The 122,735-nt window shown below is 51.3% G+C and overlaps 3 protein-coding genes across 11 annotated transcripts; 1 reads left to right on the top strand and 2 right to left on the bottom strand.

Annotated features, from left to right (window-relative positions):
* Positions 1 to 1,917: 1,917 nt before the first annotated feature.
* Positions 1,918 to 74,135, top strand: FYCO1 (FYVE and coiled-coil domain autophagy adaptor 1). Of its 5 annotated transcripts, none has more exons than XM_045199784.3 (18): positions 1,924 to 2,290; positions 12,063 to 12,200; positions 15,246 to 15,352; positions 16,927 to 17,052; positions 20,433 to 20,539; positions 21,983 to 22,126; positions 24,884 to 24,974; positions 25,888 to 28,317; positions 29,404 to 29,496; positions 30,230 to 30,348; positions 32,473 to 32,640; positions 35,558 to 35,707; positions 36,455 to 36,666; positions 39,222 to 39,366; positions 55,536 to 55,631; positions 64,391 to 64,601; positions 69,420 to 69,529; positions 70,636 to 74,135. In XM_045199784.3, exons 2-18 carry the CDS (start codon positions 12,146 to 12,148, stop codon positions 70,709 to 70,711), a joined length of 4,440 nt encoding a protein of 1,479 aa, XP_045055719.2. In that variant the 5' UTR covers positions 1,924 to 2,290; positions 12,063 to 12,145; the 3' UTR covers positions 70,712 to 74,135. The 5 variants fall into 5 exon arrangements, with proteins under 5 accessions (XP_045055722.2, XP_045055719.2, XP_045055721.2 ...); XM_045199786.3 differs by lacking the exon at positions 1,924 to 2,290 and adding an exon at positions 3,082 to 3,308; XM_045199785.2 differs by lacking the exon at positions 1,924 to 2,290 and adding an exon at positions 10,434 to 10,808.
* On the bottom strand, positions 45,226 to 59,137 carry CXCR6 (C-X-C motif chemokine receptor 6). 5 transcript variants are annotated; one of them, XM_045199791.2, is made up of 2 exons: positions 58,988 to 59,137; positions 45,226 to 47,807 (listed from the first exon to the last, which is right to left on the bottom strand). In XM_045199791.2, exon 2 carries the CDS (start codon positions 47,784 to 47,786, stop codon positions 46,758 to 46,760), a length of 1,029 nt encoding a protein of 342 aa, XP_045055726.2. In that variant the 5' UTR covers positions 47,787 to 47,807; positions 58,988 to 59,137; the 3' UTR covers positions 45,226 to 46,757. The 5 variants fall into 5 exon arrangements, with proteins under 5 accessions (XP_045055726.2, XP_045055725.2, XP_045055723.2 ...); XM_045199790.2 differs by lacking the exon at positions 58,988 to 59,137 and adding an exon at positions 50,686 to 53,225; XM_045199788.3 differs by lacking the exon at positions 58,988 to 59,137 and adding an exon at positions 50,556 to 53,224.
* A 7,020-nt stretch (positions 74,136 to 81,155) lies between the features above and the next one.
* CCR9 (C-C motif chemokine receptor 9) lies at positions 81,156 to 96,232 on the bottom strand. Its single transcript, XM_024566207.4, has 3 exons — positions 96,073 to 96,232; positions 90,447 to 90,491; positions 81,156 to 82,244 (listed from the first exon to the last, which is right to left on the bottom strand). Exons 2-3 carry the CDS (start codon positions 90,465 to 90,467, stop codon positions 81,165 to 81,167), a joined length of 1,101 nt encoding a protein of 366 aa, XP_024421975.2. The 5' UTR covers positions 90,468 to 90,491; positions 96,073 to 96,232; the 3' UTR covers positions 81,156 to 81,164.
* Positions 96,233 to 122,735: the final 26,503 nt, after the last annotated feature.

Here is a 122,735-nt window from a genome sequence, read left to right as displayed (position 1 = left end):
ACCTCTGAACGTGACCTTAGCTGGAAACAGGGTAGTCACATATACCATGAGTTAGGATGAGGTCATATCAGGTAGGGGCCTTCCTTTATAAAAATGGGAAAATTTGGACATAGACATGGACAAAGGGAGAACACCGTGTGAAGATTGGGTTTGTCCTACCAGAAGCCAGGGAACAGCAAAGATTGCCAACAACCACCAGAAGCTGGAGGGAGTCATGGAACACATCCTCCCTCACATCGTCAAAAGGAACCAACGGTGTCAACACCTTGATCTCTTAGCCTGAACAAACTAGCACAGGGCACAAATGCCAGTGGGTGTGCGGGGAATTCCAGTGCATCTCAGACGCCCCCAGTAAGATCTCATTGTCAGCCTCGCCCACACAGAAGACTGCAGCTGACTAAAGATGCATATAGGAGATTGGGAACTTACTTCTACTAACACCTCCTCTGTGCTGGGTCCATACATTTCCATATCTCACAGCCACCCTGTGAGGCTTCTGTCTCCCCACTTAGACCAAGCAGGACATCATGGCTTAGAGAGGTCACACTCCCACATCCAGGGTGTGGCTGTCAGTCTGGGCTGCATGCTCGATCCCACGGGGAGCTCAGAAAAATACTGATGCCTGGGTCCCACCCCCAGAGATTCTGATGCAATTGGTCTGGGGTGCTGCCAGGAACTGAGATTTCTAAAAACTCCCCAGGTGTTCTAATGTAGAGCCAAGTTTGAGAAGTCGGATCTGGTGTATTTATTCATTTGGTCACTCATTCAATAAATATTTGATGAGCACCTACCACGTGCCAGGCATTGTGCTATGTGCCTGGCACGCATCATGTCACAGAATCAATATACTGTACTAGCCTCTGAACATTTAGCACACCAGACACTAACAACAGTTACGAAAGAGGAACAGACTCAAAAGGTTAAGGTAGGAAAACCAATCAATATAGCAAAGCAGCATTACGGAGAGGGAAATTGTGCATGTTCGTGACTTCCTCAGGTGTGACCCACAGGAGCTAAGTTTGCTCTTGGAAGAATATCCTTTGGGATTTTTTTTTTTTTAATTCACATGACAATCCCTTTAGTCAAGCATGTGGAATGGAGAAGTGCTTGTGGTACCCTGCCCTTTGAACTTCTCACCTTTCGTGAAGGAGAAAATATAGCAAAATCTAAAAGCATTGTTTGGCTGCCTTGCTGATTACATCCTGGTGTGTGTTAATAGAATTCATATAATAATAATCATCATTATTATTGTTATTTTTAAGTGCACCCTGGGTGCCAGGAATTTGGGGAACACTTCATACCTATTATGTCATTCAGTCCTCACAACACTCTTCCTGGTTTTACTGGTGAGGAAGCAGACACCGAGAGGAAAAGAAACCTGGCCGGGGTCACACTACTACTGGGCGGTAGCCGAGCTGGAACCACAACTCCATCTATTTGGTGGCAAGACCTCCCCGCTAACCACACCCAAGTATGACAAAGGGTTATCACAGTGCTCCCGGGGAATCAACAAGAAAACCAAATGATTGTTATTACCTTTCCCACATACACACTATCAGAGCAGTATTATTGCAATAGCCACATTAATGAATGCATTTTGCTCTATTGAGTCCTGCCTCAGAGTGCTTTGCAACTTAGAAAATATAACCCATGAATAGAAATTGGGCTGAGAGTGGGGCAGAAGTTAGGAATGCTAGTTCATTCGCGAACGCAGTTTTGGAGCACCGATTTCCAGTAGATTCCTGTGTTAAGAAGTGACATTAGACCCAACAATATGTAATGTTTTTTATTTAGTCCAACATATTAAAAATTTGATTTCAACATGTAATCAATATAAAAATATTCAATTTACATTCTTTTTCATACTAAGTCTTTGGAATTCAGATGTATTCTGCAGTTAAAATACATACACAATTTAACTCAAACTAGCCACATTTCAAATTCTCAGAAGTCACGCAGAGACAGTTCTGCTCTCAAGAAACAGCCCAGACGCCTGGCTTGCCGACACACAAGCCTGCGAGATTGCTAGGGTTAACCTCCGCAGGCCGGGAGGACCTGCGGCGTTGTATAACACAGCTCTGCGGGGCATGCTGGGAGTTGTAGTCTGCGCCCGTCCACTCGTGAGTCCGGTGGGCGTTTAGGCCTCGGGCTTGCGGAGCATGCCGGGAATTGTAGTCCGCACCCGCCTGTGGCGGGGTCTGCGTATCATGGCCGTCTACGCCGTGCTCTCACAGTCTTCCGCTTGGCCCCAGAAAGTTTCGGTTCTGCCCAGCGGTGGACCCACGAGCGCGTAAGTGCCACTGGGGGACCAGCCAGACTCTGGGGGTGCCTAGGCTGCTCTCGTCCCCCCAGCGGAGAACTTCCTTCCAGTCGCTGCTTGTCACCTGTTGCCCTTTCCGTCCCTGCCCCTCCCGGGTCTCCCACAGACCCCTCCCGGGACCGTGCCCAGCGGCCCTGGGAAGTACCTGAGGCAGGTGACACTGACCCTGGAACCCAGGCTGCCTCTGGTGATCACTTAGAAAGACCCCCCAAGACCCCCAACGGCCGAGGGGCCGCAGAGGAACCCACCTTGTGGGGGGTCTCAGAACCAGCTGGGATGTTTTAGGCACAGGAGGACAGGTCCCCACGTTTCCTCCTGCATTGGCCAGGAGGCCGCCGACCTTAAGAAGCTGGTACCAGGCTCAGCTGGGCCAGGACAGCCGGGACCTCCACTTGGCGAGACTGCACTGATGCCCTGAGGTTTGTTTGTCCCGGGACATCTGTGCCCAGGTGCAGGGTCTCGGCATCGCCCCCAGGCCGCCTCTCCTGAAACGCCCGTCGCTTTGGGGATCGTCTCTGGGGCGGCTGCCCCGGACTTGGTGGAGTCCGTGCTATTCAGAACCTGGGCTGGGGGATGGAGAGAGGGGGCTGCCTTTCACTATTTTTATAAGAAATCGCTTGGGGTTGACACATTAACCACGTGGCTCCCTGTTAATGCATCTCCCCATGGCTTTTGGCACTCTTCACAGTTCTCATTGGCTGCCCCCTCCAGAAGGGGAAAAAAAAAAAAAATAGAGCACCGAGTGAAGCATTATGGCCTGTGTTGGCCACAGCCTCTCTGCCCCTCTGCTTGTCTGACCGCAGCTGTTTCCTTTTCCGGCAGAGAAGTGGGTCAGGGGCTCTGCGGACGGAGGATCAGGCCTTAATCGGCTCACTGCCCGCCTTGGGTCCCTGCCATCGGCCTGATGCGGGTGCTGGGTGTTGCGGCTGCCAGCGGAGAGGTGTCAGGCGGAAGGTTTCTGCTTTCGGGGCTCCCACCTTCTTCCCAGGTGGGCCCAGGTTGAGTGGGCCGCCCTTGACCCCCTGCCGTCCTTCCGTGACAGGACCCGGTCATAAAGCATTGAATGCCCCCTGCCAGTTGTGGGCCATTATTGTTGTCACCCGGGAGGCGGAGGTAACTGTCTCCGAGATGGGCTGTAGTCTCTTTGATGAAAAGGATCTGAAAGGGCTCTTGCTTTAGGAAATGGTTTTCGGCTTCATTTCGTTTTTAAATTGTTTTTGGGATTTTATTAGGAAAAAATAGTTAAACACAGGATCTTTGAAAGAACCGAGTAGTGAGTATATGCCCACCTGTTAGATTCTACAAGTAATGTTTTACTTGGATGGTTTTTGTAGTTGTGTTCGAGTTAATCCCCGGCCTGCTCCTTGGTCTCTGCTACTTTCTGGGCACCGAATGGGTTCCGAAGCCCCGTGTTTAGCCTGGTCCTTTTTGGGGGGCAGGATGGCTCCCATAGATGTTTGTGAGGAGAGGGATCTCTTAAACAGATGTCTAGGAGGGAAAATTATTCTCTACCCTTTAAGGTTCTTCTGGTTGGACTAATAATCAAATTAACATAAGACAAATGAGTAGGAGAAAAACAAACTAAAGTTTATCCCGTATACGTGGGAGAGACCCAGGAATGCTGGGTAACTCCCCCAAATGGTAGAAGCCACCACCTGAAGTACCGCCCTCAGCTAAAGATGAAAGCAGGTATTGGGGGTGGAGGGGCAGTTACGCGAGGTCACCAGGTACACCGGGCATCACCAGGGCGCAGTCGTCACGGGGATGTAAGCCCCTGCCTGCTCCGTGGAACGTAGAAGCAGGCCTGGCACCGGGAGGGGAACACCCTCGCCAACCAATGCAGATCTCCCTCACACGTGTAAATGCCCTTCCCCCAGGGTAGCTTCCAGGTGTCAGAGCTTCTCCCACATCTGCTGTTTCCGATGTTGCCGTGTGTAATGCGCATTTTGCCCAGAGTTTTGAGGGAAAGATAAGGGTGTGCATTGTACATGGATAGTACCTGACATACCTTGTGTCTGTTCTTGTGTTTTGTAATATTTGTTGCATAACATTTCTTGTACCACAATATGTTCAAAAGTGAATGCTAAAATTCCTTTATAATACAAAAAACAAGTATCTAAATATAAATAAATAAAACAATTGAGTTAAAAAAATTAAAATGAAATATATTTTTTTCCTGAAAGTTTGGGCCCCAAACACGGGTGCACAGTATCCATGGCAAAGTACGGTGCTGAACATAATCAGTACCCCAAGGAGGCGTCCTTTGGAGTGGTGAACTCTGCTGCCCTTCAAGAGCAAGACCAGAGCAGCTGGTGACTTTGACCCACGCTGGGCGCCGAGGCCGTGGGCTGCTGCCTCCAGAGCACACAGCCAGCACCCACGGCTGACCTCCTTCTTCCAGCGGAGAGGCTGGGCTGAAGGGTAAACTGTTTTCTGGTGATTCCAAGGCCACCTTTGGTGACTCAGGCCTGGAACGCCTTTAACTTGAAGCAGAGGAAGCGTGTTGTCCAGCTGCGGTCTCATGGTGAGAACCACTGCTAGGAACTCAGTTCCCAGCTTCAGGCGCTGGAGCGGCCCAGTCAGCACAGCGGGTGAGGTTCATTAGCTGTGTCTTGTAGTGGCCAGAAGCCGCCTGTGAGCGGAGAGGAGTGGAGTTTGGCCTTGTCAACATCTGCTCCCCTAGTGGGTGAATGTCGTGGTCTTGCTCGAAAGATAAACTGTATTTTCGATTTGTAATCTCAGTGCCAGTTTTCGCTTGTTTGCTTGTTCGTTTTCAAGCCGTTGGTTGGTGTAAGAGCCTCTGTTTGAGCGGCGGAGTAAACCAGTAGGGCGGGTGTTGAATTGTTTCCATGAGACCGTTTATCTTGCTCCTTTTAGATGTGTCTCTCTACTGTCCCAGTATGAGAGCTTCACCGTCAGAGCACGTGGGCTCCGTGGCTTTTAGAAGGCGAGGGTGGCAGAGCTGTGCTGACTTGTCCCGGAGGCATGTCCCCTCTTCCTCACGTTGGAGCCAGTCAACCCGGTGGTTGCAGTGGCCGACCACCAGTGGTCCTTCCTGTTCCCGCAGCTCTTGGTGGCATTTGAAAGACACCAAGTGGGTCTTTGTTGCTGGGCCAGATCCTGTTTTCAGGGACGAGGGTGTGTGTGTCCATCAGTGTAGTTCTGAGGACAGACTTAGGAGAACCTTTGGGCCACGTTCAGTCCTGTGGCCCTGGGGCTGGTTCAGGGGCCAGGGGCAGGTTTGACTACACCTCTGGGACAGGGGCAGGTAGTGCGCCCTCAGCCAGAGGCAGAAAACTGTTAGGGAAGCGCTGGCAATTTCAAAGAAAAACCTGAAGCAGGAAAAAGCATTCCAAGCAAGTCGTTAGCATGCAGAGGACTAGGGTTAGAGAATCCCTATAAGGGTCCAAGATGGGTTGGACCACTGACCTTTTAACGTGGAGCTGGAGGGAATTGCCTCCAGCCGAACCCGGAGTCCCCGGTGCTTTTTCCAGGGTACCTGCAGACTTGGTTAGTCAGGTAGGGGCACTTGTAGGATCCTCAGTCAAAGGTAGCTGCTGAGACCACCTGCTCTTCTCTTTCTCCAACTCCTCTGTGAAGGCAGGTCAAGGGTATCCTCCCCTCATTGTACCTAAAAAGCAAACAAACAACCCCTCCCCTTCCACCCCCACACACACAAGGTAGGAAGAGGTCAAATAACATCCTCAGGACAGAGAGGGTGACCGAAAATACTTTGGTGAGCTAAACACACCGTGGATCTCACCCCATGCTGGCATGATCTTTATTGCGTTATTCGTTGCATGATAGGTAATGGAAATTTCACACGACGACTCTGATTCGAAATTTGCCTAGGTCCAAATTGGCAAGACGCAGCTACAGTTGATAAGGAAGACTGTTTTCTCGCCCACTGCTACAACACCCGTGGTCCTGGTTCTTGCTGCCCCTCCGATCTGCCAGCATAGCCCCCGCCCTGCCCCTTCCGCACCTGGGTCGCTGCTCTTGTCGCCCCAGGAGCACAGCCGAGTAGACACACCCAATCCATCCGATCCCTAAGTCACATGCTTCTGTTCATTCTCTGGATGATACCTCCGTGATATTCCCACCGTAGTGGTGATATAACGTCTGCAGCTACAACCTGACTTTTTAAATGCGTTATTTTAGTCAACATAAAAGCATTTTATATGCAATAAAGGAAAATTGAAAAATAGAACTTTTTTGCAGGTTTACCCATATTTCCCAGCACTGAAGGATCATTATCATTATTTACAAGTTGCTGCATTTCTAGTACATTTCTGTGCCTACAGTTTAATTTGGTTTGTGGGAGAAGAGTCAGTGGTGTGGTTTTGTCTCGTTCGTTCACTCAATAGTAACTTACTGAGGGCGCTCCATGTCAGAGCTGTGCGGGGAGCTGGGGAAGTGGAGCAGCCATGGAGCTCACAGACACGTGGGAAAGGCGGGTCGAACAAGAAACTGCCGGGCTGGCGTGTGGCGATGGGGGCAGGAGAAGGGAGAGCCCCCTGCGGTGGGGGCTTAGCGTGGTGAGCAGAGTAGAGCTTGCTGCCTCATGTGTTCACCTGTGTTCATCAAAGTGCCTGTCAGGCCTCAGTGGTCTCTGTTACTTGTCTGTAAGCGTATGGGGGGGTGTGCTGTCTGCTTCCCCCTCCCTGGAGCGTGAGTTCTTTGAAGGCCAGGGCTCAGCGGCCTTGTTCCAGCTGTAACGCCAGCTCCTGGGTCAGGCCTGTCTCAATAGTGGTGCCCAGCGAACCCGGCTTGGCTGCAGGAGCTTTGTTAGCACATGGGGTTACCTGCTGCCTGGGCCACCCCCGCCCCCCACCCAGCGCATGATTCGGGAGCACTGCTGTTTTCCCCCCTGTATGGGTTTTGTGCTGTTTGGGGGCAGGAGTCAAGCGCACAAGCTTGTTGTCGTTTGTCTGTGCAGCTCTGCCAGAAACTGCCCAGATTTTCGCACACGCATGCCGCTGCGGCCCCCTAGATGCTTCTGGAGCTTTCCAGCGGCACCGCAGCCCCAAGTTCCGATGTTCAGCCCTGCCTGGGAGCAGCTGCCCCCCTTCCCAAAGCAACAACAGTTTCCCCCAGGCCTGGAAGCAATGCCTCCCATCCCCTCTTCCTCTGCCCTGTTCTCCTGCTCGGTGGGCTGGAACCAGGCCGTTTTGCGTGTGTTCCAGGACAGGGGACCAGGAAACCTGAAATTGCTGGTGGGAAGGGGGCATGGCAAGAGAATTTTGAAGAGGTGATAGCAAGGTCTCAAGTCTTCATCCCCTTTAAAAAAGGGAGAAGATTGCAAGCAAGGAGTGCTTGGGAAAGCTGAGTCAGGCGTACGGTTGGTCAACACTTTAATTATAGGTCTGAGGGTGGGGCTGCCCCAGGAGCCTCTGCTCACGTGTGTGGCAGTGTCTCCCTCTGCGCTGGCCTCCAAGAGACTGAGCACTCTCCTAGGCACCTTCTTGAAGCTCTGGTGAGGGCAGCCTGCCCGCCCACCAACTGACTCAGCACTGAGCCAGCAGGGCCGTGGGCCCTCAGAGCTGCAGGTACCAGCCGAGAGCCCCCTGCCCACAGACGGTAACTGGATAGCTGCTCCTGGGAGTGCTGAACTAGGCCAAAGTGGTGGACTCTTCCAGAAAGGCTTCCTGCTTTGGCCGGTGAACTTGTTAACGCCCTTCCTTGGTCTGGGTGGGATTTATAACTGGAGTGTTCCCCCTTGTTTGAGAGTGGGAGGAGCCCCACTGTACGGTGCCCTCTCCCAGTCAGTTCTTAGTTCTTGTGTTGTTACTGTCAGTACTCGTTAGGAGCAAGCATGATGAAGTTGGAAGGCTGGGCCAGGCTGCCTTTCGTGCCCCAGACCTCCTCCTCCCCTCTGGTCCTTCATTTCTGATGTGTGAACTCAGATGCTGTAGAACCCTGCAGAACCCATTTCTGGGCAACAAGAATGTTAGTCATTTGCACCATAGTGTAAATAAGTTTATGTGAGTCAGTCTTTGTACCTTGGTTTGGCACTAAACTGCTGTGTCTATTGTTTAAGGCATTTAGGGCTTCTGGGCAGGTCTAGGAGGAATTTCAAGGTGGGGGAAGATCCTTTACCTCTCACGTAATACCTAGGCCATGACTAGGTGTTCAGGCAATAGTCCCAGGTAAAAGAATTGTAAAAAATGCATTTAGTCCCTTTTCCCCTTTCAGAAGGTTGGGCATTTTCAGGTATTCTGGCTAAGCTTAAACATAATTTTGAGTTGTTGGCAAGAAAACCCAGTGTTCTCCCAAGGGGTTAGTGTCAGAATTGAATTGAATTGTAGGACACCGGGTGTCAGAACTGGTTCCTGGTGTGGGAAACAGCCACACATTTGGTGTCAGAGTGTTGTAGGTTTAAAAAAAAGAAAAAGGAAAAAGAAACTTCATTCCTCAGCCAGAGGACAAGGTTATCTGGAGACACAGGAAGCTGACCCCAGTATGGAGAGACACAGGGCCGCTTTCTGTGTCTTTCATTGGTCACTAATGACCTGGGACTAACAACGAGGAGGGCACAATGCTAAGTCACGTCCTTTCCAAGTCCACAGAATCAGCATCCCTGTGGTGGCCGTGTCTTTCAAGGAAGCCTTGCCTTCCGGAAACCGTGTGAAGAGGTGACCTGCAGTCCTGGTGGGGAGTCCTCTGCGGCCTGTAGGCCCAGCGGCCAGGTTCTCGGGGTTCGTTACTTTGGTAGTTTCGCAGGCTGTTTGGAAAAGCGGCTTGTGTGGTCAGCAGCTGGCACTGCTCACCCCGTGGCCTGGGAACTTGGCTTCAGCTGAGCACCCTGCTGGGGCCAGACGAAGACAGCCTGCTGGGCTCGGGCCCACACGGGGGCAGCTTCACCAGGGCGCCAGGGAGTCTTGAAGGAGCACGCATGTGTCTGTGTTCAGCTCATCGTGCCAAGGCGCGTTCGGTTTGCCCCTGTCGTTCCCTCACACCAGACTGCAGAGAGGGCTTCGCCCTCAGGTTTCTAGGAAATCCGGCTGTTGTGTAGTTTGTGCATTGTCCTGGCCGGGGCCTGCTGAGTTAGCGCGGGATCCCTCACTGTCACTCCAGCTGAGCTCCCCGCCCTCTCCCACGTGTGCAGGCCTTGCCTGTGCTTGAGTAAACACGCACGCCCAGCAGGCTTCCTTTAAGGCCCTTGGGGTGTTAGTCACCTTCCTCTGAGACTGGTTCTCCCAGAACCTGCAAGGCTGTCTGTGTTGACAGCAGTCTAAAAAGAGGAAGCCGTTGGAGAAACAGGCTCCCCTGGCTCCTACCTCCCCATCCCCGCCCCTCCCACCTTGTGTCTCCGAGGACCTCTTGCCCATTTTTTCAGGCCCGGCCCCCCGGCCCAGCGCCCCCACAATGCCTACCCGCTCTCCCTTCCCCAAGCAAAATTAACTTTCCCCGTTCTCCGGGCCCACCGCACACAGCTTTCTAACTTCACCACAGTGCAGATGTTGTGGCTGAGGTACCATTTACAGTGTGTGTGTTTTGACAACTCAAAATAACGTTTGTCAGATATTTGCAGTCATGTGACCACCACCCATAACCAAGATAGAACAGAATTGCCCCCCAAATTTCTGCATACCCTTTTGTAGTCAAAGCCCCCCTTCACCCCCAGCTCCTGGCAACCAATGATCTGATTTCTCCTCAATGTTTTTGCCTTTGCAAGGCTGCGCAGGTGGAGTGGTAAAGTGCGGAGCCTTTTCAGCCTGGCTTCATTCACGCAGCATAAAGCATTTGTCGTGCGTATGAGCGGCTCGTTCCTTTTCATTGCTGAGTACCCATCACTTTTTACCCATACCTCTGCATGGCCCTCCTCTGTCGTATCTCGGTATCTGGATAGTTTTCTGTCTCCTTGGTGCCCAACCTAGGGCTGGGCTGGGCCGGGCCTTGCCTACCTCTGTACCCCAGCCCACACATAGTAGGCAGTGACAGCTTGTGGGGCCGGGGCAGCTGTGCACTGGCAGTGATGATCCTTGATCCTCTCCCTCGCCAGGAGGGCCGAAGTGCCTTCCTGGACAGCAGAGCCCCTACAGAGGTGCAGGCCAGCCTGGGCACCAGCCCTCCCCAGGGCCCCCTGCTCAGGCTGTGTTGTCAGGGGCTGAGTGGACTGGCTCCTTGTAAACCACCCCACCCTCAGTTTGGTGTCTGTGATAGGCAGGGTGCCAGCACTTGCTGGGGAGCTTCACGGGTTCCGGATCCCCTGGCTCGCTGGGGCTCCGTGTCATCAGTTCCTGGGAGTGTGCGCAGGATTGGGCCTATCCCGTTCCTCCTCGTCTGGAGAAGCCTTCTTTGGGCCTTGTTTTTACTAAGGCACAGCTGCCCTGGCTTGTTAGTTAAAAATAGGCTGGACCTGTCCGCCCTGTGACAGGCCCTCCTCACTCAGGCTGACACTGGAATGCATAAGTAAATATTTGGAGGAGCGGGAGCTTGGTGACCATTTCTATTCCAGGATCTTCTTGCCTTGACTCCCAGAGCAGTAAGGGGACAATGGTGGCGGGCGAACGAGGCCAGCACGGCCCTCGGGGTAGCGGCACCGCAGGTGGGAGGTGGCTGGAGGGCAGAGTGACTCCTAGAAGCCGGTGGAGCAGTCGGTCATTTGCGTAGTGACAGTGGCTCGGCTGTACATCCGCAGAGTGCGAAATCGGACCAGCCAGGGGCGTCCGGGCCAGTGCACTCCCTGCTGGCCTGTGGTCTCAGAGAAGCTACATGGCTTCTCTGAGTGCCAGTTTCTCCTCTGCACGTTATCTGCCCCGCTGCTGCTGGGGTGATTGTGGGAATTAAAATGGTCCCGTGGGCCCAGTACATAGTAGGTCCTTGTTCAGTGGTGGCCGCTCCTATGGGCACCTCTAGTCTTGCCAACTGCTTTGCCAGAAAACCTTTCAACTTCACGGGGGACATCTGAGGGAAGAAGTAGAGGTTTGGGAAAAGGACTCGGGGGTGTCCAAGTGCACGCCCAGGCCTCATTTTGGCGCTGCTCGTATCTCCTCACCTTTGTTGGGTTCAGCCACTACAGTGTCCTTAAGTCACTTCAGCAGCTGCCCCAGTAGGGCTGGTAACTCAGGACTCACCAGCTACAAGAGGACAGTAACCGAGCTTAAAATAGAAGTGTCCCTTGACTGGTTCCAAGGGCCATACAGGCCCTTGAGGACAGACTCGGTGGTGCCTGCCCAGCCAGGCAGAGCCAGACTGGCCACCTGGAGCTGCGGACCTGCCCCGAGGGAGCCGCTTCCCCCAGAGGAAGGCCAGGCTTCCCTTGGCCCAGCATCCCCGAGGGTACGTGCCCCGGTCCCTGGCCCACTGCCCCCAGCAGTCCTCAGAGAAGGAGGGGGGGGGGTCTGGAATTAGCCGGCCGGTGAACTGGGCGGGGTTGGACTCATTCTGGCCTTGGTTTGGAGGGTGTGGGGGAGCCACTGGGAGGCATTTTTAAAGGTAGAAAATGAGGCTGTGCTGAGAGGGCCAGTTGGGAGGGGAACTCACAAAGGATGAGCCGCACTATGGGGTTGATTTTGTTTCTTTTTAAGGCCTCAACCAGGTCACTGTGTTTGAATGTAAGTGTGTCAGGAGCCAACCAGGGAATGCCCACAGAGCCAGGCCCACACAGGAAGGTCGAGCCCTTCCCGCTGAAGGAAGGTGCCCGGGTGGGGCAGCATTGCACCCAGAGCGACGATCGTCACCTGTCTCTGTACTGGTCTGAGACTGCTTCTTCCACACCTCCTCCTCCCTCATGCAGGTGCCACCATGGGGTCTGACTTCTGCTGACCGGACCTGGGCAGGAGGTGCACCGCCAAGACAGGCGGCTTGCAGCCCGTCGCCATGGCTTCCGCCAGTGTGGAGAGCCAGCTCCAGAGGATCATCCGCGATCTGCAAGGTACAGTTAGGCCACGCGGCATGCCAGGTGTGGCCTGGAGGGAGCCATGACTGTGCCATTGCTGTTGCCAGCTGAAGTCCAGCTCTTTCATGTGGGTCCACCCTGGGGTAATCAGAGCCCTCGGGGCGCTTCACACAGAACCATTCGGGGCCCGGGTGTCCCTCCTGCAAGACTGGGAGAGCATGCTGGCCCTCCTCGCAGGGCCCCGGAATGGCGCTTTGTAAACAAAATCAAATACTCCTTTCTGGGTCTGGGTCTGGTTTCTGTGTGTGTGTTCTTGGCTGAATCATGCCCCACAGGACTCTGATGGAGTTGGGGAAGAACATTCTCCTTCCCTCTGAGCAGGAAGACCAGATGCCCATCTTTCTCACTTCACTGTCTCGCCTGTTCGTGGCAGGCAGGTGGCCTATTTTGGACGGACTCCAGTTGTGGGCCTGCTGCCTCCCCGGGATCCCCTAGTGCAGCCTCGCCCAGTGAGAGAGGCCGCTGTGCAGGCCCTCCCTGGAGAGAGGCATGGTGGGAGGGTGCCTGTGAGGAGCAGTGGGGACTGCCTTCTCTGCTGGCCGCAGCCCAGGACCCGAGGTCCGCTGTTCCGGGGATGGTCTCCCAAGTCTCTTTGGAGCTTCAGCACATTCACTACAACAGGCTGCAGCTCACCGCTTCCTCCTTGTCACAGGGCCTGCAGTGACACTCTCTCGACAGACAGACTGCTCAGACACGGCAGGGACCCATGGCAGGCTCTTCTGCCCGGGCCATCAGGCCAAGATACTGTCCTCATTCTGAATGAAGGTCATAGTCGACGAGATAAAAATCACTTTCTCAGGCTTATCTCCTATTTCTATAGCTCTTTGGGCCTCCAATAGCTAATACCTACATGGCATTTCACGTATGCCAGGCACTGTCTTACACATGTCTTATACGTGGTAAATCACTGAGTCCTCGTGTTTAATTCTGTGAGGTAGGGCTCTTCATTATTCCCACCTTGCAGATGTGGGAACGGACACAGAGAGGTTCAGTGACTTGCCCAAGGTCACACGTCCTGTCCACAGAGTCTGGCTTGCACACACACCTGGTTCCAGAGTCTGCTCTTAACCACACCCGTCTCCCTCCCGCTAAAATGTTGGATGCTTTTTAAAGAATCTACACACACCCACATGTGCACAGAGGAAGTGAAGGGCCAGTCCCTGCCACTGACCTTGAGAGTTTTCTCCACAGCGTAGGCAGTCTTCTCTGTTCAGTCTCTGGTTTGGGCCCCAGCGCCCCTCGTTGGGAGGGAGAGAGGAGCCCTGGTGGAGCTGCCCCCGGGAGGAGGGCGGGCATCAGCGTTTGTTCGCTTGCCCTCTTCCACCCCGTGTTCTGGCTGCTTCTGGTCGTCCCTGACGTCCCACAGCCGTCTCAGTGCCCTATGCCCAGCCCACGGGGTACTCTGGTGGGAGTTCTTAAAAGGCACCACATTCTCAGGACCCTTTCTTTCCATCTGTTGGTAGCTGTCTTAACAAGCGTCCAACGAATTGGCAGCCTCTGCCGTGAGAGCAGTGCGTCCTTGGCTGAGGTGTCCGGGGGTAGCGCCCAGCCCTCAGGCCTCTGCAGGCAGCCCGCTTCTCCTGGGGACAGGCTTTGGTATCAGGCAGGCTACTGGTCAGCTCATGGCTCCGCCTTTGAATCCTGGAAGATGTCAAACAGGTCCCTCCCCCTTTCCACGGTGCGGTTGCTTCCTTCCCGTGCAGGGGAGGGTGGGATGACACCCACTTCTCAGGTGCTGGCAGGGTACACGTGTGACCCTGGGAAACCACAACACCCACAAGTCACGCATCTGGGTTATCAGAGACAGCTGCTGAAATCTTGACACCCCTTTGAAAGAAAGGCTCTTCCAAATTGCAGGAGTTCCAGATCAGTTTGGGGGTGTTCATCCAGCCTGAGGGTGGGGAAGGAAGGCTGAGAGTCTTTCCACCAAGGCCACCCACAGCTGACACTTTATTAGGGCACAGCTGGGCACCAATCACCTGCGAGAATCAGTCCCAAGAACCTGTCTTTGCCATGAGCTGACCTTTGCCGCAGCTCAGGCCCAGCGAGGGGCAGAGCTGCTCTTTAGCCATGGAGCTTGAGAGCGGGCCCTGGGGCTCCTTCTCATGAGACTTGCTGGAGAAGGAGGTAGTTCTGTCGTCCGGCATGTTCTAGCCATCTCAGCTGGGGACATTTTTCTAAGTTCTAAACCAAACCCAGCCTCTCATAACCCTCCTGCCTCATAGCAGAGGCTGTGAGTGAGGGTCAAAGGTGGTTTTCCCCCTTTTCTGCCCCAGGAGGTCAATTATCTTAGAAGTTGAGGGGTACACTCTTGGTAGGAAAGCCTCAGGGAAAGCCAAGGTTCCCTTGTAAAATTCGACGTTGTACTTACTCTTTTTTACCTTTCAACAGCTCCGAAGTTGGGGTATCTTGAAATCAATTGCATCTTAGATTTGTTGAAATGATGCTCCTGCCTCACAGTGCTATATTAAATGAGAAAGACTTGCAGAGGCCTGGCCCCTAGTAGGTACTCAGTCACCAGAAGCAAGTACTGTCGTCGTCATTCTTGGCATCGTTGTCCTTAGTGTTATTTCCACATTCTGGCTCTTCTTGGGGCCTGCACTTCCCTGTGCTGAGCAGTAGGGTGACAGTGAAGAACCGTAAGCACCATGGCCAGAAAAAAGGGTGAGGCTCTCTGGAAGCCAGTGTCGGGGGCTGCTGAGTGACCCTCACACAGCAAACCTTTGTTGACCAAATGCTGCGTGCTTGCGTAGTAGAGGCCTACATGGTGGGCCTGCAGGGCGGACCCAGAAGTGTGCCCACCCGGTGCCCACCTGGCACGCTGTGGTGGAGCATTGGGCTCTCAGGGCACCTTAGCACCTTATGACTCAGCCCTACGTCCCCATGGATGTAAAGCTGGTGTCGCTTCACGTTTCCTGTGGGTTTTGCCATCGTTGACCCCCTCCTGCTTCCCGGGGCTTTTGCTTTTCTCTCTGAGGTCCAGCTCCATCTGCTTACATGTTCCCGTTTGTTGTTTCAAAGGTGCCGTGACAGAACTAAGCAAAGAATTTAAGGAAGCCGGAGAACCCGTCACGGATGACAGTGCCAGCTTGCATAAGTTTTCTTACAAACTTGAGTATCTCCTCCAAGTAAGTGACTCCTGTAGTGTGTGGCCTTCTGCCCTGCTGTCTTTTGTTTCCCTCACGGGTGACTCATCGGCACTCAGGATGTGGTCCAGAAAGCTCAGGGCAGCCACTCAGCTGTCCTGGTTAGACCGACAGTCAGAGCGGCCCCCATCGAGAGCGCGGGCCTCTGAGTGCCGTTGTCTGGGGAATCAGAACCTTGCCTCTTAAGATGATTTTGGGGATCCAGAACATTCTTTAGAGATGTAGGTCAACTTAAGGCAGGTAACAAGGTCCCTGTATAGCAGATCTTAACTTGGGGGCAGTCACATCCCCTTGTGAAAGTCTGGTGGAAGCTATGGAAGCTCTCCCCAAACAGATACACATATGTGTGCACAACCAGCCACACATTTCCCAGGAGCCCGTGGGGCGTCTGAAGACTGTCCAGATGCCTTGCTGCTCCGAGTGTGGTCTGCAGACCAGCAGTGCCCGCGTCCCCTGGGAGCGCGTCAGAGATGCGTTCTTGGTCCCCCTCCGACGCCCCGCGTCAGGATCTCTGCGGTCAGTCCAGGAGGTTTTTCCTTTAGCACGCTCACTGCAGAGCGCTTATGTGTGCTCCGTTCAAGTGCACAGGTCTAGGGAACTCTGTAGGCGTGGAAAAACACAGGTGATGAACCACAACAGGAAGGAGATGGACCAAAATGTTAACGGAAGTTAACCTTAGGGTGGTGGCATTGGGCATTATAATTTTTTCTTTTCTGTTTTTTGCGGGGCTCTATCCAGATTGCCTAACAATATATGCGTGTCTTCTGAAATCAGAAAAGAATGCTGTAAAGTGTTACGTTACGCTGCGTTATGCTTTGCTATGTTATGTTAGAGAGAGAGCCCGATCCATTTTGAACACCGTTAGTTTGCACTGTCACACCCACCACAGGACGTAGGGGGAGGGCCAGTTGGAGGGGCCAGCCACAACGTGCTGAAGGGCTCCCGTCGCCTGCCTTTTCAGCTGGTTCTCTGTTTCACACTGAAGATATTTACGGACCTTTTTTTCTCGTGTAAAAACATTCATTTTGGTTTTGGATTTGAAATGACTCATAACCAGCATCGATTTGAATTTACTGTTTATATATTAAGACACTGACACATGAGTAACTGGGATAAAATGTCACTAACTCATTTCCCTGAGTTGAGACATAGTTAGCACTCTTCGTGTTGCCCTTAAGACTTTTCACTTGTGTTTCTTCATCACAAGCTGTTACATATCTTTACCAAAGTTGTTACTAGCCACTTTGGTGGTCTTCCACTCAACTCTGCACAGAGGTCCCTTCAAGAGATAAATCTTTTTTTTTTTTGGCAGGGGGTGCTATTATTCCTGAATCTTACTAATTGTATGACCTTGAGCTAGTTGCTTACCATCTCCTAGCCTCAGTTTCCTTATCTGTAAGTTGGGGATTAAAACACTTGGTGACAATAAATAAAAATAATGCCGGTAAAGGGCCTTACCCAGTGCCAGGCAGCTAAGAAGCTGTTATTATTTATCATTTAATGAGATGAACGGCAGTGAGTTTAGATCGCCTGTCTCTGTGCCTTTCCCTACGCAGTTTGATCAGAAAGAGAAGGCCACCCTTTTGGGCAACAAGAAGGACTACTGGGATTACTTCTGCGCCTGCCTGGCCAAGGTGAAAGGAGCCAACGATGGGATCCGATTCGTCAAGTCTATTTCAGAGGTGAGCAGAGCAGCCACAGGCCTCGCGTCCTCCTCTCACCTGCCTTAAGTGTGTCTTTGCAGAGACCTTTGCTGCAGACAGTCAAGTGAGGAAGTGGGGTTTACGGGTGGTAAAGAAGTGAGGAAGTCCAGCCCTGGCTGGTGTGGTTCAGTGGATTGAGCACGGGCCTGTGAATCAAAGGGTGTCCAGTTTGATTCCCAGTCAGGGCACATGCCTGGCTTGCAGGCCAGGTCCCCAGTTGAGGTCATGTGAGAGGCAACCACACATTTAATGTTTCTCTCCCTCTCTTTCTCCTTCCTTTCCCCTCTAAATAAATAAATAAATAAATAAATAAAATCTTTAAAACAAAGGAAGCGAAGAAGTCCAGCAGCTGTCCACGTCATGTTCCGAGTCCCTAGAGCAGAGTGCCATGGCTTGGCCGCGTTACAAAACTCCAGAACAGTCTGTCTCTCTTTCTCTTTCTGCCTCTCCCCCGCTGCCCCCCTCCTGATGAATCTCTTTTTCTCTTGAAGCCTGGTCCATCTGGGAGTAAAGAACTTTATACATTAGGGACAAGTAACCCCCTAGATTTAGAACAGGAGGTCTAAAGTGCTTCTCTTTTGATGTCTTGTCTGCAAGTTTAAAGACACCCAAAAGCCCACAGACGTGCTCCTTGTCTGGCCTCGGCAAAGACCTCCGAGCCAGGCACTCTGGGAAGAATTCCTGCCCGACCCTGGAGCCAGATGGGTTTCTTCTTACAGTGAGTGACAGTTAGATGGGCTGGCCGTGGGGGCTGGGCACTTTCCACCAGCTGCACCCTCTGGCATCTGGGCTGATGAGGCAGCGTCCTGACTCGGAGGAGTTTGCTCTGCCAATTTCTTTAACGTCCAGGTAGCACAGACAGGTCTTGTGGGGTCTTACCTAGTAGGACGCTCAGGTCCACGGTGTAGACCGGTGCCCAACGCGCTGTAAAGCTGGAGAGGGTGCTCACCGTGCCCTCTTCTTCGTGCACCTGGGAGCCTTACCGCCACTCCGGCCTCTTCCACTCCTCACAGCAACCAAAGCCTTTGACGTCCTTACCTCCAGCAGTGGAAGCCCACGGTCATGAATGCTTACACCTACTTTAGCCTTCTCTCATAAGGCAGTGAACCCTGTCCAGGCCAGAGAAACTCTTCTAGAAGCAAAAGCATTCCCTGCTTGCACAGACGTTGTTGGGGTTTGGTGGCTGGCATAAGCTCCACTTCCCCTAGAGCCCAGTCATCTTGTCTGTTGAAGGCTCTGCTCTCTGGGCACCATTGGGCAGCATGGTCTGGGATGCCACTAGGCAGGGTGGGCTGCTGGACACTTGGGTCACCTTGAATCCGCATCAAGTGCCAGCCAGACCAACAAGCCAGGAAGTAAAAGTTAATGGACAGGAAGCGTTGCTGGGCCCCGTAGGCCCCTTTGGGGTGTAGGCAGCCATTTGGAGTGAAGCAGTCCCAGGCTCCAGTCAGCCACTTCTGCAGGTCCATGGTGGGCTCAACCTGGACTGCGTGTGCTTCGCCATGGGGGGCAGGGGCAGAGCCAGGTGCGGCCTGGCTTAAAGCTCAATCAGTTCCCATGTACCTTGCAGACTTCCTGTCCTTTGCTGCTGCTGTATCGCTTCCCGGTACAGGGCATGTGAGTTCTGATTAAATGCTAAAAAAATTCAGGAATTAGGTAATGAAAGCGGACCATGATCTCAAAAAATAGAAAGTAAAAAGGCTGTGCCATATTTTCATTTGTAGTACAAAGAAACTACTGTTTTCTTCACCAAGGGATGTTTTAAAAGATCTCTTAAAATAAATAGCTCCTTTTACATAAGTATACAAAATCAGTCAGTAGGCTGGATTAAAAATATGGACTCATGTTTTCCATTAAAAAATTAAATATGCTGAATGCTGTTACAGTGGCCCTTTTGCTAATAAAGACAAGCCGCTTGCTTGGGAGCACACAGGCATGGCCGCTCTGCGAGGTTCTTGCTCAGTCCCATGGGGCCTCGTGTGAGTGTGTGTTTGTGCAGCTGCCACACTTCGCTTCACAGTGCCTGGCTCAGCTGCTCAGAGCTGCCCGAGGTTCCTAGTTGTCCCCACTGGACCCTTTGCTCTCACCTCACTCATGTGGCGAACGTATTTGGACCCGGGAGTGTCACTGGGGTTCTCCACGCGGCGTCTGCCCTGACCAGCCGCCTGCAGACCTGCCGGTCAGGCTGCCGCCCACCTCCGTTTCCAGGTATCTCAACTTCTACCCCAAACCCACAAAGCTCACAAGGAAAATATCTTACAACCTTTACGATTTTGGGGGTTTCACACCTTTTTATTGTTTAAAACAACTTCATGTTGTGGTATCATTTCCTTGAGTCAGCAGTAAGAAGTCTATCTTTCTGAGTTGAAAGGTATTTGGTCTTGGGCTGAGATATGGGCAGTATGAATCCTGATTTACAAACTGGCCTCATGTGTCTTCTGTGTCTGTCCCCTTGATCCCATCCGTTTCAGTGGCTGTGTCTACAGCTGGCAGAGTTTCTGACCAGCAGATCCCATCTCCATCACAACAGGCTTCCGTGTTCTGGCGTGGTGGGGACAGGTTTCGAGACAGGCCTGCACCTGGGCCTCCGTCCACCTCAGACTTCCTGAAATAGAACCATGCCCGTTTTGTCATTACCCCAGTGTGACTGGGCCACCTAGAGACTCCCCGCTGTCACCCCCAGGCACTTTTTGACTAAATGCAGTGAGTGGGCATAGCTGAGGAGAAATCCCACCAGGAAAGTGGGTAGATACGTGGATTTTACCGATGGTTTCATGAGAACATAGAGGCAGTTCCACACCCACCATACCTTCCCTTAAGTCCCCCTTACACACCTCTTCCCTTTGCTCCCTCGCTCCTCCTGCACACGGACTCCAGCCAAGCCTGGTAGGCTTCTTCCCCTGCATCTGTTCTCCCAACAGCCCCCAGACAGCCCAGATGTGAGCCACACTGAGACCAGCTCTCACTCTAGCTCACTGCTGGTGCGCAGAGCCCTTCATTTACTTCCAAGTTTTATTCTGAGTATTCCAAAGTAAATTGTACAGTTCTCCTCTGACTCCAAACCACGAGCCTGCTGAGGTGGAGGAGGCTCCCGTGGGCACACCTTTCCTAGCATGTTTGCCAGAGTCTGTAGGTCGTTCTTGCATGGAAGCCTGGAAGAAGTCGCCCACTTCAGGCCTCACGCTCAGGGGTGGCATTATCAAATGTGTTAGGTCCCATGAGGGACGTGGGTGAAGCCAATGCGTGGGCAAAGGTGTGTGGCGTTGTCTGCCCTGTTCCTGTTTGCTGCAGGCTGTGAGACCAGGTGTCTGTGTAGACTTCGGCTAATGGTGCTTCGTTTCTGTGTAATCTTTCCCCAGCTCCGCACGTCTCTGGGAAAAGGGAGAGCATTTATTCGCTACTCCTTGGTGCACCAGAGGCTGGCCGACACCTTGCAGCAGTGCTTCATGAACACCAAAGTGACCAGGTATGGACGGGCCAGGGCTGGGCTGGCCCTGTGCCCGCACGGGTGAACCGAAGTCCCCCGGTGAACGACAGCTGCAGCCGCAGTGCCCATTTGGGGCGTGCCCTGGCACAGCAAAGCCCTCCCAGTGCTGTCACCCTCCCTCCCAGCCACAGTCCTCGGCACACCTGGGGCCCGAGCACTGAGTGCTTTCAGATGAGAAACACGAGGCTCAGGGAGGTGCCCAATGCCTTCCTCGAGGTCCTGCCGATGCTGAGTCTGTCATAAAGCAGGAGTTGGGTCCAGCTCGCTTAACTCCTGTTGCCAGGTAGTTGTCCCTGAGGGGTGGCGTGTCCTTGGTGCTGTCCCTAGTGAATGGACACACCCCACTGGTCACCAGTGGGTTGCAGCCTTGGCCTCTCAGCAGAATCCCCTGTGGGGTTTTTAACACCACTGAGTGGGCCTCACTGAGGTAATTCACGACACTGAGCCAATACCTGCTAGGCATGTCTGGGCTCCCTGAAGAATGTGATGGTGACCAGTTGGGGGCCTCTGTGCCACTAGTGATGGAGCCTGTGGCAGGGGCGGGGATTGAGTGTGTAAAGCAAGGGAAAGGTGGTCAGACCAGGAGCTGCACCCCTTTCCCGCTCTGCCTCCCCTCTCCCTAGGGAGCGCTCCTCCAATTAACCAAAGAAATCATTTCTGAAATTTTTAAAAACTGTTGGGGAAATATTTTGTTTCATTTTGTCACCTTTATGAGGACTTGCATAGAGGTATATTTCTCATGCACAAGATATGTGACAGGCTTTGTGAATTTATGTGAGTTGCAAGAACACATTTGATCTGCAGGTTACTTGGTCCTAGAGGTTGGTGAAAACCATCACAGGCAGTCTGGCTTCCGGGGACCACGGTTCACAGACTCAGCCAAGATGCCCTTTAAACTCACCCACATCATCCTTTTAAATCCTCCTGCTCACGGGAAGTGAGACACCCAGCAACACACAGTGCAGAGCTTTTGTTCTTTGTCTTTTAAATTGGTGTCAGGACAGAAATTAGCAGTGAGTTCAATGTCCTGAATTGAATTCTCCAGAAGGAATAGGAGATCGGGTTAGTTACTTCTCACAAAGGAAGTGTTCTTTCCCCTGTGGCCACCCTTTCTTGGCAGGTGATTGAGATTTAAGGTTTCTCATATCCTTTTTGGGAAATAGCTGTGATAGAAATGATAAACGTACAAGTAGCTAGTTCATCTCAGCAATTCCTGTGAGGAAGTGCAGCTTATTTGGGAGCTGTGTGCTCCTGCAGTGAAAATCAGATGGGGGGGGGGGGTGCTGTGTGTCCGTGTATTTAATTTAGTAACCTCGGTTAGAATTAGGTGAGGCCCAGGCATACTGAGAGGACTGATTAAATTCACGCTTTGCATACCTGTGTTGTTACTCTTGTAATCCGTACCTTGTTGTCTCCCCGCAGTGACTGGTACTACGAAAGAAGCCCCTTTCTGAAGCCAAGGCTGAGCTCTGACATTGTGGGCCAGCTCTACGAGCTGACCGACGTTCAGTTTGACCTGGCCTCCAGGGGCTACGACTTAGATGCCGCCTGGCCGACGTTTGCCAGGTATTTGGAAGCATTGCTTTGTTTGAAAGATGGGGGAGAGACACTTGGAGGTTTGAAGATTGCCACCAGTCTACTCAAAGCACTTTTGTTTGCTCAGGAAATACATAAAGCCTCGCAACTCTTAGGCCTGTTAATTGTACAGACTGTTGAATTGTGACTCACAATAACACCTGAAGGCTCCAGCCTTTAGCTGACCTGACTGGCCAGGTGGTATGAGTGAGTCTGGAAACGCACATGCCTAAGCCAAGTGGTTTAAATGTGCTAAGGGCCTTGGTGTGGAAGTCTGGGGAGGAGCACATGGGCTTTTTCCCATTCCTGTCTTAGGGAGTTACCATGGAGGCCTTCCAGGCAGTAAGGGGGAGTGAAAGCGACAGCCCACCACGTGAGGGGTGCTGGAAAGTGTTTTCACTTTTACACCGGGGTGGCTCTCCGCACAGCATCCAGCTGAATCCTCACAGCACTGCGGGAGGGAGGGAGGGGTGAGGACACAGCTCCGAGGGGAGGGCTCGCCCCCAGTCACCAGACTCAGGTCCAGCATTCTTTCTTTGTTTTGCTTTCTGTTCATAAGGTTTTTAAAATTTCAGTTTTCGTATTTTGTATTAGGACATACTTTCTATGTAGAGAATAGTACTGAATATAATACCCATGTACAATAGAATAGTTAACATTTTGCCACATCTACATCACATGTAACTTACTGATTTTGAAATGATTTCAGAATTACAGAAAAGCTACACAAGTGGTACAGAATACTCATCCGTTCCCCTCAATTTGATTCCCCAATTATCGGTACTTTACCAGGAGTTTTCTTCTTCCATCCATCCATGTTGGTTTATTTCCTAAGCCGTTGGAAAGTACGTTACAGACTCGCTTTCCCTTCACTCCAGAACACTTCAGCTTGTATTTCCTAAAATCAAGGACATGACCTCAGTGCAGTTATTAAAATCAGGAAACTGACATCGGTACAATGCTACTCTCTAATTTATAGACCTTATGTAAATACTAGGAACTGTCCCAATAATGTCCCTTATACTCGTAATCCAGGATCACACGGTGCAGTTACCGCCGTGTCTCCAATTTGAAACAGTCCTCTTTCATTGGGAACAGTGTCTCAGCTTTGTTCTTCATAGCGTATGTTTGTGCAAAGTACAGGTCGGTTACTTTGTGAAATGTTCCTGAATGGGAGTTTGCCTAGTGTTTCTTCCTCAGACTCAGGTTGAGCATTTTTGGCAGGAACACCTGAGACGTTGTGTCCTTCACGGTGCATTATATCTGGGAACACGTGGAGTTGTTTTGTTCCGTCATGAGCTCAGGTAACCATGACAGTTTGGCTAAGGTGGTGTTTGCCAGGGCTCTCCTACAGCAACTGTTTCTCCCATTGTGATTAATATGTGTCTTATGGTAAGATACTCTGAGATTAGTTATCATCCTGTTTCTTTCAGTCTTTCACCTGTTAGTTTTAGCATCCATTGATAATTCAGGCAAGAATTATTTTACCACACTTGTATCCATAAATGTTTTTTGTATGTGCAGTTCAATTTGCGTGCCTTGAATCATGAGGTAGCTATCCCTTTGCAACTTCCTTTTTCTACTCCACATTGTTTTTGACATTTTTATCTGTATTGGCACATGCATTTTTTTTAAGATTTTATTTATTCATTTTTAGGGAGGGGGAAGAGAGGGAGAAAGAAAGGAAGAGAAATACCCATTGGTTGCCTCTTGCACACCCCTAACTGGGGACCCGGCCCACAACCATGTGCCCTGACTGGGAATCGAACGAGCAACCTTTCGGTTCGCAGGACACCCAACCCACTGAGTCACATGGTCAGGACTTCAGTTCTATAGGTGTAGAGTAGGGTCAGCAACTAGGGCCCGTAGCACGGTGTATAACAACCGTAGAGTCTGTGGCTGCTTTCCTGCTACAGTTGGCAGAGTTGAGTTTTTACAGAGACCATAAGGCTTGCAAGTCCAGAATGTTTACATCTGGCCCTTTCCAACAAAAGGTTGCTGACCCGTGGTATGGAGTATTCTGCCATGTGAATAAACCAGCTTGTCTGTTGCCCTAATGATACGGAGTTGGGCTGGTTCCACTCTCTGCACCATTGCAGACAGTGCTGCCAAGAACACCCCGTGTGCCTCCTGTGCACACGTGTGTATGACCCCCTGTGGGGCACACCCTGAGAAGTGGAATTGGTGGGCTGTGGAGACCAGCAGTTTTAAAATGCAGTACTTGTAGTTTAAGGAGAAGACTCTGCTGAAGTGAAAAGGTGTTCAGTCTGCACTGTTCCTGCTAAACAGGGATTCTCCTACAAGTCTTTGCATTGCTGGGCCATCAGGCAGAGCTCTTCACAGTGCAGGAGGGCTCTGTGTCCACACTGCCCAGGGCAGCGACCTGCGCTGGAAGCATCTGTGACGTGGTGGCCATGAGGCCCAGAGCATGACGCGGCCTTCATTCACCAGGTTCCTTTCTCCTCACTAGCAAACATTGAAAGTTAAGGAAATTTAAACCCAAAGTTGGGAAACATCCCGTTCACTTAGTTCTTTTTTGGCACCAGGAGGAAGGCCGTCATGTTTAGACTTTGGCGACAGAGTGAGTCCATTTGCAACAGACCAATGTAAATGTGCTCTTTGGTGGAAACTGTTGGGTTTGCCTTTTCACACTCTCTCTGACCGGGAAATCCCACCTGCCCCCCTCTGGCTTTCGTGTGTGTGTGTGTCCTGCTCTGATATAGGTGTGTCTGTTCTGTGGCCCCGCAGGAGGACACTGTCCCCCGGCTCCTCTGCTTACATGTGGAAACCCCCCAGCCGAAGCTCCAGCATGAGCAGTTTGGTGAGCAGCTACCTGCAGGTAATGCCAGCAAGCCTGGCAGTTTCCTTGCTCTAGTGCCAACCAGGGCGTGTCCTTCCCTTCACAGCTCAGGGTGATGTTCTCCGACGCCTGTTCTTCCAACCGGAGCAAGACCCACTGTTTTCTAGGGTCCAGGTTTTTACAGCCAAATGGAACTTAGGCTTCATAGAAACTAAATTCTTTTCAAGGCTTTAAAAGAATTGAAAAGAAGCTGTTAACACTGTGGTTAAAAGTGATGGAGTCAGATCTGAACTGTTGCCTGCCACCTGTGTGCCCCTGGGAAGGTGGTAGACGCTCTGGAAGCCTCAGCCTCTTGCCCACCCAGTGGGGAGCGTAAAGCCGCTGTCGCCGGTCAGCGGGGATTGAATGAGGGAACAGGGGAACCGTGAGTGAGGGGTTGACGCAGCAAGTGCCCATTAAATGCTTGTGGGTGGGGTTCACTTTGTTAAAAATGTGAACATCATAGCTGTGTATAGTTTATGGGAAACACCCTGAAATTAATCAACAAAACAAAAGGAAAGTAATCAAGCAGAGTAGAAAATTGACTGACCTTTTGCCCTATTTTGTGGTTTAATCACAATAGGAGTTGTGGGTACAGTGCAATGGTGAACAGTAGTTTAAATATAACAAGTTATTTAAGAGCTGACGTCCATTATGTTACTAAAGCTGCAGGAGGCTCAGTGGCAAATGCGAGTTCTGAGCATCAGGGGAGCTCGTGTGCGGCATTGGGTCTTTAGGATGTGCTGCTGGCAGGTGCTGTGAGCAAAGGGGTTTCTTTGAATAGCTCAGTGGACTAACCTAAGATCATATCATTGCTCTGTTTCTCCTTCTGTTCTCATTAAACTCTAAAGCTTTTCCAAATAACCATGTTGTTTCATCCCAAAGCCCTTTGTTTCTTATTTTTCCTCCCCAGACTCAGGAAATGGCCTCCAGCTTTGACCTGAACAGCACCTTGAACAACGAGGCACTGGAAGGCTTTGATGAGATGCGGGTGGAGCTGGACCAGCTGGAGATGCGGGAGAAGCAGCTACAGGAGCGCATACAGCAGCTGGACAGAGAGAACCAGGAGCTGAGGGCAGCTGTCAGCTTGCAGGGAGAGCAGCTGCAGATGGAGAGGGAGAGGGGTTGCTCTGCTGCCCAGGACAACGTTCGCCTCACTCACATGATGGCCGGGCTCCAGAAGCAGTTGGAGATCACCCAGGCCACACAGAACACCATGAAGGAGCTGCAGACATGCCTGCAGGCCCTGGAGCTGGGCGCTGCAGAGAAGGATGAGGATCACCACTCGGCCCTGAGGCGACTGGAGTCCATGCTGCAGCTGCTGGCACAGGAGCTCGAGGCCACCCGGGACTCTCTGGGCAGGAAGAACCAGCTTTTAGCTAATGTCCCAGATCCGCCGGGCACAGCTGAGCAGAAGGCAGATTTGGCACTGGACACAGAGGGGCAGCAGGAGCTCGTCCCCAGTGCCTCAGCCCAGGAGATCCAGGAGCTGGGGGAGAAGCTTCAAGCTCTAGAACGAGAGAACACCAAGGTCCAGGAGCTCAACAGGCAGCAGAGTGCCCAGCTGGAGCAGCTGGCCAATGAACTGCAGCTGAAGGAGGAAGCCCGGGCTAGCCTGGAGCACCTCGTGGGGGAGATGGCCTCACTCCAGGAGGAGCTGTCCGGGAAGAGGAAGGAGGCAACCGAGCTCCAGCAACGTCTGCAGGAGGCACTGGCCCACTTGAACTCAGTGGAGGAAGAGCTGGCAGAAGTGAGGCAGGAGGAGAAGCAGCATGGACAAGAGAAGGAGCTGCTACAGCGAGAGGCCAGGTCCCTGATATGGCAGCTGCAGCTCCTGGAGACACAGCTGGCACAGGTGAGCCAGCATGTGAGTAACCTGGAGGAAGAGAAGAAGCAGCTCATCCGGGACAAAGACCACCTCAGCGAGAAGGTGGGGACACTCGAGCGGCTTGCTGGGCAGCCAAGCCTGGGCCTGCCTGTGGCAGGTGAGAAGAGTGAGGCTCTGGATTCCACCCCTCAGGATTCCACCCCACAACAGGCCTTGGAGATGCCAGGGGAGCAGAGAGGCCTGCAGGAGGGACCGATAGGCGATACCAAAATGCAAGGGAGCGGCCAGGAGGAGGATCTGCAGCAGGCCAACAGGGAGTTGGAGAAGGAGCTACAGAGTGTGATCGCACGCAACCAGCTCCTGGAGGACAAGCTGCAGGCCCTGCAGGCTGATTACCAGGCACTACAGCAGCGGGAGGCAGCCATCAAGGGCTCCCTGGCTTCCCTGGAGTCCGAGCAAGCCAGCATCCGGCACATGGGTGACCAGATGGAAGCCAGCCTCCTGGCTGTGAAGAAGGCCAAGGAGACCATGAGGGCCCATATGGCAGAGAAGGAGGCTGCCCTGCAGAGCAAGGAGGTCGAGTGCCAGCAGCTGCGGGAACAGATGGAGCAGGGCCGGCAGCTGGCAGAGGCCAGGGAAGGGGAGCTCAAGGCTTTGGAGAGCCAGTGCCAGCAGCAGACCCAGCTGATTAAGACCCTGATATCAGAAAAAGGCCAAGAGGGGCTCAGCCCACCTCAAGAAAAGGCATCTCAGGAGCTAGCTGCCCAGCTGGTCCTGTCTCAGGCACAGCTGGAGGTCCATCAGGGGGAGGCTCAGCGAGTGCAGGCAGAGGTGGTGGACCTCCGGGCCAAGCTCCAGGCAGCCCTGGGTGACCAAGAGAAGGTGCAGAGCCAGCTGAGTGTGACTGAGGCAGCTCTACAGGAGCACAAGGCCCTTGTGCAGCAACTGAAGGAGCAGAACGAAGCCCTCAACAGAGCCCACGTCCAGGAGCTGCTGCAGTGCTCAGAGCAGGAAGGGGCACTGCAGGAGCAGAGGGCCCGTGAGGCCCATCTGAACATGGAGGAGCTCCATGCTCTGCAGGAGGAGCTGTCTCAAGCCAAATGTAGCTCCCAGGAAGCCCAGCTGGAACACGCTGAGCTGCAGGAGCAGCTGCACCGGGCTAACACAGACACTGCTGAGCTTGGCATCCAGGTCTGCGCACTGACTGCTGAGAAAGAGCGGATGGAGGGCGTATTGGCTCGCACCATCCAGGAGCTCCAGGATGCCAAAGAGGCAGCCTCCAGGGAGCGAGAGGACCTGCAGCACCAGGTGGCCAGGCTGCAGCGAGAGAAGGAGGGCTTGCAGGAGAAGCTGAAGGTGGCTGAAGAGGCAGCTAGCTTACTGCCTCGCCTGCAGGACCAGCTGGCCCAGGCTGAGCAGCGGGCCCAGAGCCTCCAGGAGACTGCACACCAGGAGCTCGACACCCTCAAGTTCCAGATGAGCACTGAGATTATGGACTACCAGAGTAAACTTAAGGTAACCCCATCCTTGACCCCCGGGCTGCACCTGTCTCCTGTGGCAGGACCTGGTGGGTTCATGAGGGCATAGGTTGCATCTTCAGCCACGTAGCATGTGAGGGCCCAAGAGCGTCCCAAAGGCCCAGGCAAACGTGCTCCCGTTCCACTGTCAGCATCGCCCTGCAGGAAATGCTAGGGGCGAGATGCTGAGGAGTGATGCCTTAGCCCAGAAGTCTAAACTCTAGGCCGTTGCAGACAGGTTTGGCCCACACAGAATATTTTTTTAATTAGTAGTCTACATTTAAAGAGCAGGATGTTTACAAATTCACTTTGGGTGCTTCTTTTGAAATCTTGAGAGACCTTAAAGCCTGTGCCCTCAACCTCGTGTGGTATCAGTGGGCAGGAGCGGGGTGGGGCTGCCCACATCAGAGCAGACAGGCATCCTCGGCATTTGCCTTGCAATCCTTTATACAGTTACCTAGCCCTTTGGGGCACGTGAGTTTGAGACCCCTGCTGTAGCCTAGAACCTGCTGCAGAATGCCAGCAGTTCCTGGCTGCCTCGAGCCCTGCCTCTGGTTTCTCTGTCCCTTCAGGAACCATTCTGGTAGCAGGTGCAGTTGGAGGGAACTGAGTCAATTAGTTATCATAAGGCCCTTGGCATAGGTGAGAACAGCAGTTACCACGGGCCTTTGACACTGCACAAAGGGAAGGAGTTAGGGATCAGGACGGCTTTGGTTTCCAGTGCTTATCATTTTGTCTGTTTGCGCCCAGGTCTGTGCACTCTCAGGTCACTCTGACACTCTGCTGTTAGGCAGCTATGACGTTTGTTTCCACAGATGTGCCTCCTACCCTGTCACCGCATCCCATGCAGTGCCATGTGGCTCAGAGGCCACTTTTTCCCTTGCAGAAATGCAATTCTAAGTTTGGGGACCAATCCAAGTCTCTTAGTAAGCTTGAAAAGATTTTGTTACCAGTGAAGCCCAATGCTTATTGAGTTTGGGACAAAAAGAGAGAGGTAGCTTGTTTTTTACCCTTTTGGGGGACGTGGCTGAGGGAGTCTCAGAGCAAGGACCCCACCTCTGCGATCCTTTCTTGTCCTCTACAGACTGCCAGTGAAGAGTGCAGGAGCCTCAGGGGCCAGCTCGAGGAGCAAGGCCAGCAGCTGCAGACCGCCAAGGAGGCGGTGGGGAAGCTGGAGGTAGGCCTGGCCCAGGGGAGTACACTTCCGGGAGCCTGATCAGCAGCTGGCCACCTGGGTTGGGGAGACCGGTGCGGTGGCCTCTGCCTAGTCATTTCCACTCCCAATGTGGGCATCTCAGGGAAGAGGGGATCTGGTTGGGTTTCCACTGGACCATTGAATGGCTCCCTATAGGACTTCCGGGTCCCAAGCTGAAGCTGTCATCAGTTCACTTTTGCAGACACCCTGAGTTTCACGGTCCTTTTCCACTCCCTGGACACCCAGCTGGAGCTGCCAAATGTGTTTTTCACCCAGCCTTATGGAAGGGAAGTCAGTGGTCTTTCTTAGTCATCTGCAGACATTCTCTAGGTCAGTGACTCTGAACTGAGCCATAAAGGGTGGCGCTGAAACCGCAGTCTTCAGGGCAGTGACTTATTTAACTGAGCCGTGCTCCCTACCACCCACCTCCACCCCCACCCCCACCCCGGAGATTCTGATACCAGCTGCCCCTCCAACCACCACGACCAGTTGCACCTGCTGCTTAAGAGACATAACTACAAGTCGGAGGGCGTCACAAATAGGGACTCCACAGACAGAGACCAAGGTCCTTCGCCTCTTGAACTGAGAAGCAAACAAAAGCCCCTCCAGTTAGAAGGGGCCCAGCCAGATGGGGTGGAGCACACAGCAGGCGCTCTGTGCTGTCTGGCTTGTGCTTTTGCAAGCCAAGTATCTTCTCCGTGGTGCCCTTTGCCAGGCCGCCCAGGCAGATGTGGGAGAGAAGCTGAGCCGCACCAACAAGCACCTCTCGGAGTGCCAGGCCGCCATGCTGAAGAAGGACGAGGAGGGGGCTGCCTTGCGCGAGAACTTGGACAGGTTAGTTACAGTCTTTCCATTGGCCGGTGGTAGTCTTCAGGGAAGGGGTGTTGGGTGCAGTCATTTAGAAAGTCAGCCACTCATAAGAAGGTAAAAAAGTCCTTTTTCGAGAAAAGCCACAGACTCAGAAAGTGCTTACGCCGGAAGCATTGCGCGGAGAACCTGGCCACCTCCCCGTCACAGCCCTGTAGACAGCAGGCCCTTCTCCTGATTCCACTTTCTCGCCTCTGGCAGGGCGTATTCCAGTTCACTAATGTTGTGTTTTGGAAAAACTAACAGGAAGTAAAAATTGTGATATAATAGTGGTAATAATAACAGCGAACAATGCCTAAAGTGGAGCAGGTACCATTTTTAAGTTCTTTGCGTCCAGTTGCCCATTGAACCTGCTCACAGTCCGATGAGGATGTTGTATTTATCCCCACGTTAGAGATGAGGGAACAAGGCTCAGAAGAGCTGAGTTGCCCTCCCAGGGTCAGACAGCATGTGAGCGATGGGAGTAGGATTGGAACCCAGGCTATTTGGCTCCAGAGTCTGTTTTCTCAACAACTACCCTAAAAACACCAGACAGATAGTGTTGTGTTCTGTTTTATCCTAGGGCACAGCTGTGTGTGTGTGTGTGCATGCGTATGTTTTCTCGCTGTGGATGTGACTCCAGCTCCTCCTCATTTCCGCTGTGTTAGGTGTGGGCTCTCCCCAGCTCGTCCTGAGAGTGAGTGAGTGTGCCGGGGACCCGGACCAGCTTGTGTTCCTGCAGCCTGTCTGGAGCTGGGTCTGTGGAGAGCACCTCACGCTGTCACCTTCCATCGTGACTTATTAACCTTACAGTACGGGCCTACGTGTGGCCAGCCCCCAGGCCTCACATGCCTCCTCGTCGTCAGGCGTGGAGGCCACCTGGAGTCGTGAGCACCAGCCCCCCATGTCCTGATGGAGCCAAGCTAGTCCTGCGGGGGCCTGATTAAAACAGGTTTAGCAGGAGGAGATGCTGGGACTGAATTGCCTATGTGCCCCCCACAAACGCAGGCACCCTGAATTGTGCCAAGGGTTTCACTTTTCTACCCACCCCTCATCCCCCGGCACCCTCCTCCGAGGCCTGGGCCCCAGCCCCGAGGGACGTCCAGAGCACGTTGGATGTGCAGTCGCCTGGGCGTGCACTTCTCACCTGGCTCTCCCTGCTGCCATTAGAGGTCCCGTGTGCGTGACAGTTTACGTGGAACTTTCTCAGTTGGTGATGTGTTTTTTTAAATGCTGTAACAGTGGTTGTTTGTGAGATCTCAAAGCCATTGTTCTAGCTGCTCAGAGTTGCATAATCTATCTGTTCAAGATTGGATTCTGTGTCACTCCTTACGTGAATAAACCATGGTGGTGTGTGTGTGCCCATGAGATCATTTCGGTGGACAGCGTCTAGGAAACAACCTCCCGACAGCATTATACTGGATAGGATCCAAATTCGTCTCTGCAGAGATCTCTGTTTACTGGAATGTTAATAAACATCTTGCTGGGCCTTGGACTTTACAGAGACCTTGGAAGACCACTGCCTTGGGGATAGCCGAGCTGAAAGTGGGTGGGCAGGGGCATGGATTGGCCAGCCTCCTCTGCGGGGCTTAAGGTAGCACAGCTGGCCGTGCAGACGGAGTGCCTGCTGTGTGCCCAGTACCCTGCCCTGTGTGTAGAGTTAGAGAGACACGTGAAAGGCTCCTTCATGTGGTCACCTCCGGAAAGCTGTGCCCCTCTGTCTTTCCAGTCCCGACTCCTCTTCCTCTTGCAAATCCCCCCCATCAGTAGCCCCTGAGCTTTGCCCTACGGGCTCCTCTCATAACCTCAGTGCCTGCCCAGAGTTCACTTCAACCTGGGGTGCTCCGAGTGACCTGAGGTTAGCTGCTTTCCCAGAATTCCCCTGGTAGTTTGTGTCGGGGGTGGGCGGTGAAGAGTTTGGGTGTCTAAGGGGGGTCTTCAAGGCTAGGGGAGTGCATCAACTGTCAGCAGGTAGTGCCGGGAGGCACCTTGGCCGGGTCGGGGGAAAGGCTGGGAGGGCAGCGGGGCCTCTTCTTAGAGGCCTGGCTGAGCCCAGAGGCCCAGGGGAAGCAGGGGGGCCAGTAATCAGGAAAACTGGCCCTCCCCCTCCAGGACCCAGAAGGAACTTGAAAAGGCCACAGCAGAAATCCAAGAGTATTGCAACAAACTCTGCCAGGAGGCGACGGACCGGGAGAAGAATGACCAGAAGCTGCTGGCTGACCTGGATGACCTGTCCAGAACCAAGAAGTACCTGGAGGAACGGCTGATAGAGCTGCTCAGGTGCGTGCAGGGATAAACCTCTGCTGGCTGGTGTTTTCCCCCAAGCGTGGTTTTTCTTCAAAGAAATGCAGCTGTTCTTGAAAGGACTCTTCAGGGGGAGATGCTTCCTCCCCCACCCCAGCTGTTGCATTCTGTTGTTAGGGCCCCCTCCCCCCCGCAATGCACACAAACACACACACCCTGACGTACAGATTCTGCTCAGGCCCTAGGCAAACTTTAGGAGTGGATTTCAGTGTTCCAACAAGTGCTCGCCAGGTTGGTGTTTTCATGTTGCTCTGTAATGTTTTCAGAATCTCTGTGTGCTTAGCCTCGGGTGCCAATAAGTGATGTGTAATGTTTGATGGAATTTCCGCCTTCCCTTGCCCTATTCCATGAGCCCTTTTCTCCTTCCCCATCACACTTTCCCCAGTAGCAGGGTTTGCGAACTGTGGTGCAAGGAGCAGGCAGTGAATGTAGGTGTGTGAACTGGGCCAGGAGGGGACTTTGAGAAATGAGGACGCATCGTGCTCCCTTCTGCCAATTGTTGTCACACCAGCATCGAGCCCAGAAGAGCCACCTTAGTTCTTAGAAGGTGGAAATCTTGATTTTTATGTGAAATTGTCCTAACCTTTAAACACTGGCAAGTCACTAAGCACTTTTTTAAAAGATTTTATTATTTATTTTTAGAGAGAGGGGAAAGGAGGGAGAAAGAGAGGGAAAAAAACATCAATGTGTGGTTGCCTCTCTTACGCCCCCAACTGGGGACCTGGCCCATAACCCAGGCATGTGCCCTGACTGGGAATCGAACCGGCAACCCTTTGGTTCCCACGCCAGTGCTCAATCCACTGAGCCACACCAGCCTGGGCAGGGTCATTAAAATTTTTTTTTTAATTTTCATATGGAAATTTTTAAATATACAGAATAGAACAGCATTGTCTACCCCAGTGTGTGTGTTACTCAGCTTCCACAGTATTCAGCTCATGGCCCATCTTGTTTCATCCTGTGTCCCTCCTACTTCCCCCACTTCTCCAGATTATTTTGAAGCAAATCCCAGATATCATTTCATCCTCCAATATTTTAGTACCTGTGTCTCCATTTTAAATAGCCATTATATCATTACCACACTCTTAACAATTAACTATACTCCTAATACCATCAAGTTTCTTAGTTGGTTCCAATTTTTCTTCAATTGCCTTATAATTTTTTCTAAGCAGGATCTAAATTCGATCCATACATTGCATGGTGATGTTTTTCTTAGATCTCTTTAGTCTGTGGGTTTCCCCACCCTCTCTCTTAACTACGTTTCCATTGCAGTCTACTTTTGAAAAAGCTAGGTCACTTACCTGGTAGAATTGCCCTGGCCTGGACTTTGCTGATCGCATCCCCATGGCGTCATCTAGCATGTTCTTCCAGTCTTTGTGTTTCCTATAAATGACAGAGCAGGGCATCTCAGCCCTGACCGCACACTGGAATCAAGGGGGAAGCTATCAAAAAAATACATATGGCCAGGCCCTACCCGGACCAGCCAAACTGGAATTTCTAGGAGTGGGCTCCAGACATCAGTGAGCAAGAATTGAAATTACTGCTCTAATAGAGGCTTGCTCATAGAGACTCGGGTTCAAACTTTTGGCCAAAACGTTTCAGAGATTTGGCTTACAGTTCTGGGTCTTTCCTTCCAGAGCCACGTCGATCTGATTAGCCCTTTCTTTGAATGTGAGCAGCCGTGGATAAGCAATGCTCGACCTAATAATTAACCTGGGCTTAGAGAACAGTGACACTAAAGTGGAAGTTCAAAAGCATTGCCCCCATGTCATCAGTTTGCAGACTTGGGACTCAGGCCCTTGACCTCTGAACGCAGGCATCCTCCCGAGGTGTGTGGTGGAAAAGCCCGGGTCCACGGCATGGCCACGTTCCCAGGGCGCAGGGGTGCCTGGCCTCCTGGGACAGAAAGGACAAGTTGTGCCCCAGCTGGGAGAAGTTCTGCTCCAAAGAATGAGTCTTCCTGCTTCCTGACAGTTTCACATGTGCTCAAAAAGCCAGTCAATTCCATGTTCTGGCTTTTGGATTTAGGGGGACTGATCTGGGGTTGATGCGGAGTCCCTGGCTGGCAATGGAACTAGTTTCCCTCAGGACCTAAGTGGCTCTAGTGACGGTCATCGGGCTGAGGTGCCGTGGGGCCACTTTAACCCTCAGGATGTGGCCGGAGTTCCCTCTAGGAAAGAATTAAACCTTCCCATGTCAGAAGCCCTAAACCCCGAAAATGACCATTAGCAGCAGTAAGGAAGTCTCCATACACATCTTCTCTGGTATATCGGGCATATTTGGACACCGCCAGACCTTTCTTAAGGGCCCCCACTTCTCTCAGACTTGCTTCCTGGAGTGATTTCCGTCTCTCGGAGGAGCCGGCAGGGATGAACATCCCGTAAGATTTTCAGGCCGGGAAATCTTTGATCTCCTGCAGTGATCAGTGGTCACCGGAACCATAAACCGTAGACTCATAAAGACCCTGGGCACACTGAAGACTCGAGTGGGCCGAGCATTCGTGGTCCTTGGGTTCACAGCACAGACTGGCCTGTGGTCTGACAGCACGCTGTAACTCACGGTGGCCTTATGCACGGTCACTTAGATGCCTGAGCAGTGTGTCACCCTCCACGCTGGCCACTCTTTAATGTTGCCAGAGCTGCTTATTAACATCGTAGCCACCTCTCTTCCTTCACGTGTGGTGTCAGTTAAGGGCCTGAGTGTCGGGAGGGTCCTACTGAGTCTAGGACTGATGTGAGGTGACAGAGGAGACCTAGAGTGGGACATGTTTCCAAGGTGAAAGTGAATTCTCCTTCTGCATCTTGGGAAATTTAGAGTTGGTCTTTTGAAATGAACGAGGGATAATTCTATTGTTTTCACGGATTCTTTCTTTTTTTCTGGTGTGGCTACGTCCCAGGGACAAGGATGCTCTCTGGCAGAAGTCAGATGCCCTGGAGTTCCAGCAGAAGCTCAGTGCTGAGGAGAAGCTGCTCGGGGACTCAGAGGCGAACCACTGCCTCGACTGCAAGCGGGAGTTCAGCTGGATGGTGCGGCGGCACCACTGCAGGTCAGCAGCAGCTTGCCAGGCAGCACCGTCCCCGCCAGGGCGCAGAGCCCAGAGCCCGAGCAGACAGCCATGACAGGCTCTGGCACTGGGCCTGCCTGTCTGTGAAGAGCACAGGGCTTTTTGGTTGTAATGGACCTGGGCAAGGAGGGTGTGTTAGGCAGGGTAATAGCAGGACACTCGGGGATCCCTGAAGGGGAAGGGACTTTAATACTGACGTGTGGGTGGAGTTAAGGGGACCCACGGGGCTGTGGAGCACCCAGAGGCCAGCATCCCCGGGCCCTCCCTCAGCCTGCAAGGACCAGAAGGGAAATGGTGTTACTCAAGCCCAAGCAGAATGGGTGCTGAGGCTTCACGGGAGGAACACAGGGAACACAGGGAACAAAGATCCCCTAGGGCCCAAAGAAGGATAGGCAAAAAAAGAATCTCAGACTGTGGCCAGAGCAGAGGGCAGGGCTGTTGTCTCTCCGGCCTCGGCCCTGCCCGAGGCCTTGTGTCAGGAAAGGTGGTCCTGGCCACACACTTCATCCCCCGGCCTCCCACGGCCCTAGGAAACAAAATGTTCTCCCACTAAGCTTGCTAGGGTGGCTTTATTGGAATCTTACCACATGGGCCTTAAGGCCGCTCTCTGAAGTGGGGGCAGAGCCGGGGCAACAAGAGCCACGTGGCATCCAGGGCCCAGCACAGAGCCCCACTGCAGCGCTGAGCAGATCACAGGAGGCCTCACAGCCCGTGCTTTTTGGTCCCCAGGGTATGTGGCCGCAGTTTCTGCTACTACTGCTGCAACAACTACGCCCTGACCAAGGCCGGGGGCAAGAAGGAGCGCTGCTGTCGGGCCTGCTTCCAGAAGCTCAGTGAAGGCCGGGCCTCCCCCGACAGCACCAGCTCAGGCACCAGCCAAGGGCAGCCCAGCCCCACCCTGTCACCAGCCCGGGCTGGGCTCCCAGTCACCGGAGGCCAAGGTCAGACTCCTACTGCCGCCCTCAGTGTTCTGTAGGTGCCCCCCCACCCCAACACACCACTACCCCATCTTGGCTAGTTACCTGTAACGAGCTCAAGTCAGTGTTTTCCAAACCCAGGCTTTCTGAAAGAGCTGCTAAAAGTAGAGTGCCACCAATTTGAGACTTTCTTTTTGGAGTAATTAGGATTGAACGCGAAGTGGAAAGGGCATACCTTTCTCCTGGTGTGGTTCAGTGTCACGGACATGAGGTCTGTGTCCCTGTTAGCTCACACCCTACCTGGGTACTGCGCCCCACACCTGGGAGATGCCCGACATCCCACCTCCTCCCGGAGTGACCGCAGGCCGGGAGCTGTGTCTGGAAACCACTGCCTCCACTCTCCCTGTGGCCCACGTTCTCGGGCCATGGCCAAGGAGGATGCGTTCTCCTTCGTGTCCTTTCACTTGGCGCGGTAAAATGAAGCAGTATTGGGTGCCTGCTGCTCCTGCTCCCCGCATGGCCTCGCTGACCCGCCCGAGCTGCCCTCTAGGGAACTGGCCAGTGGGTGTACCTGGGAGGCAGAGCTGACACGGCAAGGGCAGAAGTGAGTCTCGTCTCTGCCCAGGCAGCACTGCCCCCGCTGGTGCCTGGGAACGCCCCTTGGCCTTTGCCTGGATCCAGGGCAGCTGGCCATCAGGAGTAGTTAGTTCCTCCTCCGTTCAGTTGGATTGTCGAGGGGTTGATGGGCTCCGTTACCCATACTGGGTGCAAAGAACCGCTCGGGTGGGGCGTGTGCTTTGCACAGCTTCAGTATTTCTTCAGATCTTTTGCCCATTTAAAATTTAATTATTGAATTTTGAGAGTCCTTTATATATTCTGGATACAAGTTATTTATAGGTAATGTAATTTACAAATTATGTTATCCCAATCTATAACCTGTCTTTTCATTTTCTTTCAAAGAGCAGACATTTATAATTTTTATGAAATCCAATCCATTCTTTTTCATGCATCAATTTTTTTCTTTTCTTTGTGTACTCTATGTATCTTTGCCTAACCCAAGGACTCAAAGATTTTTCATTTTTTCCTAGAAGTTTTATAGTTTTAGGTTGCACTTTGGGATCTATGACCCTTTTTTTTAAAGATTTTATTATTTTTAGAGGGGACGGGAAGGAGAGAGGGAGAGAAACATCAATGTGAGAGAGAAACATCGATCAGTTGCCTCTTGTACATGTCCTATCCAGGGATCAAACCCACAACCCAGGCGTGTTCCCTGACCGAGAATTGAAGTAGCGATCTTTTGCTTTGTGATATGACACCCCCTAACCCACTGAGCCACACTGGTCAGGGCTATGATCCATTTGCATTCATTTTTTTATATGGTATAAACTATTAACAGAGATTCTTTTTCTTTTTTGCATATTGTTGTCTAGTTGTTTTACTACTGTTGGTTGGAAAGTGTATTCTTTTCCTAAAGAAATGCCTTTGCATCTCTGTCAGAAATCAGCTGAGTCTCCCAACCCATGAGCATAGTACAGCTCTCCATATGTTACAGTCTTTTTTTGAGTTCTCTCAGTGCACATCAGTTTGGATTCCTGATGCTTGTCGGTGGCTAGGTCTGTACAAAGAAACCAACCCCTGGTCCCTTTTCAGCCTGTGCCTCAACCCCTTCGTTACGTAGACTTCAGACGAGAAGAAGAGATTTCCTTCTAAAGCACAGCCCATCCCAGCAGCCTTGTGGTGGGCCAGCTGGGAACTCGCAGCTCTCCAAGTGGAACCCTCTTGCCCTCCCTGACTCAGTGGCACATGTGCCGGTGACAACAGGGCATAGCACTGAGCCAGAGTGCGGGAGGCACTGGTTGTGATTTCTGACATGTCCTGTCTCCTCTTCTGTCTGCCTGCCTTCCCCTCTCCCTGTCATTCTTCCTTTTCTTTCACCTCAGACCTGCCGTCACATTTTCCGTGACATACGCAAGAGAGTGCCTGTGGGCGGTGGCAGGCACAGGAGTGCAGACAGCATCCTTCCTGCTGGGTAGCCCACAAAGCCCAACACAAGTTCCCTGGTCAGGAACACAGTGGTTGCTACAACCCCTTGTGCACAGGGAGGGTCTCTCCCCCTCCCCCACCTCCCTCCAGTGGGCTGGGGCGAAAATGCAGGTCAGACTGAGCCTCGTTTTCACAGAGGCGTGAATGGGAAGTGTCTTAGGGAGCAAGGACTCGCGGCACAGAGGTGTGTTTACTTATCTGTCAGGGTCTTTCCAGCAAGGCTTTGCTACTCTTTTCCCTTCTAAACCAGGGGCCTCAAGTGAGAGCTGGGAACCTCTCCGAGGCCCTGACTGAAGGGCTTGAGAGAAGTCTCTCAGCTGGCATTCAGTTTTATCTGTAGTCCCCTCTGCTCCCCCGGCATGTCCCAGCAGCCAGTCCTCGCACAGCTGGACAGAGGGCTGTCAGCGAGGTGAGCACGTAGCGTGTCCCTCGACTCGTCCTGCACAGCTGCACTCTGCACTTCCCGGAGGCACTCTCCCCGCCCCATGCATAACTGGCTGCGTTTCTCTTCTCCCCGGTCTGCCTCTGTGGTCCAGGCTCAAACACAGACCTCCGGTCCCCGGACGACACCATGTTTGACATCATCACGGATGAAGAGTTGTGCCAGATACAGGAGTCTGGCTCCTCCTTGCCTGAGACGCCCACTGAGACAGATTCTCTTGACCCAAACGTGGCCGAACAGTAAGTAGACATGACCTCCACTTCCTGAGCGCTCATCCGAATGCCTGGGCCTTGAGCTTTCTTATCAAAGGGGCCAGGAAAGTTTGGAAGCAGGGCTGGCCATCTCTGCTCGAGAGAAGGTGCCTCAGAACAGAGCTCAGGGTGGGTGGTGGGAGCCTTGCAGAGACTCCCGGGGATGTCAGTGGTCCCCGGATTTCAGCATTAATTAAGGTCTTTCTTGGCTTGGGCCTGTATGTTCACTGCTTAAATGCCAGAAATGTATTTGCTCACAGTTCTATAGACTGGAAGTCCAGTGAGCAGCTTGGTTTCTCCTGGGGCCTCTGTCCTTGGCATGCAGACCGAGACTGTGTGTCTCCCCAGTTCGTCTGTGCACATGCGCCCTGCTATCAGTGTCCCATCTCCTCCTCCCCTGAGGACACTGCTCGGATTGGATCGGTCTCGTTCTCACCGAGCTCTTTAAAGGCCTCGGCCCCAAATGCAGTCGCATTTGGACATACTGGGGGTTAGGATGTCACCATGAATGTGAGGGGGACCCTTTCATCCCATTGGAGCAGCCCCTGCCTGGCCGCCCTCCACCAGGCCCAGCAGCGCGCCGCTCTTCGACAGTTGCGTTCATCCTTTGGAGCCACTGCTCAGGCAGGGCTCTGAGGCTGTGAGACAGGAAGCTGCGGTTTCGTGTCCCTTGTTGTGGGCACGCGGGTGGGTTCTTTCAGAAGCCCTGGTAGCTCCTGAGAAGCCTCTCAGGGCCCAGCTTTCTAAAAGCAATAAATACACATGAACACATGGACAGGCCCATTAGCCCACACTCTGCAGCGCCAGGGACCCTCCACTCCCCCAGTCCAGGCCAGCCCTTCACCGCTGTGTCGTGCTGCTCGTGATTAGGGACCCGGACCCCCTGAACCGCTCCCATGCTGCAGATGACAGCTGACAGACCCCACAGGGCATCCCTTAGTACTTACTCTCTGCAACCTTGTCCCCCCGTTTTCTGGGTTAGTTATGTTCCAATAGGGTTTGTGAGGAGAGTTTTGCCAATTTTTAAACATATGTAGTAACTGCACCAAGTGCCACCATATTAAATGTCAAGAGTTTATGCCATGGGACCCACAGGGAAAGGTTGGGTTCCCCTCCGTGGCAGCGTCCATGCAGTTTCCCCAGCAAAGCACTGGCTGTTCAGAAGCTCAACAGAGAGTGGACCTGGCTCCCAGGGCCTCGTGCTTCTTGGCGCACCTGCCCTCCAGTTAGGGAGCTGTGTGACACTGTGGCTGACTCGTACTGAAACCGTATTCCTCTCTTCCTGCCCAGCGTTGAGAGGTGGGCCAGACCTGACCTGTCACATTTGTCACCCAGGATTTCTGCTGCAGTGGGCAGTGATGCATTTAATCTCCGTGGGCCTCTCAACACAGGGGATTTAGGCTCAGGTGTCCCTCCACGTCCCGTGTTCTCTTACTAGAGAGTGACCGCACCGACCATGCGGTGGCCCCCGGGAGAAAGCCACCCTGATTGCTCAACCCAAGGAAGCTCCTGCTCACTGTTGCTTCTGTGGCTTTGGGCCTTTTCTAGTCCTTCTGTACACCCCCACCTCAGAATTCTTACCTGACTATATCTGCCCGCAGTGATCTTCCCCCACCCCAGGGCCCAGTGGTCCCCAGGGTATGTTCCACTCCATTAGCACCAAGTCACTCTGCTGTCACCGCCGGGCAACTCTTCCCAGACAGTGCCTCGACCCCCAGCCAGGTGGAGGTACAGTGAGCAGGACTGAGCTGCAGGGCCTGGGAGGGCAGCCTGCTGCTGCAGCCTACCTGAGAAAGTGAGCCCCCTGCAGCCCTCTTTCCCTCGCCCTCCCGTTCCCCAGTAGGAACAAAATCAGAAGGGGTTCTGACAGCCGACACGTGTGTGTGTTTTGGTCATGGGAAATCAGGGTGTGTTCAAGGAAACTGCCCATGTGCCAGCCCATGGCCTGTGAGGCTGATCCACAATTGACCGGCAGAACCTGTTTTGGGGTGAATAGCCAGCCCTGCGCATCAGTTAAGGGCCTGTTTTCATCACACACCCTCTCGGTGCGTTAGCTAAGGATAGACCCAAGCATCTGTGGGGGCTTTTTCTTTTGTTCTCTTTCTTCCAAAGTTTCAAACCAGTCAAAAACACCAGGAGTCCCAAGAAAATATGGGAGGTATAGAGTCCAGGGTGTGTGTAAACATCCCTGATGGGAAACTTAGCCAAAGAAATCAGCAAGTCCAAAATCAGAAGTGGTCTGGGGGATTAAACATTGTGTGAGTCCAGCTGTGTGGGGAAAGAAGGCTGCTTGGGAGCCAAGTGGTGGGAGGCCACTCTGTCGAGCACCGTCCCCGGGCCAGCAGCGTTGACATGCGGCCTCACTTGGTCCTCGTCCAGCCCTGCACAGACTGGGGTTAGGATCCCTGTTTCACTTCAGGTGAAGTGAAGGTGAAGGTGCCGAAGCCTCGGGAGGCCAATAATTTGCTCCCTGCAGTCCACAGCTTGAGATCCACCTTGAAGAGTGCGGTTCTCTTAGCCAGGTCCCCATCCCCCATCTGCACAGCAAACACCTGCCCACCTCCCCCATCCCTGTGGCCATTCCTCCCTACACAGGGAGATAACGAATTGTCCATCTTGCCCCTCTTAGTAGTGATGAGACAGGAAGAGGTCCCCAAATCCAGACTCCCAGGGAGACCTGGCAGGGTGCTACAGGCCCTCGGTACGGCCTCCCAGTGCCCCTTCTTTCTGCACATGGCTCAGGCTGGAGAGGTGGCATGAGGCAGGGACATGCTCCATCCTTGGGTAAAAGGATGATGCCTTCAGAACCCTCCAGTCATGGCCGTATACCCTCCCCACAATCACCCCCGCCCCCGCCCCCACCAAGGCCCGCTCTCCGCCTCCCTCACTGGCTGCTCTCAGGGCTGAGGTGGCAGGCAGAGAAGGAAAGAATGCTCTGTCAGGACTGGGCCTTGGACCCCTTGGCCTCTGCTCAGCTTCCACCCAGGCATGGCTTCTTGGAGGCCTGGCCTCCCCTGCTAATGACCAGACGAACAGACCACATGACAGTGAAGAGCCTGAGCTCCAGAATCAGACACCCTTGGTCGGATCCTGGTCTGCCACCTGCAGGTTCCATGGCTTTGGGCACTGTGCCCCTGAACTCAGTTCCCTCCCCTGTACAGAAGGGATGGGCCAGCACCCACCCCTGGGTTCTTAGGGTTGGAAAGGAATGGGGTGTACAGAGCACTGGGCCCAGAGCCAGCACTCAAGGAGCCTTCCCTGGAGCTGCACTGTTTTGTGAGGTTTCGCCTGCATCGTGCCATGTAGAGCTGAGCTGTGTGAGGCCGCTGCTGTGTGCCGGGTCCTGGCACCACTGGTCTTCTCCAAGGGAACTGCTCCTGATGCCCAGATGACCCTGAGCTTAAACTCACCCACAGACTGTCTCTACCTGCAGACCATCTTTGCTAGTGATTGCTTTAGAACTGATGCTTCGTGGTGAAATGCTTTTGGGAGCTGTGGTGGGCTTGTCACCAACCAGGAGATCTGACACCTGGTATGTCAGAAACAAAATGAGAACAGGATATGGTGACAATGGTTAAGGTTAGAAAGCCGCTTCGTGCTTGGGCCAACCCACACTGTCTGTAGAGCTGGCAGATACCAGCGGCCGCACAGCTGTGACACCTCGTACCAATGTTTGGGGGTGGAGAAAAAGGTTCTTCACGGGGGTCCTAGCCTGGGTCTGCTGTGTGGGCTTTGGCGTGTATTAGTCTGTCTGGACCAGCTTTCTCATCTGCAGAGTGGTGTTGGCCATGCCCGTGAACCATGGACTGGGCACGTGGAAGGGGGTGCTGCCTTGAGAGCCCCTCGCAGGAGAAGGCTTGAAGGACCACCCTAACTACTCGGGGCCCTCGTGTTCTTTGCTCTGCCTCCACCCCTCCAGTGGGGGCAGTTTTGGGATTTTCAGTCCAGAACGCTCACGGGGATCACCTGGGCTTGTTCCAGATGGCCTCTGTGTTCACAGGGGACAGTGCGTCCACCTCTGGTCTCCACCAAGTGTTGGAAATGTGGTCAGGGAGAGGCACGTTCTTTACCTTCAGACTCTGAGGCCACGCCCAAGACAGACTGGACTCAACCAGGGTCCCCACCCAGAATGCTTCCGGTCCTCCTCTTGCTGCCAGGACTCTTACATGATGTGCTGGTGTGCGTGAGCCGCGGGGAGGACCAGGAAGGGGAGAAGAGCAGGTCTGAGGGCAGGAACTTAGACTTCATGGGCTGTTGTGTGATGGAATGAAATCAAGACACAAAAGCCAGTGACCTACGTGGGCTGTGCCAGTGTCACCAGTGATGAACAGTGTGTACCCAGGGGAGGAGTTGGAAAGTCATGTCTACTCCCAGGTGTTGCAGGTAAGAGCCCAGAGAATGGAGGACCAATGAGTGACTGATGAGTCAGGAGGGTGGAGGAAGATTCAGCTGCGGTGCTGTACCCTGGGATAGGCGGGCAGGTCTCCTAAGCTGTGGAGCCTAGAGAGAGTGCATAGAAAATAGGCCAGGGATGGGGTATGGACTGGCAGGTGCCTGGTCAGAGAGAAGCCACGGGTCCCAGTAGGTGCCCCTGTGTTGCTGTGGCCCGGCAGCCTCAGCATGGCCCTTGGAGACACTTGTGCCTCGCATGCTCTCCTGGAGGGAAGACTGTCCATGGCCCCCGTGGTGTGGGCAATGAAACGGGCCTAGGGAGGCTGAGTAGCTTTCCTAAGGATGTACAGAGGAGGAGCTGCCACTGAGCCCATGCCTGGGTGACCCCGAGCCCTGCTTCTCCCATCACACGACAAAGTGTCCCCCATGGGAACCTGTGGAGAGGCTGCAGGGCCCTGGGTCCCTGACTCCTCACTGTGTTTCCCCAGTTAGGGCCTCTGCCTCCTGGGCTAGGACACTGTCAGGGAGTCAGGGGCTAGTGGCCCCTCCATTACAAGGGCTCGACATGAAGGTGAATGCACAAAGGGAGGTGACAGAAACTCCCCCATTGAAGCAAATTTAGAGAAGATAGAAGCCAGCCTTGAGAGCAAGAAAAGAGCAGATTTTGTTGCTTGACAGTGGACTCTGGTCCGCGTGGCCCGAGTGCAGTAGAGTAACCCTCCTTGTGGATGCAGGTGGGCACGCTCATGAAGCAGTAGGCAGGGTCACAGGACCCCTGCAAGGCCCGACCTGCACGTGGCTGGACCAGAGGGCAGGTGGCATGCCATGCCCCTCTGGAAGGGAAGCACACCCTCCCATGCCTCGCCAGCTCAGGTGGCTTCCCTTTTGTGTTACTAGTTCTTTGTTCTTTTTTAAAAAATTTACTCAGTGACATGGGTTTATGAGATTATATGTTTTAAGTGTACAGTTCTACTGTGTGCCCATCACCCAAAGTCTAGTCCCCTTCCTTCAATATATATTTGATCCCCTGTGCCCTCTTCAACCCCTCCCCACACCCTTTAACCTCTGCTGACACCCTCCTGCTCTCCGTGTCAGTGGATGTTTTATTATTACTTTTTTTAATCCTCACCTGAGGATTTGTTTATTGATTGCAGAGGAGGAAGGGAGAGAGAGAGAAAAAAAAAAATCTGTGAGAGAGAAACGTCGACCAGTTGCCTCCTGCATGTGCCCCACCTGGTGGGTCCAACCACAACCTAGGTGTGCGCCCTGACTGTGGATCAAACCTGCAGCCTTTCCGTGTGCAGGACGACGCTCCAACCAGTGAGCCACCCAGCCAGGGCTTATTCGTTCATTTGTTGCTTTCTGTTTTGTATCCCACATAATGAGTGAAATCGTGATACTTGTCCTTTTCCATCTGACTCACCCTGCTTAGCATGACACTCTCAAGATCCATTCGAATTGCAGCATTTCATCTTGTCTCATGGCTGAGTGGTATTGCCAGTTCTTGTGAGAAAGAACAATAACTCCTGCTGTGTGGGAGCCCTCCTGCCTGTGAGCGTGAACTGTGCTAAGTGTTGGGTGCCTATCACCTCAAGTCCGTACGCCCGCGCTGAGAGGTCAGAGTATTGTCGTGGTCCCTGTTTCACCAAAACGAACGTGGCAACGAGATCACCGGCTCGTCTTACCAGCTCATAAGGGACAACGCTGGGATTGAACTCTGGTCTATCTTAACCCTCAAAACCACGCCGTTCAGCCAGTTCTGACCCATGTCCCCTGCTTTCGGCTGGTTCTCCTGATTTGGGTGAGTGATGAGCGGCCCATGAACCAAAAAGATGACTTTACGCCTGTGAAGCAGATAGGATCTAGCAAACGCACCCCAGTGCCTGACATTTAAAACTCTGCCTCACCCCGTCACCGCATCATGGAGATCAAGCAAGTGCGCCTCGCATTTTGGGCAGGAGGTTGGAAACCGCAGTGGAGGAGCCGGTTGTTTTCACCAGTATATTCTACTTCCTTGGTAGAGCGGTGCCCTGAAACTTTGCAACTTTTACCTTATTTCTTGTGCTCTGAGACCACAGATAATCTCTTTTGATGTATTCCAGGCATACCACATGAAAGTAGAAGGTGCCCAAGGGATAAAAGTAGTTTGGAGACTTAAAACGTTTTATTTCTTAGTCATGAAAATCATATGCTCTTTGATATATGTGTACAAGAATCATATACATGCCTACATAAAGGAGTTGTATGTGTGTGTGTGTGAGAGGCACAAGGTAATTTGGTCTTAAAACGAGCAGACCCCCCGAAGAGTCCATTTCAGAGACACTCCTCAGATCCACGACAGCCTTACACTCTGCTGCACACAGTTTTCTAGCGTTCCTGGGGCCACTGGAGATCTCAGCCAGACAGTGCATTTTGGCCTGTTCCTGGTGCCTGGTGCTCGTCCTTCCAGGATTAATCATGGAGAACAAAAGCACCTCCCCAAGTAAAGGTCAGACGCCTCCTGAGGCAGAACCTGACCTCACTTGTGAGGTGACGGAGGCCTGGGCCCTATGGGCCAGCACTTGTCGCCATGGCTGCCTTCATCTCCCCCACCTCCCAGGAGCCAGAAGAATCTTCTGAATTTTGTAGCTCAGAGTGTCGCCTGCTGTCGGCCGTGCTCCCCTCTTCAGCATTCAGTCTTAGTCTCCGTGAAGGAGAACCCGAGATTTTTAGAGTCACACGTCATTCCCCTTGGTGTCAAAGTTCTTGTGGATGGAGGAAGGAAATTCCTTCCAGTTTTTAGACCCCGCTTTGAGCTCCAGGCCTGGGTGTTCAAGGAGAAAATGGATGTGTCCACGTCTGAGAAGCAGCATTCCACGCCAGCCGTAGCATTTGGTTACATCTCCACGAAAACGTACAACCTGTGAATATAGCCTTCCTCGTCGCCTCCGGAGGACACAGCCCCGCTCCTGGCAGCTCCCAAGCCGCTTCTCCAAGCCCCGCAAGGCCTACAGCTGGAACATGCTGGTGGCTTCCGCGTGGTGGGAGGTAGAGCACGTCTTGGAACTGTTCTCTGAAAAATTCTGCTGCCCTGACACTCCCAGGTAAGGGAGGCAGCCAGTATCTTTCATGAGCTTCCAGAAGTTCTTCCGAAATTTCAGGCCAACAAAGCCATAGAGCACAGGGTTAAGGCAGACCCGTAGGTAGGCGATGGCCTCGGTCACCACGATGGCATACTGGAAGCTGGTCATGGTGTCGTACTCCCAGCTCGTGCTGCGGATGAGCTTCACAAGGTTGAAGGGCGTCTGGGTCAGCAGGAACAGAGCCACCACCAGGAAGATGATCTTGAGAGACTTGTGTTTGTGGAAGCCTCGGACACGAAGCAGGTTCTTAATGATGACTGAGTAGCAGACAATCATGACATGCAGTGGCAGGAAGAACCCCAGGGTCATCTGGATGGCAAGAACCATAGTGGAAATCTCTGCATTGTGGTAGCCACAGATGCGCTTGTCCAAATGGTGGACGTCTCCATAGATGATCTGTGGCAAGGAAACCAGCAGGGAGACCACCCAGGCAGACAAGCAGATGACCTTGGCCCAGCTTGTCCACTTCGCCTTCTCGTTGTAGGTCTTGGTGGCCTGAACCACCGCAGTGAAGCGGTCCACGGTGATGCAGATGAGGATGAGCATGGCTGTGTAGAAGTTCGAAGTATAGATGCCCAGCAGGATTTTGCACATGATCTTGCCAAAGACCCACTCATGGATGCTTGCGTAGGTCCAGAAGGGCAGAGTGCAGACGAACACCAGGTCGGCCAGGGGCAGGTTCATCAGGAACACGTCTGTCAGGCTCTTCAGCTTCTGGTAGAAAATATATATGACCAGCACGAGGGAGTTCCCCACCAGGCCACAGATGAACACTGCCACATACATGCAGGGCAGAAAGATCTTGCTGAACTGCAGGAACTGTTCGTGCTCCTGCCTGCTGCTGTAGGAAGTGTTGAAGAGCACATAGTCTTCGTAGTAGTCGGCGGTGGCCATGGTGTCTGTTCTGACGAAGGCCTGTGAGCCAAAACACAGGAATTATGTCTGGGGCTGAGGGTTCACACCTCCTGTCTTCCCACAGACCAGCTGTTGCCCACATTTAGGGGGCAGGTGCTCATCTCCTAAACCCACCCCTGTTCAGCTCCCTTCCAGCACTGTCTAGTACACTGGAGACAGTGAGTCCAATAGGGAAACTGCTCGGACGGGACAAGGAATTCTTCATTAGTTTAAAAATTCTCAGGGTCTCACCCATCTGGGAGACCGCGCACCTTCCGTAAAACCGTGCACTGACTTGGGAATCAAAGGGCGCCCGTGGTGAAGTGGGGACAGTGCCTTCGGAAGAGCAGCGCGACAGCACCTGTCTTCCCCTGCCTGTGCCTTGCAGCACTTGCCCGCCCATCCTGTGCCCCATTTGTGGTTAAGTTAGACCCCTGAACTACTCGTGAAAGCTAAGGCATGTATTCCCCTTCCAGGGTGTCCGCCATCGAGGAGACTGGAGACCAGGAGGTAAATGGGGGATGGCCAGGACTCTTCTGCCTGGGTGGCCTGTCCCCCCTGCCCTTCTTGCTCTCAATTGCATAGATTTTAAAAGACGACCGATAGAAAATCAAGGCGTAGAAAAGCACGTGGGCCCAAGCACTTTGGCTGAGCTGACCCCTGGCCAGGGACTGGGGAGTTCTCCTCGCAGCCCAACCCCAGCTTTCTCTCTCATCGCCTGTCACGGTTATGACATGCCACCATCGGAGCCTGTTTCCTGAATATTTCTTGACCTTCAGGCATCTCTTTCTTTTTAAGATTTTAATTATTTTTAGAGAGAGGGGAAGAGAGGGAGAGAAACATCGATGTGCAAGAGAAACATTGCCTCTTATACGCCCCCAACCCAGGCATGTGCCCTGAACCTGGAATCAAACCAATGACCTTTCAGTTTGCAGGACGATGCCCAGCCCACTGAGCTATACCAGCCATGGCATCAGGCATCTCTTAAAAGGTAGATCTCCCCAGAAGGAAGCATAGCTTTAGCCTTCACGACTAGCAGTTTAGGCTGAGAGGCCTCCTTTAGCAAGTGGAAGGCCTGGTCAAAATGGGATGGCACTGGGCAGGTGGCCAGAGGCCCGGGCCACCCTTGCAGTGAGGCTTGTAGCGAAGCCCAAATAGCTGCCGTTCTTGCCTGGGGCCCCAGCCCTTCAAGCTATCACTTCCCTTTGACCCTTCTTGTTTTGACCTGTGACTCTGCTGAGGACCACAGCCAGGACATAGAGGTGACGTGACCTGTGGTGTGGGCCTGGGCCTGGGCCCCTGTGGCAGCATTGGCCTGGGAGTGCCAGGCCACTAGCCTGCAGAGTCACCACACACAGTGGCCCATTTCTGGGGACCCGGTGCTGTGCCCTGCTGGTATCTCAGGAAGTTTGTTTTTTTTAACTAAAACAGACATTCTTTATTGCACATTTCAAAGTTGGAAGGAGACAGGTATTTATTTTAGAAAAGTCAAAATATCAACCAACCAGGCAAGGGCACATAAAAGGAGGTGTCATCTGTCCTCTCTGATCTGCTTGGATACTTTCCCTGACTAGAACTGCACCAGCCCTGGTGCTGCCCCCTCAGGCTTTCCTGGGAACAAAGTGCCTTTCTCTGCAAGGAAGGACCTTGCCTTTGCAGGGTGAGACTACTCAGTAGAAAATCCCTGCCCCTGGACCACAAATGTTAGTTCTTGAAAGGCGACAGGCCCACCAATAGGCATCAGGGGCCGCCAGCTCCCTGGGCTGCTGGGGCAGGCAGGTCAGACGACGGGTATGTGTGACTGCTTCACAAGGGGACCAAAATTTCTTCATCGTTTATGGTATGAAACAGGAAGCTCTGCTTCCCCTGAGAGTAATGTCAAATCTCCACTATCGCCCGACTCTCTTGTTAACCCTCCTATCGTGGTGTTGCTGGGTCCTCAGAGGGCTCGTGCAGAGTCACTCATTAGCGTAACTAAGGGACTTCAGTAGCGTGCTAGCAGATTGGGACTGCACAGTTCTGTGCAGATAGAGTGTAACAATTCCTTTCCCGTCTAGAAATGCGAAGACCATGCATTTATCTTCTCTAACCAAACTTCTATGTTGATTTCCAAAAGGCTTTTTAAAAATAGTTATATATGCAACTTTGGAAATAGTGTAAATGTCTGATAATAAAAAAACAAGTTAGAATTCAGAAAAAAACATAATTAATGTTTAGGAGGTACTTTTAATACTTTGAAAAGTTTAATACATTTAAATTGCTCAGCAGAATGTAAGCACAAAATTAGCATCGGCTGTTACTGTAACAATGAACAGATGAAAAAGGAATGTAAAATTGATCGTGGTTCTTAACCTTTGCTCATAAACCCCTCTGGGAGCCTCCTGTGAGCTGCGGACCTTCCCTTGGAAATAAGCACACGCCCCCCGGCAGTCCCGGGGGGTCATGAACCCTCTCACTCTCTGCCACACATTCAGTGACTATATTTTTTAAAACAGAAAAGTGACCAGATTTTAATCAGCAGTGCGCTTCCAGCTGGTGAAAGTAGGGTGACTTATTTCCCTTATATTTTCCAAAATTTCTACAGTGCTCTATTGAGACAAGAAAGCAAACCATATTCTGACGTAGCAGCCTGTCATTAAATGCAAAAGAAAACCAGAAAGGTTATATTCAGTGAGCAAACAGACAGTGATTCTCCATCCCCTGGGAGGGCAGGATTATGCCTTCGCTCCCGGACCATTAGCCAACAAGCACTTACTGTGTGTCCCGCACCGCGTTAAGTCATTATCACGGCCCTCTGACCCTCGGCAGCACACTGCAGAGACGGAACGCGAACCGGAGCAGCTGCACTACACTAATAAGCCTGCGCATTTGCAGCGAAACCTGGGGCCCTGGCATTTACCTATAAAGACGACGACGAATGACTCACCAGCCGAGGTGCTTTGTCAGTTTGTTCCAGAGATGAGCTCTGCTCAGCAGCAGGGGCTACCTCTACCCCTCTGTGATGTGGTCCATGTTTCCGCTGAATAGTTTTCAACTCTAGGTTGGTGATTGGAAGAGACCTAACCCATCATCTACATCAGAATCCACATGACCAGCTTGTACCCATGTAATTTCGGGTCAAAGGTAGGAAGCTGTGGTTCTGTTACCGTGAACTCCCTGCCCCCTGGCTGGCAACTGCTCTGTGAGGAACTGAGAGCTGTTATTGTAAGCCGAAGGGGAGCAGTAAGTCCACCTGGCTGTGGCAGTCCACTGAAGATGGTGTTCGTGCCTCCAAATCATTTCACTCACCAGTCACGCGTCCCTTAGGAAGAGTGTGAATCTGGACCAATGCGAAGTCCATGCTCTGGCCTGGGCTGCATGTGCATGCAGCTCCGACACGAGAGCCGCCGATGCTCAGCAGCCCTGCAGAGTAGGTGTCCCTATGTTACAGGGGAGAGCGTGAGGCCATATCCACAGTGACAGTCCCGTGTGCGTGCAGCTGGCACTTCCAGGATGCAAACGGAGCTCTCTGTCATCGCCAGGCCAATGAACTGATGTCTCTTAGGCGATGGTCTGATGCAGCCCTGCGTCCTGGACCCATGCCGCTTGGGCCCCTCGGCAGGCGGCGCTCATCCACCCTGTTTATGCGGACTCAGCTGGCTTCCCGAGGCTGCCCTCTCCGCTCCTGGAACTCCGTAGATATGGGACACCCTGATTGTATCTGTTCCAGTTGGTCTCCATGGTCTGAAAATGCTGGCATTTCAGGGAAGTAACACTCAGAAGGCAGGAATTGGGGGATGCCCACCGGGGTCACGTTCCCCCATGCCTCCCCTCTATGGAAAGGATACCAGGTAGGGATGTGGGCTCCACTTCTTTTTTTCCCAGAAGCAGTTACCCTCTTGCTGAGTCACCAGGCCTCCCCTCCCTGATTCTGCACCCCCATCCAGCCTGCTGCCTCCCAAGGCTGGTATTCTCTGCTCTACTGCTGAACACACCCTTTCCTATGGCTCTTCCTAAGGGCAGCGTGTCAGGCTTTGGGGCCAGGGACTAGATGCAGCCCCAGGGTCTGGAGACTAAGTGCTAGGACCCACTAGGGTTTGAGCCCCGGCCTGGATGCCCCTGTGTGCGGCCATCCGATCCCAGTCACTTGCAGATGAGGAAGCAGGTTAGAGAGGTTAGCTTGTCTGCCCAAGAACACACCTGGAAGTCTCTTTTGAACGAACTAGTTCAGGCTATTCTTTCCACCGAGCCGGTACAAATGAAGTGTTCCCCTAGGGCAGGAACATGATGCGGTGCGGATTGTGTACCTCTGGACTGATGATGGGTGGGGGGATAGCTAGATGGGTGAGGGGACCTGTGACAAGTGAGCAAATGGACAAGCTAAGCCAAACACTGGAGGGGACATGGGCCAAAGTGCCCATCCTTCTGAAACACGCTTTTTGGGACAAGACAGCCCTTTAGAGTGAGCCAGCCTGTCATTTTAGAATCTGTACACTCTGAGAGATGAGCATCTCTCTCCAGGGACAAGCCTACCATGTGGTTTAGGGCCGGTTCATGAGGTGGGGTTGAAGGGCCTGAGCGTTGGCAACACGTGCTCGGCCGCGCTTTCCTCTCTCAGTTGTCACTTGTACCCTGGGGAAAACCAGGTCTCCACCTGCTGCCCTCCACCCTGTGTGCTGGGGTTGGGGGGGCGGGGTATGTGTATTTGAGCGAACGTAGTGGCATTTGTCAGAACTATTCTCCATGGGAAGTTCTCCAGTGAAAAACTTGCAGCTAAATTGGAGGAATGAAGCCGCTCACAATCTGGGGGCCAGAGGTTTATTTCAGCCACTTTACAAAGTGCCTTTTGTTATCTGCCAGTTTGTCGTGTTCATTGTTTCAAGAGTGTTACTCTTCTTTGAAACAAAACTCTAAAGGCAAGGACCCAGGCATATGTGTTGGATTTTCCCTGGAATACTGAAACATTTTCTAAACAGAACGGAGGGAAGAATACAAGGAAAGTGGCAGCCACGCCTGCTGCAGATTTCTCTTGGAAGTCAGACTGTGTTGACCCGCTCGCTTACCCTGAACACCTGACGTTCTCCAGCCAGAACCGCCAGGCCCCTGGACGAGGCAGTTACTGCTGCTGGCAGGAGAGTCCCACTGTAAGGCATTGGTGGGTGAGGGGCTGTGGAGGATGAGTTTCAATCGCCCTCAGAAAAGTAGCCACACCAGAAGGCAGCGAGGGAATTGGGTGTGGCTTGCTCAGCGGCGCCCCCAGGTGTTGGTTGTGAGGATGGGCTTGCTGGTGTGCGTGTTGTGTCAGGCCACAGTTACCCAGTAATCGGAAGTCAGAGTACCAGAAGTGCTCTTCTTGGCTTGTTTCTCAGGCGAAAGAAAACTGGTAATTAAAAGGGAAAGCACTAGGAATTTACTTTAATAGTAAAGTAAAAGGGCACCCCCGATCCATAGTGAGCGTGGTCCACAAAATGACTCGGCCCAACTGCCCCGTCCATGCTGTTTAGCAGAGCCTTCTACAGTGACAGGCACGTCCTGTATCCCCGCTGCCTGGAGCGATGGCCACCAGCCTGCATGGCTACTGAGCACTTGAAGTGTGGCTGGTGCAACCAAGGAAACAAAATTTTTTTGTAATTTTGATGAACTTGAGTTTAAGTAGCCACATGAGGTCGGTGGCTACTGTGCTGGACAGGGCGTTTATAAACCAGAGACTGTAGTCCACAGGAGGCTGTTGCAGCCAGAGGCTGAGCTGGGGGCTGTAGGCCTGGGTCGTGGACCGCAGCACCACTCCTAGCTGCGCTGGGCTAGGTGGGCAGAGGACAGATGCAGCCTCCGGGAGAGATCGTCAGCAGGACGCTCCCGCCACAGGGGCTTTCTGGGCATCTCGCCCCTCCCCAGCCAATCTAATCGAGCAGGGAATCTGCTCCCCGGGCGGTCTGCAGAACTGAAGTTGTAAAGCAATTAAATTAAAGAGACTAAGGCATTTTGATTTGTGAGATGAAAATACAATAAATTCCAGCTGCGGAAACCAAGCTGCAGGAACCCCACCGGTGACCCATCCGACATCCGGGCAGGCTTGAGCCCTGGGCCTTGTTCCCGGACACTGCCTCAGCGTCCTTCTCGTCTGTGGTCACCACTTTACTCTTACTTGGTTCCAAAGTGGAGCCTTGGTCCTGTTCTCCATTGGAGGCATTTGACACAGAAAAGCACCTTCGCCCTAGGCACATAACTAGACATTTATTGGGCAAAGGCTGTGTGCAAGGCAGGTGACCACCCTCAGGGTGGAGCAAGATGACACAGATGTGCGTGCCTCAAGACAGATTCGGCAGGACTGGCCGTACGGAAACTCAGCAGGGAAGTATGACATGCCATCCTCCGTCCGAGGCCACTAGAGCTAGCAGGAAGCTCCCATCACCTGTGGGCAGTGAGTTCGTCCCACCCTTCTGAGAAAAGCTGTGACAACCAAAGGAAATGGGACTGGTAGAGACAGGCTGCCCCCTAGTGGCCTCACACATTTTTTCATCCTTGGACACTTTCTAACACAGTTGCGGACATTCTCAGCGCCCCATAAGAAGAGTACGTCGCACCTGACTACCTAGGTGTGGGTGTGTGGAGACTTAAAGTCAAAAAAAGAGCCTCATAAAACAATGCTTACCCTCACAACATGTGCTAATCATTTCTACTTTGTATTTTGTAATGTTGGCCACAACTTACTTAAGTTGATTCTTAAAAGGGTTGTGACCCATAGTCTGAAAATCTATTGAAAAGAACACTGCCTCTAGTCATTACCACCCAAACCGCATGGTGCCCCGCCCCTGCCCGCCTCACTAAGCTGCCTCAGGCGGGGCCTCCGCCAGGCCTGGCGAGGGTCTGGGGACCTGCCCTGGGAATCATCGACTCAGGGTGTTCTCCATGGATTTGCCCCCGATTCTTCCTTGTCAGTAGGGGTTAAAAATACTCCTTGGCCAAGTAAATATAGAAACACTAGAGTTAAAATTTAATAGATAACTTTGATGCAGGACTTCTCAGAGCCTTGAATTTACTGAGACTAGTGTGACGTGGCTTGGCACCACTCCGCAGAGCTAAAGGTCACCGGTCCAATTCCTGATCAGGGCACATGACTGGGTTGCAAGTTTGGTCCCCAGTTGGGGCAAGTTCAAGAAGCAACCAGTCGATGTTCCTGTCACACATTGATGCTTCTCCCCCTCTCTTCCTCCCTCCCTTCCCCTCTCTCTAAAAATAAAGAAAATGTCTAAATAAAATGAGGTGCACTGTGACTTTCTAAGAGAATGTGTGCTGCTCCCCTACCCCGGCACCGGTGTCCCACCAGGCACACTTTGGGAACCTCAGGATGTCCCCTCGGCCAGGGGGCCCTCACTGCTGGCCCTGTCCTACAGCCTCCTCTCAGCCCCCGCAGCTTCCTGCCCCGTTAGCCCTGGGTGCCGCTCTTGCTCCCAGAGATGGACCAGTGCAGGCTCGTCTGGTTGAGACCTGGCACTGCGAAGGCAGGACTGTGGCGCCGCTGCCCTGTGCCGTGGCCACAGCCTGCGGGGTGGGGTGAGGGGTGGGCCTATTTGTTATGGTCTCCCCCTGGGGAAGACGTCATCAGGGAAGTCACTGCTGCCCTGGCGTCCTTTCCCCACAGAGTATGCCAGGCCCCTCCCGTGGCCTCCAGGTCTGAAGGATTTCCTATGAGATCTGAGGCTGGCTTCATGACTCCAGGGTGTGTACCTAAAGGTGTATAACCCTGTGTTCTCGTTTGTGACTTTTCAGGGACGCCACGTCAAACTCGCTGACCCCGGAGGACACTGAGGACTTGCTGCTAGGGCAGGATGCTGAGATCTGCTTGCTGCGGGCCGGAGAGCTGATGTAAGTGCCGGGCCCAGAGCGCAGCTTCCCATGGGGTAGAGTTTGGGGCAGAGGGGTCTGTCCCTTCCGGTGTGGGGGCTGGAAAGCACCCCGCGGGCCCCGGCCCAGCACCGGTGGTGGCTCTCAGGTGATGCTGTTTTAAGGTATAATTTATGTGCAGTGGAACTCCCTTCATGGTGTGTAATGCTTGGACTTGGACAAATGATAGGGTGTGTAACCTTCAGTCACCCAGCTCAGCTCCGCAGCCAGCCCTGCTCCCCGTTTCTGCCAAGTGGAAGCCAAGGTCTAGGAACTAGGACCACTTGCGATGAAGACACAGACCGGATCCCTCACCCCGAAGTTCTCTGCGCCCCTTTATGCCCATCCCTCTCCCACAGGGACGCCCTGTAGTCTACTCTCTTTGCAAATAACTGTGTTTTGTTTTCTTATCATGATAGCAACACATTTTCAATGTAGAAAATTAGGAAAGTAAAAATAAGTACATACATAATTTTTAACATAAATAATCGACGTTGTATTTTACAGTTTTTTTAAACTTAATATCGCATGAGTATTTCCCCACAGCCATCTTTTTCTCCAGTGGTGTGTTCAGTGGCTGCATAGCTGCTTACAGGTCACTGAACAGACCCAGTCGCCCAGTCTCCGGTATTTATTCCGCACCTGCCGTGTGCCAGGTGCCGTTCTGAGCCCGTGGAGGACATCCGTGAGCGGCACAGAAACAGACCCCTGTCCTCGGGTTCAGTGCCGGGTCCTGGGGGGCTTGACAAACAATGACGTGAGAAAGGAAATTGTGTGCTACGTTAGAGGCCGTGCTCGCTGCGGCAAAGAAACGAAGAGCAGGACAGGCGGCCAGGGGCATTTGCCATTTTAGACAGAGTGGCACCAAAAAGGTGAGCCTGGAAGGAGGCGCTCATCACTTCGGCCCTTGTCGGCCCTGGGGAAGACTGCGTATTGTTCTCTACTGAAAATGTGGTGTCCGGAAAGGTTAAAAAGACTAACGGCACGACCCAAATAATGACGCAAGGGGAAGATCCTGGAACATAGAGTTAAAGGTGACCTAGCCTGAGTGGGGCATTCTGTCAGCAAGTGGCGGCAGGCATGGTAACGCATTAACACTTCGTGCTGCGAGACCTCTTCTCCACAATGAGCCCCTCTCTCTCCTCTCAGATTCTCTGACAGGTATGAATATGGGAAAAGGCCTTTCTTATGTATTTAGAAATAACACCCCAACTCACGTGGCTCAGTGGATTGAGTGCCAGCCTGCAAATCAAAAGGTCGCTGGTTCAATTCCTGATCAGGGCACATGCCTGGGTTGCAGGCCAGGTCCCCAGATGAGGGTGTGCGAGAGGCAACCCATAATTAGAAATAAAGCTTAACACATGGAAAAATGTTTTATGGAATTAAATTTTCACAAAGGTGAATGACTTAGATCGGAGCTGTTCTTTAGAGCATTTGGGTTTTAAAATCATTGATTAGTCTTCTCAGCATAGCTTTGGGGCGTGTTTCCATCCATCCCCACAGCTGTGTAGACAGCAGACCTCTGGCACCACCACCTGCCACACAGCCTTGGGCAAGTTACCTGACCTCTCTGACCTACAGTTCCCACCCCCGAGGTCGGGAGGACAGCAATAGACAGTCTCCGGGAAAGGCTCAGTCGAGCAGGTAGACTGGCCCCATCCCACATTACTCAGATGTAGCTCCAGACTAGCGTGCTGCCTCTGGAGGTGCCCGGCCACTCGGTCCGCATCATGGAGACTTCCCCGCTCACGTTAAGTTCATCCTCCTCGTTCCACCCCAGTCAGGAGGCAGGCGAGCTTGTCTCTGTTTGCAAACGAGGACACTGGGGTTTAGGAGAGGGTCAGCCCTTGGCAGTAAGAAGTGAGGCAGGTGCCAGGCCCAGGTCCGTCTGGCTCCACACCTCATACATCCCATCACTTCTGGGTCCTGCAGAGGGCCCCATAAGCAGAGGAACTCTGTCTACCCTGCAGCCTTCTGCAAGAGGCTCTTCCCCACCTCTTGAGAGTTAGACCCAGGAACACAGCCCCAAGGAGCCTTTCTCCCCAAGACCATCATACCAGCCGTCATTAAAGAGAGTCTGGGGAGGGGATCCAAGATGGCAGTGGAGTAGGCGGAAATTGCGCTCACATGCTCCCAGGACCAAACTGGAATTATAGCTAAAATATAGAACACTCAGCCTGAGTAATCCACCGATGACTAGCTTAACAAAAGTCATAACCAAGGATTGACAGAAGAAGCCCATGGAGACTGGCAGAGACTGGAAAAAGGCTGGCCCTTCCTCCAGAGGGATGTCTCAGCTGCAAAGGGTCCCTCTGAGGAGTGAGGGGTCTCAACCCTACGCCAGGCTCCCCGGCCCAGAGCACCAGAGCTGGGAAGAAGTGCCCACATAACATCTGGTGTGGGGGGGCTCCACCCGCAGAGCCCCCCCAGCTGCCACAGATGAGAATAAGTCTACCAAGACATGATCTGCTTGGGGAGGAAAGGTGGCCGATCTCTCAAAGGAGAAGGGCCAAGAGCCTTTTCCTCAATGGGCTTTTTATTGGGTTCATTTTGCACAGGAATACAGGTAAAGCTCATCAATCATTGTCAGGCAGTAAGGATCAAACAATAGATAATAAACAAAGAACTCTGAGGGCTTATTCTGAGTCAGGGTCAGTTAGTTAAAGGGCTGTAAGACTTTGGGAAACAAACTCATTTCAGGCTTGGACCCTTATCATTTAAATTGAGGGTTTTAGCAAAGCAGGTTTCACAGGGTTTTATGCATTCTTTCTTAGGTCTGATCACCCTGGGGGAATCCACCCTTTCCAGCACAGGACTGCACCGCCCTCTGGCATTGTTTCAGGCTTAAATCAGGCAGGGGAAGTAAGGCAGCTAAGAGATTAGGAGACTTCTAGCAGACAGAATAAGGACTCAGGCTATGCCAAAGCTGAGGGGCGAGGGTCCACACCCCCTTTTTCTGTAGCCCCCCCCTGAGTCCTTCCCTATGGGCCTTTTTCCTGACCATGCCTGCCTTAGGTCGTCCCTCCCTTGAGGAATCTTACCCGTCATTGGCTAACTGGTCAAGCTCAGGGCCAAGCAGGGTGAAGTAAAGTGGGCAGAGGTGGCACCCCTGCCAGGGAGATAAGCTTTGTCTCCTTAATGGTTTATGGTCCCAGTGTCTCTGATTCAGCCTTAGCCATGGGGGTTTACAGCTTCTGAAACCAGGCAGGGCGGTTCCCAACAATCTGGCTATGAAAATCAGTGGGAATTCTGTTCACCAGGCAGAGACAGGATTCTGCTAGAAACTCAGGCACTCTCTCGAAGGTCCAGCACACAAAATCTCATCTGCAGACACTTACCCTGGGCTCCGGCGGAGGGATGGAGAAGGAACTAGTCCTGTGAGCAGAGACTGGGGTTCGTGGATCAAGGGAGAGAGCTGAAGGGTCAGCTGCCAGAGTCCCTGTGCCGAGTCCCTCTCTCACACCGCAGAGCTATCTTTCCTGAGTGGAGCACTCCTCCCCTAGGACCACAGCCCAGGGGAAGAGATAGCCCCGCCCTCCAGACTCCCTGTTGCCCCACACAGCAGAGATCTTGCTGAGCACCCGGAGCAGAGAAGTCATCTGACTGGGAGTTGTGTGGCTCTGGGACAGAGGTAACTCCCCCTCACCGTCCCCCAAGCCTGACCATGCCTCCCCCTCACTGGTGAGGCAGAATCCAGGACAGACTCAGTTGTGTAATTCTAGGACATGGTCCATTTTTCCTTATATGCCCAACTGGTGCAGAGCCCTCCCTTTACACAGCCAAACTTGGTCTGTTTGGGCCTGGTTAACTCTGCTGGCCTCGCTCTGATGACTCCCTGAGACCCCACACCGCCACAGAGGTTGGCAGGTACCTGGCAGGTGGCAGCTAGCCTTGGTGCACTGCCACCAGTCTAGTAGTCACCCCTCACCCCTACCTGGTGGCTCACCGAGAATCTGCCTCACGAAACCTGAGTATCGCCAGAGGCTCTTTCAGTGACTAAGACTGATAGGTAGCCAGAAGGCAGAGGCAAATCCCAGAGTGCCTGGGACTTCACCGACCTGCCCCTGGTCTTGGTGCTGGTGGAAGCTGGCCTTGGTGCACAGCTCAGTCCTTCCTGCACATGCCCAGGCCCAGCAGAGGCAGCCACAAACTGTGGTTTGTTTTTGTAGCTCCAAACAGGGTGCCTAGGGCCAGTCACAGGCAGTATCTGACACTTATCAACACCAGAGTTCCTCCCAAGAGAGCCAGGATGGACACACCCAGTGGCGAGGTTCAGGCAGGGTCAGAGCAGGATCGGATCGAATGGTGTCACACATGGCACCTCCAGAGGGAGCGCTCGGTAGGCACTGGGCCTCGCTGAGGTGCACTCTGCCCCCTGTAGTCCACACTTGCACAGCAGTCCACACACTGGCTGGGACCAGTCCTCAGAGTCGGCCAGCCTGGGGTTCGACCCCACAAATGAACAAGCAGATAGCAATTAACCTCCCTTTTCACAGGAGGACTCACATAACCCATACAAAAGCCCTGGATCAGATGGCTTCAGGCGTGAGTTTTACCAACCATTTCAAGAAAAAATAACACCTCTTCTTCAACTATTCAAAAAATTTAAGAGGAGGGAAGAGTACCTATCTCATTTTACAAGGCCAGCATTATTCTCATTCCAAAACCAAATAAAGGCACTACAAAAAAAAGTATAGGCCAATATCCCTGATGAACATAGACGCAAAAACCCTCAACAAAATTTTAGCAAAGCGAATCCAGCAGTACATTAAAAAGATCGTACACCGCGATCAGGGAGGATTTATGCCTGGATCCCAAGGTTATTACAATATCCACAAATCGGTTAACATGATACACCACATAAACAAAATGAGGGATCAGAATCGTATGATCCTATCAACAGATGCAGAAAAGGTGCTTTTTTTTTAGATTTTATTTATTTTTAGAGAGAGAGAGGGAGGGAGAGGGAGAGAAACATTGGCCTGTGAGAGAAACATCGGTCGGCTTCCACCAGCACGCCCCATCCAGGGACTTGGCCTGCTACCCAGGCGCGCGCCCCAGCCATGAATAGAACCGGCGGCCTCTCGCTTTGCAGGATGATGCTCCACCAACTGAGCCATGCTGGGCAGGGCCAGAAAAGCTTTTGACAAAATCCCGCACCCATTTATGATAAAACCAGTCAAAGTGGGAACGGGGGGAACATATCTCAACATATTAAAGGCATATATGACAATGCTAACATCATACTCCCTGGGGGAAAAACTGTTGGGTTGGCCAAAAAGTCCATTTAGTGGACTTAGTGGACTTTAGTTCTGTAAAATAAAGGACACATTTTTTATTTTCACCAATAACTTTATTGATTTGAATATTTTGAGTATGTCGGCTCTCTCCTGCTATTGGCTTCTAGTGGGTAGAGGCCAGGGGTGCTGCTAAACATCTTCCAATGCATAAGACAGCCCTAGAGCAAATAATTATTTGGCAAAAATGTCAATAGTAACAGGAAACTTCTCAAAACCACTTTTGACAGCACTTTCTCCATATACTGCACAAACCTGTTTTTGCGTTTCATTTGCATTTTTACCTTGAAATAATAAAGCATAGTACACCAAAAAAGTTGCATATCTTTTTCCATTTCAACATTAAAATGTCTACACCTAAATTCACCAATTTTGATCATTTTTTTAAATGCACGCTGATATGACAGCTGTCACAATACATTCTAACAAAATTGTTTCAAATGAAGTTAAAGACAACTAAGCGCTACTAGAGCCATTGTATGGGAAAAACTAAATGAACTTTGCGGCCAACCCAATAAAAGCATTTCCCTTAAGATCAGGAACAAGACAGGGATTTCCACTTCCACCACTCTTATTCAACATAGTACTGAAAGTCCTAGCCACAGCAGTCAGACAAGGAGAAGAAATAAAAGGCATCCAAATTAGAAAGGAAGAAGTAAAAGTTATTATTTGCAGATTACATGATACTGTATGTAGAGAATCCCACAGATTCCACCAAAAAACTATTGGAACTGATAAATAAATTCAGTAAAGTATCAGGATACAACATAAATATCCAGATGTTGGTTGCATTTTTATACACCAATAATGAACTATTAGAAAGGGAAATTACGAAAATAGTCCCATTTACAGTTGCATCAAAAAATTAAATACCTAGGAATAAATTTAACCAAGGAGGTAAAAGACCTGTACTCAGAGAATTATAAGACACTGAAGAAAGAAACTGAAGCTGATACAAATAAATGGAAGTGCATACTGTATTCTCGGACAGGAAGAATTAACATTGTTAAACTGTCCATATTCCCCAAAGCATCCTATAGACTCTGGGCAATTCCTGTCAAGACACCAGGGGTGTATTTCACAGAATTAGAACAAATAGTCCAAATATTTATATGGATCCAAAAAAGACCCCAAATAGCCACAGCAGTCTTGAGAAAGAAGAACAAAGTTGGAGGAATCCATGCTACCTGATATCAAACTACCCTGTAAGGCTGTAGTAATCAAAACAGCATGGTACTGGCATAAAAACAGACACATAGGTCAATGCAACAGAACAGAGAGCTCCGAAATAAATCCACCTTTACATGGTCAATTAATATTTGACAGAGGAGGCAAGAACATAAAACAGGATAAAGACAGTTTATTCAATAACCGGTGTTGGGAAAATTGGACAGGTACGTGCAAAAAAATGAAACTACACCACCTTCTCACACCATACACAAGAATAAACTCAACATGGATCAAGGCTTAAATATAAGACTCAATACCACAAAAAATCCTCGAAGAAAACATAGGCAGTAAAATCTAGGACATTTCTCTTACTAATATTTTATGTCTCCTCAGGCAAGGGAAACAAAAGAAAAGCAAATGGGACCACATCAAACTAAAAGGTTTTTACACAGCTAAGAAAACCTGTAACAAAATGAACAGACAGCCCAATGAGTGGGAGGATGTATTCTCCAATGATACATCTGGTGGGGTTAATAACCAAAATTTATAAAGAACTTACACAACTCAACACCAAAAAAACAAACAACCCAGTTTAAAAATGGGCAAAAGACCTGAATAGACACTTCCAAAGAGGACATAGAGATGGCCAACAGATACATGAAAAGATGCTTGACATTGCTAATCATCACAGAGACACAAATTAAAACCACAGTGAGATGTCACCTCACACCTGCCATCCATAAGATGACAGGCAAGTGTGTGGAGAAAGGGCACCCCTTATGCACTGTTGGTGGGAAAGCAGACTGGTGCAGCCACCTGGAAAACAGTGTGGAGTTACCTCAAAAAATTAAGAATGGAACCGCCTTATGGCCCAGTGATTCCACTTCTGGGGATATGTGCAAAGAAACCCGAAACGCTAATTTGGAAGAATGGAGGCACGTGCACCCCTATGTTCATAGCAGCATTAGTCACAATCACCGCGGGACGGAAGTAGTCCGAGTGCCCGCCAACAGAGGAGCGGATTAGAAAATGGAACACTGCTCAGCCGTGAAAGTAACGAGGTCTTAGCATTCGAGACAGTGTTGATGGACCCAGAGGGTATTGCGCTCAGTGAAATTCTGTCAGTCAGAGAAAGACAAGTACCGTATGATTTCACTTACACGTGGAATCTAAAGAACGATGTAAACAAACCATCAGTATGGAAACAGGCCCGGATACAGAGAGCAGACTGACGGTTGCCAGAGGAGAGGGGCTTGGGGGACTGGGAGAAAGGTAGAGGGGTTGAGCGCAGTGGGTAGTTACAAAATGGTCACGGGCATGTAAAGAACAGCACAGGGAGTACAGTCAACAATATTGTAATAACTTCCCCGACCGGTGTGGCTCGGTTGCTTGGGCGTCGTCGTCCCTCAAAGCAAAGGGTCACTGGTTTGATCCCATCAGGGCACGGGCCTGGGTTGCAGGTTCGGTCCCCAGTCAGGGAGCATATGAGAGGCAGCCGATCAATGTCTCTCTCTCACATCGATGTTCCTCTTCCTCTCTTTCTCCTTCCCTTCCCCTCTCTCTAAAAATAAATAAATAAAATCTTTAAAAAATAACATTGTCGTAACTGTATGGTGCTGGGCGGGTACTAGAAACATCAGGGGGAGCTCTGTAAAGTATGTGATTGTCTAACCACTGTGCTGTACAGCTGGAACTCACACAAAATAATATTGAATGCAAACTGTAATTGGAAAAAAAAATTTATTGAAAAAAAGAAAATCCGGGGTATTTGTGTGTAAGAAAAGTCAGGGTGTCCACTTGGAGGTTTCTGATGAGGGTTGTGCGTCCTGCCGGTGGTAATTACATAGATGGGGACAGGGAATGGGAAAGAGAAAGGCGGCAGCTAAGGGGCAGGGCAGCTCCAGGCGAGCTGCAGAGAGCCAGGCCTCAGCACTGGCCTCCTGCCCTAGCGAGGGGTGGGATAGCTCAGGCCAACCTCTCAGTCCCACCGCAGGCCCACACCGGCGGGGGTTGTCTGTATTTGTCACCTGTGTGTCCCCAGTGCCTAGTACTATGGCAGGCACGTGGTAAGTGCTCAGAAAATGCCTGTTGCCATCAGTTTCGCATTAAACTTTGGCCCAGTATTAAGCCCATAGGTCAAGGTTATCCAGAGCTTATCCTCCCAAGAGCTTCGGATTTCTGGCCACCTCTGAGCCACAGCCAGCCTGACCAGCAAAGGCAACTTTTACCCACTTTGATCAGGTCCCTCCCTGCATTCGTTTTTTTATTTTTTAGGATAAAAGTGCCCTTCACGGTGGAAGAGATCGCCAACTTCGGAGAGGGCAACAGGGAGCTGTTTGTGCGGTCCAGTACCTACAGCCTCATCCCCATCACCGTGGCCGAGGCAGGCCTCACCATCAGCTGGGTCTTCTCCTCCGATCCCAAGAGTATCTCCTTCAGCGTGGTCTTCCAGGAGGCAGAGGACACACCGCTGGAACAGTGTAAGGTAAGGCCAGCTCCCTGCCAACGGGCCCTTGCTCACACATCGGGATGCCTGGGCAGGCCCTTCCCACCGCAGGGCCGTGGTTGGTCTATCTTGTGCTGGGCAGGCCTTTCTTGGAATGTTCTGGGCCCCAGCTGTGAGAGAGACCCCGAGAGAAACGAGGGTAGGACAGCACCTGGGGAGTGTTTTTGAACCAACTATGAGGCTGCACCCCAGACCACTGAATCAGGACCTCAGGGTGGCAGGGGGCACAGACATCCCTAGGCGATCCAGGGAGCAGCCAAGGATGAGAACCACTGGGCTGGAGTGAGGGAAGGAAGTCAGTGCGCAGAGGTTGGGGTGGAATCCGGAACAGGCAGGGGAACAGGACCCGTGGTGGCTGATGGAGTGTGGGGTGAGGAAGGGGGTCGGAATCCACCCCTACCCCTGCACAGGGAGAGAGGGTGCAGGGGACAGTGGGTGAGAGCTGGTGTGGGTGGACACCCGAGTTCCATTTGAATCACTGAGCGGAGGGGATGGTGAGGACAGTCAGACTGCGGACAGGAGCTTAGGGAGGAGCCCAGGCCCTTAATGTGGCTGCCCAAGTCGCCATTTTCCAAAAAGACGGGAGTCAGGATAGCGGAGAGCGATTTGAGGTCGTGTGAAACGAGGTGATATCGATTTACCCCTCGTGCATGTGGCCCACGGGTGCCCTGAGGGGCTCGGGGGAGGGCAGGAAGGCCGAGCTGAAGGAGCGCCGGGCCGGCTCGGTTCACAAGCAGCAGGCCGCTGCTCCTGAGCTTGTGCAGCGAGGAGGAACGTGTGGGTTCGCCCTCCCGCCGCCCCTGCCCTGCTCGTTGTAGAGACTGCTTGTCGTTTCTGTGCTCCTAGAGTCTCTCCTGAAGTGTCATCCTAGCCTCCCTGAGTCATGTCCTTTCTTATCTGAACACTGCGCTGTCCTCTCATCCCTTCCGGGGCTGACAGTGGCGCCACCTGCCTAGCTTTGGGGCCCTTCCTTCGTGAGAGGCTGTGAGCCCCTCAGGCGTGAGGTCTGAGAGTGGACTCAGGTCACCTGCTGACTGTGCAGGAGGAGCGTTGTGTGACTCTGTGGGCAGGTCTTTGTCCAGTTTGCAGATAAGGAAACAGACTCAGAATGACTCACCTGGTCCCTTAGTGGAGCAGCAGTGAAACCAGTGAGCTTATTAGCTCCGCCCTGACCCTGCTGCACTGCCAGCAACTCTCACCAGTGCCTTTGCCGTTCTCCCTGCTGTGCCCAAGGACCACCAGGCACCCAGCATTGCGTCCGCCAGGTTAGACACTGGTGGGTGTTCGTGGCCAGCAGGGAGGGTGGGATGGAGCAGGGTGACTAAATCAGGTGTCCAGGCCTTTTCCGTTCCACCTGCCCACACACGGCTGAGCGATGGGTCTTTCCCCTTGCTCAGCCACTCACCTGCCAAATCCTCATGGCCCTGGGACACTTGTGTGGTTCCAACCAGGAATCAGGAGCCTGGGGACCTGGAGGAGCTGCCTTTATTTCTGGCTTCCAGTGCTTCCCTGGGGTCATAATGTTGTCTTTCCCACAGTGGACGCCAGGGGGCAGACAGAGCCCATGTACAGGGTGAGTGAGCTGCCAGGCGCTCAGATGCTTCCCTGCCTTCACAGGCCCACTGTCACCAGCCAGCTGTAGGCAGAGGTGGTTATTTCTGCCTGAAGTCCCCAAACATGCCAGCCTGGCAAACCTATTTCCAGCATACCTCTGTCCTGGGGACCCCCCATGTGAGCCCCTGACCAGTCCGGGTCTTAGAAGAAACAGGGGGATGCAGCGTGAAGGCGGAGGCACAGACTCAGGAACGGTGCTGCGGACTCACAGTCTCTTCCCAGTCGTTTACTGAGCCTCTGCTGTATACTGGGCTCCATAGGGCCCACTGGGGACAGAGAGAGAAGGGGCAACATGGGACCTGCCTCCGAGGAGCTCACGATATAACCAGAGACCCTTGTAAATAGGCAGCTGTGATTCCATGTGGCAAGTGTCATAATCAGCCTGGCCTGGGAACCAGTGGGCGGAAGCAGGAGACGCTTGTGGGGACATGGGTTAGAGAAGCATCCGGGCAGGAGCGGCGACACAGCAGAAAGCCAGCCCCATTTCTGGTGGCACCTGTCAGACACCGCCCCGTGGGCCACCCTCTCGCCAGGGTGACTTCCTCTGGGCCTGACCCCAAGCTTAGAGATTGTGAGTTCGGGAAGGCACCTGATAAAAGGAACAGTACACCAGCGGCTTGAGGCCACTCATGCGCAGGACACAGGCCCTGCTCTGGCTGGATGGTGGACCCGTGTTTGGCCCGAGAAGCTCAGGGGCTGCCTGGGGCCACAGAGGGGTCAGGGGAGGAAGCAGGACTGGGAGCAAGGACCTTCAACTTTTTACTTTGTAAACAGCTTCATTGAGCCATAATTCACCCATTTAAAATGTGCAAGTCGTCGTCATTTGTAGCACGTTCACAGAGTTGCGCAGCTGTCCCCACCATCTGCTTGTAGGTCACTTTCCTCATTTCCTCGGAGCCGTTAGCAGTCTCCTCCCGCCTGCCCCCCAAGCAGCCACCAGCCTACTTCCTGTCATTGCGGACTCTCCTGTTCTGGTCATGGCCTGCGAATTGAAGCCTGCAGGATGTGGCCTTGGTGACTGGCTGGTCCCATTCATCACGGAACCCTTGCTTTGTACCTGGACCCCGAGCCGCTGGAGCACGTGGAGAGATCAGCGAAACCATGTGGACTGCTGTGCAGACACGAGGCATGGCTCAGGGCACGGCCACTTGGGCACGGAGGCCACGGGGAGATGTCCCCAGGGAGCACAGCAGAGCCCAGTCTCTCTAAGGTGTACGCCAGTCACCTTCCTGTCTCCTCAGTGACACGAGCTCTTGACATCAGAGTTATTAGTGTCTCCTGGACACTTTTGGTTTTGTATTTAAAATAATGAGAGAATTTTCCACATTTGACCACGGTAGGAAAACAGCAGCTGAAATGACCAAAAACTCCGTAGACTAGGATGTCTGAAAGAAATGAAGAGTAGTATTCCAAACACAGCCTCTCCAGCGGACCTGCGCTAACGAGCTCGTGAGTGCTGCTTTGTAATCAAGGCAGTGCCTGGAGGGGGAAGGTGCCTTTCTCTCCAGCAGCTCCTCCTAGCTTGCAGGACTGTCTCCGCCAGGCTCAGAAGTCTGAGTCATGGGCCACAGAAACAGACCAGCCGCTCAGCTCCCAGGATTCTCGGTCCCCGGTGGACTTAGAGTGCTGTCGAACATTGTTGGAACTGAAGGAGGCAATGTGCAGGAGTAGCTGTCACAGAGCTCACATATAGCAGCAGGTCCTCATGCATCTTGGCCCCTCAGGTTTACCTTGGGCCCGTCTTCCTCCCTCACCGCCACCAGCTTCAGCCAGAGCAGACAAACTGCGGGGTCAGGAACGTACCCTGCGCACTCGCTCTCCCTCCCTCCCGTGCCTTGGGGACCTCCCTTTTGATTCCTGTTTGACTCGTGTGTTACTTAGAAGTAGGTGATTTAGTTTCCTAATAGTTGAGGGTGCTGTAGAGCTCTGCTCTTTATTTTTATTTTAATTCCATTGTCAGAAAACACTGTGTATAACTTGAATCCTTTGAAATGTATGTGTATGTTTCTAACAGCCTGGTAGAATGTGACCTGCCTGGTGCAGGTTCCATGTGCCTTTGAAACGCATGCGTGTTCCGCAGTTGTCAGCGGGGTGCTCTGTAATGGCCGACCAGGGCGGCTTAGTGGGTGGTGGTGGTCAGGTCTTCTGTCTCCTTAGAGTTCCTGTCTGCTTACTCCCTCGGTCATTGGAAGATACTGAGCTACCCGGCTGTAACGGTGGATGTATCCCATTTCCCCTTGTAACTACCATTTTCAATTCATGGGTTTTGAAGCTCTGTCATCAGGAGCATAAATGTGTGGGATTGTTGTCCTCCTGGTGAACTGATGTCTTTGTCGTGATGACATCACCCCGGGTCGTACTCTTTGGTAGAGTATCCTTTTGATACTAATACAGTCAGTCCAGCTTTCTTCTGACTAGTGCTGGCGTGGACATCATTTGTATCCTTGTACTTTTAACCGATCTGTATCTTCACGTTTAAATTGCACTTTTTAGAGGTACGCTGGGTAAGGGTCTCGCTTTTATCCAACCTGATGGGCCCTGCTTTTTAATTGGGATGTTCAGACTGTGTACATTTAGCGTGATTATTGGGGCAGTGAGGTTTGAGCACAGCGGTTTCCTGTTTGTCCCCTGTGTCCTGTCCGCTGGCCGTTCCCTCTCCCCTCGAAGCGCTGCGAGCTAAGGCAGCTGTCAGGCTCCCCTTGCTCTCCCCGAGATCACTGTCCTTTGTCACATCACGTCAGTGTTTTGGAAACTGTTATTTTGTATCAAACTGGGGCCAACAGGAAACAGCCACACAGGTGGGTTCTACCTAGAATAAGTCCCAGCCTCCTAAAGCCACAAGGGAACCGCTTCTCCCGCTGTGGGGGGCGGTGTTCCAGCACTGGCCACGGTCAGAGGAGGCCAGGGGACCACTCTTTTGGGGTGGCGACTAGTTCTTGATTCTGGATGAAATTCGTACCTACCCCCGACTACAAGTTGTCGACAAACCCACGGCATGTGGAAGGCACCCCAGCCCTCCTGGGGGGCTGATTCCAGCCCCAGCCCTGGTCAACTTTGACCCCAGACAGGGCAGTCGGCCTCCCTGGACCTCAGTTTCCTGCCCCAAAATAAAGGTCTTCCCAGAGGATTCTGGGGGCCCTGTCAGCCTCTGTGATCCCTTTTCTCACCTGCCTTTCCTCCCAGGTCCTCATTCCCACGACCCGCTGCAGTTCCCACAAGGAGAACATCCAGGGCCAGCTCAAGGTCCGCACACCGGGCATCTACATGCTCATCTTCGACAACACCTTTTCCAGGTAGGGGCCTCCTCATTCATCAGCAATCCCCCTCGGCCACCCACCACCTGGTCTCAAGAACAGAGGTAGACATTAAAAATAGGTGATTTAATTATCATTAATTTATTATGAGTAGTCTCTGATTTTAGACCCCGATACTGTGGGATTCCAATGTCTGTTATCAACCTCAGAACACACAAGCTAATCCTTACAGGCTTAGTGCGTGCCGGGCACGTTCTCAGCCCTCCACACTAACTCACTTAAGCCCCACAGCACCCCCTGTAGTGGGGACCGTGTTTCTCCTCATGTTACTGCTAAGGGACTGAGGACCAGAGGGGTAAAGGCGTGGCTCTCCCAAGTCCTACACCTAGTGACACAGCCAGATTTGAACACAGGTGGCCTAGTTCCAGACTCTGGACTCAACCGGCACACTCAACCTGCCCCTCTCTGATGTCCAGGTTCCCTCTGTCCGGCCCAGAGAAAGGCTCGTAAATACAGTGGCAGGGTTCGATGTGGAGGGACGGGGGGTGGGTAGACAGGCTGGTGAATGAGAGAGAGAGAGGAATAAAAGAATGAAGGCTAAAGCTAGAGACAAACAGGACTAGACCTGCGAGGTGGAGCTCCTGGCCCTTCCTATCAGGGAGCGGGGGCAGTGTGTGCCGGCTCTGGGCAGCGCCGTATCAGAGCACCGGGAAGGGTCCCAGTTAAAATGAGAGGTGACAGTGGTGCTGTGACCAACTCTGGCCTTCGCCTGTCAAGTCCATTTGCAGAGATGGATGGCAAAGCCGGCTTGGGTGCCCGGTCAGAATGAAACCCATACTCACCTCACCTCTCAGCCCCTGCTCTGCCCACTCTGCTCCCTCTGTGGAGTACAGACCCCCAGACCCCCGAGTCCCCCCAGGGTCCTTTCAGAACAGGAGAGATGGAAGGAGGGGTGCACAGCATGGGACCAAATGGGTGTTTCTGCACCCAGGCCCCAGGAAAGGCCATGGTGATGTCCCAAGACCCCCTGCTTCTTTGCAGGAAGAGAACTCGGCTGGACAGACAGGAAATGGGGTGAGGGGCCCAGGCCACTGGCCTCTCGGCTCTCAGGGTAACACCCACCTTTTCCATTTCTGTGTCCTCAGGTTTGTCTCCAAAAAAGTGTTTTATCACTTGACGGTTGACCGGCCGGTGATCTACGATGGAAGCGACTTCCTGTAGCCTCGAGCACCTGCATTTTCAGTTTCACTTTACCCACAAGAAACGCTACTTTCCTCACCTGTCACATAAAACACTAGAACAAAAACAAACAGCAACAACAAACCAGCCACTCCAAAGCTGATCAACTATGCAACTTGGGGCGACAGGCCCTCGCTGCTCCACAAAGCTGCTCTGTGCACCGGCTCGCTTGGCCCCGGGCTGCCAGGGGCTCCAGCAGCGTTTCAGTTGGTTAGGGGCCTGACCGCGCTCATAGCCGAAGGGACGCTCTGCCGAAGGGTTCCACGCGCCCGAGGACACAGTTGATTCCAAGGCTCCCGTAGAGAGTTTCACAGGCCAGCGGTGATACCAACGTCTGCCCAGCCTGGACCCAGGCATCCCGAGTGGCCATGAGCCGGGATGCCCTTGCCAGACCCTGTGATGTCCTCGGGTCCTCCCAGGACACGAGAGTCAGGGTGCCCAGGGGCCCTTCCGAGATCTCAGCCAACCTCTTCCCATCATGTTCCTGTCCCTCTCTGCCCCGGTGAGTCTGGGGTTGCTCCCGGACCCAGCAATTTCAGGAGGGCCTCCAATTGCACTGTCCTCCTGGCCCTACTGTCTGGACACTTCTGTCCTGAGGCAAAGGCCCTCACTCCCCCAGGCTTCTCATCTGTTCAAAATGTCACCCCGAAAACAAGAACTGAAGATAAATCCGGAAACAGAACCCGTCATCCTCAGGGCCCGCAGGAGCTGTCTATGCAGTTGGCTAAAGCCTAACGCTGGCTAACGTCAGTGCCACGACGAAAAAGTAGGATCGTGCCATGGCCTGGAGGTCCCACTTCTCAGCTGATGACCTTTGTTTGTACAAATAAGGGCTTCGTCTTTACATGCAGATGTGTTTACTAATGATCATCATCAGGATGAGAACCACTTTCAAATCAACAAGTCTCTGGTGACTCAAGTGTAAGCAGGCGTGATTTGTGAGTTCACCTTTTGGTCTCAACTCCCCGCCGGCCAGATTCCCCAGCACCGCACCTGCCCGCTTCCTGCTGCTCAGCCTATGCCTGGCAACCAGGAGCCCCCTCCCCCACGGGCACATCGGTCATGTTTCCTTTTCATGGACAAGGAGATAATCTTTGTATTCTCCTGCCCTTTGCCTGCCACAGAAAGTCACCCTTGATGGCCTCTCTGTGCCTGTCCAGGGGTGGGGGGGGGTCCAAGTGCTGGGCCCTGGCAGTCCTCCAGGTAGCCTGGTGACCGAGTCAAGTCACAGCACCTCAGGGCTTTGTTTTATCATCTGCAAGTCTGATCTGGCTGGTTTTGAGAGCCTGGAACAGGGCAGGGGCCCCAGACCAAGTCCAGCAGAGTGCTCTCCTGGGGGCAGGGCTGGAAGGAAGTGACTTTTGCAGTGGACTCGGACCCCTCATTTAAACAGGAGACTGGGGTGTTTCCAGTTCGTTTCAGTGGGGACTGGTGGACAGACCTTCCAGAGAAAAGCTGGGCCTTGTGCTCTCTTTGGAAAGCAGTTAGAGTCTCCCCACTCTCCTGCTGGCCAGGGGCTTGCTGGTGCTCAGCACCAAGAGAGAAAACGTCCAGGCCCCCAGGGCCTTCATAGCCACGTGCTGGTCCTTGTAGGCATGCCACAGCCCGAGGACGGGTTGTTTCAGAGCAAGGTTGCCTGCCTTCCAATCCACCCACCCTCTAGGAGAGGAAAATGGGAAGTAGCTGGTTCACCACATGAAGGGAAATTACAGTTAAAAGAGAACCCATAGCAGTCTTGGCATCTTGTGAGTACTGAGCTTTCCCTGGACACTGGAGGCAGTGCAGGCCGGTGGCCTTCCAGTGGTGTCGCCACCGTCTGCAGCTGGAACCGACATCCAGAGAATGCTGATATGTTTCCTGCGAAAGGCCGGGACGTTCCATCTGAGCGGGGTCCTACCGCAGCTTCAATAACTACGCAGCTCTTCAACCCAGAGCCACTCCTGGAGAGCAGGGCCCTGTGGTGAGCGCCCCTGCGCCCTTGGCTGCGGTTGTCGGAGGAGCCTTTGCTGTGTTTGGAGACCCCCAATCCCTGGTGGCCACGGCCTCTGTAGCCTGTTTGTTTTTTGTGCTGGATGGACTCCTGTCCTGTGTTATTTTGCTGTGTGAGCTCGAGTTTGCTGTGCACTCTGCAGCTAGAGAACATCTTGCCCTATTTAAGTGGCGTATAAATAGCTTTATTATTTTAAACAGGCCCCCATCTTTACTGAGGCTTTGGGGTTGGAGTACCTTTTAAAAATGCAAATGACAACGAAGAATTGTTGAAGGCGGTAGCCAGCCAGTAAATGAAATTACACTAGAAACCAGCAAGGAGGAACATCCCTGGGACCCCGATCACTCACACACATACAGCAGCCCCTTCCTGGCCCCCAGCTCTCTGAAAAAGTCACTTTTTTTAGTACTGACGCTGGCTGTCACCACGGCCTCAGAAGCCACTAAACCTCCATGAGAACGTGGCCTCCAGGGGCACACTCATCTGCAAGAAAGCATGTTTGGGAGAAAGCGTGGCCTTTGCAGAACGCGCTGGCTGGGGCCCACTGGACGCTGGGTCGACTGGACCGAGAGCATACACCTCCTCACGCGGGATTCTGGGAATGGAAACACCCCTGGGGTTGGGAAAGTAGAAATGAAAAGCCACATAGTACAACTCAAAGGGGGGTGGTTTTTCTGGACAGTTGTCACCCGCCTACAGTGGTGAAGCCACTCTAGGCTCACGTGAAAGGGAGTCCCGCATTTGGGGGCGAAGGCTCAGAGTCTACCTTATGGTACTGGTAGATGTCCCCTGAGACAGTTTCCTCGGAGTTCCGCTTTGTGAGAGCCCTTGGCCAGGGCTGCTGAGAATCCCAGCAGAGAGAAGCCATTCCTGGTGCTCAGGGCCCAGGGCTGCCCTTCACGGAGGCTGCTGAGTCAGCCATCCTCCTTGAGAGACACGCAAAAAGCACTTTTCAGTGGAAACTTGGGTAAGTTTTTCTCATTGTGATTCTTTCAGGGAAATGGGAAAGACTGAATAGAGCTTTTTCCCTCTTAATCACTTCTTTAGAATAATGAAGTAGATCTTTGAATTTTAGGAGGCATTTCTGATAAGAACGCTTCTGGAGAACCTTATGATGGGTTGTCCAGAGACGCTCCTGCCTCTGGTGGCTGCCACACCCGGGCCTCCGTTGCTTGGCTTCCAATCGGAATTGCACTTGAACTGACTAGTCCTCAATTCTCGCGGCCTTATGGGATAGTGGGTCTGGGAACCCACTATCTGCCAAAGAATTACCCAGAAGCACATCAGATGCCAACTCCCCACCTGTCCAGTGGGGGTGAGAAACTTTGTATCCCCAAACATTTCTTTATAGCATCTGCTGCATCATTTGGAGATGTATTTTTAACCTCAGGATTTAAATAAACACTAGGACATTGAGAGTGGTGTCATCTTTCATTCCCTTGGACGGAAGGTGCGGATAAAGCTGCCCAGACCAGAGTCTGCCCTCCTGGGAGATAAAGGCCCTGAGGGAGCCAGCAGGTGTCCTGAGCCGTGGCCACCTGGCCTGAGATCTGGGTACTTCCTGCTCCACTCTGAGGCGGGTGTTCAGACCTGCCTGAGCCAACACGCTGTGCCAGCCCACCACCCTCCACCAGGTGAGCTGTCCTCAGCCCAGACTTCCCCAGCCCTTCCGTGGTACTGAAAGGGCACTATGAGCAAAGGATAAACCTGATTTGCTGGAATCCTGGGGTTGGGGAGAAGGTCGTGGATGGTGTGAACCCACAATTAGTCCACTGGTGCTACAAAGCTGGGCAAGACCGCCGGGCCGGGCAGCTGGAGAGGGAGGCGTTCGGGCACCCACTACGACTTCCTGGGCTCTTGCTGGGGCAGGCCCAGAGTGGCGCGTCCCGGTCACTCCTGGGCTGGGCAGATTGAGGTCAGGCTGGGCAGTCCATTGCACCTGGGGTGTCAGAGCCCCTCCCTTGAGTTCCCTGTGCCTCACAGGACACCTCCCAACCCCCATCCCTCCACCTCCCTCCTCCAGTACTCCCGTGCCCCCAGGTCCTCGTGTGGTTCTTTAATCAGTGATTCAGGAATAAGTCACCCTTTCTGCGTCAGTGTTCTCCCTGGCTTCGTTCATCTGCATCTCCCTCCTTTCCCTCAACCTCACAGCATCGGGCGCCAGGCCACACACGAGAGTGATCCAGTCACTGAATCCTTAAGGACTCCAGTAGGTCCCGATGCCTTGGCCAGCTATAGGCCCTCAGCAACCCCGCAGGCCATTTGGCCAGCGACAGAAGCTCCTGGAACTCCCTTGGCAGAGAAGGGCCAAGGGCAAACCTACAGGAAGTCTGAGGAAGATGGGGTGCGCTGAACAGCCTCTGGCTTCTCCCCCTGTACTCCCTCTTGTTAGTGATGCCCTCAACCCAAGCCTCACACTGTGCAGCGACCAGCTAGAAGTAACCGAAGGTTGGTTCATCCAAGCACCCAAAACAGCCCAGAGGAGGGTTTCTTTGTTAATGGAACAGCCACGCCAGGGGCTTGGTGAAATTGGTCTAGGGGCTGGAACAAGAACCGAGACACAGACATGCATGCTGCGTCTGGGGCTGGGATCTGGGGGCCTCCGTGTCAGATCTCCCACCCCACCTCCCCCACCTGCTAAACCACTGAGTAGCCTGAGATGACCGAAGTCTGCTCCAGATTCTCCAAGCCCCATGCTCTATCCCAGGCTCCTGGCCCAGTGCATGCCACCCACTCCGTGGCACTGGGGGGACCATGCCTCTTCAGGCCACACTGGGTCCTTGGTGCTGGAGGATGTAGCAGTCCCCTGGGTGACTCAGAAGCAAGTTCCCAGCAAGGTCAGCCCTTTCGGTCTGAAGGTGTGTGGGAAAAATCCAGCAAGGGGAGCTTATGGCCCACACAACTGATAAGCAAACAGTTGGTGAAACCAGTCGCCCGAGATGAGAAAACGGGCTTTTTTGGAGGGAGCAGCTAAAGCTGAAACGATGAAGAACCAGGGGGAGGGCAGAGCTATTATGAAAGGTGCTCACAGCGGGCCAGGGTTGAAAGAAAGTTCAGCCTTTTACTTTTCCCACGCCCCACTGGGCCCCACTGGGCCCCACTGGCTTCTGAGGAAAGTGGTGAAGCTGAGCAGAAGTGCGAGGCCCAGCTCCGGCCTTTGATGTGTGGCCCCTCCTTCCCCTGCTCCGGGCGCTGTGGGGGGCCCGAAACTGTGGTTTCCTCCCACCTCCAGTCCAGAAAGCATGAGGTTATGTCTGGGTGGGCAGCCCCATCTGGAGCCTGGAATGAATGGCCTCTTAGCTAAAGAGGGAGCCAAGTGAGACAGGCCTCCCCAGCCCTGAGACGCCTGAGTGTCCTTACTGAAAAGAAGGCCTCATTTCCTGGCCTGGTTGGGCTTTGGCTCCAGGGACTCATGAGAGACGAGGTGATTTCAGGAGGGCCTCCCCAGCTTTCTGTTCCGCAGGAGCCTGGCTGAGCCGTGAGAGAGAAGGAAGCCATGCAAGCCTGAACCTCTGTCTGCCAGGTCAGTGGGGTGGGCACTGTCTTCTCCCTGGCAGTGAGGGAGAAGGGGGGGGATGCTATAAGGATGGGAGAGCAAAGAAGGGGTGCAGAAAGAGGGCTAAGAGGGAAGGGCCTTCCCCGAGGCTTCCTGGGGAGGTGGACTGCAGGCTAGGTTAGCAGAAGTGGCCTTCCTCATTGGAAGAACAGAGCAGGGGGGGAAGGGCGGAGCTGGTGTGGCCAAAGTCAGTCACCCCATCCAGTGGAGGCAGTGCGTCAGGGGAATCAAGGCCTGGACTGCTTTCCAAACAGACAGCGAAGGCAGAGACTGCAGGCGTGGAAAAGAGAACTGGCTTGTGATGCTGACGCTGAAGCTGGCTCCGAGGCCTTGTGCGCTCTCACAGAAAACCACTGGGAAGTGGCAGCACCGTCATTCCTCCCAAGACGCCTTGGGATGAGAGATGGAGTCCACGTGTGGAACCAAGGTCTTTGTAAGGACAGCCCTCTCCACAGCAAGGACCCCCACTGAATAGTTGGGTGTTTTCAGAAAGAGGACTGCACGTTCGTACCCTGAGATGTGGAAGAGGGACAGGGAAACAGGCCTGGCGCCTCCTGGGATACCGAGAGTGCAGACATCAGGCTGTCAGGAAAAGCCCAAGACGGACCCAGGGCTCAGCTTCTCTCCAGAGTCAAGCTGTTCACTTAAGTGTCAGCAAACGTAAAGCACGCACCAAAGAGTTTCTGCGAAGAAAGTTCTCCCGTTTTGGTAACCTGGTGGCCCGGGCAAATGCAGATTCATGGGCACCGCCCATGTCGAGTCTGCTTCCTCAGACCTGGTTCTTTCACAAGCCCGCCAGGTGAGGCTGGCAGAGGTGACCTGTGGACATGCTGAGAAGGGCCTTAAGGATGGCCACTGGGTCACCACTTCACTTAGAACTTGAGGACTTAGGGTAAAATGAGCTAATGGGTCCTTTTCCTAACTTAACTCCACCAGCAACTGTTCAGCCCTGGAACCACGGGGCCGCAATGATGGAAACTTCACTCTGGGAGAGGAAGGCCCTTCTAAATGGATCCCCTGGTGGGAAACCATTCTACAGGTAAAATCTTTCTACAGCCACTTTTTTTAATGGCTGGTATTTATATTTGAGGGGCATGTTGCTACCTGGCTACCTTGTCAATGGAAACAATCCCTTTCCCCAAATCCAAAATAGTTCTATTCATGCCCAAAATGTAAGAATCAGAGGAAGAAACGTGAGTTTGATGTCCATGGGTGCGGGATGGGGAAGGTCAGGTTAAACACGGGCTCCTGAATTCCAACCCATACACAGAACTCAGAAGCTCTGAACCTGGACAGTGGCGGGGGCGGGGGGAGAGGCATCTTTCCCCTAACTTCTAACTAACATTTAGGTCTCCCTTCAGTTAGGAAGGTACACAATCTTAGCAAGACCTGTGACTTTATCACCAGTGGAAGTGACATGTTTTCATATTATATGACAGCTGTAGAAGACTCTCGAATGTCATTCTTGGTCATCTCCACTCAGAAATGAAGGTTGTCCTTGCACCCGCTGGTAGGTTCCATTTAATGCCCCATCTGAGACCCTCACCAGGCCATGGGGAGGCACTGCGGCCAGCCGGCTCTAGCCAGCGCTCCCCGGGCAGCCAGCCCCTCAGCGGCCTGTAGGCCCCAAGACGGCTTTACCACCCAAAGGACGTTGCTCAAGGTTGTCTTGACTTTTTCACACTTTTCTGGCAGCTGATTTCTGATGCCTGAAGTTCAAATTGGACACACTGACCTAATTTTAAATTTGTAACACATTCATTAGTTCCACATACTGTGTCTAGGACATGCAAACCCTTGTGTGGGGGCCGAGTGTGTCTGGCACGGACACCAGGTCAGGAGCACTCCAGAGCGGCCGTGAGAGCCGCTAGTCTGCAAACCGCGGATTAGCCAGGGTTGGACACCGGCCTCGGGATTCTCAGCCGAGGGGGTCACCTGACAGAGCCTCCCCTACCAGTCTCCGCTCCCTCAGCCCACCCGGCCCCGGCCTGTCCATATTGCTGGAGCGTAAGGCCTGAGGGGAAGGACTATTGCTTTCCCCTTCTAACCTCAGCGCGGAGGAAGGCTCGTGGTACGCACACAAATGTTTGCTGGATGAATGAATGAGTATTCTGTAGGCCTGGAAGACAATTCCGAAAGACCAAATTTCAAGCTAACTACTTCCAAACAATAATGCCCACTTGAATATGTGGGTTGTGATGTGTTGACTTAAAATTCATTTTTAAAAATATATATATATTTGGTAAAAAGGCTATTTTTTGGTAATGAAAGCATACTTCATTTAGTTTCTTCATTTTTATGATTTTAGAGTTCTAGTACAATGTAATGATACGCTATAACCCTTTTTTATCTTTATTTCAGAAAGTACTCAACACAGCATGTTTTCTAGAAATGTTGGATGGTTCACAACTTCCTCTCGGACTTCCCCGGGTTGACTCTTCCCACGTTTTTATCTTTAAGATAAATCCCTTACTGAAACCTAGCTGAATTGGATGTAAAATAGTCCCGTTTATGCAATCGCTTAAAAACTAAGACAATTTGCCCACAAAGAATACTTCAAATCGCTCAGCCCAGCGCAGTCACAGCGTGTCTTCAGTCCCACTGCGCAGCTGAGTTAGGACTCGGGCAGTCCAGTAGGGACAGCCGGGTCCCCTGGAGCTGGGAGTGACCGCGTGCGTAGGATGCAACGCAGGGTTCATAGTTCTCGCGGTGTCCCTGCATCTTGCTTAAAAATCGAAGGGGAGAAGGTAGACCTCCCGGCACTGTTTTTCCAACTCGCATGCATTGGCCAAAGTCTTATTTACCTCTGAACCCCCAGTAAGTCTCCATCACAGTGCCCCTTGAGTAACTCCAGACGGAGAGCAGATTCAACCAGCACAACTGCGCTCCCCCTTCCTCTTTCCCTTCCTCCCCGCCCCACCTCAGCTCCGCTGGGAGCCCCATGACACATAGCGCCAGACCCACAGCACTAGAGGGCGTAGAATGGAAGAGCCAAACTCAGTTGTGTCCTTCCTCCCTAACTAACTGCACAGCGTTCTTTCGATTCACCCTGTGCTTATTCCTAATCTTCCAAGTTTCTCGAACCATAACCGCATCTTCTAGAAATGGCGGCCACACAGATGGCTCTGTGCATAGACTGGCCTTGGACATGTCAGCTTCCCTTGACCGTGTTTGTCAGACTGGAGCCCAAGTGGATGCGCTGGACCAAGGGGCACATTTGCCACCAGCTGCCCCCACGTGGGATGGGCTAGCGAGGCCTTCGTACCTCCCCTTGCTCTCCCTCGTTGCTGCCCGTGTTCTGCTCACCATTTCACTAACGTGCGGTTTAGAGCGGGCAGGCGACAAAGGAGGTGTCAGACTCCAGTGCTTCTGTGTCCCTTTGGAAGGCGTGGCCCCAGAACTGAAACCACAGCAGTTCACAGCGCACCAGGAGAATCAGATGCTCCCTCTAGACACGTGGCTGAGCTGGTGGTTTACCTTGGACTCTGCACTGGACTCACTGGGAGCAACTGGGAAGTAAGTTTGACCCGAGGAGAGAGGGTCAGCCGAGATGGTTCCCAGGTATTGCGGAGATTTTATTTCCTTATCTCAGTCTCTTACTCTGCATACTCTTCATACGGCTATTTGATCTGCAGTGCACTTGTTTAAAATACAGAGACAGGGCGAAGAAAGTGACTGGTGATGGATATTCTTAATGTACATTAAAAAACTCTTTTCTAGTACACCTAAAACTATTATAATATTGTATGTCAACTGTAATTAAAAAGTACACTTAAAAATGTTTAAGCGCTTTTCTAATATATTAAACATTTTCAAATGTGATATATTTGCCAAATAGCTAAAAGAAAAACATAAAGAAAAAAAGGAAAAAGAAGAAGAACTACATTACTTTGTTTCCAGCCTAATCTGTAAGTTGAAAGCCTGAGGAGCTGTCAGCACCATACAGCCAGAGGAGAAGCATGGAGGCCAATATCCTTCCGGCGGCCTCGGCAACAAGAGGGCGGATGGGATGAACCCATTTCACAGGGAGAGAGTGGATCTTCACAAAGGCCACTCGGCAGAGCGAGCCCACAGTGGAGCCAGGCCGGTTCTGCAAACTCGGGTTCTCAGTGTCCCTGTGCAGGCTGAGGAGACCACTTCCATGACACCAGGGGACAAGCGGAATGCTCACCCACGTCGAGCCTGCAAGCTGGCGTGGAGCCACAGAGGCTTGACTCCAGCGGGACTCGGAGCTGGGGTGGAAGCCAGCCGACCCCACATGCCCTGCTGTGGGGTCAGTTGCCCCGGGACTCACTGGCCAGTCCTGCAGAGAGTTTCCAAGCAGGAACAAGGACCCTCCCTGGCCCAGAACAGATCTAGGAGACCAGAGGGGAATCAGATCTGAGGTTGTTCGGGAAGATTCTAGATTAAGACCTGGCATAGGTATCAGCCTCAAAACCAGGGCAGGAACTCCCCAAAGTTGGGAGTTTTCAGGAAACCCTGTGCTCTTGGGGACTGTATATGGTGGCCACTGCTTCTGTGTGTCCTTTGGAAGGGGTGGGCTCGAGACCGGAACCACGGCCATTCCCATGCATGGAGAAACTCGGACGCCGCCTCGGGCCAGGGGCAGCCGGGTGGTCTGCCATGCCGCCTGCCGGCTCGCCTGTGAAAACCGCAGTAATTGTGGCCGGGAGCCACTCAAGAGTCTCCTGGGATGGCCAGTCAGTTTTGAAAACTCTGCCTTGGGAAATTCTGACTCAAAGTAATAATTTTCCAATTCATTCCTTTCGGAGTTTTCTCTTTCTTGCTTTTTCTTCTTTGGTGTCCCTCTGGTCCCATCGGTGGGGAAGCCATGTCTGTATTTATTGTTTTACTTCCAAAAGGACAAGCCACTTCAGAAAGAAGACCCCTCAGAGGGAGAGCGGCCCCGAGGTCGTCTCCAGCAACACAGAGGACAGCTTCAAGCTGCCCTCTCTCCTCGTAAAGGAGACCCACTGCGCCTGGCTGATGCAGCCCAGGTTCTTCAGGGTTTTTACGAGATCCCGGCGGAATCTCTCCCCCACAAAAACGTAGAGCACAGGGTTCAGGCAACTGTGGAAAAAGGCGATGGTCTGAGCGACCTGCAGGCAGATGTCAATGCGGTCGGATGCGGCACAGTCCCAGATGAACTTGGTGTGGATGTTGATGGTCTGCACCAGCAGGACGCTGTTGTAGGGGAGCTGGGATACGAAGAAGACAGTAAGGACAGTGACAGTCACCTTCAGGGCCTTGTGCTTGGACGACTTCTTGGCTTGGATCAGAGTGTGAATGATGAGGGTGTAGCAGCAAGCCATGACCACAAAGGGGAGGAAGAACCCCAGGATCACCTTCAGGGTCAAGACCACTGACTTCACTTTGGCACTCCTGTCGTGAGGGTAAACCATGGTGCAGAAGGTGATGCCGGACTCCTCCTTGGTTTGGCTGTACAGGATCTCTGGGGTGCAGAGGGCGACCGCCGTCGCCCAGACGGTGAGGCAAACCACCTTGCTGTACAGAAGCCTTTTCTGCCGCCAGGTCTGCGCCCTCGTGGCCTGAGCGATGGCGATGTACCTGTCCACGCTGATGCACATGATCAGCAGCACACAGCTGTAGAAGTTCATCTTGTACGTGCCGTTGACCACTTTGCACACGAAGGTCTGGAATTTCCACTGGTCAGCAGCGGCGATGGCCCAGAAGGGAAGAGTGAGCAGAAAGAGAAGGTCGGCGATGGCCAGGTTCAACAAGAACACGTCCGTCATGGTCTTCACTCGCGTGCAGTACCAGTAGACGAGGATGACCAGGCTGTTGCCCACGGTGCCCACGAGGAACACGAGCCAGTACAAGGGAGGGAGGAAGTGGCTCGCAAACTGCCTGACGTCGTTTTTCTTACAGAAGAAGTTTGTGAAGTTTAAGGCCACATAGTCCTCCGTGGAGTCATACATGTAGTCATCAGACATATTAGTGACAAGGCTCTGCAAGGACACACAAGGCATCGGGTCAAGGACAATGTTTTGGAGGTTCGGTCCATCAGCAGAGGCACGGACCACTTGACCCTTCCAATCCCAAAATTCTACGATTGAAATGTGTGTGTAACAGCCTGGGTCACAATAGATTCATTTATTCAACAAATGTTTATTGAGCAGCTACGATGCATCATACATTCTGTTTGTGCTAAAGATACAGCACTGGCTGAGTCAGACGTGGTTCCCGCCCCCATGGAACTGACCTGCTCTGGAGGGTGTGTGCAAGGAGTGAGCCATCACAGGACACATGACAGGTGCTCTGATGGGGAAGGGCCCCCAGGACCACATATTCACACATACACATACATGCACATGCTGTTGAGCCCCCGCAATGCACACTCACACTTAAGCACACAACTTGTGTGAATGCACACACATCCCCATTACAGTTTCGGTGGGTTCCTGGCCCAGTGCCAGCCTAAAACGCCTGCTAAGGGAAGTGGAAATAAGGGCTGGTGATCAGAACCCTAAGGCATGAGCCCTTGAGTCTGGAGGAAAGGGGGAGGAAGAGCCGAGGGATGGAGGAGGGACGCAGCCCCACATCTGCCTTGTTCCACACAACCTCAGACACTCTCTCTTCCTGCCAGTGCCCCCAGGGCTCCCAGTGAGGCTCCCACATCCCACCAGGAACCACAGCACTGGCTGCCTTGCCCCAAGGTGCATCCCTTGCCAAATTGCGTCTCTACCTCTACCTCGCCTCCGGCAAATATAACAGTTACTCAGTTCACCTGGATGCATTGGGACTAGAAGTAACCTCAAATCCACCATAGGTTTTTGTTTTGTTTACAATATTAAATATTTAAGTATAAATACTTAGATTACACATTTAACCACTCAGCGAAATAATAAAATACCCTCTACCACTCCTGTTACCTGTGGTCTCCCTGTCTGTACACACTGTAATTTCCATCTATGTCTAATAGCTTCAGCCGGCATTTCCCGAACTGTACGTGGGTGGAACACTGGTGGTTACATGTTTGAGAATCTCTGCACACCATAGCACCTTCTTTGAACGTCACGATACGCACGAGCACCTTAAGGGCTGTGAAAAGTCCTGCAGAACTTGATTCATTATAACTGCATGTTAGAACCGTGAAGTTCCTGCGAAGTCCTTCAGATCCGGGGAATTTTGCAGAACGGTGCTCCCTAAACGTATTAGAGCACGGAACCTGTGGGTGTGTTTGCTGAGCGCTCTTTCAGATATCAGGACACACCAAGTTGACAGATAAAGGGCAGGAGGGGTCAGGAGGCTGTTGGCTCCTGGACTCAGAAGCTCACACCAAGAGCTAAAGGGACACATCCACTCTATCTGGGTCCTGGCTGACAGAAAGTACCAGGAGGACCCCAGGGAGGACACCCATGGTAACTTGGACTACAACCAGGAAAATGTGGAGTCTAGTCCTGGCTCCACCTCCAGTGTGACCAAGACAAAGTCCCAGTGCAAAGAGAGAGGCCCTGGGTGGTGGATCCAGGAGATGGCTCAGCAGGACCGGCAGCCAGGAAGGCCCGCCCAGCATGGGAGGAGCTGAAGGAACCGCCTGTCCCCATCTCCCATGTGCTTTGTCCCCAGGCCTGACTGACCCATCCTTGGTTTACATGTCACCATTTCCCTTGCTGTCTGGAAAGCCAGTCTCATGGGTGACGCATATTTCAGTGAAGATTTGGGGAGGATGACATTTTGGAGGAAAGGTGGTAAAACCAGGCAAATGAGCAGGTGTTGACGGTGATTCCACATGATGAAGCATGAAACTGCTTTTGGTTTTACACTATTTGGGTCAAACAGACTCTATTAGGAGCCTGAGTCAGTGCTGGGAGGCAGGGAGGCAAACAGCACCCCCACTCCCAGATGCAGCCCAGAGGGTCTGGCAGAGGGGACCTCAACCAGGCCCAGTGTTCCGGGAGACCCAGCATTCTCCACTGCCCAGCGAGGGGCTTGTGACCGCCACTCCCCAAGGTGAGTCCTGGAGTGAGGCCCCTGTGTCCTGCTCGAAGCACAAGGAGTGTGTTTCCTTCTTGGGTGAGGGTCAGAGGACCCAGTGCTTTGGCACAGAACCATATTGAGTTAGGGACTCCCGGGGTGCATTTTTTTCTTTAATAATTTTTTATTTCTCAATTATATTTGACATACAATATTGTATTAGTTCCAGGTGTATAATGTAGTGGTTAGAGATTTACGTGACTTCCAGAGTGGTCACTCGGGTAAGTCTAGTACCCGTCTGACACCATACATAGAGATCGCGATATGATTAACTCTGTCCCCTATGCTGTACGTTACATCCCGTGACCATTCTGTAACTACCAGTTTGTAATTCTTAATCCCTTCCCTTCATCACCCTGCTCCCAACACCCTCCCATCTGACAGCCATCAAAACGTTTTCTGTACCTATGAGTCTGCTTCCGTTTTGCTTGTTCATTTTTTTTTTTTTAGATGCCACATATAAGTGAAGTCACACGGCGTTTGTCTTTCTCTCTCTGACTTATTTCACTCAGCAAGCACCATGCTCCCGGTCCACCCACGTTGCCACATGTGGTAAGGTTTCCTTCTTTTCCATTGGATATATGCACCACTTCTTCTTAATCCCTTCATCTACTGCTGGACACCTAGGCTGCTTCCCTATCCTGGCTGTTGTAAATAATGCTGCAGTGAACGTAATGCATATGTCTTTTCGAATTAGTGTTCTAGGTTCCTTTGGTTAAATACCCAGGAGTGCAATTGCTGGGTCTTTCTTTGTCTCTTATTACAGACTTTGTTTTAAAGTCTGTTTTGTCTTGTATGAGTAGAACTACTCCAGTGTTTTCTGTTTACTTACATTTTCATGAGATATCCTTTCCCACCCCTGTATTTCAGTCCGTGTGTGTCTTTCATTCAACGCATGTCTCCCGTAGCAGCACATATAAGGGTCTTCTTTGTTACCTATTCAGCCATGTACGTGTTTTGATTGGAATATGTATCCAATTTACACTTAAAGTAATTGTTGAAAGATATGTAGTTGTTGCCATTTTATTATTCATATTTCTTCTTCTTCTTCTTCTTCTTTTTCTTCTTCTTCAAGTTTCTTTAACATTTCTTGTAATGCTGTTTTGGTGGTGATGAACTCCTTTAGCCTTTTCTTGTCTGGGAAGCTCTTTATCTTTTCTATGGTTCTAAATGACAGTTTTGCTACATAGAGTAGCCTTGGTTGTAGGTCCTTGCTTTCATCGCTTTGAATATTTTGCGCCAATCCCTTCTGGCCTACAAAATTTCTGTTGAATGATCAGCTGAGAGTCTTATGGGAACTCCCTTATAGGTAACTAACTGCTTTTCACTTGCTGCCTTTAAGATTCTCTCTTTGTTTTTAACCTTTGCCATTTTAATTATGATGTGTCTTGGTGTGGGCCTCTTCGGTTTACCTTGTTTGGGACTCTCTGTGCTTCCTGGACTTGTATGTCTATTTCCTTCACCAGCTTAGAGAATTTTCTGTCATTATTACTTTAAGTAGGTTTTCAGTTCCTTGCTCTCTCTCTCTTCTCCTCCTGGTATCCCTGTGATGTGAATGTTGGTACACCTGATGTTGTCCCAGAGGTCCCTTAAACTATCTTCATTTTTTTGTTTTTTCTTTTAGCTGTTCCGATTGGGTGTTTTCTGCTTCCTTATCTTCCAAATTGCTGATTCAATTGCTCAGGTATATTTTAAAAGTGATTCAGTTCACACACACACACACACACACACGAAACCCTGGATGTGTACACATTTTGTCAAGACCATATTTGTTGTGAAGGTAAGCCTACTTCAACCTTCTAAGTTCAGCTTTGGTCATCTTTATGAGCATAACAGAACAATCATGCACAACCCAGGCGAACAAAGGTGTCTTGCTGTCTCAGGACTACACTGATGTCCGTGTACATTCCTGATGGGTAGATATCCTTTGGCTCATAGACACAGGATCCTTTGAAAATCCTCTTAACAAGTCAGTGTCAATATTTACGAACATATTTATTCGTTATCACTGAAGCCTGTCAGACCCAGTGCTGAGCACAGTCATACATATATTTTATCCTGAAGCTTCCAGGTAGGGGCAGGCCCCTCTTTCAATGAGGGACTCCAGGCTCCCGTGAGGAATTCTGAGCCAAGTCATTACTCCATCATCCCTGTTCTGAGCTGTGGGTTAGAGACACTGTTCTTGCTGGAGAAGCTACCTACAGAGGCTGCTCTCAAAGTCTGGGTCAGTCAGACAAGGATCTTGAGAGAGGATTAGTGGAAAACCTGAAATCCCCAGGTTTTTACCCCACATTCCATCCAAGAGCACATGGCAGAACCTTCTAGAATGACTTCCCACCAGCTGCCCTAACTTTATTCCCAGGGTCTGCATCAAGGTAGGATCAAAGGAGCTCCCCATGTAACTCACTCTCTCCACTGAGAGGGGGCCCTCAAGGGGCTCGTTCATATATCTCTCTGTCACTAAGATCTACTCTGGACATTCACCGGGCACTTAAATGCAGAAGAGCTGTGAAGAAAGGGTTCACAGCTCCTGAAGAACACATGAGGGATTTTATTCTCATGAAACAGGAGTTTTATGACTGATCAGGATTTTCTTTTAATTGGGAAGCTCAGCCAAACTCGTAGCTCAGCTCTAGTAACCACACAACATATTTTAGGCCAACGCTGTCCGATAAAAGCATAAGACAAACCACAGGTCAAGTTTGCATTTTCTAGTAGCCACATTGAAGTAAAAAGAAACAGGGGGGATTCATTTTAATGTATTTTATTGGAAATGGATATATCTAAAATATTACCATTTCATTATGTCAGCAATATAAAACTTTTTGAGATATTTTACATCCTTTTGGGGGGAACTGTTTTCAGCCTGAGTATATTTTATACTCACAGGACAGCTCAGTTGGAGCGGCACCCAACTGAGCGGCACATTTCAAGCACCCAACAGTCCCACGTGGCTTGTGGCCACCTCAGTGGACAGCGCAGCTTCAGGCTGGAAACACAAACGCAAACTCCTCTTGGTCTTTTCTACCTGTTCTGTCAACTTCCTCTGACCCTGTTTTAATTTACACTTTCTTTTTCCCCTATTCTGATGTATGTATACTCGTGAAATGCCTAAATTAGTTATGGGACACGAAGCGGGCGGGGATAGTGTAAGAAAGGACTCAAATGTCCCAGTCCTGCTCTTTGAAGGTGCTGACCAGTTCTCTTTCACAATTTATTAAAATGTCTAGAAATACTCTTACCAAAGGTTTCTCTTCCTGTATTTCTTAGCAAACTATGTCATTCTCAGACCCTCTTGAAAAAGCGAGGTATTTACTGACGCTAGACCTCTTTTGCAGCCCGTCGTGCCGATTAGCTGAAGTCCACGCTAGTTTTTGATTCTTCTGCCGTGAGGAGAGGTGATTCGTGATTCATGAGGGGCCCAGACCCGGGCGACGTTTTTGTGAACAGGGGCCTGAGAACGTGGTGGGCCATCCCATGCTTGAGAAACACTAGCTCTTCACGTCTCGTTCATGGGCAGTAAGTAAAGGAGTCTGTTCACTCGTTTAGCAGGTATTTCCTGTTGAATGAGTGAGCATGAGCACCGTGTCCATGCTAGGCTAGGAAGTGATTTCCGAAGAACAGCATTCAACTCAATGATGGAAGTGAGAATGGAGTGAGATGTTAGAAACTTCCACAGCTCCAAAGCCAGACCCGCAGAGGGGCCGGGGGAGGTGGGTGGGGGTGGGGCTTGCCGGTGGTGGGGCCCTGGCAGCAGCTCCACAGCTCCGACGTGTCCCTTTTGGGACCATTGGGCTACTCCCCAGGGGCTACTAATTTAGGGATTTATGTCATCTGTTTCAGATGAATTTTAGCATTTTGATCAAGACGAGAGAGGGCATTATAGCCGTACAGCTCTGTAAACGGGAGAGGGCATGCGGCATTCTTGTGGCCCACCCAGGACTCGGCAGTGGGGCCGCCTTCTTCTCACGTCCGTTTCTGTTTCTACTCCGGAGAAACTCTTTGGGACCCCCGGCAGGTTTAGGAATGATTTTGAGATTAGAGGCTACTGGATCTGACCCCTTCATCTCAGAGAGGAGTAGACAGAGCGGAGAAATGGCAGGTTCTGTCCCAAGCCCTCAGACACTGGGGGAGGGTCAAGGCCAGAGGCAGCCCCCAGCGCCCCCAGCCCCAAGCTGGGGCACTTTCAATCCCCCCTAACCCAAAGTCTTGCTGCCCACATTCTGATGTCAAAATGATGATGACAAGTCTGAGCCAGAGAGACAGGGAGCCCCCCACCCCCACCCCGCCGCCATCTGCCTTGCACCGCAGGTCGCCTTGTGGCTGGCTTGGCCGAAAGCAGGACGAAGCTGCCTTTGGCTGGGGACCGACCTCAGTACACAGGAAGGACAAGGGGTTTGCCCACCTGTGTCCCCACAAGGCACTCACCACAGGCCTACCTGCCCCCCAAATGTGTCCCCGTCCCCTCCGCTCCAGCATCAAGGGCTATGCAGGGGAAAAGGCCTCCAGAGCTTCCCAAGGCCTCCCCCACTGACTAATTTTCTCTGGAAACCCTCCACCAACTCCAGGCCTCTCAGTCCCTCCTCTGGGGACAGATAGGATGGAAGGCAAAGATGGTATCCTTCAAGGCTCTGTCCCCCATTGTCCCTTAGCACCAAGATGGGCATCTGGGAAAGTGGGAATGGTGGGATGATGGGAGAGGGTGGAAGGGGGGACATGAATTCGTCACCAGCAGTAGAAGCTGGCAGGCAACACTGCCAGGCACACTGTCCCCACACTGGGGGAAGACAGACGCCCAAGCAGGGAGACTTGACATTTGCCCACAGGGAGCAGCCCAGGGCAGCGGAGGGCACTCCCCCCGGGGCTCCCCTCCAATTCTCCGTGAGACCTTGAGCCCTCAGTCTACTGTCTCAGCTTCGGTTCCCACATCTGTAAAGGGGGCTCTGCCTCTCCTGCGAGGCGGAAGGACTGAGGTGGCCTGGGCAGTGACCGATGCACCAGGCCTCCTCGGAAGAGTGGCCGCAAGGACGTCATGGCAGCTCCCCAATGAACCTGGGTGTTGGGGCCGCAGTGGTCCCATCCTCACCCCATTTAGGTGGTGCAAGACACACCAGATCACATCGGGGTGCATTTTTCTTCCTGTCTGGGGCTGACTTGCCAAGTTTGGATGTTTTCCAAGATCCCAAATCAGGAAACCCAATGACAGTCCCCGAAGTAGCCCCACCTTAGCTCTGCTGCCACTGCATCGGGATGAAAGGCAAATCCCAATGAGAGGAGAAACTGAAGGGTCTAACTCTGGTCAGAAAAGCAGAGACGTACCTCACTCCTTCACCAGGTCCAGAGTAATCAGTCACCTTTTGCTATTGTTACAAGTATGAGATGACACATACACAATGCTAAGCATCGTCATCATACCATAAATGGCCTGTCTGACATCAGTGATTGCAACCGCAGCTCTGCCAAGACCGTGGAGACCTACAGTCCTCTGTGGGGTCGGTGTGTCAGCTCCACTATGACGTCTTGATTTCAATTATCTACCTGTAAGGCCCAGGCTTTCCCTTTGAGAAAGGCAAAGCGAGAGCCCTCAGAGGTCTTTGCAAGATGTTTATGAATATAACAAAAGCGTGGGAATTTAATTTGATTCTATAATTGATCACATGTGGCTATAAAATCATAAACGAGTCTCTGGGTAAGGACATCCTAATTTTTGTCAGCTTCCTTGTCCCTTTCTGAGAAATATACCCCATCGTGTGGTTTCTGTGAAAACCTACGTAATGCTGTGTAAGAAATGACAATCAGCGTGCCCGCCAGGGCTCTTGTGAAAACAAAGTAAGTGATTCGCCCTTGCCCTCTTTTGTCTGCGTTTCAGAAGAGACACACGGAATGAAGCCAACCCTAGTCAAAGATCATAAAAACCCTTACCTAGTAGTGAAATCTAAAAGAGCGTTTTCCTCTGTCTTCACAACATACCCCAGAGGGCTTCTAGCCCTTCGTGTTTGCGGAGCCCTCTGCACTGGGTGTCGACCGCCTCTGTGGGGCGCTGCTCAGCAGAGATCTTACTCCAGGGAACCTCGCAGAGAAATCCTTTCCCCACAATGGATTCTTTCCCACACCCCTACAAAGGCAAGACAGGAGTGCACTTCCAGGAGCCTGGGGAGCGTGGCTGTACTCACCATGGACTCCGTGGCTGTCATGGTGGGCCAGATGCAAGCGTGCTTCTAGAAAGAGGGCAAAAAGAAAAGTGGACTTGTCAATGAACCGCAATAAACACCTAAAGATGGAGGTTAGATGTTAAATCTGTTTTTCTCACGACAAAGCAACCCTCCAGCAAGGGTTGGAGCCCATGGCATGCGGGTGTCAGGTCAAACAGTCTAGATTTCAAAACCGGCTCGGTGGTCTGCATGGAAATGAGAGAACCCTCTCCCTTGAGAGCCCTGGGGGGCTTTAACATTCCAGCACGCCCTCTTTCCATTAGCCCGTTTTCTCTGGACTCAACTCTGTCAGCATCCGTTTCACTGAATTCCCCCGTCCCCATTTTATCAGCCTGAAGATCACAGGACAGCGGGTGACTTGGGGATGCTCTCGCCCAGACTCCACAGGGAAAGGGCCTCTGGGTAACCCGGTAGCAAGTTGGGTGGCATCCGCCAGCATCAAGATCCTTCTCTCAGAGGAACCCAGCACCCTAGCACCTGCCCGCACGCTCCGTGTACGAGCTCAGAGAAGGATCGTGGGCCCTTCTTTCTCTGGGCCCTGACTCCAGCAGGGAAAGGAAGTCCTAGGTTTGTTCACCAAAGGAAAGGTAGTTCCCTGATGCACACGGCCTCTGAGCTGACTGAACCAGTCTCAGCCCTTGTTTCCACGTGCTTTGAATCTCTGCCACAGCCAGACCCCGAAGGGACCATGGGAACAACAGTTGGATGCCCTTCAAGGCAGAGGACTGTGCCTGAGTGGGCATTTCCTTTTATGGCTGTAGTGTCCAGCACCACACCCCAACGTTCTAGAAGAAAACATTTGCCTTCATCCATTCAACCCTAACCTGTTGACTTCCTTTTTATAACACAACATCGTGACTTATCTCGCTTTTCTGAAAGTCCAGTCGTTTTCAATACACACAGTATGGTACAGCCACTTTGGAAAGCCACTTGTCAGTTTCTTAAAAAGTGAACCATCCATACACTGGCCATGCGACCTGACCACTCCCTTGCTAAGGGTTTACCTAAGAAAGGTGCAAGCATATATATGTCCACACAAAGACTGGTCTTCGAACATTCACAGCCAACTGCTGGAAACAGCCCAGAGTCCACCGAGCAGAGGGAATGCGTAAGTGAAATGTGGGCCACCCCTGCAATAGGACAGAGACGCACCGCTGACACACACAGCGACGTGGGCGGGTCACAAATAATTGTGCTAAGAGGCAAGACCAAAAAATAGGTACACGGTGTAATTCCACTTATACAAAGTTCTAGAGAAGCAAGCTCATCTGTCATGACAGAAAGCAGACCAGTGGTTTCCTGTCAAGAGAGAGCGGGGGAGGACAGGGCAGAGCGTAGGTGCGGGAGGAAGCCTTGGGAGGGGATGGCTACCGGCAAGTTCGCTCTGTTGACCGTGGGATGAGTTCGCAGGTCGGAACTCACATTCTGCCCTTTGACTATTTGCCGTTGGGTGTAGTTGGGCCACACTAACTGCAGGGCTTAACGTGAAGGAATGAAGACAAGCAGGGTCTGATGAAAACGTCTGGTTCTCTTCACGCTTCCGTCACTCTGGCCATTAGCAGGGAGGGAGGGAGGCAGCCAGAACGTCTTCCTGCTAGCGGCCTCTCAAAGCAGCCGTGCTCGGTGCTGTGGGGACTGAGGCCTCGGTGTGAATTCACGTCTTTAAAAATTGGATTAGATTAGATGTTAGAGACATCATTTGTGTCCATGTGTATTTGTGTTTCGCCTCCGCGTTCCCTGGCTCTGTCTGCCGGGAAGCCCTGAGAACAGTCACACACAACAGAATGAGCACCTCGTGCCCAGATCTGGGTTTCTAAATACTTTTCTGCACCAAAAGGGGCCAGGGCTCCTTGGAGAAAGGTATGACTTCAGAGCTAAGGCACGGAAACCACAGGGTGGACCTGGAACTGCTTTTTGCACCAAAAAGCAAGAGGTATTTAACGGACCGTGAGGACTTGTCAAAAGGACGTAGGAGCCAATCCGATGGGGCCTCCACTGGCCAAATCTGAGGCAGTTTGAGCATCTAATTAAATAATGATAGCAATTGAATGAGGATCCATGAATCCATACTGATGAAAAATATGACCAAATAAATAAGGAGAGGAACAAGTTGTCACGGTGCCAACTAACAAATCTAGAAGGAATGATGGAGTTGGAAAATCACCGCTGGACGCTGAAATTAGTGGGTGAACGTTCCGTGAGGAAGAGAATATTTACCTCGTCTCAAAGGGTCTCCTCCAAAATTACCCGTTGCCCACCGACTTTATCATTCTCCGCCCTCCTCCCTTTGCTGAATCACGCTCTATAAAAAAAATGCCCAGTCAAGTTTGGAAGATCCCAGCTCAGCCAATTTAACTTTGTTACAGTTTGGGGAAACCGGAAGATTGGTTTAGGGGACATTGTTAGAAAACACTTCATAGATCTTTCTAGCAGCTATGGCTTATGTCACCTCCTTTGTAATTACACGAAGAGACTGAATATTAATCAGATAATATCTGAGAACAGAAATTTCCAAAAGCAAAAGCAGCCACATAAAGAAGAGAGAGCGGCTGGGTTACAGTTCATCACAGCAAGTTTCCGTGTGAACACAGAGATTGACGATGATGAAGGTACCGTCATCTGCTGTTAGTAAGAGTTTGGGGCAAAGGCTCCCACGCTGCAATGGTAAGTATGAATCTGGGTCATCTTTTTGGAAGAGTAAGCCATATTTGTCAAAATGACAAAGCACAACGGCTCTGACTCAGCAGTTCATCTGCTGGGAACACAGCCTGCCAGCATTTTCACCGCGAAACGTAAAGGTGCGTGCACAGGGATGTACACTGCAGCATTTTCTTTCCCAGAACAAAACACTGGAAACAACCGACATATCCTGAAATTGGTAATACTCTGATACACCTATTCAATAAACCACCTGTAGCCAATAAATAGAATAAAATCAACCTCACCCTGGTACAAGGAGCTCAGCAAGATTACTAGGTCAAAACGCCAGGTGTTGAAGACTATGTTGCATAATAAGACTATGTTGCATGATCCTTTAAAAAATATATAAAGGGTTGTACACCTCACGGCTGACGAGTACCGACACATTTTCTGGAAGGAGCTTGAACAAGGAGAGCCAGCGAAAGTGAGACCTTCATTATTTCCTTTGATTGTGTAAACTATTGAAATGTTTTATTTTGTGCATGAAATTTTAAGAGCTGTCATAAAGATAGCTTGTCGCCTTTTTATAAAATAACACAGAAGAAGAAGCCCTGTGTTCTTCCATTCCATGAACCTGTTTGCAAAGCTCAGCCAAAGGAAGAACTCACAGCCGGGCTGGAGTCACTAGCCACAGGGGCCAGAGTTGTCGTTAGATTAGGCAAGGCTACTCTTCGTGACTTTGAAATTCTGCACTAGCTTTTTTTTTTTAAAATCCTCACCCAGAGATATGTTTGTTGATTTTAGATAGAGAGGGGGGAGGGAGGGAGGGAAGCAGTGGGGGAGAGGGAGAGAAATATCAATCGGTTGCCTCCCACCTGTACAACCCAGGCATCAGACCGCAGCCCTTTGGTGTACGGGCTGATGCTCCGACCAACTGAGCCGCCCAGCCAGGGCCGTGCACTAGCTTTTGTAAGGGTTCATCTTTCTCCCACGGTAAATGTGTTTCTCGCTCAGAAAATTTGGAGAGAACCAAAGAGTAAAAACGAACCACTTTCCACCCTAGAACTAAGGAGGCCGCCGATGGCTTTTCTCTCTAGTCCCCTAAGCTCTTTGTCAGAATGTTTTCTTCCATAAACTGCGGAGTCTCTGAGCTTGCTTTCATTTTCTTCTTGCCCCTGAGAAGGAGGGAAAGACAGAGTGGGGAAAACCCGCCTAAGACAAGGCATAGCGAAAGGGTTGGGAGCGCCCAGGCATTAGCTCAGCGCAGGCCGAACCTCCTCGCCCCTCACTGCTCAGTTCTCTTCTCAGGCTCCCTGGCGCCTCGAACTGGAAAGCCTGCCTGCTGCACAATGTAGGTGGGGGGAGCACAGTGGACCAGAAGTGAAAGACCCCCATCTGCCCCTCGGTCCATCCTTTCTGCCTATGGGACCTTGGCAAGGAGTGACATACCCTCGCTGAGCCGAGATTTCCTCCCACGGGCCCGTTGGGAAGGTCAAGAGCAATTCTGTGCATGAATGCAGACTGAGAACAAGGGAACGTTCTCCGTCCCACAGCTACTGAACTTCACAGATACTTCTGACACACTTGCTTGGCATGAACAGTGTGTGAGACATGATCGGCCTCCGCAGCTCACGTTCAACTACCATGGATACGTCACGGCTGCAAATACCAACCGTGGTAAATGCTAGGAAATGCTTTGGGAATTAGGAGAAGGAAGACATGTTCTGCGGCCTTGGGAAAGCCCAGGAGGCTTCACAGAGGAGGCGATGTTTTTGCTGGCCCTTGAAGGCTGGAGAGCATGGGGACATGTGCTGAGGGGAGAGAACCTTGCTGCGGGGCAGGGAAACATATCAACAAAGGCGTGGAAGTCAGGGAGCATGAGATGCTCGCAGGACCTTCGAGGCAGAGAACAGCAAGAGGCGGCTGAGTCTCCAAAAGAGGGAAGTGCCCACGAGAGAAGTTAGCCTGGTCTCAGTTACTACCCACCCATTATTCTTCTAATTCTCTACTGTCCTCCAGTAACCAACATGAAAGCCACCAGAGAGCCGCTAGAGATGCGGCCACTCCTCCTGTCCATGGCTCGCAGTAACCCAGTGGGTCGAACGCTGACGTGAGTCAGCAATGTGGATCCTGACTTCAATCTGTGTCCAGTCTGCTACAGGGGCAGGTGCCCACCCAGCCCCCACTCCTGTAAGCTCTGACCACGGGGACCTGGGCCCCCCAGGGGGCTCCCAGTGCGAGCCCGTGAGGGGTCTTCCAAGCAGAGGGGCAGATATTGGAAGAGAGAGACTAATGGTTCATTAGCTTTGGTTGTCCGCGAGGGAGGAGAGGGGCTCTTGCATACTGCTGGCCCACTGGCTACGGAGCAGCAGCTAATTAAGAACTAAAGGGGGGGGGCGTGTTTGAAAGGACAAAACAGTCTTCACTGATGAGTCATTTAAAATAAAGTAGCTTGGCTGTTATCTGATTATAAAGGAGAGTTTTCACACTGTACCAAGAAAATCCCCTCAAAGCAAACATGCATAATGAGGAAAATAAAACCACAAATACCACTTGCCTGTAGCCACTGTGACCTTTCTGAGATACCTTCTCTTACACGTTTCTCTGTAACACACACACACACACACATATACATTGTCCTAACGGGAAGGAAATCCTACTACAAGCACACTGTCCTCTCTTGCTGTCTAGTGACTTGTCCCCACCGATCCAATGCCAGCTGAATGTGGAGCTCCAACATCGGGTGGGTGGCCGCGTCTGGATGGGCAGCAGTCCGTGGAACCCACCACCTCTTGGGCATCTCGTTACGCACCCTAGAAGCCTGGTGCTTGTGGCCACCGAACAAACACATGAAAGCCTGGGTTTTAGGAGCTGTGAGAACGGCACACGGCTGAGGACACGGGGGACCGTAGGACCGGGGAGGAGGAGGAGGGAAGGTGATACTCACCGCAGAGGGCAGAGGGCAGCGGGAGAGGCTGTGGGAGAAGACAGCCCACTAGCTGGGTCTGGGAGGGACTGGCTTCCTGTCTGCCTGGGATGAGAGGCAAGTCTTCTACAAGTTCTGAGCAGGCAGTGACCGGCTAAAAACACCAGAAAGGAAGCAAGGCCACCCCTGTCTGTGTTGTCACTGGTGGGGTGGCCCAGGAGGGTGGGGAGTGGGGTGTCACCAGCTGCAGCTTTCAGCAGTGAGGAGTCGATGATTTACAACCGGAAATGAAAAGCCAAGAACTGCTGGGCGAAGGGAAAGCGATCTCCCCTGAGGTGCATGTATGGGCTGACCGTGTAAGAGCATCTTTTCCTAGACAGCATAGCTGATCACAGGGAAAAGGGAAGTGAGAGTCTCAGCGAGACTCTCTCTATATAGAAATAAAATAATTTTTATTTAAAAAATTTTTAAACATATTTTATTAATTATATTACTACAGTTCTCCCATTTTTTTCTCCCCTTTATTCCCCTCTGCTCTTTATCCCCCTCCCACTATCATTCCCCGCCCCCCTTAGTTCATGTCCATGGGTCGTACATACAAGTTCTTTGGCTTCTCCATTTCCCATACTGTTCTTAACCTCCCCCTGTCTATTTTGTACATACCATTTATGCTTCTTATTCCATGTACCTTTCCCCCCATTTCCCCTCCACCAACTCTCTCTCCACTGATAACCCTCCATGTGATCTCCATTTCTGTGATTCTGTTCATGTTCTAGTTGTTTGCTTAGTTCGTTTTTGGTTTTGTGTTTTTAGTTTTGGTTGTTGACAGTTGGGAGTTTGTTGTCATTTTACTGTTCATAGTTTTTGATCTTCCAGTTTCTTAGACAAGTCCCTTTAACATTTCATATAATAATGGCTTGGTGATGATGAACTCCTTTAACTTGACCTTATCTGGGAAGCACTTTATCTGCCCTTCCATTCTAAATGATAGCTTTGCTGGATAGAGTCATCTTGGATGTAGGTCTTTGCCTTTCATGACTCAGAATACTTCTTTCCAGCCCCTTCTTGCCTGTAAGGTTACTTTGGAGAAATCAGCTGATGGTCTGATGGGAACTCCTTTGTAGGTAATTTTCTCCTTTTCTCTTGCTGCTTTTAAGATTCTCTCCTTATCTTTAATCTTGGGTAACGTAATTATAATGTGCCTTGGTGTGTGCTTCCTTGGGTGCAATTTCTTTGGGACTCTCTGAGCTTCCTGGACTTCCCAGAAGTCTACTTACTTTGCCAGATTGGGGAAGTTCTCCTTCATTATCTTTTCAAATAAGTATTCCATTTTTTGCTCTTCCTCTTCTTCTTCTGGCACCCCTGTAATTTGGATGTTGGAACATTTAAAGTTGTCCTGGAGGTTCCTAAAGTCTCTCCTCATTTTTTTGAATTCTTGTTTCTTCATTCTATTCCAGTTGAATGTTTATTTCTTCCTTCTGCTCCAAACCATTGATCTGAGTTCTGGTTTCCTTACCTTCACTGTTGGTTCCCTGTGCATTTTCCTTTATTTCACTTTGCATAGCCTTCACTATTTCCTCTATTTTGCAACCATGCTCAACCATTTCTGTGAACATCCTGATTACCAGTGTTTTGAACTGTGCATCTGATAGGTTGGCTATTCTCTTCATTGCTTAGTTGTATTTTTTCTGGAGCTTTGATCTGTTCTTTCATTTGGGCCTTTTTATTTATTTATTTATTTATTTGTCTCTGCATGCCTGTTAAGTAGTAAGGGGCAGAGCCTTAGGTATTCACCAGGGCGGTGCAACCCACACGCTGAATTGTGGTGCTGTATGTGGGAGAGGGGTCCAAGAGGGAACAATACCCTTTGCTCAGCAGGCTTTCAGTCACTTGCCCCACTACCCACAAGCAAATTGGGCCCTTCTGGTGCTGATTCCCGGGTGGGTGGGTTTGTGTACTTTCTAGGACCCTGTGGGTCTCTCCAGCGAACTTTCCTGTGAGGCTGGGAGTTTCTCCTGCTGCTGCAACCCCACAGGTTTTTTCAGTCAGAGGTTTTGAGGCTTTATTTCCCTGTGCTGGAACTCTGGGTTGTGTAGTCTGTCTCGCTCACCAGTTGTTCCTCCTGGCCTATCCTGTTGCAAATGTGGGGCCACCCCCTCCAGCATCTGCCACCTTGCCCAGTCCTCCAGCTGCCGCCTTGCTCTCCACCTTGGCTGCCCATCTCTGCCCCTCCTGCCAGTCTGGATGAATGTTTCTTCTTTATCTCCTTGGTTGTGGGACTTCCATACAGTTTGGTTTTCTGGTAGTTCTGGTTGGTTTTTGTTTTTAAATTTGTTGTTGTTCTTCTGGTTGTTTGAGGAGGCACAGTGCATCTACCTATGCCTCCATCTTGGCCAGAAGTATATAATTACTTTTTTCAATCCTCACTCGAGGACATGCTTGTTGATTTCAGAGAGAGAGAGAAACATTGATTGGTTGACTCTCGCACAGGCCCTGACCGGGGACCTACCCATGACCTAGGTATGAGCCCTGACTGGGAATCAAACCCCTGACCTTTCCGTTTATGGGACAACGCTCCAACCAAGCCACCTGGCCAGAGCCAAATGTTATATCTTTTAATGAAGCTCACAGGGGACGTCTTCCCAGCCACAGCTACAGCGGGGCTTTGGATCACGACACAGTTGTACCCGCCCTGGGCACATAGAAAAGGCCCAAGTTGATGCCTTGCTCTGATTAGGACAGACTCCTCTTTTGTGTTTCCTCTGGGGAGAACCACAACCACAGTCCCGTGGAGACCGAGTTCCTCTCCAGCGCCCCATGGGCTCAGTGGGACTCTCCAGCGGAGCGGGCCTCCTGGACACGTGGCCTGTCCATCACCGTCCCTTTGGACAGAACAAACTGATGCATAACATGCAGCTGAATTGATTATCTGAACAGGAAAGGCCACGGATTAGTCCCCCGAAGAGTACCGACTGTGACAAGTAAGAGCGAAAGCAACAGTTGATTCAGCAGCCTTGCGGGCGCCATGAGACCCTTCCCTCGGCCCACCTGCATTGAGTGTGTTGTCTAAAACGCTGTAGGACTGAGAGTCAGCCTTTCACTTCTCCCCCTGCCTTGGCAATCATCTGCAGGAAAGGAAGGGGCTGTAGCGGGAAGAAAAGGCTCCCCCAGTGGACTCTCCAGCTGTCTTTGGGCAGGGGAGCCAGGAATTTGCTTCTCCCCTGTGTTGGGGACCCGGGAAGGCTTTCAGAAGGCTGAGACGCTCATGCACTGTGGGGGCAGGAAGATGCTGGGCTTTCCGCCGCCATCTCTGGGCTCAGGCCGTTTCTTCCCCAGGTAAGGGCACACGTGCAGACACTGCTTGCCCACCAGCTCGCTGGGTGAGACTGCGGGAGGAAGAGAAGTGGGGATGATGGAAGAAGAGAGGGGTTAAACGCACCATCAGGGGAACATCCCCTCCCCCGTGGGACCCCCGTGGTCCAGACGAGGCAGGGACACTGAGGTAGCATCCAGTCCTGGAAGAGGTGCTTTAGAACTCCCCCGTCCTCCTCCCCTGCAAGGCAGAGAGGAGGCTGGGGAGGCACAAGGCTGCGTGGAAGTGGGAGAGAGAACTTACTCATTTCTTGGAGGAGCCTGGGACAAGTGTGATTCTGTTGTTGACTGTCGTCCCACTTAGGTTCATTCCTTGGAGGGAAAGCCCATTCTTTTGTTTTCTTTGCTGCGGTTTTCTCTTTGCAGGTGGAATTCAGAGCTGGGTGGCTCTAAGGGGTTGCAGGCTCCCTTTTGCAAAGGGCATTGCTCTCCTTGCCCTCTCACCCTGCAGAAGGCGAGCTCCAGAGGGCGGGCAGGGTGTGCATCCCTCTGGGTGCCAGGGACAGGCGCTGTGTCTGGAGTTGATGGGCATTTAGGGACTGATTGTGGAGTGGCAGCTGCAGTCTGTCACCTTCGCCGTCTAGAAAGAGAGAGGACCCAGTGGACTCGTTGGAGGAGCCAACGGGGTACCAGGCCTGGGTTCACACTCCTTCACCCCCACATTCTGAGTGTCTAACCCAGTTTGGCTTCAAACCTCTGCTTTCCAAGGTCTCCACTTTTAAACTAGATCCGTATTCTCGCCCTCCTCCCAAGCCTCCCACGCACACCGGGAGAGTGATGCCGCTAGGTCTCTGCTCTTCCTCCATTAAGGTTTTATCTGAACTTGGGGACTTGAAAGTGTCTGTGAGAGGTTAACCAGGGTCTGGGGGTGAGGGTCTGATCCGTGCAGGGGCAAGGGGTCCCAGGGACAACCTTCTGAGGAATAAAATACATAAGGACTCTTCTTTTGCCCACTAGCTCCGTGAGGCTGGCGACCCTGGGACCTTGGCCATGGTTGCAGCCCAGAGGTGAACTCCGGAGATTTATTAATTCTCCTTTGATCACTTTAATGAAAAAAGGGCATCTCCAGTGAGTCCTGGGACTCGAGCTTCCGGCCAGACTGGTATCTGTACTGTTCCATGCGCAGCCAGCAAGTGCGTGGAGCAGCGAACACGAACTGTGGTTAGGTGGCTGAGAACCTGATTTTTTACATTTTATCTAATTAAAATTGGTTTAAATTTAAATGTAAGCAGCTACATAGGGAGAGGGGGAGCAAAAAACCCCAGAATGTATTTATGAAAAATTTTGTATTTATTCTTCACTGTTTAAACTTCAATCACCTTCAAAGTACTCTCTCCCTTTTGCCCAAGTCAGTGTCTGTGAACAGCCCTGGAAAGTTGCAAGGCCGGCTAGGAGGCAGAAGCGGAGACAGAGAGAGAGGGAATGAATGAGTGACTGCCCACGCAGCAGCAGCAGTAGGAAGGAAAGGGATGGGAAGACACAGCGGAGAGGCCCGCGGGAGCTGGCAGGTGTCGGATTATTGCAGGATGGGGAGCCTGAGATCACTAGGAGGCTCTGGGAAGACTTGGGGGCCTTTCACAGGGAGGGGACACAAGCGGAAATGTGGGTTTGGGCAGGCAGGGACACATTTAGCTTTGGATGTGATAGGATCGCGATGCTCGTGTCTGGAGCTCAGAGGCAGGGCGAGTTCCTTATGCAGCCGCCAAGCTCTCGCAGAACAGGAGCTATTTGGAAGGGAAATAAATGTCACCCTCACCCCCCATGGCTTGGTGCTTGGAGCACATGAAACGTGAGCCCACTTGCAGGGTTGTGATTTCACATGCCTCAGCATTTAACGCTGAAACCCGCCCCTGTGCCCTGACGCTCTGTGCCACCCTGGAAGAGCTCATGTGAGCCCGTCACCCACCATCTGGGCATGTAGTTCCTACTAGGTGCCAGCTCTGATCTAAGAGGTGGGGGTGAAGCAGTAAATGAGACAGATAATATTAAACTGAACAACAGAATTAAAGCAGAGACAGAACAGAGTGACCGAGGGCCTTAGGGAAGGCTCACTAAAGAGGGGACATGTGGGAAAACAAGTTCCCTAGAAGGTGAGGTTGGGGCAGACCACTCCCTGCAGAGGGAACCAGTGGCAGGACGAGAAGACCCATGTGCTGGGATGGAGAGGTATGAGCGGCAGCTGGAGAAACGCTGGGGCCTGGTCCTGTGGGGACTGAGGCCAGGGTCCGTGGCTTTGATCTGAGGCCAAGTGGGAGATTTATTGGGCACGAAGAGAGTCACGCAGACAATGACCTGAGCCGACTTCCACGTCTGACAGCTCACGTGCTGCTGTGTGGGAGATATCAAAGGAAAGGGCAAAGGCACACTGTTTCCCTGCAGGCTCTCTGCATGGGGCCCACCTGCAGGGACGAGCTGACTGGTGATGGCTCCCGCTGAGCTGGGCCCTGCAGGAGCCGGACCCCTGGGCTCTGCTGGCCACTGTGCCTTCTCCCACTTCTGATGCTAGGGAGGCATCAGCGTGAGTCCAGAACACTCACATCTCGACCTCTCCTGACCCCCAGACTGAGGGAGGGTGCCCCACTGACCGCAGTTAACCTTTGCAGGGATGCTGACAAGGGTGTGATGTGGTGGCTTTTTTTTTATATTCAATAGGCTTTATTTTTTAGAGCAGTTTTAGGTTCACGGCAAATTTGAGTAGAAGGTACAGAGTTCCTGATACCCTCTGAGGCCACACTGGGGCAACCTCCTCCTCTATCGGCAGCCCCACCAGAACGATTCGTTTGTCACAGCTGATGAGCCTGCACTGACACAGCATCATCACCCGGAGTCCGCAATCTGCATGAGGGTCCACGCTCCACGTTGCCCGTTCCGTGGTTCGGACACGTGGGTAATGCCGTGATCCACCACTATAGCATCGCACAGAGCGCTTCCACTGCCGTAAACACACTCTGCTGTTCATTCATTCCTCTCTCCCTCGGCCCTTGGCAACCTCTGATCTTTTCACTGTCTCCATGGTCTCGCCTTTTTCAGAATGTTGTATATGAGAGGGGACCCCCCAAGACTGGAATTCATTTATTAAAAAACTGGGTATGTAGTCTTAAATGTTTAAACTTCAGGCAACTTCAAAGTACTCTCTCCATTTGATTCAATACACCTATCGAGACTTTTTCCCACTGCTTGAAACAGTTTGAACTCGTCGATTTTAATGCCTTTTAGGGCTTCTGCCAGTTTTTATTTCACGTCTTCCACATGGGCAAAACATTTCCCTTTGAGGACTTTTTTCATCAGGGAAACAAAAAAGAAAGCCACTCAGGGTGAGATCGGGTGAATAAGGAGGGTGGGGCAGGGAGTCATGCGGTTTTAGGTCAAAAACTGCTGAACACGCAGTGCAGTGTGGGCAGGTGTGCTCGTAAATCACCCCTCATGAAATGGGCAAACACATCGAGTCTTCAAAAAAAAAAATTCATGGAAGCCGAATGCAGCCTCTCACAGCAACGCCAGCTGGTGCACTGATGCAGATGGGTTCCTAGAACACTCACCTAACGGGGGAAGCCTGTACTACAAGGATTCACCCTTCCAAACATAATTCTGGGGTTTTTTGGGTCCCCTCTCCTAGTTGGACTCCTACAGCACATAACCTTTTCAGACTAGTTTTTTTCACTCAGTCACATACCTTTAAGGTTCCTCCACACCTTTTCATGACTTAGGAGCTCATTTCTGTTTAGTATTGAATACTGTTCCACCGTCTGGACGTACCACAGTTCCTTTATCCGTTTACCCACTACAGGACATCTTGGTTGCTTGCAAGTTCTGGCGATGATGATCAGAGTTGCTGTAAATACTCACGTGTGGGTTTTTGTGTGGACAGAAATTGTGAACACACTTGGGGGAATCCCAAGGAGCACGATTGCTGGATCGCATGATGAGAGTGCATTTGTTTCGTAAGGAACTGCCTGCCGGTCTTCCAAAACGGCCATACCATTCAGCATACCCGCCGGCAATGAATGAGAGAGCTCCTGCTGCCCACGTCCTCGCCAGTGTCTGGCGGTGTCAGGGGCCTGGATTTTGGCCGTTTCAGTCGGTGTGTAGGGGACCTCATTGTCTTAACTTGCATTTCCCTGATGACATACAATGTGGAGCGTATTTGTCATCCGTAGAGCTTTTTTTGGTGAGGTATCTGTTAAGATCTTTGGCCCATTTTTAATTCAGGTTGTTTATTTCCTTCTTGGTGAGTTTTAAAGAGTTCTTTGTATATTTTGGAGAACAGTCCTTTATCAGCTGTGTCTTTTACACATATTTTCTCCCAGTCTGTGGCTTCTTTTCTCATTCTCTGGACATAATCTGTTGCACAGCAAAAGTTTTCAATTTTAACCAAGTCTAGCTTCTCAGCGCTTTCTTTCCTGGACTATGCCCTTTGAGTTTTATCTCAAAAGTCATCGCCACGCTCAAGGCCACTTAGGCTTACCCCTATGCGATCTGCTAAAAGTCTTATAGTTTTGTGTTTTACATTTAGGTCTGTGACCCAATTCCGTTAATTTTTGTGAAAGGTGTGCGGTCTGCATCCAGCTCCATTGTTCTCATGTGGATGTGCAGTCGGTCCAGCACCATCTGCTGAAGAAACCGGCTTTGCCCCATTGACGTGCTTCCGCGCCCTGGCCAAACATCCGCTGACTCTGCCCGTGGGCGTCTATTTCTGGACCCTGTTCTGTTTCATTCATCGGTGTCTCTGTTCTGTCACTAACACCACACCGTCTTGACTACTGGCAGGATTGGTTAGATTGTTTGTTTGTTTGTTTTAGACTTGGGGCTTTTTATGAGCCTAAAATCAGACCATTAAACTTCTAGCTCTTCTTTTCCTGTGAGAAATGCCAATTCAAAATGGACGCCATCCCAGAGCCTCACCCTGCCCCCAGTTCTGTCCAGGATTTCGGCCCTCGCCCTGTCTCTGAACCCACGCACGCTACACGGACACTTGGTAACTTTTTCAAAAGCTGAAAGTTCAGTGGCTGGCATTTTTTAAAACCCAGAAATTGTTCACAGCATTAAAATAACTGTGTCAAAATGTCCTTAGTTTTAAAATGGCCACATCAGAAGGACCACATTAAAGGTCAGGCCCCTGTGACAGAGGGCCTGAGAAGGGCCTCCTGACGGTCAGCAGCTGACCCAAGACCTCCAGGCTCCTGTTTCCTGCTGGTGTCACCCACCTGAGCTTCTGCCTGCTGGACGTGGGGAAACACGAATTCAGACCCCACCCTAAACTTCGGATGGCTCCCTGGGTGTCACTTGAGAAATGACTGTTTATTTTTCAATATTAACCACATTTAGAAAAATACGCCCCTGAACGACATAGAGCAGACTTCCTAAGCCAAGTCCTATGGCCCAGAGATATTCAGTCTGTCTCTGGCTGGAGGAGTCGGACCCCCAAGGGCTGTTGCTGGGTAACAAAGCAGTCCACAACTGAGTGACTTAAAACAATGATTATTCTTTAGCTCACGATTCTGTATGTTACAATGTAAGCTGGGCTCAGCTGGGCAGTCCTTCAGTTCTCAACCAACCTCAGCTGAGCCTGGGCCTGCTCGTGGGTCTGTGTCAGTGAACAAGCTGGCCAGGGCTGGCTGTCTAGGATGGCCTCAGTCCCCAGGCACGTGGTCTCCCATCCTGCCTGGCCCCGCACTCTTGCTGAAGGTAAGGCTCCAAGAGAGTAGATGTGCACACAAGGCCTCTCAAGGTTTGGGCTCAGAACTGGCGTGTCGTCGCTTCTGTCACATTCTGTTGATCAAAGCAAGTCCCGAGGTCAGCCCAGAGTCAACAGTGTAAAAGTAGACTTCACCTCTTGATGAGAAACCTGCAAAGTTCACTTCAAAGGGTGTGGGCAGCAAAGACTGTTGACTGGGGACATCAATCAAATTAACCCACCACACAGGGTGATGTGACCGAGGGTGGCTGGGTGGTGGGAAAGGGAGAGGATGAGGCTACTTCGGATGGGGGGGGGCACGGAGGGCCTCTCTGAGAAGGTACATTTATTTTACACTCAGAGCTGAAGCACAAAAAGGAAGAGCAATTCCAAGACAGAGGAAAGAGCGACCCCTAAGAAGTTATTATAAATTATGCAGCCCCCGGGGGAAACGTCCATGTCCAGCACATAGGCCTACAGCGTAGACACACATTAAATAAAGGACTGAACAGCAGGCAGACAGGAGAACAACATAGCACCCGCCTAGCACCAAAACGCTCATCCCCGAACCTCCCTCCACCCACAAAGGCCTGCTGAAAGCCTGAAGGTGGTTTCAATGACTGTTATTTTCATGAAATAGCTTTGGTTCCTTAGAGAAATGTGCTGCCTTAAATTAGGGATGTGGGAGAAAGGAGGAAGTAAAAGCAGTATTAATGAAGAATGAAGGCAGGAGAGGATGATGGCCAGAAAGTGGGAGGGAAGGGAAAGAGGGGGGTAGGAAAATCTCAGCCATGTGGTAAGTGCAATCCATGAATGGAGGAGGTAACTGTCTATGGCATGAGATAAAGCAAATATCAAAGAATTGAGACAGAATTTTAAAAATCATTATGATGTAAATATACATACATACATGTGTATATTAGATACATATGGGTCTGTGTATGCACATACACATGGAGGAATAAGAGAGTTAAAGGGAAGCAGAGGGAGACAGGCCCACTGAGGGGAGTGGAGGAGCTAAATGGCTTCAGAAGGTCGTGTTAGGGTCTGAGCCATGAATAAAGCTTCAGCGGGTTGTGTGTGAGTCTGTGGGGAGGGGATGGTATTCTAGGAGGAGCAAATGACTTGAGGAAGCCTCAGAGACAGGAAGGGTTTGTTGTTGTTAGAATTTGGGGAAGGACTGAAGTGAGTGGGGGTAGGGAGTTCTTCCAGAGAACAGGAGACTTCATCGAATACCTCTCTGGTTAGCTTTTGGAGGAGAAAGGGAGGATTATTATGACCAAGCAGAAAAGAAAGGCAACTCAAAACTCCAGGGAAAACAGAAGGCTGCATAAGAAATACAAAGGTCACTGTGTGGCCCCGCAGTGCACAGCGTTACATAGTCACTATAATATGAACACAGTTCTTGAATATTAACACGAGCACTAAACAGAATGATATAGTAACTATGGGAAGGTTTCTGAGGCTGCTGTGGGAATGGAAGCCTCATCTATTATAACAGGATGTAAATGAATAATGTCTAAAAGTGATTGCCAAAACACACAGCTAAGAGGATGATTTAAAACCTTCCAATAGGAAGTGTGGCCCACAAACCAACATCATATCACCTGGAGCTTGTCAGAAATGCAGAACGCACACCCTGCCCCAGACTCACTGGGTCAAATCTGCATTTAACAAGAGCCCCAGGGGATTCGTGGACTCAGTAGAGTTCCAGCAGTGCCAAGAAGTTGGCTTGGGGGATAGGACTGGGCATGGGGAAAAAAGAATAAAGAATAGGAGGTTTTTGTCTTAAGCCTTCAAAGTATTATTTGACCTTTATTTAGCTATGTGCATGTGATGACTTTAATTTTACAAGTTTTTAATGATCAAAAACATAAATACCTGGATAGAACAGGGTTCCTCTCTAATATTAATTCTTCGTCCCAGTTTAAGCTCATCCTGACCCTGGCCCTCAGCTTTGACTGGGTGACCTTTCTAAAGAAACCACAGCCCCACAACTGGGACCAGCCAGGACTCCAGCCCCACTTGGCTTTGGAAGCTCCTGGGGCAACGTGACCCCTCGTCTGCCTCCTGCGTTTTCTCTGACCCCCTGCCCTCCCCTCCGCAGCAGCCTAGGAAGCGACCACAGCCACAGACCACCTGCTCTACCTCTGGGGACCTGTGTTCTCTCAGGCATCTGTTGCTCGGTGGTTCTAGGTGTGCTCCCCAGACCCCCAGCAACAGCGTGGTCACTTGCTAAAGCCAAGGGGTGCTGCAGCCCCACCGGAATCCAAAACTGGGGCTGGGCCAGCAGCCTGTGTTTCAGCAAGCCCTCCGGGGTCGCTGTGGGCTGCACCATCTGCGTTCTCTTGCTGGGTTTGTTTGTCTCAAATCTCCCCTGGCTCCCCCAGTAGCCCCTCCTCCGTGATAACTTCAGCTGCCGAGCCACTTTCCACAAAAAATGAAGACACAGCCTCCAGAGCCTGTTTTCAAAAAAGATTGGGGCCTCTCTCTGTAGAATCTTTTGAAACAATATGTTAAAACAGGGTGAAGGGGATAATGTCACACACAATCCCTTACTCCACACCACGCCCCCACCCCTTTGGAGCTGATCCTTGCATTTGCTCCCTGACCTTATCCACACACATCAGAACCAACTACAGGAAGCATGGATCTCCCGCCCCCACCCCCTTCAGACCCCTTCCCTCCAGCCCCCAGACTTGGGCTTTCAGCCAGGAAGATGCCTTGTGCAGATAAGTTCCCTGCCGTTGAGGGTGAGTCGACGAACCTGGGCCTGTCACTCCTGACTGTAACCCGCTTGCTCCTCTGTCTGTCCCTGCCGTGAGCGATGAGCCCCTCAGATAACCCCAGATGGGGGGCCACAGACTGACATCACTTCCTTAGATGGGCAACTGACAAGCAGGAGCCCAAACCCTAAGCTCCCGACTTCCTCAGGGAAGAGCCAGCCCTGGGATGGCAGAGCAAGCCTCCTGCAGAGCAAAAGCCAGATTTCCGCCCTTGGCTGGAAATGACCTTTCTTGTTATTAGGTTTCTCTTTGTCTTTCATCTCTGCTGTTGCAATCTCCAGGGCTTCACTCTGTGCGCTGAAGGTGCGTGGGTGTTAAAGTCACGCTGTGGAAAACATGCGCGTGCGCGCGCACACCACACACCACAGGCTTTGTTTGTCCCCAGGCAAGCAGATGTTTTCACAAAAACTGTTACCACTTAACTTTTTGCAGTTTCTCTTAGTAAAGAAGTTCTGCTCCTTCCAACCCAAAAGAAAAACAGTGACAAAGAGCCCCAGTCCTAAAGTAAACGAAAGGATGAAGGGGCTGTTCCCCGTTGAGAGAAGAAAAACTTTGGGAAAGACGCTCTCTCTAACAGGTAGCCAGGGAAACGCACGTGAAATAACAACAACAAACATTTCTCCCTGCAAACAGACAAATCTTGGTGAGTTTCAGATTAAACATCTTGGCGGGGGCAGGGATGAGAACTCCCCCACTCCCCCCGACTCCTGGGAGTATGTGAACCGATTCAGCCACACTGGGGAGGGGGAACCGTGGCGGGGCTGCGTCCTGATGTCTCAGCAATTCCACAGCGGTCCCCCCCTTTACAGAATGTGCATGCAAGCTCGCAAGGATGTTTTGGTGAAATTAGAAAAAAACAACCTGCATGTCCACCCATAAGGCGATGATTTCATAAAGGACGGTGTATCCATTCTGTGGAATACCACGCAGCAGTTAAAAAGAACGAGGTGGAGCTTTATGTAACTAGTGTGGAAAGATCTCCAGGGTGTGTTTCTGAATGAACAGGGCAACTCGTAGATACGTTCAATATAGTGACCTTTCTGACAGAAACAAAACGAAACCCCAACATTATCTAATATAGACGACATTATCTATATGTCTAGGAACCTGTTCATGTTTACAATCGCAGAGGGAAAACGTTGGAAGGAGTCATACCCCAATGGCCACACTGCTCACCTCCAGGAAGAAGTTGGGGGTTGGTGGGAGGTGGGCAAGGAGGAGATTAGCTTTGTCTGTGATCATTGACTGTTTTACCACGAGAGTGTATTTGGGAATAAGTTGCGTCGTTGTGTAATTAACCTTAAGTATTTTAGGATTCTAAGTGTTTCTACCTGTTCACTAGCACACAAAAACTATAATTTGTCTTCGGTGTTAAGTAAACTTTGTATGTGGGCAAATGTATGATTACATCTCATCAGCAAGTTATAAAATCATCCCATTTGTCAAACGCTCTCCTGGTTCATCTGATAGCTAAGAGCAAAGATAGATTCTCTGCGTTCCACCACACATGTGCGCACACACACACACACACACCATCACTCATCCTGGGCACAGCATTTCCACCCCATGCCACAGTGTGCTAACTTTCAGGATGTCTAAACCACATCCAAGCAGGTCTTCTCTGATTACTTGATAACTTTGTTTCCAGGCTGCTGTGCCATCTGATGTCAACTCATAATTTCAGAGCTGCCAAAAACCAAGAGACACCTGGCTTGGTGGTAGTGCCTGGGGCTGGGGGTGTAGCCTGGCAGCCAGGCACCTGGTTTCCTGACTCCAAACCACACGGCTCCCTCTGAGGCCTTGTGAGCCCCCTTACAGCAGGCTGCCCTGTCCCTCCCACCAGCCTTCGCTTCAGAGTTGGCACCGGGGAGAGTGTGACAGACCCACAAGCCGTCTCAGGGACGCCCTTACCCCAGCTTCCTCACCTGTGCCCCACTAATGAGGCAGTGTGGTTTGGTAGAAAGACACGGAGGCTCGGAGGAAAACGTAAAGGCAGGTATCACGGGACTGGCGCACCTTCATTGGCACAACCACTCCCCCCACGGGCAGACTCACTGAAGAAGCCAGGTACGAGTCTAGGTAAATGGTTTGGGACCAGAGGTTAGAAGATGAGGCAGATGTCCTCTTCGACTCTCCCAGACTCTGGGGTGACCTCTGCTTTCTGGACCAGACATACTCGATTTTCTTTTTTAATTTCAAGGACTTGGGGGTTTTAGGACACCAAAACTCAAAGTTTTCGCCCTAGCCAGTGTGGCTCAGTTGGTTGGGTGTCGCCAGTTGGATCCCCAGTCAGGGCAGATGCCTGGGTTGAGGGTTCAGTCCCCAGTTCCAGGTGATGTCCATGCAGCTGGGCCAGGACCACACTTCGAGCAGCAGATGTCAAGTCTGGGAGACGTGGGGAGAAGCCATGCATCACAGTGGCCACCCGAACAGAGAAGGGTAGTCAGGGCCTGAAGGACGTTGTAATCTGTGCTGTGTGGGGACAATGCCGGCCGCTATAGTTACTTTATATTATATAAACTATGTGCTTACTTTGGGTTCAGAGAGAGCTGGGGTTATCCCTCTCACCTCTTACTGAGTGGGGGGTGGAGCAAGTCCCCAATCTTAAGTTCTCTTAGGTACAGAAAGGAGGTTATCATTTAAATAAAGATAGAGTTGTGGCGTTCTAAGTCTATGTATATTCTCTGCATATATATGTTCATCTCCTTGTTAATCTAAATAAACAAATGGGTGTGTGTGTGTGTGTGTGTGTGTGTAACTCACTAAACATTTCTGCTAGATGCTGAGATACCGGAACCAGAATTGGCTAAAAATCCAAAACTGTTAAAGCAAACGGCTCTGCGGGGGCTCATCTGTTTCCGATGGTTTAAGAGCTTCCTAGGGAACCCAGGGTGATTTATGATTTGCTGCCACAACTCTGCGAGGCTGGCGGCTCCAACCGGGTTTCAGTTACACAACCCTGAAATTCAGCCAGAAAGCTGGGGAAAATCCACTCAAATAAAAAATTGCTCCCCTGAATCCTTTGGATCACGGGAGCTCTCCAGGGCCAGAAGGTGGAATCCATTCCACTGGGGCCAGTATTTATCTTTGCTAAGATGAGTTTTCTGAAAAGGTGCTAAGTTGAAATGATGTAACCCACAGATCTTATCATTCCATCCCAACCTATCCAAAACATCCTTCGAGCCAGGCTGACCGATGCCTTCAGACTGGCGGATCCCAAGGAACACTTCTTGAGTTGAGGGAATTTACATGGAAAAGTGGACAAACCCAGCACAAACATGGCCCCAAAGTGCCCGTCACCACAGTGTTCTCCCTGCCCAGCGTGGCCACAGCTCAGTTTTTGCACCTGGAGAGGCGGACGCTATGTTCCTTCCATGTTGCAAAAGAGGAACTGAAATGGCCGGGTCACATGGTAACTCTGTTTAATTTTTGAGGAACTTCCAAACTATTTTCAAGTGACTGCATCATTTCACATTTCTATCAAGAGTCAATGAGTTCATCACTCCTTCTTCCTAAAAATTACATAAGAAATAAATGAATATCTGCTACTGTAAAAAAGAAAATTTCAGGAATGTGTAGAATGTGCGAAGTTTAAGTTCCTTTACTCCTTTCCTTTCCTAGTTCCTCATTCATATTTATTATTACAAACTTGGTGTGTGTTCACCCGGAGCCTTTTCTTTGCATGTGCAACATGTGTGTGTGTGTTTGCATTTGCACACATGTGCACATGCACACACGCATTTGCACACGTGCACACGTTTCTCGGGTGCCTGTGTGTAGATGGGGCTGCATGTATGCACACGTGTGTGGGTGTGTGTCTCCATGCATGTGTGTGAACATTTGTTTGCATGTGTGTGGGGGGGGGTGGTGCATGTAGTTCTTAGATGGCTGTTGCCCTGGCTTCACTCACTGCTCAGTGAAGCCCAGAGATCCTTCCTTGTCGTTGTTTCTGGCTCTACCTTAATCCTTTGAATGGTTGCCGAGTATGCTACTTCAGTAATCAGGGAGATGTGTTTTTTCTAACATAGTTAGAAGTTCATTTGCGCGTCCCATGCAAGAGGCAGGTCTCTTCAAAATTCTGAATTAATGGGACACTTGCGGAAGTTCCTTTTCTTCTCTTTACCGAAGAAAGGCTGCCGGTGAGAAAGGGCTGCCTGGCTCGGGGTGGAGCCCCGTCTCCCAGCGCACCGCTGGCGCTCTGGTGCGGCAGCCCTGGCAGGAGGGAGAGCAGGGCCCATGGGAACGGGATCGGTTTCCGTGCGCTGCGGGCGCCCCCTGCCCTGGCTCGGCGGTGGCGAGGCGCGCTGCGTGCAGTCATTCCGAGAGTGCAAAAGGGCTTCAACTCTTCAACTCTCAGTCCTGGGGATGAGTAAAATGAGAGGTTTCTCTTTATGGCGTCAGAAAACTCACCGCATCTGCCCGATGCGGTCGGTGAGCGCCTGCTCGCCTGTTGCAAGCAGGCGGTCATGGAATCCAGGCTTGGCGAGCCCTTCGTTCTTCCCTGCCAGCTCCATGGTCCCCCCTATTTCCTTTGAATGGTCGCACTGTCCCTAGGACCGCGCTGGGTGTGTCTTCACGCTTTTAAATTTGGAACCCAAAAGTCAAATTAAGCCCAAAACGTCGTGGATGATGATTTTGCAATATTTCAGACAGGGTCAGACCACAAGTTACCTATCCAGTCCCTATGGTTGGTCAGTTTTTACCAGTCGGTGGAAATTCTGAGAAGCACCAAGTGAAGAAAAGTTGTGAAAGTCATCCCTTGTGGTTATCAAGGAGCAACACAGAAACTCCTGCTGTTCTTTTTGGTGAGGAAAGTCGATTTTGTATAGTTTATTTCAAAATAAATAAAATATAAATTTTGTTTTAAAAAATCATCAGTTGTGAACAGCGGAAGTTGGGTTCTAGTGGCCGTACCCAAACTCAGTTGGTTACCAGGTCTTGATTTTTTTTTTTTTTACTACTCTTCCTATGGTAATGCCTTCCTTATTATTTTGAACTAAATATTTGCGCTACCCTTTTTCACTTCACTCACCATGAAGGCGTCAATCTGCAGAAAATGTTTCACCAAGTTTGTACTCACTATTTGATAGCAACTTATAACTACGCATTACTCGCTATGATGGTGGTTTCTGGTGAGTGTGGTTGGTAAAAAGCCCGTGTATGTGCAGCCATTCCACAGGGGACGCGGACCTCGCAGTCTGTTTCACCTGCAGTGTCCCACCGCGTCACCTGTGAAGAATAAATGAGAGACATTGTGACATTACCCCCTAAATATCTCAAAGTGCATTTCTTAAAAAAAAAAAAAAGACAAAAAAAAACTTTCCTACGTGGCAAAATGTACATATCACAGCTAAAATTAATAGTCATTGTTTAACATCATCTAATAACTTGTATGTATTCAAATCCCCTCAAAATGCCCGTTAGAGCTCATTGTCCAAACCAGTACCCCTCCCAGACCAGGCATGGCAGCAGGGTGTTGATGTCCCATCAGCGTTTCGATCTGGTTCTAGTCTTTTCTTTGTGGATCTTCTTACTGCAGCGTCTGAGCTTCAGAGTCCCCCTGGCTTGCCTGCGGTGTCATTCAACTTTCCTCCCCTGTGTTTCTTGGAAGTTACATCTGCAGGGCGATTAGACCCCAGGGAAACATCTTTGGCATCCCAGGTGAGGCCACGATAGCGTAACGCATGACACGGGGAGACAGGTCATACGTGGTTGTCCCGCTGTCCGTGGTCAGGTTAGGGTGACGGCAGCCAGATCCATGTCCTGTACAGTTACCTTTCCTCCTGAGGGCCTGACCCATGTTGTAGCGGTGGCGCTTCGGTTCCGTGGAATGCCGAAGTCCCATCAACCCTTCATCAGACGTCTTTAACACAAGTCTGCAGTCCCACTGGAATTGCAAGATCATGACTTTCTATCACCCTACATCTCGCTGGCATTCTTCTGTGAGGCAGGGCTTTACCTCATCGAGCGGAGCTCTTTGGTTGCCCTGAAATAAGTTGCTGCTGGAGCGACATCAATGTACTCACTTCCCTTGGATTGCAGTTTCCGCCCTGGCCAGAGTGCAGTTGGTGAGAGCTCCACCCCAGTGCGTCAGGGTTGCGGGTTCAGTCCCCAGTCAGGCACATACTAGAATCAACCAGTAAATGCATCCATAAATGGAACATCAAATCCATGTTTCTCTCTCTCTCTCCCTTACCCTCTCTCTCTAAAATCAATACCTAAAAATAAAATAAAATAAAGCTGCTTTAATTACACAGTTTCTAAGGAAGTTGGTATGAGCTATCTCAAATGAGTTTCTGCTGACTTTCTCTTTTTACTATGATTATGGACTGATGAACTTTCATGTATTCGATGCCTGTGTTTCATCAAATTATTCTTGGCTCCCATGATACTCCTAGTCTCAGCAGAAACCAACACAGCCAAACCGAGTTTAATTGCAGACCAAGTTTCAAAGCAAGCGGTTCCCAATATGTCCTTCACACGTTCTGGAGAGAGGAAGCACTACTTTCTAAGAGAACGATGGCAGAACAACCTACCAAAGTATTGCCGTCACTATCATGCGCATTTGTGTTCTCTCCTCATCTTCAACACACAGGTGAATTCCCAACCTGCGCATGGAGGAAGGCTGCAAGCCCCGACCGTGATGCTCGCTGACTGTCAGCGAGTTAGGCGCGTGTCATTACTAAATTCACGTTCAAGGTCAAGAGCTAGTGGATTGACTTCTACTTTAAGATGCTTCCAAGCTTGCCCTGGCAACTGATCAATGTTTCTCTCTCACATTGATGTTTCTCCTTCTCTCTCTCTCCTTCCTTTCCTCTCTCTCTAAAAACCAATCAGCATGTTCTTGGGTGAGGATAAAAAAAGAAAGAAAAAACATGCTTCCAAGCACAAAGCCATTAAAATTTTTTCCTTATCAGCAGCCGTACTGCAGTCTAGACCCCCTTTCTTCCCCATAGAACAGCCCGTAGACACAAGATCGTCCTCAGGTTGTTCCTGCGGTAAGTCATGGCTGCCCCACTGTGGTTTGCAGAAGCAGCAATGAGGAAGCGTTGTTGTGTTGCTGTTAAAATAACTGTTGGGGAGGGTGTATATGTGGAGTCCCCTCTCCCCAGCGTCCTCCATGGTCCCACAGGCCTGCCTTTTGCTTTTGCCCTGGTCCTTTTTCTGGGGAGCAGTTTCATCCGAAGAGAAGCCACTACATCTCAGCTCTTCACCTTGGGTGTGACCACACTCTGCTCCCCTTCAGGGGAAGCTGAGGTTCCACATGTCCCTACTGGTCCCAACAGAGAACGCAGAGGCTACAGTTAATCTGCAAGTTTCCGCAAAAGAAGAGCAACGATTACAACCAACTCACCGAGCTTTACAACTCACTTTACCTCACACAAGCAGAGACCATGGGGACCCCAGAGCCTAAGATGGTGCCTGACAGATATACCGGATGTCACGATACATTGAACAGACAAATGCATGAACTTGACTTGCAAAAGTTTGTAGCTGGCCATGTACAGGGTGGGGCAAAGGTAGTTTTACAGTGGTGAGTACCTGAAGCAGGTTTATTCATTCTTATTATTGACTAATTATTTCATTAGTTTCCATATGAACAACCATAAAACTACATTTGCCTCACCATGTATAGTTTTTATTTCCTTGTGAGGAATGACCCCGCAGTAACAACAATGATACTGACCGCAAGGCAGGGAGTAAATGCTCCGACAGCGACTTGGTAGCTTCGGCCAGCCACGTGACTGTTCTGGACCTCGGTTGTCCCCGAGTCAGATTTGTAATAAATGATATGAACGTCCCTCATAGACTTCAGCTTCTAAAAAATAAAGTTCTCTTTCAGAGAAGGGGTGAGTGAAGTGTTCCAGTTAGTTATGTGGGGAGATGCAAATGGTGAAGCCTTTTAAGAGAGTGGTAGACCCCCAATCAGTCGTGTGCTGGAGCTTGTCATAAAGCACCAACGGAGCTAAGCTGTGGCCTCACCAAGGGTGTCATTTGTGATTGTGCCCTTGTATCTGCAAATAAGCAGGCAAGACAACATACCACATACCAGACAACACACACGCACACACACACACCCCTCAGCAAATATTCTATAATTCATTCATCGGCAAGGTCCACGCACTCATAGGACCTTGTAAAAACATCCCACCTCCGCCGCTTCCTTGGCACACGCTGAAGCTGTAGTAAACGGTTTTTGTCTGAGCCTGGCAGCCAGTTAGAAAAACCTTTCAGGAACAAGGCAGATGTGTTGACTGATTCCGGCTTGGAAAAAAAACGTGCACCCAAGCACGCGGCACTTCTGGGTATTCTGAGCTTTCGTGTTTTAATCAGCATTCTCGATTTTACTCACCACCATCTCCCCTTTTGGCATTAAAATTAAGTCTTCCCTTGAACGTTTGCCCTCTGAAGGGTGTTTTTTTGTTTGTTTGTTTTCCTTTTGCTTCTTTGTGTTCTTTCAAAATGACTAGAATATCCTCAAGGGGTGTCTGGGCTGAGATTTGGAGTAAATGCTGCTCCTGGGCTCTCTGGTTTCCCAGAAATGATGCCTCTCGGCCTAGACTCAGTCCTGCAAGGCCGGTGTACTTGGACTCTGTCCATTCTTTCCTATCTTTTCTCTCAAAATAATCCCAAATAAAAGACTCTGAAGAAATATGCCAAAATAAGAGTCAAGCAGAAAAATGTTAGCCATGAACTGGACCGGAAATCAGTTGGGAGACCTAAGCTGAAAATCTCTCCCTGCAGCAGAAAAATAGAAGTGATTTTTAGATTAAGGCGGGGGAGGCTATGCAACTGGCCCACACACCGTAACCAGCTCCACTAGTCTGTGTTTATCATGTAAACTCCTTGAGCCGAGAGTGTCCTTGTTGCGCCGGCGTTCATGGGACCGGGCGAGGGTACAACCTGCTCCTCCGCTCCAAAGTGCCCCTGGAGCTCCAGCTGACCTTCTGTGATCCTTTTCAAAGTGACTGGGATGTTCCCCCTGCTCTGAAAGTCTCACAGCGGCCTTTGGTGAAACACACGAGTCTGGCCTGAGTATTTGGACAAAACCTACAATAAGAAGATTCATTTCAGGCAAAGAAAATCTTTGCCTGCCAAAGAACTGCGCAACTCTAACATCGGAGAATTGGATTATTCACATTTGCTGATTTTCATCACCTACAAAAAGCATTTATGAAGATGGGTTCGTGACAATTGCCCATCCACCACCTGAATTATCTCCGGATTCCAAAGTCCGTTCCTTTTCATTCCTGCTCTGCCCCACTAACACACACACACATGTTTGTGCACATGCACACACATACACGTGCCCCTGTCACACACAGCCAGACATTCATGCACATGCCGACACACCCAGACACACCCAAACACACTCATGGACCCACACTCTTCTTTCATTCCCTTGGCATAATTTCTTGAATGAATTATTCCTGGCAGGTGCAAATTTTAAAATCTACATGAAAGCTTTATTTTTCTCTCTCTGGGACAACAGTAGCTTTCATCACGCTGGGATCCTGAGGGGCCAGTAGAGCCACACTCCGTGATTCATACATAATTAGGCTGTCACTCCATTTCAGCTTTCCCAAATTCCTATTTTTCAAAAGGGCAGTGAGTTTCATTTCAATTCTTTACACCACGTACTAAGTATCCCATGCAAGGTTCTCTGTGAAAGACTCGCCCTCATTCCTTTACTACCTTTTGTCACTTGATAAGGAGCACCAGCCCATTGGCATCTTTTGTGGGTGAAAGGCAAAAGAACCGGCATAAATCTGGGGTCCGTGGAGGCTCGGCCATTGTTCTTTCAGGTGTGAATGGAGTAGAAGAGTTAGACCAGGCTTTTCAGCTAATTACAAGATGAAAAGTCAGTTCCATACAACAATTAAAAAAAATACAGGTTCATTTTATTCATCAATGTCACCCCAATAAATTAAATAAACAAACAAACACAGAAAGAGACTGTTCCCATCCCTGTCCCCTCTGTGGCATCAGCAACTCACACTGTCCAGAAAAGTGACTTGCTGTATTTTGGTTTAAAATTCAACTGCCAGAGCCATTTTTTTCCAGCTGTGAATACTTTTCACAAGGAGCAAATACCCGCAAATGCCTCTCACGCAGAGAGGCTGGGGGATTTAGCCCGTAGGTTCATCAGAGGGTGAGGAAGGAAGCCAACCCCCTCGACAACCGCAGTCTTACAACTTGGAGTGAACAAAGACGAGTATATAGTAAACATCGCATAACAGACACTTGTGACCACAAGGGTCACATCAACAATTCTTAGAATTATTTTTTCTTAATGATGATATTAAAAGAAAACCATTTTCTCTTTGGGAAAAGACAGACTCAACTTTTTGACAATGAGTTAAAATCGTAGTCTGGACTTACCAAAGTTGACTATCCTTATATATTTTCTTTTTTTTGGATCTAAACAAAAACGCTTTTCAAAGCAGTGGTGTCTGTAGCTTCTCATTCTCTCAAGATCTCTCATTTAAAAAAAATCAAGGTTGCTTTTTTGTGTTCGTTTTTATGGTATATGTAGCATGTAAGTATAGTTTGCAAGATACGGCATGTGATTTTAACTTTAACAGAGAACAGAAAAGACACGAAAGGCACTAATGGGCCACCTCCCGTGGCACTAGGTCAAAAGGTCAGCAAGTGTGATACTTAGTTCATCTGTCACTTTGAACCCCCCTCTGTCCTTTACCCCAGAGGTCCTGTACTCCAGCGTGTCCCTTGACCTTGGAGGGAATGTTGAAGGGCGAATTTATTTGGGGGCTAGAGTACTGGTATTTGTAAGGACTCACGGAATCTTCCGGAGTCAGGAAGAGCAGCGCAAGATGATTCCGTTGTGAAACAGTAGGTGTTTTCCTGTCGACCCCGCCCGCGGCAGCTGTGACAGCAGCAAGGGGCAGCAGCGTGTATTTTTAATCTGCTATTCGAGTCTTCATTCGCTGTTCTTGGAAATAAATGTAAATTAGCCAGAATGCTTCTCCTGAAAACGGAGTGTGTAAGAGGCCCTTTAAAAAACATTATGGCCCATTGATTTAAGAAAATCACAAGAAAAATGCAAAATGAGAAAGCATTCGAACCAGCACCTCTTTGACAACATGATCCTTATTATTAACTGATTTGGAAAATTACAAAACCCTATTTTTTTACACATCAGAAATAAAAACTAAACACACACGGTCTTTCAGCCTATTTGCCCAACACAATTTCTAGTGGGCTTTAATTGTATTTACTTCACATATCGAAATACGAATTTCAGGCCATTGGGCAATTTCGTTGATGTGATTAACTTCTAGGCTGGTGTGGACTTCAATCCACAAAGTCGGGGGTGCAAGAACCATTACTTTGACTTTCCAAGATACAACAAAATTTTTATTTCGAACTCTTATTTCACGGGGACGGAGGAGAATTTCCATCAGTTTGTGCCCCACTCACCCAACCTGCTGCAGCTTTCCCATGGAGCTGGTCTGAATTCCAGTAGGAGAAGGTTCTGTAAGTTGATGAGTACGGGAGACATATCAGAACTATGGTTTGGTTGTTGATATTGCTCTTTTGTTATTACTCCAGTTAGGAGCAGTGGGACCAGGGGAGTAGATGTCAGAGTGGAAAAGAAGGCGGTGGCGATTTTGAAAGTCATTTCAGGAGCTACAATCCCGGGATGTGCTGGAAGCACCAGGAGAAAAAGGAAAACTCGTGGATGACTCTGACTCATCTCATTGGTGGAGGGCGATAGAGGGGTTGGCCATGTAACGGGACCAGCGGGTTCTGACGTCCCTTGGGTGTGTTGAATTTAAGTAACGTCTGGGACACCCGGTTGGAGAAAACCTGCCAGCTCCTGGCAGTGTCGGTGGGCTGCACACGTGAGAAGCATGGCTTGAAGGCGCAGGCCTGATGGTCAGCCTCATACACGACAGGCGAAACCCTGGGAATAAATGGAATTGCGCAGAAAAGGAGGGGACAGCGCTAAGACAGAGCCGCTGAGGAGAGCCCTGCAGGGGACACCAGCCAGCCCTGGAGAGTGAGAAGGAGCAGCAAGGAGAGAGAAGAGTAGCAAAAGCCAAGGGAAGGGTGAAGAAGGAGGGGGTCCTTACTGGGAAATCCTGCAACAGTGACTGAGGTGAAGTATTGGATTTGGCAACCTGCAGATCACCTGGTGGCTTTGGAGGAGACTGTTTCCGTAGAGAGGGGAAGAAAAAAGCCAGGCTGCAGGGTGACTGACAGGTGAAGGATGAGCTGTCAAGGGGGAGTACTCTCTCAAGGAATTTAGCAAGAAAAAAGACAGAGAGAGAGAAGGAAAAAGTTTGGGTAGCCAATTATGGGAAAAGTTTGGACAAAGAAGTGTCGGTTTGGGGTTAATGTTAGTCATGGTTTTGTTTCACTTTTAATCCGGGGGAGACTTGAGCATGCTTTTAAACTGAGGATCAAAGAGAGAGGAAGAGAATAAAGATATAGGAGCTAAAAAAAGGATATCTTAAACTTGATGAAGTTTAGTCCCAGCAAAGGTAGAAAGGGTTGGTGGGGCCATGAGGACTGAATCACGTTAGCCTCGGACAAGAGTTCCTCCTGAGAATCAGCAGGGCAAGCAGAAGGTGTGTGGGTGTTCTAGAGGATGAGAGGGGAGCCCAGAGTCTCTGTGGAGCCCCCGTGATTTGCCCTGCACTTCTGGAACAAGGGTGGCAACTATAAACCATGATTGATAATCTTTGTTCTCAAAGTAGGTCACACCAAAATTGATATGCATCCTTCTCGTAAAAGACAGTCCCCAAAACACAGCAAAGCAAATGGGCCCAATGCTTGTAACATTTCTGTGGTGTATCTTTGTATCCAAGACATTCACCAGCTTCCTGTTTAATTTTGCCCTAAAAATATTGGAATGGGACATGCCCAGTGGACCTAATTAAAATCAGACAGAAATTAGGACAGGACCTCACCAAAGCCAAGCATTCCTGCTCAGACAGGTTATGAAACCATCAACCAATGGCAAGTCCAGTCTTCCCTTTGGCTCCACCCACCCCACCTCCAGTATGGAAGGCCTGGGTCTGCTCAGCCAGCTGGGGAAAAGGGGCAAAAGCTAACAAGAGAGGACTGAACCAGAGCGAAAGTATCCAGATGCCAGCAACAGTGTTTGGAGCGCAGACTAAAGAAAGGGCATGTTCCTTCTAGGGGTCTCCATCCAGCCCTCGAGCTGACCTGAAATTTCTGCCTCGTTTCTCCTTTAACGGGAACAGAAACAGGGCCCGGCCCTTGGACAGAAGGCGCTGTGGTGAGCACATGGACAACAGCAAACGAAACCAAAGGTGCTTTTGCATTGGCTTTTATTTTCTCTTTACATCATTAAATAAAAGTAAAGCCCGCTTCATACAGAAATTCAAATGGCAGGCACGTATAAAGTAGAGATCAACCGCCTCCCGCGCCTTCACCTGCTATTACCCTGCCCCGGTTTGGGGCTGAGGCGTTCACTGCTCCGCCTTTCCAAGTCGATTACACGTGCGTGTACAGCTAACGAGGAGGGATCTTACCAGGATGACTATTCTCCAACTTGCCTTTTTCACTTTATTACCTGTCTTTCCATGTCAATGCTCGTGGATTCTTCCTTGTTCTTTCTGACAACTGCAGAAAACCCCACATTATTGCAGCATAGTTTATTTAGTCCCTCACCGCCAAAGGCCACGCCAAAACCGCAGTAAACATCTGTGCACACATTTCGGCGCTCTTGTTTTTTTCTTAAATAAAGCCTTAGGCATGAAGGCAAATCACTGGGTCAAAGGGTGTGTGCGTTTTCAGTTTTGATACTAATTTCTAGTTTGCTCACCAAAAAGAAAGCCGTACTACTTTATCCCCCTACCGAAAGTGTAAGAATGCCTCCTTCCTCGTGGTCTGCGTAATACTGAGTAGTGATGGTTGGAAGTGTTTCCTGACTTGTTGGCGACTGACTTTGAGCAGAAACGCAGGAACATCAGGGAGCTCACCCTTCCAGAAAAGCAGGAAAGGGATCAACTCCTGTTGTATCTGAAGAGGAGGAAGGGGGTGAATGAGTGAGGGCTGGGAACACTTTAGGAGACAGCCACTGGGCGAGGTGGAGCAGCCGCTGACCCAGGAGGTCTGAGCAGCTGAAAGAGGGGGAGGGGGGAGCCCAAACGTTTTTATAAAGCTAATACAGTTAGTTATGTGACTTTTCTAGATTGGGAGCAAGAAAAAAATATGGGCAGCTGGTGAGAGTCACCTGATGAGAAATAGAAACTTCTCATGGTTGAGTGATGGCGTGAGGTCTGGACTTGGGAGCTACAGAGGTGAGTCAAGGAGAAGGGACGGCAGAGCAGGAGGACTTCACAAGATGACAGATCAGTGACAATCAGGTCAGAGGCGAGGCTTAAGGAAGGAGTTGGTGCAGTGCTCAGGTAGCTAGCTGGTGATGATCAGAGAGGGTCTTTTCTGAGTTCAAGTTTACAGCACTTTGCCCTGGCCCAGCGGCTCAGTTGGATGGAGCGTCATCCTGTACACCAAAATGTTGTGGGTTCGATTCCCAGTCGGAGCACATATGGGAGGCAACTGATATCTCTCCTTCTCTCTCCCCCCCCCCTCTCCCTTTCTCTCTCTCCCTACCTCCTTCTCTTTCCTCTCTCTCTAAAATCAATAAACATATCCTCAAGTGAATATTTTTTAAAAAGATTTCAGCACCGCAGGCTATGATGAAGTGTGGGGAGGACAGGAGGCACTAAAATGAAGTAGAGCTAAAGGAGGCGAAAGAGCAGCAGGCAGAGCCAGGACGGATCTGCGCACCCTCAGGGACGCTAACACGGGGTGGAGCCAGATGTCACTAACCTCAGGTGTGCCTGAAGAGTGAA

This window comes from Desmodus rotundus, chromosome 8 (genome assembly GCF_022682495.2).
Source record: "Desmodus rotundus isolate HL8 chromosome 8, HLdesRot8A.1, whole genome shotgun sequence".
NCBI lineage: Eukaryota > Metazoa > Chordata > Mammalia > Chiroptera > Phyllostomidae > Desmodus > Desmodus rotundus.
Note: the sequence above shows the minus strand (reverse complement) of the source record. Positions and strands in the feature narration are given on the sequence as shown.

Coding starts and splice junctions, on each gene's coding strand:
- CCR9 (XM_024566207.4), bottom strand. CDS start 90,467: ATGACAGCCACGGAGTCCATG. Junction 82,245..90,446: donor TGACAGCCACGGAGTCCATG/GTGAGTACAGCC, acceptor GTGTCCTTGCAG/AGCCTTGTCACTAATATGTC.
- CXCR6 (XM_045199791.2), bottom strand. CDS start 47,786: ATGGCCACCGCCGACTACTACGAAGACTATGTGCTCTTCAACACTTCC.
- FYCO1 (XM_045199784.3), top strand. CDS start 12,146: ATGGCTTCCGCCAGTGTGGAGAGCCAGCTCCAGAGGATCATCCGCGAT. Junction 20,540..21,982: donor ATGAACACCAAAGTGACCAG/GTATGGACGGGC, acceptor GTCTCCCCGCAG/TGACTGGTACTACGAAAGAA. Junction 24,975..25,887: donor TGGTGAGCAGCTACCTGCAG/GTAATGCCAGCA, acceptor TTTCCTCCCCAG/ACTCAGGAAATGGCCTCCAG.